The 140,819-nt window shown below is 42.3% G+C and overlaps 3 protein-coding genes across 4 annotated transcripts; 2 read left to right on the forward strand and 1 right to left on the reverse strand.

Moving 5' to 3' along the window:
* Window positions 1-30,949: 30,949 nt before the first annotated feature.
* On the forward strand, window positions 30,950-55,580 carry LOC139408017 (RPGRIP1 like). Its single transcript, XM_071151858.1, is given in 27 exon segments — window positions 30,950-31,002; window positions 31,426-31,521; window positions 31,617-31,761; window positions 31,947-32,073; window positions 32,313-32,499; window positions 32,673-32,778; window positions 41,967-42,110; window positions 42,323-42,428; window positions 42,719-42,865; window positions 43,148-43,221; window positions 43,310-43,449; window positions 43,529-43,635; window positions 43,741-43,791; window positions 44,618-44,797; window positions 45,004-45,121; window positions 45,272-45,724; window positions 45,844-45,986; window positions 47,453-47,822; window positions 48,066-48,262; window positions 48,265-48,366; window positions 48,563-48,739; window positions 50,590-50,755; window positions 51,815-51,918; window positions 52,816-53,002; window positions 54,503-54,587; window positions 54,946-55,082; window positions 55,297-55,580. Coding segments are annotated over 26 exon segments (3,984 nt in total). The 5' UTR covers window positions 30,950-31,002; window positions 31,426-31,433; the 3' UTR covers window positions 55,440-55,580.
* Window positions 55,581-61,191: 5,611 nt separating this feature from the next.
* On the forward strand, window positions 61,192-87,704 carry LOC139408028 (retinoblastoma-like protein 2). Of its 2 annotated transcripts, none has more exons than XM_071151866.1 (21): window positions 61,192-61,519; window positions 62,911-63,041; window positions 63,441-63,641; window positions 63,907-63,971; window positions 64,356-64,484; window positions 66,298-66,458; window positions 66,747-66,811; window positions 67,135-67,306; window positions 67,482-67,645; window positions 69,034-69,250; window positions 70,077-70,214; window positions 72,990-73,154; window positions 73,350-73,461; window positions 73,601-73,852; window positions 74,021-74,283; window positions 75,334-75,510; window positions 75,976-76,047; window positions 83,238-83,337; window positions 83,465-83,721; window positions 84,045-84,224; window positions 84,395-87,704. In XM_071151866.1, exons 1-21 carry the CDS (start codon window positions 61,382-61,384, stop codon window positions 84,560-84,562), a joined length of 3,327 nt encoding a protein of 1,108 aa, XP_071007967.1. In that variant the 5' UTR covers window positions 61,192-61,381; the 3' UTR covers window positions 84,563-87,704. The 2 variants fall into 2 exon arrangements, with proteins under 2 accessions (XP_071007967.1, XP_071007963.1); XM_071151862.1 differs by having other exon boundaries at window positions 61,199-61,519; window positions 84,051-84,224; window positions 84,395-84,674.
* Window positions 87,705-109,777: 22,073 nt separating this feature from the next.
* On the reverse strand, window positions 109,778-119,780 carry LOC139416396 (sal-like protein 1). Its single transcript, XM_071164976.1, has 3 exons — window positions 119,708-119,780; window positions 111,572-114,972; window positions 109,778-110,212 (listed from the first exon to the last, which is right to left on the reverse strand). Exons 1-3 carry the CDS (start codon window positions 119,778-119,780, stop codon window positions 109,778-109,780), a joined length of 3,909 nt encoding a protein of 1,302 aa, XP_071021077.1.
* Between the last annotated feature and the right edge of the window lie 21,039 nt (window positions 119,781-140,819).

Genomic DNA, 140,819 nt, shown 5'->3' on the forward strand with positions numbered 1-140,819 from the left:
TCTATGGACTTCCGGTCAACATGGTCTCCGATCGGGGTTCTCAGTTCTCGTCCAGGTTCTGGAAGGCATTCTGCACCATCCTTGGGTCATCGGCCAGCCTGTTCTCTGGGTTTCATCCCCAGTCTAATTGCCAATCGGAGCGAGCCAATCAGGACCTTGAAACTACTCTTTGCTGTCTCGTCTCTGCCAATCCCACCACCTGGAGCCAGCAACTTGTGTGGGTGGAGTACGCTCGCAACTCCTTTGCCTGCTCGGCCACTGGACTCTCGCCCTTCGAGTGTTCCTTGGGTTACCAGCCCCCGCTCTTCCCTGACCAAGAGATCAGCATACCCTCGGCCCAGATGTTTGTCCTCCGCTGTCGGCGGACAAACCACCTCCGGCTCCCCGCTATCAGAGGGTATGGCTGTCCACCCATGATCTGCCCCTCAGGGTAGAGTCTCAAACTTTCCCCCCTTTTTATTGGTCCATTCCCCATCTCTGAAGTCCTTAGCCCCTCTGCTGTTTGTCTTCTGTTGCCCCGTACCCTCCGTATTCATCCCACTTTCCATGTGTCTAGGATTAAACCTTTGTCTCACAGCCCTTTGTCTCATGTTTCCTGTTTGTCTTGTCGCGTCAAATCATCCCAGCGTGTTTTCCGTGTGTTACCAGTTCTCATGTCCTTGTTTTCTAGTCTTCCCTGTTCCAACCTTCCTGCCTGCCCTGACCCTGCCTATCATTCTGTCCCTTTTTGACTCTGCCTATATATATAGGTTAATTATCATTTCTACACACTTTCTACCAGGTTTTAGTTGTTTAAGTTCAGACTGGAGTATTTTTCATAAAAAATAAATGAAAAGGTTTCATTTTTTGTTTTACTCAGACAATCGCAACCCATTCAAAATCTCCTGCGACCCAATATGGGTCGCGACCCACCAGTTGAGACTGGCTGAATTACAGCCATCTAAATAATAAGCTGTAAAATAACATGATGTGATCAGACATTTTCTACCGCTTAAATGTAAAAAAGACATTATCGAAGCCTCCTACAAATATTGTTTTATTTTGAAAAACATTTCTGAATCTTCACCCTCACCTGAATTGCTGAGAATTCACTATTGCTGAAAGTGATTTAGCTTCATAGCTTCCAATGGCCTCTCATCATCTCATAATTAAATCCATAACCAATTTTGTTTACATTGATGGCCCCAGTCCGCTGCAGGTACAATTTAATGCAACACTCATGCTTCATGCTTCAACTGCACTTATTCTGCACCACTTTACTCGATGGGCTCTTAAAGACCTCTCCTGTGGGTTATTATTGTCTCTCTGTCAATGATAGCTCTTTTAATTTGATGTGTTTGTAAAGCTCTGGCGGCATGGCTGGGGGAGATTGGGTCCATTTAACACCCACAGCCTGGAGACAGACCTCATAATGGCAGACTATAAATAAAACATCAAGGCTTTGTCCCAAATGGCACCCTATTCCCTATATAGTGCCTTGCTTTTGACCACAGCCCTATGGGCCCTGTTAAAAAGTAGTGCACTTTAAAAGGGAATAGAGTGCCATTTAGGACTTAAACCAATTATGAGCTCTCTGAGGTGGAATCTGCCCATTATAATCACATCAAGTGTTTGTTTACTGGAACAATGGGGCAGAATGTTAGGTAACCTTCTGGAACTGAGGAGATAATAATTACAGGTACGGAATCCATTTTCTTCTATGTTGGTTTCTTTTCTTACGTTTGGCACTTCCAAGCAAGAAAGAAAAGATACGTTTGACTTCATCTCTCAAGAAGCTGCCTACTGTACATCTTCTGCTAAATATTCTGAAATACCTCAGTGTCTCTGTGACAGGGAAGAGAGGACTGGGTGAGACAGAAGGGCAAAAGCAGGTTGACAGCAAAAGCATAGTAAATATTTACCATGTGTCTATTCCTTTACAGTATGATTCAAAATAAGATATGCTCTTTGACGTATTTTTACATTGAGGAGACAATTCAGCAGGGAGCGTTTTAACCATTTTAAAGTGTAAATGTCTCTATTTTGAAGTTTTTCTTTTTAATTGCTACCCTCATCTACTTAAAACAACATTCAATGATCCCCCATAGACTGGAATAAAAGCATTGTTTTAACTGTGATATTTCTTTCAAGAGTTTTTGAGATTGAGCTCACACTTAAAATGAAATAGTTTGGAAATAAAAAAATACAAAAGTCAAAGATTAACTTTTTTTTTACACTTTATTTTTACCATAAAAGGGACATTATTTATTTGATAAATTACAAACTGTCTTTCTTTTTGAGGAAATTAGAATGTGACAGTTATTGAATTGTCTAAACTGACTCATGATTTATGAGACACTGTCAAAACCCCCAACAATGATATCTGATTGAATCTGAATGTGAGCGAATCATTTGAAAGCAATGTCAAGTAAAGTGGCCTTTCTCTACTGGACATCTGTTAGGAGTAACCTATATTCTTCTAATAATACCAATAGACATTTTCTAAATCTTCATTTTGCATTCTGCATCAGAATGGCGCCGAAGGAGATGGCTGCCGTTTTACGATCACCTAACCAATTGTGCTATTGTGTATGTTTTTTGCGTTATTTGTAACTTATTTTGCCTTATGACCGAAAACAGCTAAAAGAAATCAGGACAGCGATTACTCACCGCGTACTGAAGGAATACTTTTTCTTCAGTGAGTCGGATGGGAAGGATTTACTTCAGATGCCCATCCCCGTCATTCGCAGGAGAAAGATACGGAAGTATCGTGGACAAAGGTTCGGGTGCCTTGTAAGGATTAGACACCGAGAGGGTAATCTACCTTTACCTATTAGCCAACATACAATAAATCAATAATAAAGTAGATTAACTACGATCACGTATATCCTACCAACGGGACATTAAAAACAGTAATATTTTATGTTTCACCGAGTCGTGGCTGAAAGATGACATAAATAACATACAGCTGGTGGGTTTTAAGCTTTTCAGCAGGATAGAACAGCGGCATCTGGTAAGACGAGGCGTGTCGGTCTATGTATATTTGTAAACAACAGCTGTTGCACGAAATCTAAGGAAGTCTCAAGGTTTTGCTTGCCTAAGGTAGATTATCTAATGATAAGCTGTAGACCACACTATTTACCAAGGGAGTTGTCATTTATATTTTTCGTAGCTGTCAATATACCACAACAAACCGATACTGGCACTAAGACCACACTCAATGAGCTGTAAACGGACATAAGCAAACAGGAAAATGCTCATCCAGAGGCGGAGCTCCTAGCGGTCGGGGACTTCAAATGCAGCGAAACTAAAATCTGTTTACCTCATTTCTACCACACACAGAGATGTGTACAAAGCTCTCCCTCGCCCTCAATTTGGCAAATGTGACCATAATTATATCTTCCTGATTCCCCCTAACAAGCAGAAACTAAAGCAGGAAGCACAAGTGACTCAGTCAATTAGAAAGTGGTCAGATGAAGCAGATCCTAAGCTACAGGACTGTTTTGCTAGCACAGACTGGAATATGTTCTGGGATTCTTCTGATTGCATTGAGGAGTACACCACATCAGTCACTGGCTTCATCAGTAAGTGCATCGATGACGTCCTCCCCACAGTGACCGTACGTACATACCCCAACCAGAAGCCATGGATTACAGGCGACATCCGCACTGAGCTAAAGGGTAGAGGTGCCACTTTCAAGGAGCTTACAAGAAATCCCGCTATGCCCTCCGACGAACCATCAAACAGGCAAAGTGTCAATACAGAACTAAGACTGAATCGTACTTGATAAAATAATTTTTAATGTTGAAAGATAATGATTAAATAATTCCACTCTGAAACCTTATAATTGTATGAAATTGATTAGAATCATAAAATTATAATCTGATGATGTGTGTAGTTTTAGTCAGAATTAGGTTAAACAATGTATCTGTATAGTGGAAAAACACAGACTGTCTGAGCAAGGCATAGCTCAGGATTTGAACTTGTATGTGGGGGCCGAGGAAAGATACCGAGAACAGTTAAACTGTGTTTGGACCGACCTGGCTAGGCCTCTGAGGAACTTACGAGGGCATAGGGAGTACTTCTCAAGGTTTCCCTAATCTCGGGGGAATGGAACTGTTGGCTGGGCAGCGATACACAGTGGTGAGAACTGTAGAGATAAAAACTCACCTACTGTTTGTGTGGAAGTATGTGTGCAGCTATAAAATGGATGTCTTTGTATAATGGACTTTAGAACGTTCTCGTGAATAAACACTTTGATCTTTGTAAGCTGGGACTCTTGTCTGCTTCATTCAACCAGAATCTTACAAACTATGGGTTGCAGACTGAGTAGATTAATTGAAGTTTATGAACATTGATAACAAAATTCTCAGAACAGTACTGCACTGGCTCTGACGCACGTCGGATGTGGCAGGGCTTGCAAACTATTACAGACTGCAAAGGCAAGCACAGCTGCGAGCTGCCCAGTGACACAAGCCTACCAGAAAGAGCTAAATATAATAACTTAAGGGCAAGTAACACTGAAGCATGCATGAGAACATCAGCTGTTCCGGACATCTGTGTGATCATGCTCTCCGTAGCCGATGTGAGTAATACTACTAAACAGGTCAACATTCACAAATAAGCAAACCCACAGTTTCATCAGCTGTTTGGAAGGCTCGTCTCAGACCATCCTGCAGGTAAAGAAGCCGGATGTGGAGGTCCTGGGCTGGCGTGGTGACATGTGGTCTGCGGTTCTGAAGCCGGTTGGACGTACTGCCAAATTCTCTAAAACAACATTGGAGGTGGCTTATGTTAGAGAAATTAACATTCAATTCTCTGACAACAGCTCTCATGGACATTCCTACAGTCAGCATGCCAACTGCAAGCTCCCTCAAAGCTTGAGACATCTGTGGCATTGTGTTGTGTGACAAAACTGCACATTTTATTGTCCCCAGCACAAGGTGCACCTGTGTAATGATCACACTGTTTAATAAGCTTCTGTCAGGTGGATGGATCATCTTGGCAAAGCAGAAATGCTCACAAACAGGGATGAAAACATTTGAGAGAAATAAGCTTTTTGGAACATTATGGAACATTTCTGGGATCTTTTATTTCAGCTCATGAAACATGGGACCAACACTTTACATGTTGAGTTTATATTTTTGTTCAGTATAGTTGAGATTAACACATTGGTATTTGTTCTATGATTAACAATAGCACCAATATGATGACCTGTGACCACAATTACATTTTGGGGGATAAAAACGACATGCGTTTCCCAAAATGCCCACTACTGTCTAAACAATCTAGATTTAACTGAAAGTCACACACAGGAGACTTTTCTGGGGGGTTTGTTCAGGTTCTCTCTTCTACAAAATGACGTAGGTACTGTATAAAGGACTTCCAGCTCAAATAGACATAAGGATCCAAGGGTTGAGGGGGATGGGTGACAAACAATGCTAGAACCCATAAAAACACAAAGGGGTGTCTTTGAACCAATATTTAAAGGTCTTTGGCCAAACTGACAGCCCTGAGTCCCAACGGCACCAAAGATGCTCTCCCTCCAGAGCCACCAGTCTAGTCCTAATTATCCCCTAGCCTTCTGACACTATTTTCCCTCCCTGCAAGGTCAGACAAACAGACAAGAGGCAATACTTCCTCCTTCCCCGGCCCTCAGCCAGGGGCGGCGTAAAAATGGAGCAGAGACGTACAGCAACTGATAAAAACCATAAACCAGTGTGAGAGGACTGTGATTGGAGATGAAGGGATAAGAGAGTTATTCACTAGCCCCCTTGGGATATAATTAAGAGGGACCCCCCCCCCCCCCCAAGCTGCAGTTTAAAATAGAGAGGCGTGAGTGGTTAAGGGGGTGGTGTAGGATGTCTGTAGTCTAGGCAGTAACAGCGGCTGAGTGTGTGCTAGAGTCAGTGTTCCGTTTCATTCTGTCTCTTGCTCTTTTGTAAATCTCAGTTGATTAAATGTTGTTAGCGGAGGCCAACTGAATCCCACCGTAATAATTAAAGAATAACAGCGTGCGACATTCTGCGACGGCAAATGGTGTCATTTGCTCTCCAGACTAGCTGCCTGCCAGCATGACCGTCCGACCGACACTTAACTGGTTAGGATTTACTGAGCTAAGGCTGAGCTGAACTGTCTTGGAATCCACAGTTAACTGCCTTTATAAAACCAGACAAGCCCCTCTCACATTAAGAATACTACCTCGGACTGCTGGCCATTAAAGTTCCTCGCAGTCAATCATTCATTTAGGAGTGATGGTCAGTTATTGTAAATTCCAGACAATGGAATTAAGCATTGGATTTAGATGCGTGTAGCAGAATATCTTTAGCTGATCCGTCAATTAAGTGATGGCGTGATGGTGTAATGTGCAAATGGGGATGCAGCTGTTAGTCTGCTAAACAGACAGGTCAGCTGTCCTGTACTTTGAAATGGCACACACAGACATTGGCAAACAGCAGAGACGACAACATAGGCTACAGCTCAGGCGTCAACAACATTGGTTTGTTATGATTGTTGTGTAGCTCCAGTTCTTGATATGAATGGGGTAACTTTGTACCTTGATCAGTGGTTCCTAACCAGGAGACCATAGGCTTACTGGTAAAATGCACAAGGGGGGGGGGGGGGGGGGTACTTCAGGGGTCTTCTGGGTAGAGCTAAATTCAGTTGTTGGTACAGTAAGCAGAAAAGATTGGGAGGCCTAGAGAAAAGATTGGGAGACCAGAGACCTAGATGCTGCATTACAAGACATGGTGACTCCTTCTAAAACTGCATATTTACCTATAATGCATGCATATTGGGGTCTTCAGGGATTCTGACAAGCTGTTGTCCCCCCAAGATCAGAAATACTACACTTACGGCACTCGGGTGGCAGACAACAAGATTGACGTCACCGAACTTTAATGAATGTCTCTCGTCTTGTCCTGTCCTTGTCCCTTGTCAGTATGTAAAGTAATGTGTCTCCATAACCATAGGGCATATGTGCCGTATCCTAATGGGAATGTGTGTATGCATGTGTTCCTGGCTGTCCGAAGTTGAATGGAGTACAGGACCAAAATAAATAATACATAGAAACCCACCCAGACTGGCCAAGGGTAATTATCAAAGGGAAAATATCATCCAGTCTGCGATAGACAGATATCTCATCTCATTACATGATCAAACCACACATGGGCCAAAGCCAGCGTTACATAGCCTATCTTCCAGCCGGCTGGCGTGTTCCTCGGTTCAATTAAAGATGTTCAGAGCCGCAGTCTAGCAGGTGAACATGTGCCGCTACAATTATTCCGACTGACGTTGGAATAACTGCCAGGTAGCCCACCAAATGGTGCTGTCAGCCCCCAGGTTTAATTGCCTTGGCACCGGTGCCAGCTATAATCACCTGTCACCGCAAACAACGGCTGCATCTGTTTACACGTCTGTCAGAGGTGCCAGAACGCGCCGGCCTTTGGGACGAGACAACTTTCAGTGAAGAGCGCGACCTAGACACAAAAGGTCATGTGTCCTCCTGCTTTAGAAGTCATTCACCCAGCAGGAAGGAACTAACAAGGAAGAAAACCATGGATAGTGGATGAGAAATGATGCCTCCGTAAATGTTACGGGGCTCTTGAATGTTAGTTTTTCTCGGATGGAAACGTTGCATTCTTGTGAACTGGACCAGATGATGTCCAGTAGTTTCTGCACAAGATGCTACATTCAATGAATAACTTTCTACCCTGATGTGTGTGGGTGCCAATGTGTATGTTAGTTTATTCTGGTAGCAGAAGAACCAGTATTGGCCCAGCCATCCCAACTGAGTAATGTGATAGCCAGGCCCTATCCGTCCCAAAGCCAGCAGCCCCTTTAGCCCACATAAGTCCCTCCAAACCCACCCTTCCAGTCTCCACACACTCAGGTCTGATCCCCAGCACCCGGCCCAGTTCCTCAACACAAGTGGCCACTAAAAAGAGCAGCTGGTTCTCCCCTCGCCAGATTGATGACATTTTTATTACTGGTTCTTTCCCCAAGTCACCGTTCACCTTCAACATAATTTATGACCTGCTCAGGAGCCTTGAACAGACAATATGCTTGCTATGAAATTAACTGGAACAGTCTGGTGGATTATAACCAGACCCTAACAACAGTGCCACATGAACTCTTTACACTGTCATATCTAATGGTCCTATATATATTCTAGGGTATATCCTAAAACTCATCACAATTACATATTTATTTCAACAAGACATCACTATCAACCAAACGCTCAACCAAAGGCTGAATATCATACTGTTTGCTTGTATGTTGTATCTGACAAATGGGGGGCCCTTGTGGCTATAAAATATGTTATTTCCAAGTTATGCCTCATATGTCTGGCAACTCCACACCTGACAATACATATACAACCCTCTCTGCAGCGTCGAACAGACGGAGAAGCACACAGTGCATTAACATCAGTATTGACATTGACATTATCCTCCTTCCTCACCACTTAAACAGACTGATAATAACCTGCAGTAATAAGTGTTCAGGGAAGACTGGGCTACGTCCCAAATGGCACCCTATTACCTATATAGTTGACTACTTTTGACCAGTACATGGAAAAAAGGGTGCCATTTGGTATGCAGGCTGGGTCTGCTACCATGACTGCATTGGGCTCATCTGTCTTGGGAGTGTAGAGTCAGATAATGACGCTTCTTATTAAAGTCATTGGATATGCACACGACAGTCACTTTTTAACTTGGTTAGGCAGGCAAGCCCAAGAACATGTTGTCAGTCACAACACCATCGGCAGATAATAGTGAAAATATGTGATTAGATCCTTTACAGTACCCAGCTAGCACATAATGTCCTGAGAATCATATGTTTCTTAGAGCTTTGTGAGAGAGTCGTTGTCATATGGTTATTTTGCATACATATTTTGCATCCTCTCTAGGTTTCTTCCTAGGTTCCGGCCTTTCTAGGGAGATTTTCGTGCTTCTACACCTGCATTGCTTGCTGTTTGGGGTTTTAGGCTGGGTTTCTGTACAGCTCTTTGTGACATTAGCTGATGTAAGAGGGGCTTCATAAATAAATTTGATTGAAATTTGATTGAACCTTCCCACAACTGTCTGGAAATGGTGCAGGTTAGTTGCTTGGCTTTGGAACTTTTTCAGCACATTTAAGGAACTTGACAAAAAATGTAGAATTTCATTACTTTAACAGAACGTTTCCTAAAAGTTAAAACATGGTTATATTAAATTTAGTAATGTTCTAGGAACATTCACCGACTGGTTTGACATTGGGAATGTTCTCAAATAGTTCAGAGAACGTTACGAAACTTCTGTGGGAATTTCAGTACTTCAGCGTAACTGTAACGGCTGTCTTCCTCCGACGAGGATCGGAGGACCAATGCGCAGCGTTGTACGTGTTCATGCTCTTTATTAAAACATGCGAACACTGAAACAAAACAATAAACGACACGTGAAATAACCAACCGAAACAGTTCCGAGTGGAAAATAAACACCCACGAAACACAAGTGGGAAAAGGCTACCTAAGTATGATTCTCAATCAGAGACAACTAACGACAACTGCCTCTGATTGAGAACCATACCAGGCCAAACGCAAAACACAACATAGAAAATGGAACATAGACAACCCACCCAACTCACGCCCTGACCATACTAAAACAAAGACATAACAAAGGAACTAAGGTCAGAACATGACAGTAACGTTTCCCTACAGGGTTCCTCATGGTCCTATTTAAAAGCCATGTTCTCAAATTGTTCCGTGAACATTAAGAATTATCAATAAAAACAACAAGAAAACTTTAGTAACGTTCAGAGAATGTTCTAAGAATGTTATTTAAAAACATTAACTGCTGTTCAAAAGTTTATTTTTATTTTTAAGAAAACCAAAAAATGTTGGTCCATTAAAATAACATCAAATTGATCAGAAAAACATTGTAGACATTGTTAGTGTTGTAAATGACTATTGTAGCTGGGAACGGCAGATTTTTATTGGAATATCTACATAGGCGTACAGAGGCCCATTATCAGCAACTATCACTCCATTTAAAAAAATGTTCAATTTTACCAGACAGGAAACATATGGCTTTGTTCCCACAACCAATGTGAAACATATTTAAAGTGTGTATTGCTTTCCCTTAGCTAAAACACATAAGAGAACAGCAGAACGTTTCCGGAAACCTTGATTTACAACCGGTCTCAAAAATTCCTCAGTTAAAATAGTTGTATAAAAGGTTTCACACAAATCCCTCTCCCTTGAATTCTGCAAATTACAAAAAGTACAAATTTACTCACCTACTTCAGGTATCCCCAAAAATATATCCTTAAATAATATAAAGTCAACTTGGAAAATCATTCATCAAAAATGTATTGTTGGAAATAAGACCTATAGTGATCCTGATGTTATTTCATGTGAATTTAATAACTTTATGAATGTAGGTTCCTCGATGTTCAAAGACAATTTTGAAAACTGATGGAAATCCCTTGGATTACATTAAGGGACATTTCCCTTCTTTGGTGTGAATAAATAAAACATAAACCAAAAACATACATTCCCACAAGGAACCAAATTCCCTTCCAAGGAACCAAGTGTGCTAGCTGGGTAATATCAAATATTAACATTACTTTAATATCAATATAAAACTTTTGCATTACTAAAATTGTGTGAATATTGTTTAGTGGGTAAGTCTCTTGTAACAAAGAGACTACACTTCAATACAGTATTCATACCCATTGATAGCCTGAATTCAAAATGGATTAAATAAAAATAAAAAAACTCACCCATCTACACACAATACCCCATAATGACAAAGTGAAAACATGATTTCATAAATGTTTTGATTTATTGAAAATGAAATACAGAAATACCTAATTTGGCTTACCCCGGCCACAACCTAACAATGCTGTGCAAATTGTGCGCTGCCCTATGGGAGTCCCAATCGCGGCCGGTTGTGATACAGCCTTGAATCGAACCAGTAGTGACGCCTCTAGCACTGAGATGCAGTGCCGTAGACCACTGCGCCACTCGGGAGCCCAAATTGATCATTTCTAAACAACCAATTTCATGTCTTGCCATAGATTTTCAAGCTGATTTAAGTCAAAACTGTAACATTCAATGTCGTTGTGGTAAGCAACTCCATTGTATATTTAGCCTTGTGAGGGGTGCGTACTGGCGGTTGAGAAATCAGGTGCAGGAGAGCCAAAACTGGGTTACAACGGAGCAGTTTAATATTACAACCACAGGAAATCCAGAACAAACAATCAATGGGTTCAAAACCCGTCGCACACCACATAAACGGGCCTCAGATGAAATAGGCTTTCACTCCTCAAACTGGTCTACCCACTACCCTCGGGCGGGTGGTCGAAGACTGCCCGGATGCGGCGGGTGAACTCCTCAATCTGGTACAACGGCACATCTCCCTCTCCCCATACAGTGTTGGCCCACTCCAGGGCTTTCCCGGTGAGGCACGAAACGAGGGCAGACACCCCCTCCCGGCCCGAAGGAGCCGGGTGGATGGTTGCCAGTTTTAAGTCTAGCTGCAACAGGAACCCCTGGCAGTTTGCTGCCGTCCCGTTGTATTCCCTGGGAAGGGAGAGACTAATCTCACTGGAACCAGGAGAAAGGGGGGCGAGTAGTGGAGACCCCGGTTGTGCTGGTGGAGGCGCTGGTAGAACTCCCTGTCTCTCCCAGTGGTTCATTGTCTGGACAACGCGGTCCATGGTGGTGCCAAGATGGTGGAGCATCGCCGTGTACTCCCGGACGCACTCCTCCACCCCTATACCCCGGGAACCTGCTCCTGCTGACTACATAATACGGGTCCGGAATTCTGTGAGGGGTGCGTACTGGCGGCAGGGAAATCAGGTGCAGGAGAGCCAAAACTGGGTTACAACGGAGCAGTTTAATAATTAAAACCACCGGAAATCCAGAACAAATAATCAATGGGTACAAAACCCATCGCAAACACCAGATAAACGTGCACAATGCACTTACAATAAACAATTCCGGACAAGGACATGGGGAGAACAGAGGGTTAAATACACAACATGTAATGAGGGAATTGAAACCAGGTGTGTGGGAAGACAAGACAAAACAAATGGAAGATGAAGAGTGGATCGATGATGGCTAGAAGACCAGCGACGCCGACCGCCGAACGCCGCCCGAACAAGGAGAGGAACCGATTTTGGAGGAAGTCGTGACAGGCCTTGTGTTTTAGGTTATTGTCCTGCTGAATGGTGAATTTGTCTCCCAGTGTCTGTTAGAAAGCAGACTGAACCTGGTTTTCCTCTAGGATTTTTGCCTGTGCTTAGCTCTATTCCGTTTCTTTTTATCCTAAAAAACTCCCTAGTCCTTGCCAATGGCAAGCACACCCATAACATGATGCAGCTACAACCATGCACTGTCAAGAGCATTATGACCATCGGGTTTCACTTTACTTGGACTAAGAAAATGCACTTTATGACATTGTCAAGAAGCATTATGACCATCAGAATTGTATACAGTACCCTCCGTAATTGTTGGGACAGTTAAGCATTTTTTCTTCTTTTGGCTATATACACTTCAAAAGTTTGGATTTGAAATCAAACAATGACTATGAGGTTAAAGTGCAGACTGCTATAATTTGAGGGTATTTCCATCCATATTGAGTGAACTGTTTAGAAATGACACTTTTTGTACATAGTCCCCCCATTTTAGGGGAGCAAATGTATCGGGATAAATTCATTTATATGTGTATTAAAGTATTCAAAAGTTTAGTATTTGGTCCCGTATTCATAGCACGCAATGATTACATCAAGCTTGTGACTCATTTATTGGATGCATTTGCTGTTTGTTTTGGTTGTGTTTCAGATTATTTTGTGCCCAATAGCAATGAATGGTAAATAATGTATTGTAATTTTGGAGTCACTTTTATTGTATAACCTGTTTCTAAACACTTCTACATGAATGTGGATGCTACCATGATTACGGACAAACCTGAATTAATTAAGAATAAAGATGAGTAAGAAAGTTAGACGCACAAATATCATACACAACCCCCTAGTTCTAGTAATAAACTTGTGTTACTTCGACACTGTCTGCATCTGGGTCTTCCCTAAAACGTGATACTTATTGACTCAAGACTTTTCATTTTGATGAATTATTAAACATTTCTAAAAACAGAATTACACTTTGACATTATGGGGAATTGTGTGTAGGCCAGTGACACAACATCTCAATGTAATCCATTTTAAATTCAGGCTGTAACACAACAAAATGTGGAAAAAGCCAAGGGGTGGGAATACTTTCGGAAGGCACTGTATATACAAGCTAATTCAAATGTGTAAATGCCACATCAGACACAGCAATGGAAACAGCCTGATCCAGTAATCAGTCATTAACAAGAACACAGACTATGGCTACATCTCAAATGGCACCCTATTCCCTATAATAGTGCACTACCTTTGACCAAGGCCCTTAGGGTAGTGCACTATAAAGGGAATAGGGTGCCTTTGGGACGGACCCTGTATATCTATGTGGCTGCTGCATAATCAGGAAGTTTCATGGTGTAATACGCCATAAAAGTCATTCATTAAAACAGCCTTCAAAAGGAGGGACACTGACTGCAGGGTAAAACATGTAAAAACAAGCTCTCCTTTGACTCATGGAATACTAAGTGATAATTAATGTATTGCTAACTTAGATGGGCATTCATCTTAAAGCTAGTTGCTATTACTGGGTGTCAGGCCAGTCGGGCCCTGGCTGCAGATTGATATTGTAACAACCCAGTCAGCCTTGTCTATAAATCATACAAAGTCCCGATGGCAGTCCTTCCACATGCACGCACGCCCCCCACACAGTCACTCCACCCCACACACGTTTTTGCCAACCACTCGATCACTATGGCATTCATTCTGTAAAACCACCATGAAAAATGAGTGTGCCAGCAGACCTCTTCTGCTCTCTCACAGTGATACCCAATGGAAGAGTCCACTAATTGTTCTTTCAGTCTGGGGGAAGTGCTATTCATTGGTCTAAACAGCAGGGTTGACAAAGGTGAAATCACTCCTATGAAGATGGATCTCTCCCTCTCTCTCTGAATGTGTGGCCTAGATTTGATGAAGAGAAGTACAGTACAGTACAGTGATCTCAAGCTTCTCATGGCCCAAGTGTATTTACTCTTATTAGAACAATACAACCGAAATACCATTATGGCACAAAAATGGCTGATCATTGACAGTATTATAACCACAATGACAAAGACAAAGAGCTATAGGACATGATGTAAGATACCAAACTTCTCTTTGGCACACATACACATTCATAGGATGTTTCCACTGCTAATGCAATCACGTCATACGGAACACACACCAAAAATGCTTTACGGATTTTACGTATTGTTTTGAGGTGAACTGTTTAGAATTGACATCACTTTTTGTAAATAGTCCCCCCCATTTTAGGGGAGCAAAAGTATTGGGACAAATTCACTTATGTGTGTATTAAAGTAGTAAAAAGTTAAGTATTTGTTCCCATACACATAGCAAGCAATGATTACATCAAGCTTGTGACTGTACACGTTTGTTGGATGCATTTGCTCTTTGTTTTATTTGTGTTTCAGATATTTCAGATAATTTTGTGCCCAATAGAAATGAATGGTAAATAATGTATTGTCTCATTTTGGAGTCACTTGTATTGTAAATAAGAATAGAATATGCTTCTAAGCACTTCTAAATTAATGTGAATGCTACCATGATTATGGATAATTCTGAACGAATCGTGAATAAGGATGAGTAAGAAAGTTACAGATGCACAAATATCATACTCCCAAGATACGCTAACCTCTCATCATTACAATAACAGGGGTAGTCACCCCCCAAAAATGCTATGATATTTGTGTGTCTGTAGGAAGGTTATGCTAATGTACAAAAATTCCCACAGAAGAACATTGTTTCTTAATGTTCTTGGGGAAAAAAATGGAGAAAATTACTTTAAATGGAACCATAAGGAAACGATATGCTGAAATTCCCACAGAAGAATGTTATTTCTGAATGTTCTCTGAACCACCAGTTGGAGAACGTTCTTAGAACATTACCAAAATTGATATGAAATGTAACCATGTTTGAACTTTTAGGAAACTTTCTGTTAAAGTTATGAAATAAAATACCAAGAAATTATTCATTTAATGTGCTGTGAATGTTCCAAAGCCAAGCAACTATCCCGCACCATTCCCAGAAAGTTATGGGAAGGTTGTCTGCAAAATAACCATATGACCATGCCCACAAAGCTCTAAGAAACATATGGATCTCAGAACGTTATGTGTTAGCTGGGTATTTTCCTATTGAGACGCAATACATTGAAAATTGTACACCGTCTCTTTAAGAGCGTCAAGTTTCCGCAAGAGATCTGTCATTCATTCATTGCTATGATCATTGACCTCCTGAAGAAGCTACCCCTTTGCCATCCTTTCTTTGCCTCACAAATATTTTGTCGCATATGACCGCACTTTAGAACCCTGGGTGCCAATAATTTGGACCCCTAGCTTTTTTAGATTTGCTTTATTACTTGTTAAGCAACATTTCTTTCTCTGAGCAAATGAAAAGTATAAAATATTATATTTTCTTAATTTCTTTAGCATACAATATAGCTCAGTATTTGTATTATTTATTTTATACAGTCTTTTTTGCTCATCTTTATTAAAGGTTGCCAATAATTATGGACCCACAGTAACATATGTGAATATTCTAGCCAGACATGAATAACTTAACCTTCCCTAGTGTGCAGTAGCTTCTCCAAAACACTCAAATCAAATTTATTTATAAAGTCCTTTTTACATCAGCAGAAACCTAAAACCCCAAACAGCAAGTAATGCAGATGTAGAAGGACGGTGGCTTGGAAAAACTCCCTAGAAAGACAGAAACCTAGCAAGAAACCTAGAGAGGAACCAGGCTCGGAGGGGTGGCCAGTCCTCTTCTGGCTGTGCTGGGTGAAGTCCTCTAAAAATAAAGCACTATAATAATACTAAACTAAAGTGTTATTTATAGGTTTCTGTTAATATGAAACCAACAGTTTTTTTTAATGAAACCAATTTAAACTAGACTGTTGTCGAAGACACCTTCAAAACATGTCTAGCAGATGTACTGTTGGCTGTGACAGAGGTGAATGAATATTCATCACTGTGACCTATGGTAACATAAGGCTGCCATGGCCCTGCACTGCATGAAAACAAACAGAAACAATAACAGAACGAAAGGCTATGCCACCAAGAGGATGAATGAGGGAGTGTGGGCTGTAGCCTCTCAGAGACTGGTAACCAAGTGCCATCTAGTGTCACATGGGGGTTGTGAGTGTGTGTAGAAAAGGCTCTAATTTTTCGTACACTTTTTAGTTACCAGTCCCTTTAATTGCACTTTTTTGGTTAACTGTCCCTTTAACTGAAGGCACGTCTGAGCCATTGAAATGTATAGAGACCACAATGTATCAGTCCTCAATGGCGTCCCATGTAATATAGGCTTTTGGGCACTGTAGACCTCTATATAGCTCTATGGTGTAAGCGCACCTGCAACCAATTATTTTATTAAATACCTGAGCTCCTTTTGTCTTTTAGGTCAATGCCAAACAAGCCATGTCTCTTGAAGAAACTCTCCAGCATTTCTACCTTTTATTTCTGTTATCTGTGAGTCCAATACCCAACATGAGTAGCCACAATATTGTTTACATTTTACTTTGTTTCATGTGTGAATATATTTGCATATAATGATGCACTGTTGTATCAGTAGTGGTAGACCTTTGAGTTCCTGCCACATGTCACGTAAGGACATTAATAATGAATATTTTGTATATGCTTTGGCGAATGATTTAATAATGAGAATTATGAAAATACTGAAATGGAAATAATGGGTTTGATAATTGTTTTGACGACTCTTATGTTTATGATATGAAAATATGCTGATGCAAATATGTTTTGTTTTCTGTTTATTTCTAGCACACACTTATGGAAATGAAATGGATAATTGAAAGGATAAAATAAAATGGGATCCGCAACTCTCTAAATCAAAAGCCCAAGTCTCTCTGCCCTATCCTTGTCCTCTAAAAGCCTATTTATGCTTGATTCAGATATTTTTAATACAACCTTCCCACTACTTTCTGGGAATGTTGCAGGATAGTTGCTTGCCTTTGGAACATTCTCAGCACATTTAAGGAATTTGACCAAATTTTTTTATCTTTTTACTTCATTACTTTAACAGAAGTTCCTAAAAGTTAGTTCCAACATGGTTACATTTAATGTCAATTTTGGTAATGTTCTAGGAACTTTCAACTGGGTTGACATTGGGAATGTTTTCAAATTGTTCAAAGAACGTTAAGTTATTCTGTGGGAATTTCATTTAAAAACATGTACTGTGCATTCCGTTCTCAGCATTAACAAAACTTTCTAGCCTCTATCTTAAGTGTGTTGGCCGCGCCCACTAATTGGACCTGCTCTTAATGAGTGTTTGTTTCCATCGAAATGGGGTCCATTTGAATACATAACAATGTACAGCTTTGTATGCGTAAAAACATCAATAGGGCATGCTAGCTCCATCATGTTGGCGCAAGAGACTAATTACATGGATAGAGAACAAAAAACTGTAGGTATGAATTTCACTGATGCAGTGACAAAAAAAATGTATGCATTTGCATGATTAAATGAATATTCACAATCTCCAGCACCACCCCAACCTTAACATATGTGAAAATTGTACATTTCTATGTTTTGTAGTCGGTGTGTGTCATGTGATTTTAACCAATTATGAGTAGGTATTGCCTACTAATTGGTTGATGTCAATGGAAACACCTAGATTTTTTACTACAAAACATAGAAACACACCATTTCACAAATGTTATTGTTGGGGTGGTGCTGGAGATATGAAGTTGAAACATTTAGAAATGTCATTAACTAACTTTTCATAGAAATGTTCCTGTGATGTGCAAGTAATGTTTCCAAGAGACTATTCCCTTAACGTCAAATTGAACTTACCCAGAACGTTGTTACCATGTTCGCAGAACTTAAGATATGAAATGTTCTAGACACGTTTCATGGGAACGTGGCAAAAACATTGTCATTTTCTGTGAGTTAGGAGAATATTCCATCAACGTCCCACCAAACATAACACAGAACATGGTTGGCATGTTCTCAGAACGTAAGATATTAATGTTTTAGACACGTTTCTTTGGAACGTTGCAAAAAATAAAAAATAATCATTACAAATTAATTATTGTTACTGTTGCCGAGCCAATCAAGTCCCTGATTGGTGAACAACTGTTCCATTCGTAGCTTTTTTTTTGTTAGCAAGGATAGGGATAATCACACACACAGTGCTTTTAAGATAGTGTTTTCAACTAAAATATTTGACATGCATGAAACATTGTGCATGTTCAATTAATCAGAAATTATTATTCAACATGTCCTCACCTGGGATTTGAACTCCTGACCTATTGGCTCACAGTATACCGATCTTCCTGCTATGCCACCATGTCAAGTATCAGTTAATTTGACAATTCTCTCATTAATGTGATTGACTTATTTCAACAATTTAAGGGCTTTCTGTACAGTTGTCTAATGTCGGTGTGACATATTAACCTGTTTTAATGATACTCCTGAGTGTACCTTTAGCAGAGCTGAGATTTACTTTAAAGTGCATTCAACAGATGGCTTACATCTATCAAGTGGTTTTAGATCGACATATGTGCCTAGGGAGGAGTGGTTAGGGTTTTTTTCAGGACAGGACCTATAAGCACATGCCCTAGAGCAGTGGTCACCAACCACTGAATACTGTGAACCAAGAGGTTGAGTAAATGTTGAATGATAATTACTGTATGCATGTATCCCTAACCTTGCCAACAGGCAAAAAGAGCTGTGAATGGATCAGTGGTTAACCAATCAGGTCCTTGGTCGGCTTGGAAACAGTAACAAGGGTGTGATGTGTAATGAAACAAAATATTTTCGGGAAAAAAAATATTTTGACCATCAGGTGACATCCTGACAACTGATACACAGAATGTTCTTGCAATTTTCCCATGAAAAGTGTCAAGAACATTAATGTCTTATATTCTGAGAACATGGTAACCATGTACTGTGTATGTTTGGTGGGAGGTTGATGGAATATTAAGGGAATGTGCTCCTCACTTTAACACCAAAACATGTTAAAAAGGTTCTCAGAAGGTTTTTGCTATCATGGACACAATATTCCCCTAACGTAAAACTGGACACGAATACATTAGGGGAACATTGCGGGTAATGTTATAAAAACGTTCTCTCCCTAAAATTGTTAGCTGGAAAAACTCATTCAGAATAAAACCAGACCGCTAGGAGACATTGGGAGGGAAATCTCCTCATTTTACAATGGGAGGGAGGTATGGGAATTGAGGCGTGAAAAAAAGTGCCCTTTCCATGCTCGTCTGATCATGTGCTTGACAGTTCTGTTCTGCAGTGCTTGTTGAACAAAAGTTAGAAAAGCATCATGGAACTCAACGACAGGCCAGCTCTGACAGTTATATGAACAGTGACCTGACAGATAGACACGCCTTGCCTTTGCTGACCGCCAAAACAAAAAAGCACCCTGACCCACTCCAACCCTCCGATAAAGAGAGAGAGAGGGGGGGGGGGGGAGGAGGGAGTCAAAGGTTAGGATTTAAGGAGGCAGCCATGGGAGGAGACTGTCATGCCCCAGCACTCTCTGCGTGGCAACCCAGGAGCAGAGCATGCAGAGTGAACTCATTCTGTCCAGTCCAGCTCTCATCTCAGCCTTCTAAATTAGTTTAATTGCCAATTCATGAAAGGCAGAGAGCTGACAGCTTGCCTGTCAAATCCCAGACTGTAAACCAGAGCTCTTTTTCCATCTCAGATCACAAATACGCCTACAGGCAAAGTTTGGGATTATGCATAGAACAGGACCCGAGTGATAGCCCTGCTACTTCCCTTCACAGAGGATGGTCAGAGGGAAAGAAAACGAACGATAAACATGAAGCATAGACTGGATTGTATAAAAAAAGGGGGACATTCATTAACTTCATTGTAAAATCCCCTCAACATGTAGGCTACAACACAACTGATCTTGCACAATCCCCAATGCACTACACAACGCCCTATCCCACCTGGACAAGAAGAATATCTATGTGAGAATGCTGTCCATCAACTACAGCTCAGCTTTCAACACCATAGGGCTCATCACTAAGCTCAGGGCCCTGGGTCTGAACTCATCCCTTTGCAACTCGTTCCTGGACTTCCTGTCGGGCAGACCCCGTGAGGTGAGGTGAGGGTATGCAACAACACCTCTGCCACGCTGATCCTCGACATAGGGGCCCCCCAGGGGTTTGTGCTTAGCCCCCTCTTGTACTCCCTGTTTACCCATGACTGCGTGGCCACGCACGACGCAATAATCAAGATTGCTCACAACATGACAGTCGTAGGCCTGATCACCAACAATGACGAGACAGCCGACAGGGAGGAGGTAAGAGCCCTGACCGAGTGATGCCAGGACAATAAACTATCCCTCAACGCCAATAAAACCAAGGAGTTGATTGTTGACTACAGGAGACAGAAGAGGGAGAACTCCCCCATCCACATCGACAGGGACATAGTTGGGAGGGTCAAAAGATTCAAGTCTCTCGGCGTGCAGATCACGGAGGACCTGAAATGGTCCCTTCACATTGACACCGTAGGGAAGAAGGCACAGCGCCTCTTCAACCTCAGGAAGCTGAAGAAATTCATCATGGCCACTAAGACCCTCATAAACTTCTACAGATGCACCATTGAGGGCATTCTGTCAGATTGAATCACTGCCTGGCTCTTTCGGAGGGCAGTGCCATCAACCCTACGCACCATCGGGGGCTCCCTGCCTGCCCACGTTAGGGACTTCAGCCACCCAGGCCACAGTCTGTTCACTGGGCTACCATCTAGCAGACAGACGGTACAGGTGCATCAGATCCTGGACAGAGAGACTGAGAAACAGTGACGCATATAAGGCCCTCCCCCGCCCTCCTTCCGGAAAAGCTGACCACGACTCCATTTTGTTGCTCCCAGCCTATAGACAGAGACTAAAACAGGAAGCACCCACACTCAGGTCTGGTCAACGCTGGTACGACCAATCGGATTCCACGTTTCAAGATTGCTTCGATCACGTGGACTGGGATATGTTCCACATAGCGTTGAACAACAACATTGATGAATATGCTGATTCGGTGAGCGAGTTTATTAGCAAGTGCATCGGTGATGTTGTACCCACAGCGTCTATTAAAACATTCCCCAACCAGAAACCGGGGATTGATGGCAGCATTCGCAAAAACATTTAAAGAGCGAACCACTGCTTTTAATCAAGGCAAGGTGACCGGAAACATGACCAAATACAAACAGTGTAGCTATTCCCGCCGCAAGCTAATCAAACAAGCTAAGTGTCAGTATAGGGACAATGTAGAGTCACAATTCAAAAGAAAAACAAGCCCTGTCGCGGAACCCGATGTCTTGCTCCCAGACAGACTAAACAACTTCTTTGCTCGCTTTGAGGACAATACAGTGCCACTGACACGGCCTGCTACCAAAAGCTGTGGGCTCTCCTTCACTGCAGCCAACGTGAGTAAAACATTTAAACGTGTTAACCCTCGCAAGGCTGCAGGCCCAGACGGCGTCCCCGGCCCTGTCCTCAGAGCATGCGCAGACCAGCTGTGTGTTTAAGGACATATACAATCAATCCTTATCCCAGTCTGCTGTTCCCACGTGCTTCAAGAGGGCCACCGTTGTTCCTGTTCCCAAGAAAGCTAAGGTAACTGAGCTAAATGACTACCGCCCCTTAGCACTCACTTCCGTCATCATGAAGTGCTTTGAGAGACTAGTCAAGGACCATATCGCCTCCACCCTACCTGACACCCTAGACCCACTCCAATTTGCTTACCGCTCCAATAGGTCCACAGACGACGCAATCGCAATCACACTGCTCTAACCCATCTGGACAAGAGGAATACCTATGTAAGAATGCTGTTTCATCGACTACAGCTCAGCATTTAACACCCTGAGGGTAGATAACAACATCTCCACCCCGCTGATACTCAACACTGGGGCCCCACAAGGGTACGTTCTCAGCCCTCTCCTGTACTCTCTGTTCACCCACGACTGCATGGCCATGCATGCCTCCAATTCAATCATCAAGTTTGCAGACGAGCCTCCCGGGTGGCGCAGTGGTTAAGGGCGCTGTACTGCAGCGCCAGCTGTGCCATCAGAGTCCCTGGGTTCGCGCCCAGGCTCTGTCGTAACCGGCCGCGACCGGGAGGTCGGGGCGACGCACAATTGGCCTAGCGTCGTCCGGGTTAGGGAGGGCTTGGTCGGTAGGGATGTCCTTGTCTCATCGCGCACCAGCGACTCCTGTGGCGGGCCGGGCGCAGTGCGCGCTAACCAAGGTTGCCAAGGTTGCCAGGTGCACGGTGTAGCCTCCGACACATTGGTGCGGCTGGCTTCCGGGTTGGATGCGCGCTGTGTTAAGAAGCAGTGCGGCTGGTTTGGTTGTGTATCGGAGGACGCATGACATTCAACCTTCGTCTCTCCCGAGCCCGTACGGGAGTTGTAGCGATGAGACAAGATAGTAGCTACTACAACAATTGGATACCACGAAATTGGGGAGAAAAAGGGGTAAAAAATGTTAAAAAACATTATTATTTTTTTTTTTAAAGTTTGCAGACGACACTACAGTGGTAGGCTTGATTACCAACAACGACGAGACGACCTACAGGGAGGAGGTGAGGGCCCTCGGAGTGTGGTGTCAGGAAAATAACCCCACACTCCATGTAAACAAAATTAAGGAGATGATCGTGGACTTCAGGAAACAGCAGAGGGAGCAGCCCCCTATCCACATCGACGGGACAGAAGTGGAGAGGGTGGAAAGTTTTAAGTTCTTCGGCGTACACATCACGGACAAACTGAAATGGTCCACCCACACAGACAGCGTGGTGAAGAAGGCGCAGTAGCGCCTCATCAACCTCAGGAGGCCGAAGAAATTTGGCTTGTCACCAAAAACACTCACAAACTTTTACAGATGCACAATCGAGAGCATCCTGTCGGGCTGTATCACTGCCTGGTATGGCAACTGCTCTGTCCACAACTGTAAGGCTCTCCAGAGGGTAGTGAGGTCTGCACAACGCATCACCGGGGGCAAACTACCTGCCCTTCAGGACACCTACACCACCCGATGTCACAGGAAGGCCAAAAAGATCATCAAGGACAACAACCACCTGAGCCACTGCCTGTTCACCCCGCTGTCATCCAGAAGGCAAGGTCAGTATAGGTGCACCAAAGCAGGGATCGAGAGACTGAAAAACAGCTTTTATCTCAAGGCCATCAGACTGTTAAACAGCCATCACTAACATTGAGTGGCTGCTGCCAACATACTGACTCAACTCTAGCCACTTTAATAATGAAAAAATGTATGTAATAAAGGTATCACTAGCCACTGTAAACAATGCCACTTTATATAATGTTTACATACCCTACATTACTCATCTCATATGTATATACTGTACTCTATACCACCTACTGCATCTTGCTTATGCCGTTCGGCCATCACTCATTCATATATTTTTATGTACATATTCTTATTCATTCCTTTACACTTGTGTGCGTGCATAAGGTAGTTGTTGTGAAATTGTTAGGTTAGATTACTTGTTAGATATAACTGAATGGTCGGAACTAGAAGCACAAGCATTTTGCTTCACGCGCATTAACATCTGCTAACCATGTGTATGTGACAAATAACATTTGATTTGATATTACCAGGGCCCAGTTTTTCAAAAGTTATCTATCCGGATGAATTATTTTGGCTATCGGATAGGATTAAATGCATAGAAATACAATGAATAGAATGGGCGTCCCCATTCAATTCAATGATTTGTCCATTCTATTGATTCTATTTATATGCGTTAACCCTATCTGATAGACGAAATACAGATAGATAACTTTTAAAAAACTTGGCCCAGGCCATTAGATTGTTGAACAGCCATCACCTGCCCGGTACTGTCCTGCACCTTAGATACTTTCTTGCACACAAACTCCCAGACACACACAAGTTCATACACACCTCATACACATGCAGACTCCTGCACTCACATAAACACATATGCCCATACTCACAACATACAAACATACTCACGCACACAGCCAACACTGCTGTCCCATGTATACAGAGACATTAAACACTGGACACTTTCCATTTCTTTTATACTTTTTTTCACACTGTATTTATATACTGAATTCTCGGCATAGCTCATTCTAATAAACTCAGTAAAAAAATAAAAGTCCTGTCAGTGTCAACTGCGTTTCTTTTCAGCAAACACAACATGTATATACAGTGCCTTGCGAAAGTATTCGGCCCCCTTGAACTTTGCGACCTTTTGCCACATTTCCGGCTTCAAACATAAATACATAAAACTGTATTTTTTTGTGAAGAATCAACAACAAGTGGGACACAATCATGAAGTGGAACGACATTTATTGGATATTTCAAACTTTTTTAACAAATCAAAAACTGAAAAATTGGGCGTGCAAAATTATTCAGCCCCCTTAAGTTAATACTTTGTAGCGCCACCTTTTGCTGAGATTACAGCTGTAAATCGCTTGGGGTATGTCTCTATCAGTTTTGCACATCGAGAGACTGAAATGTTTTCCCATTCCTCCTTGCAAAACAGCTCGAGCTCAGTGAGGTTGGATGGAGAGCATTTGTGAACAGCAGTTTTCAGTTCTTTCCACAGATTCTCGATTGGATTCAGGTCTGGACTTTGACTTGGCCATTCTAACACCTGGATATGTTTATTTTTGAACCATTCCATTGTAGATTTTGCTTTATGTTTTGGATCATTGTCTTGTTGGAAGACAAATCTCCTTCCCAGTCTCAGGTCTTTTGCAGACTCCATCAGGTTTTCTTCCAGAATGGTCCTGTATTTGGCTCCATCCATCTCCCCATCAAGTTTAACCATCTTCCCTGTCCCTGCTGAAGAAAAGCAGGCCCAAACCATGATGCTGCCACCACCATGTTTGACAGTGGGGATGGTGTGTTCAGCTGTGTTGCTTTTACGCCAAACATAACGTTTTGCATTGTTGCCAAAAAGTTCAATTTTGGTTTCATCTGACCAGAGCACCTTCTTCCACATGTTTGGTGTGTCTCCCAGGTGGCTTGTGGCAAACTTTAAACAACACTTTTTATGGATATCTTTAAGAAATGACTTTCTTCTTGCCACTTTTCCATAAAGGCCAGATTTGTGCAATATACGACTGATTGTTGTCCTATGGACAGAGTCTCCCACCTCAGCTGTAGATCTCTGCAGTTCATCCAGAGTGATCATGGGCCTCTTGGCTGCATCTCTGATCAGTCTTCTCCTTGTATGAGCTGAAAGTTTAGAGGGACGGCCAGGTCTTGGTAGATTTGCAGTGGTCTGATACTTCTTCCATTTCAATATTATCGCTTGCACAGTGCTCCTTGGGATGTTTAAAGCTTGGGAAATATTTTTGTATCCAAATCCGGCTTTAAACTTCTTCACAACAGTATCTCGGACCTGCCTGGTGTGTTCCTTGTTCTTCATGATGCTCTTTGCGCTTTTAACGGACCTCTGAGACTATCACAGTGCAGGTGCATTTATACGGAGACTTGATTACACACAGGTGGATTGTATTTATCATCATTAGTCATTTAGGTCAACATTGGATCATTCAGAGATCCTCACTGAACTTCTGGAGAGAGTTTGCTGCACTGAAAGTAAAGGGGCTGAATAATTTTGCACGCCCAATTTTTCAGGTTTTGATTTGTTAAAAAGGTTTGAAATATCCAATAAATGTCGTTCCACTTCATGATTGTGTCCCACTTGTTGTTGATTCTTCACAAAAAAATACAGTTTTATATCTTTATGTTTGAAGCCTGAAATGTGGCAAAAGGTCGCAAAGTTCAAGGGGGCCGAATACTTTCGCAAGGCACTGTATTTGTATGAACATTAGATTCAACAACTGAGACATAAACTGAACAAGTTCCAAAGACATGTGACTAACAGAAATGGAATAAAGTGTCCCTGAACAAAGGTGGGGTCAAAATCAAAAGTAACAGTCAGTATCTGGTGTGGCCACCAGCTGCATTAAGTACTGCAGTGCATCTCCTCCTCATGGACTGCACCAGATTTGCTAGTTCTTGAGATGTGAGATGTTACCCCACATTTCCATCAAGGCACTTGCAAGTTCCCGGACATTTCTGCGGAGAATGGCCCTAGCCCTCACCCTCCGATCCAACAGGTCCCAAACGTGCTCAATGGGATTGAGAGCCGGGATATTCACTGGCCATGGCAGAACACTGACATTCCTGTCTTGCAGGAAGTCACACACAGAATGAGCACTATGACTGGTGGCATTGTCATGCTGGAGGGTCATGTCAGGATGAGCCTGCAAGAAGGGTACCACATGAGGGAGGAGGATGTCTTCCCTGTAACGCACAGCATTGAGATTGCCTGCAATGACAATAAGTTCAGTCCGATGATGCTGTGACACACCGCCCAGACCATGACGGACCCTCCACCTCCAAATCGATACTGCTCCAGAATACAGGCATTGTGTAACGCTCATTCCTTCGACGATAAACACAAATCCGACCATCACGCCTGGTGAGGCAAAGCCATGACTCATCAGTGAAGAGCACTTTTTTGCCAGTCCTGGCTGGTCCAGTGGCGGTGGGTTTGTGTCCATGTCTGGTGAGGACCTGCCATACAACAGGCCTACAAGCCCTCAGTCCAGCCTCTCTCAGCCTATTGCAGACAGTCTGAGCACTGATGGAGGGATTGTGCGTTGCTGGGCGGATTGTGCATTCCTGGTGTAACTCGGGCAGTTGTTGTTGCCATCCTGTACCTTGCCCGCAGGTGTGATGTTCGGATGTACCGATCCTGTGCAGGTGTTGTTACTAGAGGTCGACCGATTATGATTTTTCAACGCCAATACTGATTATTGGAGGACCAAAAAAAGCCAATACCGATTAATCAGACGATTTTTTAATATATATATATTTGTAATAATGACAATTGCAACAATACTGAATGAACACTTATTTTAACTTAATATAATACATAAATATAAATCAATTTAGACTCAAATAAATAATGAAACATTTAAACCAAATTGAACATAATGCAAAAACACTGTTGGAGAAGAAAGTAAAAGTGCAATACGTGCCATGTAAAAAAGCTAACGTTTAAGTTCCTTGCTCAGAACATGAGAACATATGAAAGCTGGTGGTTCCTTTTAACATGAGTCTTCAATATTCCCGGTTTAGAAGTTTTAGGTTGTAGTTATTATAGGAATTATAGGACTATTTCTCTCTATACCATTTTGTATTTCATATACCTTTGATTATTGGATGTCCTTATAGGCACTATAGTATTGCCAGCCTAATCTCGGGAGTTGATAGGCTTAAAGTCATAAACACCACTGTGCTTCAAGCATTGCGAAGAGCTGCTGGCAAATGCAGGAAAGTGCTGTTGAATGAATGCTTACGAGCCTGCTGCTGCCAACCACCGCTCAGTCAGACTGCTCTATCAAATCATAGACTTAATTATAATATAATAAACACACAGAAATACGAGCCTAAGGACATAATATGGTAAAATCCGGAAACTATCATTTCAAAAACAAAACGTTTATTCTTTCAGTGAAATACGGAACCGTTCCGTATTTTATCTAACGAGTGGCATCCATAAGTCTAAATATTGCTGTACATTGCACAACCTTCAATGTATTGTCATAATTATGGCAAATTATTTACGGTCTTTGTTAGGAAGAAATGGTCTTCACACAGTTCGCAATGAGCCAGGCAGCCCAAACTTCTGCATATACCCATACTTTGCTTGCACTAAACAAAAGGGAAGTGACACAATTTCCCTAGTTAAAATTGCCTGATAACACAAATTTATTTTAACTAAATATGCAGGTTTAAAAATATATAGTTGTGTATTGATTTTAAGAAAGGATTTGATGTTTATGGTTAGGTACATTGGTGCAACAGTCCTTTTTTTGCGAATGTGCCTGCTAAATCATCACCGTTTGGCGAAGTAGGCTGTGATTCGATGATAAATTAACAGGCACCGCATTGATTATTTGCAACGCAGGACAAGTTAGTTAAACTAGTAATATCATCAACCATTTGTAGTTAAACTAGTGATTATGTTAAGATTGGTTGTTTTTTATAAGATAAGTTTAATGCTAGCTAGCAACTTACCTTGGCTCCTTGCTGCACTCGCTTGACAGGTGGTCAGCCTGCCACGCATTCTCCTTGTGGAGTACAATGTAATCAGCCATAATCGGTGTCCAAAAATTCAGATGACCGATTGCTATGAAAACTTGAAATCGACCCTAATTAATCAGCCATGCCGATTAATCGGTCGACCTCTAGTTGTTACACATGGTCTGCCACTGCGAGGACGATCAGCTGTCTGTCCTGTCTCCCTGTAGCGCTGTCTTAGGCGTCTCCCAGTACGGACATTGCAATTTATTGCCCTGGCCACATCTGCAGTCCTCATGCCTCCTTGCAGCATGCCTAAGGCACGTTCACATAGATGAGCAGGGACCCTGGGCATCTTTTTTTTTTTCAGAGTAAGTAGAAAGGCCTCTTTAGTGTCCTAAGTTTTCATAACTGTGACCTTAATTGTCTACCGTCTGTAAGCTGTTAGTGTGTTAACGACCGTCCACAGGTGCATGCTCATTAATTGTTTATGGTTCATTGAACAAGCATGGGAAGTGTTTAAACCCTTTACAATCAATGAAGATCTGTGAAGTTATTTGGATTTTTACAAATTATCTTTGAAAGACAGGGTCCTGAAAAAGGGACGTTTCTTTTTTTTGCTGGGTTTATATCTACTGTACATTGCATTTTCTGTTACACTGTTTGTACACACCGTGTATTTACATACTGGATTCTTGACATAGCTAATATATCTACTGCTGTACATACTGTATCATTTGCATAGCTTGCAATTTGGATTACTGTTAGTGTTATTTGTATTCTTTCTGACATTTCTTGTTTGAAATTTTACTGCATTGTAAGGAGCTAGTAACTCAAGCATTTCACTGCACCCGCTATAACATCTGCCAAACTGTGTATACGACCAATATACTTTTATTTAATTTTCCATTGCAGGTATCACGGTAAAGGCTAGCCCTGGATCATGACTCTCAGTTCCATTACATTACAAATAAGTCATTGTGCGATGTTGTTAATGTTAAGCCCCGACACTCGGTCTGAACATTAACACGCATCACTTGTGGTACGGTTTTGGAAGCATAAAGACCTTATCTTTCATATCAGCGAGAAATAATAATAACACATTTTTTTAAAGTTAAATTGAAAAGTCATTGACAATAAGAATTTGTTCTTAACTGATTTGCCTAGTTAAATAAAGGTAAAATAATAAATAAATAAAATTACCCACCGAGTTCTTAAACTACGGCAAGCAATATGGTTCAATGTGACATTAAATCAGTACAATCTACTTTTTAGTTTTATCAAATTACCGCCTTCTTGGACCAAGAATTGGGATCATGTATACTGTGCAAATGCCTATACAAAAAAATTGAGCAATGTACAACACAGCGAACTTCGCAAACGAGGCATTTGTTGTATGCACACGGGGGCCGCCATCTTTATTAACTTTCGCCTATTAGCTATCTAGCATGCTTCGACACCTGTGTGTAATAGAAGCCACAGTAGGGTCGAGCTGTACCATAATCTCTTAGAGTAGTCATCCCTTAGGGTCTCTATGCTGCCACCTACTGATATGTCATCTCTCAGTGCAGTGCATCTCTCAGGAAAAGTGGGGGTGTCGAAAGGTGAGAGCATTTAGAAAGGAACCATTATAAATGGGTGTTTTGAAAGGCGTCTTTTAACACTAGAAGCGCTGGAATTCCATAACTACTAGCACTGCCATGACTTGATATTTCAATTATTATTATTCCAAATATTCAATAATACATTAATGTAAAAAATACAATTATAAGTTAAGGTAGCTAGTCCCGTGTAGCTCAGGTGATAGAGTATTTTGGAGGCGCATGGGCGCCAGCGTCGGGGAGTTATTTTCCCACGAGGGACCAATAATGAAACAAGTATTCAAATGTATGCACTCACCACTGTACGTTTGTTAAATTACGTAAATGTAACGTTGGCTAGCATTTACAATAAAATTATTGTCACATACATACTACCTGTAGGTAACATTTAAAGAAACAGCTTAGTCAGTAAATATACTTTTTTTTTTTTTTTTTACATAACTGAAATTCCTCACTGTCGTCTCTGCAGACCATTACTAATGTCCGATAACCCAAACGACATATTGAGTGAAACGTGTCGAAACCCCCACTTCTCCATACAGTTCATTTGAAACGTTCACTCTTTTCGAAAATTCCACTTTTCCTGAGAGATGCGCTGCACTGAGAGATGACATAGCAGTAGGTGGCAGCATAGAGACCCTGAGGGACGACGACTCTGAGATGATGTCGCAGCAGCTGGAACCATCTCGCCAGAAACGTGGCGTCACTGAGAAATATTCTCGGCTGCAACTAAAACAGTGTACAGTAATTTAATATTTTGTATTTGTGAGATTATTTTGATGTGATATGAAAGTCTAGGACTTTATGTTTCTATAATCGCATCGCTATTGAGAATCGATTCACGTTTAGATGGAGTATTTGGCTGTTTTGGTCCTTGGACCTTAAGGCAAACAGTAAACTCCATTTTGGGCTAGATTAGGCTTGTCAACATGGTAATGAAAGGAGACAGTGTAAAAGACACAATGCATAGGAACATTTACTGAAATAATGCCTATCAGCATTGCAAAGTAGCCTACTGCACCAAATACCTTTTAGATATTGACTCACTACATAATATTGTGAAATGCTCAGTCTTCTGACTGTACTGCTCTTCTCCTGAAACTACGTATCCCATGATTCTTTTGAAACGCATGCGCACATGGGAACAGGAAGACAATTGTTTGTTAGCAACAGTCGCTGAGGAGTGAAGTGTTTATGTGAAACGGTAACAAATGTGTAAGAAATGAATAGTTAATGGTAAACATTATGCATGCATGCTTTACTATTGGATAGACACTTTTAAACTGGACGATAGCTAACTTATTAGCTTGCTTATCCACTCTAAAACTAACGTTAGCTAGTTCATTGAGACTTGGCTTCAGACGAGCCGCTTGTTTTTGTACGTACGTAGCCAAACGAACCTAGCTAGCCTATTTGTGAGCTATTTTGACCTAGAAAGAAACATTTAGCTAAGCTGGTAGAACAGTAATAATATGTACGCCTATTCTAGACATTGATAGCAACTAGTTAGTACTGTTAGTTGCATGGTTTTCATCCGACCTTCGTAGCTAAAACAAGCCACAGGAGGCTGTGCCCTGTTAGTCTTTCATTGATGGATAGCTGTGATGTCTCAACCTTTTGTTTCCAGATTGAACCATGTCAACGTTTGCTGACGAGACTGCAGCAGATGTGCCCGTTAAAGACATCACCCTAAACCTCACTAAGGTTGGAGTGGGATTATCAGGTTATTAATGCCATTACTTGACTTTACTTTACTCTACCCTATGGACCTCAACAATTGGGTCTAAACTGGTGGTAACTTCCTGGCTCTGTTTGCAGAGATGCTGGTAGCCCAGAATGCCCGGGCGAGGCAGGCGATCTTGCGGGTGAGCAGGGAGGAGCTGGAGGACAGGTTCCTACGGCTCCATGAGGAAAACCTGCTCCTCAAACAACACACACACAAACAGGAGGACAAAATCAAGAGGTGGGAACTGCACCTGGATGTATGCACACACACGCAACACACACACACATTTAGCTAAGGTTTCAACCTCAATGCATAACCCTACAGTATCAAACCTTAGAGTTCAACAACTCTTCATGTGGATTTCTGTCCCTTGCCTCTGCTCCCATTCTATTGAACTTCAAACTTCTCTTGGCTTTTCGCAGGATGGCCACCAAGCTGGTGCGCTTGGTGAAGGACCGTCGGCGTGTGGAACAAGTGGCTGCAGGTGGGGTGCGACCAGGGAGCCGGGACGTGGAGCTGGAGGAGATGATGGAAGAGCTGCAGGAGAAGGTATACCACTTTGGAAATAAGTGGGTGCGTCCGAAATTGCACCATTATTCCCTATATAGTGCACTAGTTTTTACAAGGGCTCTGGTCAAAAGTAGTGTAGGGAATAGGGTGCCATTTGGGACATTACCAGTGTTTTCATGAATGTTTTTGTGTGTTATCCTCTAGGATTTCAAATGCGCATCTTGTCGATGTACGTTTTGTTTATTTGCAACCCAAAATTGAGTGTAATTCAATTCTAGGTCCAGGAGCTGCAGATGCAGAATGAGGGCCTGAAGCAGCGCCTGTTGGCCGCCAAACAGCAGCTGCAGACGCAGAGCAAACGGCCCACCCCCTATGGCCATGTCCAATCACGAGTCAATACAGGCCTGCGGAGGCTGAGGGAGGACACGTTCAGCCTGGCTCAGCTACCCCCTGCTGCCCCCAGAGGTGACCTTTGGCATTTTACTTTTATACTCTGACACTGAATCCCAATTGAACTCCTAGTCTTTACTCCCTAGGCATAGATTGGATAGGAAAGCAATATGGCTTTAGCCTCATGTTTGAATTTTAGTGGGACTTTTCTGTTAGCCTTAACTTTTGTGTCTGTTTGTGTCTCCCAGGCCCTAGAAGTGTGGAGGTGGAGATGAGTGGCAGGGCCCCTCAGGGTCTGCTGCCCAGATACGGACACAGTTTGCTGGACGACGCCAGAGCTGAGATCCGCAATCTGTATGTACTGTTTTTATCAGCTAGCTAGACTGTGAGGGACTGTACGTTTTGCACCATATTAGCAACATCCCTTCCATGATTGCAATGCTCTCTCTCTTATTCTCTTTCTCTCTCTATCCTCCCTCTCTATCTGTCTCTCTTTCACTCAGTCTTTTTCTGTCTCTCTCCCTGTCTCCCCATCTCTATCTCTCTCTCCCCTTCCCTCTCGTTTGTCTTTTTAAAAATACATTTTATTCATATATTTGAATACATCTATTTAAGTGATAATGCCCATGAAGCCAGTGTTTGGAGGATATATTGGCACAGGTGTTGTTAGGGTCGAAACGGAAGCTAGAGCCGGCAAACCATACCAATATATCCTAAAAACTGGCTTTGAGGGCATTTTCACTTTTACCACCATATTCAAATAATTATTGACATTTTCGTAAAAAATGTTATTTTGATTAATTTATTAATACTATTTCATCCTTCCACAAGATATAGTCCCAACACAAATCTAGGGTTGATACCCAAGCCGGCTGGTTGTTCGTTCTATCGGTTCGGTTGCGAGACCGTCGTTCAGTCTTCTTGATCTGTATCTATGGACGCGACCCAGTCGTTCGTTATAAATGTTCCATTGCCATACTGGCTGGCAACATTCTTATCCCTTGCTTTCTAGCTAGCCAACTACTGCTAACTTACAGTCACATCAAAAAGTGCAGCCCAAATAACAACAGTAGCATTTGCATTTGTTTAAGCTGTTTTCTAGTGACCTTTATTTGGACACGTCCATAACAATGAGCTAATGAGGCATGATTTCACCTGGCATAGAAAATGTCAGGACACTGTTGTTCAGAGGAGCTAGCCAACAACACAGCTAACACAATCACTTCGAACTGAAGGTGGAAAGACTGCAAACTTAGCTGCACTTCATTTCGTTGGACCTTTTTTCAATTTACATTTCTTTGAATATATCCATAAAAATTATGCCAGCTGATTCACGAGTTCGACTGGCTGAGAAACACTACCTGTCTGTCTCGTCCCGAGTCCCGACACGTTCATTACTATGGGACACATGGAGGTCAAATTTGAATATTGAAACAATGTTGCAAATGACATGAGAGACAAACAGCAAGGTTTATAGAAATATTCACTGTTGAAAACTAAATTTTAGTCTCAAAGAAATGTGAGATAATGTCTAGATGCTTTTTATAGTGGAGATCAAGTATATAAATTGCTTGGCTGGGTTAATGAGACATTGGATTGCGCAGTCAGATGGAACAGAGTAAATAGGCATTTTAACATCATAGGTTTAGCCGGTGGTAACTTGTGGAATAGACACAGGCTGGAATGCGGTTTTAACTAATCAGCATTCAGGAATAGACCCACCTGTTGTATAAATTATAATAGAGCCCCACAGTGGTGTCATAAAACCTAGTGGTCAAACAGGACAATGGTTCCAATTGTTTTTCCAACATTTGATAAAAGTCACCTTGTCCTAGAGAGATGTACATGGTTATCAGGGTAAGCCCTTATTTGAAGTGTTTCTAAAAATCCCCCATGGTAAAAATTTATGGTGGAAAAACAATTGGAACCGTTTCCCTGTTTGACCGCTAGGTTTTATTGGTATTTTGACTCATGCTGTGGATCGCCTACAATTTTACACCAATTTTCTTCATTTTAGGCTCTTACATCCTTCTGGCCACTTTTTATATTCTGCTGTGTTTAGTATTATTTACCCATAATGCTCATTGAATTGACATTCCAAATGACCATTAAATAAAGCTCTGATTGATTAGTTCTACCATGATTCATTGTGTTGGCCAAAAAAACATAAGCAAAAAAAATAAAATACATCCTGCCAATACTGCTATTTTACTTTTCAAAATCCATATAGTCTTGAATAATTTTGCATCATCATTTATCTCATGATGACGTCACTCCGACCCCCTCCAGCCCTATAAAAGGGGCCCCCGGCCCATCTAAAAGTCATTCATAGTCTTATCTATCAATCACAAAGCCCAGAAGAAGCAGATTAGCCACCCTGTCCCCAGGCAACACCGCACCAGGGTGTCCCGGCGTCGAAGGAGAGGAGGCCGCAAGCGATAGACAGGCTAGGTAACCTACCTGACTGAACCTCCCCCTCCCGTTTCTCCCTCCCGACAGACCCCTGGTAGTGTAGAAATGTTAAAGTTGTGGCATATCAATAAGCTGATTAAACAGCATGAGCATTACACTGGTGCACCTGGTACTGGGGACAATAAAAGGCCACTCAATGTGCAGTTTTGTTACACAACACAATACCACAGATGTCTCAAGTTTTATGGGAGCATGCAATTGGCATGATGAATACAGGAATGTCCAGCAGAGCTGTTGTCAAATAATTTAATGTTCATTTCTCTACCATAAGCCACCTCTATTGTCGTTTTAAAGAATTTGTCAGTACGTCCAACCGGCCTCACAACCGCAGACCATGTGTAACCACACCAGCCCAGGATCTCCACATCTGGATTTTTCACCTGCCAGATGGTCTGAGACCAGCCACCTGGACAGTTGATGAATCTGTGGGTTTGCACAACCAAAGAATTTCTGCACAAGCTGCCAGAAACCGTCTCAAGGAAGCTCATCCGTTTGCTCGTCGTCCTCACTAGGGTCTTGACCTGACTGCAGTGAAGTGAATGCTGTCCCACTTCATGTGACTAACAGAAATGGAATCATGTGTCCCTGAACAAAGGAGGGGTCAAAATCAAAAGTAACAGTCAGTAGTATCTGGTGTTGCCACCAGCTGCATTAAGTAGTGCAGTGCTTCTCCTCATGGACTGCACCAGATTTGCCCGTTCTTGCTGTGAGATGTTACCCCTCTCTTCCACCAAGGCACCTGCAAGTTCCTGGGCATTTCTGGGGGGAATGGCCCTAGCCCTCACCCTCCGATCCAACAGGTCCCAGACGTTCTCAATGGGATTGAGATCCGTGCTCTTCGCTGGCCATGGCCGAACACTGACATTCCTGTCTTGCAGGAAATCATGCACAGAACGAGCAGTATGGCTGGTGGCATTGTCATGTCAGGATGAGCCTGCAGGAAGAGTACCACATGAGGGAGGAGGATGTCTTCCCTATAACGCACAGCGTTGAGTTTGCCTGCAATGACAACAAGCTCAGTCCGATGATGCTGTGACATACTGCCCCAGACCATGATGGACCCTCCACCTCCAAATCGATACTGCTCCAGAGTACAAGCCTCGGTGTAACGCTCATTCTTTCGACGATAAACGCGGATCCTACCAGCCCTGGTGAGACAAAACCACGACTTGTCAGTGAAGAGCACTTTTTGCCAGTCCTGTCTTGCCCAGCGATGGTGGGTTTGTGCCCATAGGTGACATTGTTGCCGGTGATGTCAGGTAAGGACCTGCCTTACAACAGGCCTACAAGCCCTCAGTCCAGCCTCTCTCAGCCTATTGTGGACTGTCTGAGCACTGATGGAAGGATTGTGTGTTCCTGGTGTAACTCGGGCAGTTGTTGCCATCCTGTACCTGTCCCGCAGTTGTGATGTTCAGATGTACCGATCCTGTGCAGGTGTAACACATGGTCTCCCTGTAGCGCTGTCTTAGGCGTCTCACAGTAATGACATTGCAATTTATTGCCCTGGCCACATCTGCAGTCCTCATGCCTCCTTGCAGCATGTCTAAGACACGTTCACGCCGATGAGCAGGGACCCTGGGCATCTTTCTTTTGGTGTTTTTCAGAGTCAGTAGAAAGGCCTATTTATGTCCTAAGTTTTCATAACTGTGACCTTAATTGCCTATTGTCTGTAAGCTGTTAGTGTGTTAACAACTGTTCCACTGGTCCATGTTCATTGAACAAGCATGGGAAACCGTGTTTAAACCCTTTACAATGAAGATCTGTGAAGTTATTTGGATTTTTATGAATTATCTTTGAAAGACTAGGTCCTGAAAAGGGGACGTTTTTTGAGTTTAGAATATTATATATACACTGCTCAAAAAAATAAAGGGAACACTAAAATAACACATCCTAGATCTGAATGAATGAAATATTCTTATTAAATACTTTTTTCTTTACATAGTTGAATGTGCTGACAACAAAATCACGCAAAAAGTATCAATGGAAATCAAATTTATCAACCCATGGAGGTCTGGAGTGACACTCAAAATTAAAACCACACTACAGGCTGATCCAACTTTGATGCAATGTCCTTTAAAACAAGTCTAAATGAGGCTCAGTAGTGTGTGTGGCCTCCACGTGCCTGTATGACCTCCCTACAACGCCTGGGCATGCTCCTGATGAGGTGGCGGATGGTCTCCTGAGGGATCTCCTCCCAGACCTGGACTAAAGCATCCGCCAACTCCTGGACAGTCTGTGGTGGTTGTAGCGAGACATGATGTCCCAGATGTGCTCAATTGGATTCAGGTCTGGGGAACGGGCGGGCCAGTCCATAGCATCAATGCCTTCCTCTTGCAGGAACTGCTGACACACTCCAGCCACATGAGGTCTAGCATTGTCTTGCATTAGGAGGAACCCAGGGCCAACCGCACCAGCATATGGTCTAACAAGGGGTCTGAGGATCTCATCTCGGTACCTAATGGCAGTCAGGCTACCTCTGGCGAGCACATGGAGGGCTGTGCGGCCCCCCAAAGAAATGCCACCCCACACCATGACTGACCCACCGCCAAACCGGTCATGCTGGAGGATGTTGCAGGCAGCAGAACGTTCTCCACAGCGTCTCCAGACTCTGTCATGTCTGTCACATGTGCTCAATGTGAACCTGCTTTCATCTGTGAAGAGCACAGGGCGCCAGTGGCGAATTTGCCAATCTTGGTGTTCTCTGGCAAATGCCAAACGTCCTGCACGGTGTTGGGCTGTAAGCACAACCCCCACCACCCATACCACCCTCATGGAGTCTGTTTCTGACCGTTTGAGCAGACACATGCACATTTGTGGCCTGCTGGAGGTCATTTTGCAGGGCTCTGTCAGTACTCCTTCTGCTCTTCCTTGCACAAAGGCGGAGGTAGCGGTCCTGCTGCTGGGTTGTTGCCCTCCTACGGCCTCCTCCACGTCTCCTGATGTACTGGCCTGTCTCCTGGTAGCGCCTCCATGCTCTGGACACTACGCTGACAGACACAGCAAACCTTGCCACAGCTCGCATTGATTTGCCATCCTGGATGAGCTGCACTACCTGAGCCACTTGTGTGGGTTGTAGACTCCGTCTCATGCTACCACTAGAGTGAAAGCATCGCCAGCATCCAAAAGTGACCAAAACATCAGCCAGGAAGCATAGGAACTGATAAGTAGTCTGTGGTCACCACCTGCAGAACCACTCCTTTATTGGAGTCTTGCTAATTGCTTGTCTTGCTAATTGCCTATAATTTCCACCTGTTGTCTATTCCATTTACACAACAGCATGTGACATTTATTGTCAATCAGTGTTGCTTCCTAAGTGGACAGTTTGATTTCACAGAAGTGTGATTTACTTGGAGTTACATTGTGTTGTTTAATAAGTGTTCCCTTTATTTTTTTGAGCAGTGTATATATTTTTTAAATCATGCACACACTTTCCACTGGGATGTTGGGATGTTTTGTGTATGAAAATATGTATACTATATATATTGAAAATGAAATGCAGAAATATCACATTTAAAACCCAAATATCACATTTACCTAAGTATTTCGACCCTTCACTCAGTACTTGTTGAAGCACCTTTGGCAGCGATTACTGCCTTAAGTCTTCTTGGGTATGACGTTACAAGATTGACACACCTGTATTTGGGGATGTTTCTCCCATTATTCTCTGCAGATCCTCTCAAGCTCTGTCAGGTTGGATGGGAAGTGTTGCTGCACAGCTAATGCCAGGTTTCTCCAGAGATGTTCGATTGGGTTCAAGTCCGGGCTCTGGCTGGGCAACTCAAGGACATGTCCCGAATCCACTTCTGCATTGTCTTGGCTGTGTGCTTAGCGTCGTTGTCCTGTTGGAAGGTGAACCTTTGCCCCCAGTCTGAGGTCCCTGAGCGCTCTGGAGCAGGATTTCATCAAGGATCTCTCGGTACTTTGCTCCGTTCATCTTTCCCTCGATCCTGACAAGTCTCCCAGTCCCTGCCACTGAAAAACATCCCCACCATGCTTCAACGTAGGGATGGTGCAAAGTTTCCTCCAGACATGAGGCTTGTCATTCACGCCAAAGAGTTCAATCTTGGTTTCATCAGACCTGAGAATCGTGTTTCTCATGGTCTGAGAGTCCTTTAAGTACCGTTTGGCAAACTCCAAGCGGGCTATCGTGCCTTTTTCTAAGGAGTAGTTTCCATCTGGCCACTCTACCATAAAGGCCTGATTGGTGGAGTTCTGCAGAGATGGTTGTCCTTTTGGAATGTTCTCCTATCTCCACAGAGGAACTCTGGAGCTCTGTCAGAGTGACTATCGGGTTCTTGGTCACCTCCCTGACCAAGGCCTTTCCCCCCCCCGATTGCTCAGTCTAAGAAGAGTCTTGGTGGTTCCAAACTTCTTCCATTGAACAATGATGGAGGCAACTGTGTTCTTGGGGACCTTCAATGCTGAATAAATGTTTTGGTACCCTTCCCCAGATCTGTGCTTCGACACAATCGTGTCTCTGATTCCTTCGACCTCATGGCTTGGTTTTTGCCCTGACATGCACTGTTAACTGTGGAACCTTATATAGACAGGTGTGCCTTTCCAAATTATTTCAGATCAATTTAATTGACCACAGGGGGATGTTTTTATTTATTTTTAATACATTTTCAAACATTTATAAAAAAATATAATATTTTTGTCATTATGGGGTATATTGTGTAGATTGATGAGATTTTAGAATAAGGCTGTAAAGTAAAAAAAGATTGGGGGAAATGAACGGGTCTGAATACTTTAAGCTGGAAAATATGCACTGTAAGCTGGAAAATATGAAGAGTTGTACTTAGTAATGTGTTGTATTGGATTTGTCCTAAACATAGCAATTTGTATGCAGGACAAAAAGTTTATTGCTTTGCCACATTTTTTGCAGTATTGATTTTGTGCCTGTTCATTTTTTTTAAAATATTTTTATTCTGTACAGGCTTCCTTCTTTTCTCTCTGTCAATTAAGTAAGTATTGTGGAGTACCTACTGTGTTGTTGATCCATCCTCAGTTTTCTCCTATAACAGCCATTCAACTCTAACTATTTTAAAGTCACCATTGGCCTCATCGTAAAATCCCAGAGTGGTTTCCTTCCTCTCCGACAACTGAGTTAGGAAGGGTATTGGGTGTATTGATATACCATCCAAAGTGTAATTTAATAACTTCACCATGTTAAAGGGATATTCAAGACTGCTTTTTTATTTTTACCCATCTACCAGTAGGTGCCCTTCTTTGCGAGCCATTGGAAAAGTTCCCTGGTCTCTGTGTTTTAATCCGTGTTTGAAATTCACTGCTCGACTGATATCTTTAAGAAATGGCTTTCTTCTTGCCACTCTTCCATAAAGGCCAGATTTGTGCAATATACGACTGTATACTATTGTTGTCCTATGGACAGAGTCTCCCACCTCAGCTGTAGATCTCTGCAGTTCATCCAGAGTGATCATGGGCCTCTTGGCTGCATCTCTGATCAGTCTTCTCCTTGTATGAGCTGAAAGTTTAGAGGGACGGCCAGGTCTTGGTAGATTTGCAGTGGTCTGATACTCCTTCTATTTCAATATTATCGCTTGCACAGTGCTCCTTGGGATGTTTAAAGCTTGGGAAATCTTTTTGTATCCAAATCCGGCTTTAAACGTCTTCACAACAGTATCTTGGACCTGCCTGGTGTGTTCCTTGTTCTTCATGATGCTCCTGCGCTTTTAACGGACCTCTGAGACTATCACAGTGCAGGTGCATTTATACGGAGACTTGATTACACACAGGTGGATTGTATTTATCCTCATTAGTCATTTAGGTCAACATTGGATCATTCAGAGATCCTCACTGAACTTCTGGAGAGAGTTTGCTGCACTGAAAGTAAAGGGGCTGAATAATTTTGCACGCCCAATTTTTCAGTTTTTGATTTGTTAAAAAAAATTGAAATATCCAATAAATGTTGTTCACTTCATGATTGTGTCCCACTTGTTGTTGATTCTTCACAAAAAAATACAGTTTTATATCTTTATGTTTGAAGCCTGAAATGTGGCAAAAGGTTGCAAAGTTCAAGGGGGCCGAATACTTTTGCAAGGCACTGTAGATAGGTTGTGTGTGTGTGTATAAACACTCAGTGGCAAGTTTATTAGGTACACCTATCTAGTACCGGGTCGGACCTCCCGTTGCCTCCAGAACAGCCTGAATTCTTTGGGACATGGACACTTTGCTCAGTTGGTATCACGGGACCTAACGTGTGCCAGGAGATGCTGTTCTCTTCACCACCGTTGTACTGCTCCTTCATTTGCCTGCTTGTGACCCGCCTGGTAGTTTACATGATTCTTGCCATTCTCCTTCAACCTCTCATCAACGAGCTGTTTTCGCCCACAGGACTGCCGCTGATTGGATGTTTTTTTGTTGTTGTTTGTCTTACCATTCTCGGTAAACCCTAAACACTGTCGTGCGTGAAAGGCCCAGGAGGCAGGTAATAAAGGAAACCCCAACGTGGTGTCTTAAAAGGGCATTGGACAACCACGAGCCAGAACCGCGTCAATGCACCTTGGCATAGATTCTACAAGTGTCTGGAACTCTATTGGAGGAATGCGACACCATTTATCCATGAGAAATGTCATAATTTGGTGTTTTGTTATTGGTGGTGGAAAACGCTGTTTCAGGCGCGGCTCCAGCATCTCCCATAGGTGTTCAATTGGGTTGAGATCTGGTCACTTAGACGGCCATGGCATATCGTTTTCATCAAACCATTCAGTGACTACTTGTGGCCTGTGGATATGGTCATTGTCATCCTTTGGGTTCATAGACTTGGTAGCCAAAATAATGGCCTGCCCAGCAATTTTATACATAACCCTGAGAATGATGGGATGTTAATTTCTTAAATTACTCAGGAACCACACCTGTGTGGAAGCACCTGCTGTCAATATAGCTCGTCATACCTTGTATCCCTTATTTATTCAATTGGACCTATTATTTTGGCAGTTACCTGTAAAATGTATATTTTTTACTGTTATTGTTGTCATTCTCACTTTGCTTTAGCAATAGTAGCCTTGTCATTCATTCTAATAAAACTAACCTGAATCTTTGTCTGTCAGTGAGAATGTGAATGAGACTCAACGGTCTCACATAGAGGAGATGGACAAAGCTGCAGAGCTGCTGAGGGACCAGCTGAGGAGGAAGGAGAGAAAATTTGAGGAGTCGCTCCTCCACCTGCGAGAGCAGCAGACCACTGGGCAGAGGTAACACACCATGCAAAAGTAGCTACTCTGCATCCTAACAACGCACTCCTCAATCAACCGCATTGTTTTTGGTGGAGATTCACATCAACAATAGGTGGTAGTGTTCACGTACCTGTATATCTCCAGTTGTTTTATCCAGCAACGGCATACACACACACACACTATGTGGGAATAGTGATCAAAACCATGCCTCTGTGTTGTGGTGTCTCCAGATCTACTATCAAGGACAACGTGGAGATGATCAGGTTGCAGAAGCAGCTTGTTGAGAAGGGCAACGCGTTCACTGTGCTCGAGGGCCGATTCCTACAACTCCAAGAGGTAAAATACAACTGCATGTTCAAGGAGACACTAGTTCATTAGCAATACTCTAGCAATGTCCAGTGTGGATTATTTGGGAAATGCATGTGGCATTAGTACTGCACCAGATTGAGGTTTTAAGAAAAATATTTGAGCTGATTAGAAATAAATGGTATTCAGACAAATTTTTTTGGTCTCCACCGCACATTCTAATCTATAGTCGACATGGAAACTTCAAATATCTTGTTCTTTCAGTCACATACTATTCAAACCCAGTCACCATGGTAATGACCACAGTGTTGTGATTGCAGAGTCAGAGGACCTTGAAGGTCAGTCATGAAGCTGTGATGGCCAAGGTGGATGAGTTAATGGGCCAGCTGAAAGATGAGCGACTGAGGAGTCTGGGCCTGGAGAGCCAACTACAAGCCAACTCATTCTCACAGAGAAGGACAGAGGAGGTAACCTTCCGATACATTTGGGGCTGGTTTCCCAGACCCAGATTAAGCCAAGTCCTCAATTTAAAAAAATCACTTTCAATGGAGATTCTCCATTGAGCATGCTTTATAGTCCTGGACTAAGCTTAATCTGTCTGGGAAAATAGCCCTTATGGTTTAGTCATTTAGCAGGCACTCTTATCGAGAGCAATTTGATGAGATTGTTTCAATCTCATAGCATTGTAGGGACACCCTTGGCTAAACTCTTGGCTAATAAACTATCCTTTTTTTTTTAATGAAACACAGTTGCAGGAGCAAATCTTTGACCTGGAGAAGGAGAGAGTGTTGCTGAAGGAGAACTGTGATAAACTGGTGAACAGGTGAGGGGTTGGACACATGGAATTCTACATGGAAAAACTCTTCTCTGTATGATCATTTTGTGGATGACATATGGCTTTGTGTTCCCAGTGCTTTCGATGTAAGCCAGGATCAGACATTTAGGATGCGGGAGCAGCAGCTGAAACTACAGATAGCCCAGCTAGAGTTGGCACTGAAGTCGGACCTGACGGACAAAAACGAGATTCTGGACAAGATCAAGGTTGAAAGAGGTAACTGTCGACCAGAACGTTTTGTGTACATTCAGAGACGTTTTTACATTGAAGTGTTTTAATTGTGTTACTATTTTAGATATGAACGAAAAATTGAGCCAAGAAAAGGAAGACATTCAGCTTCGGTTCCTGGAACAAAAGCAGCAGTTAGATGAAATAAGGGATCGAATCAAGTTTTACACCAAGGTACAGGAGACGGTTCTCGCTCCATATAAAAATGAATGTGTTTTTTAATGTGTATACCTCAACCAACATGGTTATAGATGTGCGTTCATGTTTTTTCTCTTGCAGGAGAGTGAGGTCGATGTGGCAGAACTCAGTGAGGCACTGATGCTAATCAAGGTAATTGGTCATTTTACCTCAAATCAAATGTATTTAGGAAGCCATTTTTACATCAGTAGATGTCACAAAGTACTTATACAGAAACACAGCCTAAAACCCCAAACAACAAGCAATGCAGATGGTAGTAGCACGGTGGCTAGGAAAATCTCCCTAGAAAGGAAGAAACCTAGAGGGGAACCAGGCTCTGAGGTGTGGCCAGTCCTCTTCTGGCTGTGCCGGGTGGCGATTAGAGTACATGGCCATTTAGGCCAGATCGGTCTCTTATCTCGACCTGAAATCATGCTCTAAGGCAGGGCTGCCCAACCCTCTTCCTGGAGATCTACGGTCCTGTAGGTTTTCAGTCAAACCCTAATTTAGCATATCTGATTCAGCTAGTTAAGGTTTTGTTGAGCAGCTAATTAGTAGAATCAGGTGTGTTAAATTAGGGTTGGACTGAAAACCCACACTGAAAACCCTAGGTCTCCAGGAAGAGGGTTGGGCAGCCCAACTGTAAGGTCCACTTTGACCATATGCAGCATCACCATATGTTACTACTCCCATCCACAAGGGGGCACTGTGCATTACAGTTTGCACTGAAATGAACGCCTTTCCCGTTTGTCACTAGTTGCCACAAAGTAAAAATTGGCTATATTGTACAAATGTATGAAAACAAAAAATAGCTCTTTTGGTTTTAATTTAAGGTTAGTCATAAGGTTAGCAGTGTGGTTAATGTTAGGGATCGGGTTAGGTTTATAATCATTGTAAATTGTAGCAATAGATGGGGTTTAGACAAAATGATGACTTTGTTGCTGTGGTAACTAGTGACAAGCATTCTTCCCTCCCTCAGGTGCGTAAGTCCCAGAGGAGTGGTGAGCTGGGCTTCCTGGAGCAGGTGGAGGAGGAGGTGCGTAGCGACACGGAGCACTCCGTGAGGGAGCTGCAGGCCACGCACGCTGAGACCATCCAGGAGCTGGAGAAGACCAGGAACATGCTCATAGTCCAGCACAAGATCAACAAGGACTACCAGGTACGTGGTTATACACAGCATGAATCACTTGGACTACGGTTCGGAAAATAACTAGATATTCCATAACATTTGCAACAAGGACAATTGAATGGTGTCTTACATTACACATACTTTTAGAAATGGTCTTTATTCGTAGTATTTCACTTGATAAGGTGACATACTTTAAAAAATGTTTTAAAAATTTACACCGTATTCTTGTGTCTCAGGCGGAAGTTGAAGCGGTGACGCGTAAGATGGATGACTCCAAACTGCAGTACGAGCTAAAGTTGGAACGCCTTGCCCAGCTGCTGGACATGAGGGCTGCCAAGATCAAGAAACTAGAGGGTGTGTATTTATTCTGTCACGATTATTGTGTGTTGTGGTGATTTTATTGTTATGTCTAGTTTTGTGGTGTTTGGTCGTGTCTGGTTTTGTCTTTATTGTCATTTTAACTGATTTCCTTGTTGTACTGTACTCTCTCCGTTCACCCCGCAGCCCAACTGAAAGACATTGCCTACGGCACCAAATCACACGTTTTCAAACCCGAGGTTACCGACGACGACGTGGCCGACGAGTTCGACGAGACCGTACACCTAGAGCGTGGAGAGAACCTTCTGGAAATCCACATCGGCATGGCGACCCTCTCCCCAGTCGCCCTGGAGACACTGAGCGACCGCGAGCCCTCCACCTTCTGCACCTACGCCTTCTACGATTTCGAGCTGCAGGCTACACCCGTAGTCAGGGGAGCCCGGCCGGCGTACGGCTTCACGTCGCAGTACGTGGTGAGGGTGGACGATCTATTCCTGCAGTACCTCCACACGGGTTCGGTGACGCTGGAGCTGCAGCTGGCCCGGGGCATGGACTTTACGACTGTGGCTGTGGGGCAGCTCAGGCTGTCGCAGCTCCTAGAGAACGACAGCAAAGCCCATGGGATCGTACAGCTGGTTGGTGAGTGAAGGGGTTTTAATATGGACTTCTTTCTACCAGGGTATGCAACTCAGATTCTCAAGTATCTACTGTATATCCAGTACCTACAGTAACTCTGCTCTCTCTTCTCTGCACCTCAGGTGTGGCTGGCGAGGTGCAGTCATTTGGCTCTGTGGAGTACTGGGTGAGGCTGCGGGTGCCCATGGAGCAGGCCATTCGGCTGTACAAGGAGAGAGTGAAAGCCCTGGGCTACCTCAGCTCTGCTTTCAATGCGGAACAGCAGGTAGCTAGTGGATATTGTAACCAAACTAATCTTTCTTGGACAGACTACTTAAAAAATTGTCCCGTACATTCACTACATGGTCAAAAGTATGTATGGACACCCCTTCAAATGACTTGACTAGGCTATTTCAGCCACACCTGTTGCTGACAGGTGTATAAAATCGAGCACACCGCCATGCAATCTCCATAGACAAACATTGGCAGTAGAATGGCCTTACTGAAGAGCTCAGTGACTTTCAACGTGGCACCGTCATAGGATGACTCCTTTCCAACAAGTCAGTTCGTCAAATTTCTACCCTGCTAGAACTGCCCTGGTCAACTGTAAGTGCTGTTATTGTGAAGTGGAAACGTCTAGGCGCTATATCGGCTCTGCCGCGAAGTGGTAGGCCACACAAACTCACAGAACAGGACCACCGAGGGCTGAAAGCGCTTACAAATCGTCTGCACTCGGTTGCAACACTCACTCCCGAGTTCCAAACTGCCTCTGAAAGTAACGTCAGCACAAGATCTGTTCATCAGTATAGCTTCATGAAATGGGTGTGGGCCGAGCAGACGTACACAAGCCTAAGATCACCATCTGCAATTCCAAGCGTCGGCTGGAGTGGTGTAAAGCCCGCCGCCATTGGACTCTTGAGCAGTGGAAACGAGTTCTCTGGAGTGATGAATCACGCTTCACCATCTGACAGTCCAACGGACTCATCTAGGTTTGGCGGATGCCAGGAGGACCCTACCTGTCCCAATGCATTGTGACAACTGTAAAGTTTGGAGGAATAATGGTCTGAGGCTGTTTTTCATGGTTCTGGGCTAGGCCCCTTAGTTCCAGTGAAGGGAAATCTTTGCTACGGCATAGAACGACATTCTAGATGATCCTGTGCTTTCCTGTTTCAGCATGACAATGCCCCTGTGGACAAAGAAAGGTCTATACAGAAATGGTTTGTCAAGATTGGTGTAGAAGAACTTGACTGGCCTGCACAGAGCCTTGACCTCAACCCCATCGAGCCAGGCTTAATCGCTCAACATCAGTGCCCGACCTCACTAATGCTCTTGTGAAAGAATGGAAGCAATTCCCCGCAGCAATGTTCCAACATCTAGTGGAAAGCCTTCGCGGAAGAGTGGAGGCTGTTATAACAGGAAAAGGGGGACCAACTTAATATTAATGCCCATGATTTTAGAATAAGATGTTCGACGAGTAGGTGTCTACATACTTTTGCATCGCATAACGAGCAGCAGTATTTCTGGTGCTTGAACCCAGAACTTAATCTGACCAAATTCTATGAGATATTAGTTCCGGGTAAACAAGATTCATAACCATACCACAACACAGAACTAGAAAAATGTAATGTCTACCCTATTTTGGTGGTTCATTGTTGGTGCTTCAATTTCACAAAACTTTTAGTTAAAATACTTATTTCCTATTTGGCCCATAAATCCTCACTAACCCTACTCTGTTTTTCTATAATCCCTCAGGTGTCAACCTCAACCCTAACCCCCCATTCAGTGTCAGCCGACGGAGGCATGAACCTGAATGAGCTCAACGTCACCGTCCGATGCTGCAGCAACCTGACCTCCCGCCATGCCCACCCACCCAGCCCCTACGTGGTCTACCAGTTCTATGACTTCCCTGACCACGACACCTGCATCGTGGGCGACTGCAGCGAGCCTCAGTTTGAGGACAACATGTCCTTCCCAGTGGCCATGGAGGCAGAGCTGGACAGCTACCTGAAGGCAGGGGCTCTGCTGCTCTACGTGTTCGATGACCACGATACCCAGAGTGAGATGTACCTGGGCAAGGCCAGGGTGCCCCTCCTGTCTCTGGCCCACGACAAGGCCATCACTGGTTAGTTTGGTAGTTAGTCAGGGTGGTTAGTTAGAGCAACTACACTGGTAATTATTGACTTTGAGTGTGTTTGTATGGGTTTAGGTTTGGTAAGTGCTTTTATCTATCTTCAAACTGCGTACATTACTTCCATGTTTTGCCTATTTTATTGAATCTTAGTCACACAAACGACTCTTTTTGTTTGAGTGGGACCAGTTGGGCCGCTCCAACCATCGACATCCCCCCTGTGTGTCCACATCTCAGGTACATTTGAGCTGACTGACCCGTCCGGCCTCCCCAGTGGCCATATTGATGTGACGCTGAAGTGGAAGTTCACCTACCTGCCTCCTCCTGGCTCTACCATGACAGTTGAACAGGCCAAGTTTGTACCCAAAGAGAGACCAGTGAAGCTAACAACACGAAAGGTAGAGGAGAAGAAGGTGGAAGTGGAGGAAAAGAGAAAGAGGAGGAGGAGGGGAAGAAAGAGGAGTTGAGGATGGTGGTGAAGGAAGAGAAAAGGGCCAAAGCTTTAATTCCTCTTCCTACTACTTCAACTGCATCCGAGGTAAGTACTATGAGGGTAATGTTAGCTTGGTCTGGGATGGTTTGATGGATTTTGAGGTGGCTTCCAGTACAGAAATAGTATTTACTACAATGTACCGTTTGAAAGGCAATTTGATGGGAAAGGATTGTAGTATGTTTCAGTTACCTTTTTGGTTTTTGATTTGTCATGAAATTGTGTTTGATTCTTGTCTCCCAAGATGCCGTTACCAAAGCCTAGACTACGGACCGTGGTGAAAGAAAAAACGGCAAGCAAAAAAGTCTCATTCGTAGATGTCACAGCACCCGGAAATCAAGAAGCTGAAAACTTTTCATGTCCCTCTATTTTGCCTGGAACAGAGAAAAGGGAAGTCTCAAAGTTACCGCCCCTAACAAAGGTACTTTATGTCTCTGTCTCTGAGTCATATGTTATATGAAACACATACCTATTTCTGGGGTTTGGTGACTGGGGTTATTTTGCTTCATGTTATAGTTGTAATTTTAGCTTGTGTGTGTGTGTATATACAGTTGAAGTCGGAAGTTTACATACACCTTAGCCAAATACATTAAACTCAGTCTTTCACAATTCCTGACATTTAATCCTTGTAAAAAAGTCCCTGTTTTAGGTTAGGATCACCACTTTATTTTAAGGATGTGAAATGTCAGAATAATAGTAGAGAGAATGATTTATTTCAGTTTTTATCACATTCCCAGTGGGTCAGAAGTTTACATACACTAAATTAGTATTTGCTAGCATTGCCTTTAAATTGTTTAACCTGGGTCAAATGTTTCAGGTAGCATTCCACAAGCTTCCCACAATAAGTTGGGTGAATTTTGGCCCATTCCTCCTGGCAGAGCTGGTGTAACTGAGTCAGGTTTGTAGGCCTCCTTGCTCGCACACGCTTTTTCAGTTCTGCCCACACATTTTCTATGAGATTGAGGTCAGGGCTTTGTGATGGCCACTCCAATACCTTGACTTTGTTGCCCTTAAGCCATTTTGCACACAACTTTGGAGGTATGCTTGGGGTCATTGTCCATTTGGAAGACCCATTTGCGACCAAGCTTTAACTGATGTCTTGAGATGTTGCGTCACTATATCCACTTAATTTTCCTGCCTCATGATGCCATCTATTTTGTGAAGTGCACCAGTCCCTCCTTCAGCAATGCACCCCCACAATATCATGCTGCCACCCCCTTGCTTCATGGTTGGGATGGTGTTCTTCGGCTTGCAAGCCTCCCCCTTTTTCCTCCAAACATAACGATGGTCAAACAGTTCTATTTTTGATTCATCAGACCAGAGGGCATCTCTCTAAAAAGTACGATCTTTGTCCACATGTGCAGTTGCAAACCGTAGCCTGGCTTTTTATGGCGGTTTTGGCGCAGTGGCTTCTTCCTTGCTGAGCGGCCTTTCAGGTTGTCGATATAGGACTTGTTTTACTGTGGATATAGATCCTTTTGTACCTGTTTCCTCCAGCATCTTCAAAAGGTCCTTTGCTGTTGTTCTGTGATTCATTTGCACTTTTCGCATTAAAGTACGTTCATCTCTAGAAGACAGAACGCGTCTCCTTCCAGAGAGGTATGACGGCTGCGTGGTCCCATGGTGTTTATACTTGCGTACTATTGTTTGTACAGATGAACGTGGTCCCTTCAGGCGTTTGGAAATTGCTCCCAAGGATGAACCAGACTTGTGGAGGTCTTCAATTTTTTTTCTGAGGTCTTGGCTGATTTATTTGATTTTCCCATGATGTCAAGCAAAGAGGCACTGAGTTTGAAGGTAGCCCTTGAAATACATCCACCTCCAATTGACTCAGGCTAATTTACATCATTTATCAGAAGCTTCTAAAGCCATGACCTAATTTTCTGGAATTTTCCAAGCTGTTTAAAGGCACAGTCAACATAGTGTATGTAACCTTCTGACCCACTGAAATTGTGATAATGTGAATTAAAAGTGAAATAATCTGTAAAAAAATAGTCTGTAAAAAATTGTTGAAAAATGACTTGTGTCATGCGCAAAGTAGATGTCCTTACCGAATTGCCAAATCTGTAGTTTGTTTACAATACATTTGTGGAGTGGTTGGAAAATGAGTTTTAATGACTCCAACCTAATGGTATGTAAACTTCCGACTTCAACTTTACACAGGACCTGTAATGAGGCAATTCAATGTGATGATGAAGCTTTATTAAGAGTTACTGTCTACTGTGAGATTATGCAAGGGATACATGCATAGAACGGTGATGTGGTCCACAGGTGTTCACAGGGTCAGCGGTAGCCCCAGAGCCTCCTCAGAGCACCACAGAGGAAGAGGATGATGAGGAAGAGTCTCACTTCTCTGAGGGACAGGTGATCGTAGCCAGCTCTCAGTCTACCTCAGACGAATCAGACATTTCCGAGGAGATTCTCGAACAGATGGAAGGTTAGCACCTCACTGATATCAACAACAACACTAGCGGAAACATGTAACAAAAATAACAACCAGTTTCCTTGGTCCAACGATAATGCTAATCATTTGTATCGAGGTCCTATCGGAATTGGGAAGGATATGTTTGTTTTCCCTGCTCTCCCTGTCTTGTGGTTTGGAGTGCAGCTGCTACACTCCGTTTAGATTTGCAACCAATTTTTCAACTTCTTGCGTCAATCTTAATCATATTCCAGCAAGGCCTAATTTACAAACAAAACCCAAACCTGTACTGTAACTCTCTTTAAGTATGACTTTAGTGTACAGTACCTACTTTTTAGTCTGAGTTCGGATAGGGTTAGGGCTGCAGGGCAGCTCTGGCTCTTCAGCCTTAATAGCCAAATGTATATTCACATTTTAGTCATTCAGCAGACGCTCTTATCCAGTGCATGCATTTTTGTCCTGGTCCCCCGTGGGAATCGAACCCGCAACCCTGCCGTTGCAAGTGCCATGCTCTACCAACTGAGCCCCACGGGACCAAATCCCCTATGGATCCTTAGGAAACAAATACTTACTTTTGTATTCTCTTTCAAGTGCAAACAGTCCATGTTATTGTTTGCTGACGTGTTTCTTCACCAGAAAACCCATAAATATTTTAGTTCTGCTGCCAATAGTCTTCAGGCTGGGGATAGCTGAGCCCATCAATGTTAATGCTGACCTTGAGTAGTACGCGAGAGAGACCCCACCCCCCCCCCCCCTTTCAATGTTCAGCAGTGGTACATATCACTCAGCCTGCATCAATAAAACTTGCTGTCAACATGTCAATGCCAATAAGAATAGGTGATGTCATGTCAACTGTTATCACTCTCCCCAGTTTCTTTCAAAACACGAATGCAGTGTACACACGCTCACAGCAACACTTATGAATCCTCTCCTTCTCTATTGCTCAGTATAACCCCACCCCCCTTGCTTCCTTCTGCAACACATCAAGCCTGAAATGCTCTTCTTGGTTATGACTGAATCTTTTTTCTCCTTCTCTCCCCCTCTCTTTTTCCCTCTCTCCCCCCCCTCCCCCAGACTTGGAGGCGGCCCCAGTGGCAGAGGACGAGGAACAGAGTGAATCTATCCTCTCAGACAGTGATGACTGCATTGTTCCTGGCCAGTCCTCCATGGGACGGAAGGTGAGTGAACCAGGGATAGAGAATAGAACCCAGCCTGTTTGCCTTGTACTCTGAGTCCATAGAGGATAGGAATACAGTACAGTTGGATAGAAAGTACTGTATCAAGGTTATTGGGCTTGTTGTGTTTATATCATGGGAATATAACAGCAGCATCCAAGTAAAAGTTTTTACCCAACAAGTCTAGTTTGCTTTAAGTTATTTGTATTGTTTATGTTGCCAACCATTGTTGGGACAAACCTCTAGTGCTGTAAGTATATTTACTGTGCCAAGGTTCTCTACTGATCATCTTTAACCAGTTTGTCAGATGGGATTATTGATTCTTTATTGGAAGCACAAAACACAAGCATTCATTCATCATTAATGGTGTTGATTTGAACTGTACGGATATGATATCCAGTTCAATATTAGCTGCATTATTATTGTTGATGGATAGGGAAAAAATATTTCTCACTGATCATCTATCTGGAAGGAGGTGGAGCGATTGTTCTGCAAGTGAGTTACTTGCACATTCCTCTCACACCTGCTAAGGATGTTATTTTAAAGTACATGTACAATTGACGTAGCTATTTTAGATGACTCTCATTATTTTAGTAGTTTATGTTTCAGTACAATTATGTCGGACCCCTTCCAAACATATTAGGAGGTATAAGAAATCATCTCCAGTATATGATCATCTAGAAGTCTTCAGTCATTACTGCCCTGGTAGGTTAAGATTCTACCGTGTGTTCTTATAGACCCATCAGCCTAGTAAATGGGATCCACAGCATGAATATTAGCCAATAGACTTTCCAAAATCCCACCGCAGCTAAAGCCTAAATGATGACCCACCCTTTATGATTCCAGTGGCGTTAGGTCACCGAGTCTTATTACGTTACAGCGTCCTGTTTGTCTCTGCAGCCTTCGGAGCGCGTGCGCGTGGAGATCGTGTCTCTGAGCCTGAGGCCTGAGTCACGGGCAGCAGCAGACTGTAGTGTGGTCAGGTTGTTTGTAGAGTACTCCCTGTTGGACATGCCCTCTGAAGAGACGCCACTGTCCCTGCCCAAACCCTCGCCGGGTAAGACCAGCCACTACAACTACAGCAATGGTAAGGGAATACCAGAGAGCGCCTACACACACACTCACAAATGCTGAACACACACACACACCACAGGAGGTTGGTGTACCTTAATTGGGGAGGACGGATTTGTGGTAATGAGTGGAGCGGAATGGGTGGATTGGTATTAAAAACCATGTGTTTGATGCCGTTCCAGACATTATGAATAATTGTCAGGGAAAACGAGGCATGGCTTACTGGAAACCATGTGTTTGATGCCGTTCCAGACATTATGAATCATTGTCAGGAAAAACAAGGCATGGCTTACTGGAAACCATGTGTTTGATGCCGTTCCAGACATTATGAATAATTGTCAGGAGAAACAAGGCATGGCTTACTGGAAACCATGTGTTTGATGCCGTTCCAGACATTATGAATAATTGCCAGGAGAAACAAGGCATGGCTTACTGGAAACCATGTGTTTGATGCCGTTCCAGACATTATGAATAATTGTCAGGAGAAACAAGGCATGGCTTACTGGAAACCATGTGTTTGATGTCGTTCCAGACATTATGAATAACTGTCAGGAGAAACAAGGCATGGCTTACTGGAAACCATGTGTTTGATGTCGTTCCAGACATTATGAATAACTGTCAGGAGAAACAAGGCATGGCTTACTGGAAACCATGTGTTTGATGCCGTTCCAGACATTATGAATAACTGTCAGGAGAAACAAGGCATGGCTTACTGGAAACCATGTGTTTGAAATCCTCCTTCCATCAGCAAGAGCATTGAAGATGAAACGTGGCTGGGTCTTTCAGCATGACAATGATCCCAAACACACCGCCCGGGCAACGAAGGAGTGGCTTCGTAAGAAGCATTTCAAGGTCCTGGAGTGGCCTAGCCAGTCTCCAGATCTCAACCCCATAGAAAATCTTTGGAGGGAGTTGAAAGTCCGTGTTGCCCAGAAACAGCCCCAAAACATCACTGCTCTAGAGGAGATCTGCATGGAGGAATGGGCCAAAATACCAGCAACATTGTGTGAAAACCTTGTGAAGACTTACAGAAAACATTTGACCTCTGTCATTGCCAACAAAGGGTATATAAAAAAGGATTGAGATAAACTTTTGTTATTGACCAAATACTTATTTTCCACCATAATTTGCAAATAAATTAATAAAAAATCCTACAATGTGATTTTCTGGATTTTTTTTCTCATTTTGTCTGTCATAGTTGAAGTGTACCTATGATGAAAATTACAGGCCTCTCTCATCTTTTTAAGTAGGAGAACTTGCACAATTGGTGGCTGACTAAATACTTTTTTGCCCCACTCTGTACACACACACACACACACACACACAAACACAAATACTCAGTCACTCTTACTGAGCCCTTGCCAGTGTAGGATTTCAGCTACAGATTAAGTAGCTAAAGAGAAACTGACAGGCTTGATGGAGCAACTCTGAAATGTTTCCTCCATTGAGTCTGTATGTGTGTGTACTTGGAGTGTCAGATGTGATTCAGTAAGCCATGCCTTGTTTCTCCTGACAGTGATTCATGTGGACATAGAGAACAACAAGTCCAGACGGGAGATTCTAAGGGGGGTGCTAGAGGGACGCAACCCCCAAATGGAAAGGTAAGAAAAAGGTTGTTAAGAGTGTGTGTCGTTTGTCCATTGCATGCGCATGCATGCTGGTAGTAAAAAAGGAGGCGTAGCTGAGATTTCCCTTTAACATTATGCAACATTACTGTCAGCTAGAAAATAGCCTAAATGAATAGACCAGATAGTGATGAGTTATGTGCTTCTCTATGATGTCGCTGGTCATGGAAGGCAAGATGAGGACAGGACTGTTGTAGACCGAACGGTTCTAGAAATGACAGTCTGTAGCTCTAGAAATGTACACACCGTTCCAGAGATTACATATTAACCTTGCCTGACCACTAACCTGCTGTGATTGGTCCCGTCTGACCTCTGGTGTGTTGTGATTGGCCAGTATCAGGTTCACGGTGGTGAGCGAGCCACCGGAGGAGGAGGAGCAGGAGAAAGAGTGTGAAGATGTAGGCGTGGCCTTCTTCAGGATCCCTGACATCCTGGAGCAACAGCAAGACCTGATTGAGACCAGCCTGAACAGTGAGTATTGTGTATACATATTGTGTAGAAAACTGTGTCTTTATGTCAACTTGTGCAACAGGAAGTAAAACATTTGTGTTTTTTCTCACCCCCAATCCCCTCTTTTTATGTGTGCATCTCTCTCTATCACTCTCTCTCTTTCGCTCCTTCTATTTGACTTTTACTTCCTCTCCCTCTCCACTCCCCCCCTTTGTCTCTCTTTCTGAGTGTGTAGTTGTGGATGTGCAGGACAGCAGTGTGGTGGTGGGCAGTCTGTGTGTGTCTGTAGAGGGACTGGAGGCACTACAGTCTATCATGGAGGACGCAGACCATGACTACACGCCCCTCTCCTCACTGGAACAAAAGGCAGAGGGTTAACTCGCAACGGACATTTTACTTGTGTGAACGACTTGGGTGTTTAGCCTTGCACACCACAAGACTGCGTCAGCTCATTGAGCTAAAGCCTAGGCATTAGCTAGCACAAGTCTTCTGGTCTCAGACAAGGTTACTCATCACATAAAAATGCTTCACCAAATCACAGCTGTGACACTAGAAATCAGTGGAGGCTGGTGGGCGGCGCTATAGGAGGACGGGCTCATTGTAATGGATGGAACGGAGTCAAACTTGTGGTTTCCATATATTTGATTTCATTCAATTCCAGCATCTACAGTGAGCCTGTCCTCCTATAGCTCCTCCCACCAGCCGACTGCTAGAAATACATTTTACTGCTGCTTACACAAGCATTCATCACTTCACTTATTTCTTCCCGGGAGCTACAAGAAGTAAAACTTGGAATGTGTAATGGCTAATGTGGTCTATGGACACACTTTTCTATGTTCTGATACTGTTATGTATGCAAATTATACTGTATTTAGGTAATGTATTTTATTTATATATTTTTATAGTTGAAAGGGATTATTTTATGAGGCAGTATGGCACTCCATGTCAGTGGCGTGATGTGTGAAATTGTGTTGGTAAAAAAAACGGTGTATTTATATGGCCTTGTGACATTGGCTCTGGTCATAATTGGATAATTAGCACGAACCAGGAGTAATGTACGGACTGTGAAAACGTGTACCTCAAAAATATATTTTATATCTGAAATGAGGGTGTTCAGTAGAGTTATAGAATGTCCAAAGCATTGAGAAATATCTTATTTTTTACCTGTGTTAGAATAATAAAGAGTTTAGTTTCTAAATTACCTTATTTTGTTGTATTGATTCCTAACCATTTGTTTAGTTTTAATGATTGCCAGAACAACCTCTATTTGCAAACATCCTTTTGGCATGTGAAGTATTTGGCAGGATTTAATATTGCAGGGTTCACTGGCTCTGATAACATTTGCTCAATTCCCTGTGACATATTAAATATCTGCCCCCAGAGGTCAAGGCATTTGAGTGTCCACTAATTTGTGTGTTATGAAGCCCTTTGAAAAGAGGATCATAGTCCTATAAGCAAAATCCTAACATCCTGCTCAACGCTTGTAGTTGTAAGCTAATTAAGTGTTGATTACACCATAGAAGAATGGTATCCAAAACCTGAAAAAGTATTTTGTGGTTATGAAAGGGATGTTGATTTACACTACAGTACCATCTAGTGTTCATTTGATGCATCTCATCTGAGACTATATTTTAAAAAGTAATATGCATCCACTGTGTAGAAAATGCAATCAATGACTGTCCTTTCCCATGCCACTGATTGCATAAGAATCTAATCTAGAGGGCAGTGCTGTGTGCAGTGGCATGATTTTCAACAAGGAGTTGCCAAAGAAATAAGATGCCATTTTTTAACAATGTAGGTTAAATTGGAGGCAATGCTGTGCAACAAAAGAAACACATATCTCTACAAGAGGATTCATTGTTTTTAAAGTAGCATTTCAATCTGCCTGCATGTTGTTACAACATAGTTGTTACAATGTGTTGACTGGCACGTGGTGGTAGTTGCTACAAATGAACACCAATCTGGTTTATTGGGCAGAAGAATTGGGAAAGTTATCGGATTTATATTTTACGCAGTGGTGACCCGTCATTCAGGGCAGCTGGGGCAGTTTGCAAACAACGGGGAAAAATAAAATAAATCATAGTTATAAAGCCGCATACAAACATGGTCTATTTTTTGCTTTCTTGAGTAAGGCAGCTCCAAAATGCAGCTGTTTTAGCCTAGCTCAGTGGTTTCTGTGGCGGCAGGGCAGGTCAGTAGGAGTTGGTAATGTTCTCTGGTTGCGCCGTCATTGGCTCAGTGTTCTGTCACTCATGCGGACACTACATCACATCCAAATCTAAGGGTAGAGCCCGAAAATTCAAGCCCCTTGGGTGCTGCCATAGAGTTACATTAGAAGTGCCCATCCCAAGAAGGCTCAAGGTCATTGGCCACAGATAAAATGTCAAATCACGTTATATCTACAGTAGCTTTGATTGGACTGATCATGTCAACGTCATGAATCAAATTGACAATCTACTGGCAAATCCTTTGTAATCCTTGTCATATGAAGATAAATAATGAATAGAAATTATAGATAAAACGTATCGGTGCTCATCGCCCATTGGACATAAACATTACACAAGTGGAAATGGCACATTCAACAATGAGTGGTTTGGAAGGAATCAGTGGCTAACTGCAAGCGCTGCAAAGAAATCACTAGCCTGCTATTCAGTGGAGTGGGTGTGTGGTCCGAAGTCTGGGTTTAAGGGTCTCTATCCAAGCTTAAAAGGATAAACATTCAACATTCACAATGTTGTCAATCCAAATCCATGCTGCTGTGCTCAAAACTCAGAACTGGGAAATCTGACTTCAGTGAGTTCAAGACAACTGGGAACTCTGAAAAAAACTAGCTCCTAATGGGAAAATGTGTTTTGAACGGTCATCCAACTCGGAATTGCAAGTCAGGAACTCGGGCCTCTTTCTTTTTTTTTTATTAACAAACAAATATTAACAAACAAAATAGGAATATTTACATGCAAACAAGCATACATAAACTATTTACATTGCCAGAGATCCTAAACAAACATAATCATTAATGATAAGGCAGGTAGCCTAGTGGTTAGTGTGTTGGACTAGTAACAGAAATGTTGCAAGATGGAAATCCCGAGCTGACAAGGTAAAAATCTGTGGTCCTGAACGAGGCAGTTAACCCACTGTTCCCAGGCCGCCTTTGAAAATAAAAATTTGTTCTTAACTGACTTGCCTAGTTAAATAAAAATAAAATAAAAAATACAAGTTGAAGTGCCTTTTTGTTTTTCATTTTAGTTCAAGTAGTGCCATATTGTTTAAAATCATTTAAGTTAGGTTTTGAATTAGAACCATTTGCGAATATGAAATGTACCTAATACCTGCGAATATGAAATGTACCTAATATCACTGACGTCCTCATGATTCGACCTTGTTCTTTTCCGAGTTTACAGTTGTCATGAAAGCATCATAAATGCAGAGAATGACAGATTTATGACAAAGTTTGATGGCAAAATTTGTCCACGAAGGTCCGCGGCGCCACTTTCCTGTTCAAGTTAGCACAACAAGGTGTGTCCAAAAATGCATTGTATGAAGCTGCATAAATGATGTAATATGCCAGGGAGATACAGTTGAAGTCGGATGTTTACATACACTTAAGTTTCAGTCATTAAAACTCGTTTTCCAACCACTCCACAAATTTCTTGACAACAAACCATATTTTTGACAAGTCGGTTAGGACATCTACTTTGTGCATGACACAAGTAATTATTTTAACAATTGTTTACAGACAGAATATTTCACTTACAATTCAAGGTCTCACAATTCCAGTGGGTCAGAAGTTTACATACACTAAGTTGACTGTGCCAGAAATGTCAGAAATTAAGTCAGAAGCTTCTGATAGGCTAATTGACATCATTTGAGTCAATTGGAGGTGTACCTGTGGATGTATTTCAAGGCCTACCTTCAAACTCAGTGCCTCTTTTCTTGACATCATGGGAAAATCAAAAGAAATCAGCCAAGACTTCAGAAAAAAGTCTGGTTCAGCCTTGGGAGCAATTTCCAAACACCTGAAGGTACCACGTTAATCTGTACAAACAATAGTACGCAAGTATAAACACCATGGGACCATGCAGCCGTCATACTGTTTAGGAAGGACACGTGTTCTGTCTCCTAGAGATGAACGTACTTTGGTGCGAAAAGTGCAAATCAATTCCAAAACGACAGCAAAGGACCATGTGAAGATATTGGAGGAAACAGGTACAAAAGTATCTATATCCACAGTAAAACGAGTCCTATATCGACATAACCTGAAAGGCCGCTCAGCAAGGAATAAGCCACTGCTCCAAAACCACCATAAAAAGCCAGACTACGCTTTGCAACAGCACATGGGGACAAAGATCATACTTTTTGGAGAAATGTCCTCTGGTCTGATGAAAAAAAATAGAACTGTTTGGCCATAATGTCCATAGTTATGTTTGAAGGAAAAAGGGGGAGGCTTGCAAACTGAAGAACACCATCCCAACTGTGAAGCACGGGGGTGGCAGCATCCTGTTGTGGGGGTGCTTTGCTGCAGGAGGGACTGGTGCACTTCACAAAATAGATGGCTTTTGAGGCAGGAAAATGATGTGGATATACTGAAGCAACATCTCAAGACATCAGTTACGAAGTTAAAACCTGGTGGGTTTTCCAAATGAACAATGACCCCAAGCATACTTCCAAAGTTGTGGCAAAATGGCTTAAGGGCAACAATGTCAAGGTATTGGAGTGGCCATCACAAAGCCCTGACCTCAGTCCCATAGAAAGTTTCTGGGCAGAACTGAAAAAGCGTGTACGAGCACGGAGGCCTACAAACCTGACTCAGTTACACCAGCTCTATCAGGAGGAATGGTGCCAAAATTCACCCAAATTATTGTGCGAAGCTTGTGAAAGGCTACCCGAAACATTTGACACAAGTTAAACAATTTAAAGGCAATGCTACCAAATACTAATTGAGTGTATGTAAACTTCTGACCCACTGGGAATGTGATGAAAGAAATAAAAGCCGAAATAAATAATTCTCTCTACTATTATTCAGATATTTCACATTCTTTAAATAAAGTGGTGATCCTAACTGACCTAAAACAGGGAATTTTTACTAGGATTAAATGTCAGGAGTTGTGAAAAACTGAGTTTAAATGTATTTGGCTAAGGTGTATGTAAACTTCCGACTTCAACTGTATACTGTAGCTAAGAAAGTAATGCTAAGTGTATGTTGTGTAGTAAACTGTTAGTAGCCTCACCCTAATAATTTGGTCCTTTTCCCCTCTTAATTTTGCCTACTGTCCTGACTTGGTGGTGCACATTTTAGAGAAATGTAATCATCGAATATTGTAAGAGCTTTCATTGTCTGCGTATATACCCCCTTTATTTATCATACGGTTCTGACTTGGTGTACAGGAAGAATACTGTAAGAATGTTCCATGTTCTGAATTCTGTCACAGTTTGTTTCAAAAGTGATGAACAAATAGTTATATTTACTATGTCCGTCCTAGCTCGCTCATTAATGTCTTCATCGAAATGATGCGTTGCCTCGTCTCCTTATGCCATATTTTCTACATCTCAATTGTCAGTAGAAACCACATTTGTTTATGCAAGTCAGCCATATCAGCTATGTTTTTTTAAAGGGCAGTAAATGAGGCTGAATGAACTGTTTAGCTGCCAGACAAGGCAAGGCATTGGTAAGGTGTTGGGATTGCTGTTGGGACTCTGCCGTTGGGACAGCTTTATGTAGGGCCTAACAGTCTGTGGGTATCGTTTGTCACCGTTATAGGGCAATTCATGTATTGTTTAGTGTTGTGTGGTGTAATGGCTTTGCTGGCATGCGTCTAAAAATATATATTTTTGCGCCACCAAGATGTACATGCTAAAATCGCCAGTGGTTTGGTTTACGTTGTTGAACATGGCATAAATGATTTAAAAATCTCACAAAAAACTGGTATGAATGATATAATCAGCCGGAAGTATTATTGTATTGAATGACTGGTATTCATCCATTAAACGTTGGAAACGCATTTTTTGTGGGCGGAAACCCCCGGTACGGTTGATATCGTATTCACCAAGCAAATACCGTCAACAATGTCACGTTTTCTATCGCTCATGTACTCTACGCAAGTCTTTTGCGTAATCTGCTACGCAAGATAGTAGCTTTCACTCAAAGGACATTTAAATGGCTACACTGTATAGCACCCACTGTATATTGGATCGCACAATACGAATAGTAACATTGTTTATATGTACGTTGTAACAAACCGCGCTTGAGTCGACTCTGCTTTGCAACTGCGTTGTAATTTAGACCCGAATCTATTTGCTGTGTACCCTTTGGAACAGTCAAAATGAACGAGGAGGAAGACTTTTTACAGAAAACAAGGCAGGGGTTTGAAGATCTCTGTCGAGCTTTGAATATGGACGAGGAGGCGAGCAACGAAGCATGGAAGAGTTACGAAAACATAAGCAAAAATTACACATTAGAGGTAAATATGTTTTGCTTTGTATATTGTACAGTAATATACATTTAGCCATTTTGGCAACCGGTTTACCACAGGCTTCACTTGCAGAATAGCATTGCCTCTACCTTTCACGACCGACATTTTACGTCGTCTCATTTCATATTTAAAGACGCAGCTTGTATTACGTTTGTAGTTTTACATAAATATTTGATATAAAACTCCATTATTTGTGATATTTTTCTGTGAAAGGGGAGGAGTTTACCGGTCTGAATTTACCGGTCTGCGTCAGTTTTAGAGGCGGACCAATCTCATGGTTTAGAATAGGACAAGGTTAACTGGGGTCAGAGGTTCCCAACCTTTCCCCCCCAGGGCTCCCTTTTTCACATTTAAAAAATGTCACTACAAAATGTTGTTTATCGAGATACCTTATACTAAATACACCACCAGCTTGATTTTTTTATTTTATTTGAGGGACCAAGGAAAAGGGTTTTGTTTTTGAAGCTAATTTCCTGCAAACTACATAGTTTAACAAGACATGATGACATATTTTAGGTTGGCTCTTTATTTAGGTAGGCTCTTTAATGATGCTTACTGTAAATAAACTCTAGACCCTATTTCCCCAAATGTTATTCCGCTACCAAATATGTTTATTAAGATAATTTATATGAACCCTCTATTTAATGATGCATATCCTCTTTTACATAAAGTGAATAGATCAATTGATAGCGACAGAGTCACATATTGTATAAGATTGCTTCCCATACAAAGTCCCATTTCTTTGACTCCTTGACTTTAGAAGGTTGTTGCTCAGCTTCTGAATGACATTGAGACAAATATATTCCCCCATGTGCATTAGAGTCAAGTCTTCCTCTCTCATTTCACCTCTTGTTTTTAGCTTAAAGCATCGTAGATGTATTATTTATTATTTTTAGATCAGTATAAAAACAAACAAAAAATTACTCCTCAAATCAAGGAAGGTCCCGCGGAACATTGCCACCCCATATGGGGGGTGCAGCCTCTAAGTTGGCAACCCCTGGTCTAGAAAAGGGGGCGCTGCTCTTTGGTCCTAACACTGAATGATCCAGCTTACTTGATATTTTTTTTAAATATGGTATAGTTATGAATATCAGGGTTGTTATAATAAAGTCTGCATTGTGCATGTGCCTTATTCACAAACCTTTCCTCATAAGGGTTAGCCATCTGCTGTATCTGTGTATGGTTTATTTGGAGGTGGTATGACACAAAATTAGGAACAGGGATTACAGAAGAAACCACTAGAGGGGAGAATTTCTAACATGGCATATCTCCTCTCTGACCCCACCAGCTCTAACTGGTATACTTAATAGTGAGATAGAGCCTGGGACAGAAAAAGTAACACCCCCCCCTCTCTCTTTCTCCATCCCCCTTTCTTACAGGGCAGTGAGCTACACTGGTTAGCCTGTGCTCTCTATGTGGCCTGCAGGACAGCCATACCAACGGTGGGAAAGGGCACCGCGGAGGGAAACTATGTCTCTCTGACCAGGATCCTCAGCTGTTCAGAACAAAGGTGCGTATGCCCAGGCACTAGTCCCTATGGTCCGGTTTCCCGGATACAGATTAAGCCTAATCCTAGACTAATAAAGCATGTTCAATGGAAATTATACATTGAACGTGCCTCTTAGTCTAGGACTAGGCTTAATCTGTGTCCAGGAAACTGGCCCTAAATGTGCCCCACTTCATATATAACTTACTAAAGGACTTTCACACAAAGTCCTCCATAGATTTGCATAGCAGTCCATATGGTTTCTTGCCTAGTTCTTGGATTCTGATTCCAACCTGGTTATTTGTGTAATGCTGAACAAGGAACCACACATCTACTAACAACATAACTGTCCAATGTAATATATAATTTATTGAACTGGAAATACTGTCATTTCTCAAACAGTTGCCCTGTTTCTGATTGCAGCCTCATTGAGTTCTTTAACAAGATGAAGAAATGGCAGGACATGGCAAGTCTGCCCCAAGACTTTTGCCAGAGCACGGAGAAGCTGGAGAGGAATTTCACAATTTCTGCCGTCATCTTCAAGAAATATATCCCCATATTCAAAGCCATCTTTAAGGCACCCTCTGACGACCCACCCAGAGTCCACAGGAGCCGCAAACAGAGGTGAGTTAGTTGTTGATACTGTAGCTCGCTATGAAGTTCTGACACATCACTATTTTCTACAATAGTTTGACCGCTCTTGAACAAAGTCAAGTAGATGGGTGCACTCACTTCACTACTGTAAGTTGCTCTGGATAAGATCATCTGCTAAATGGCTAGAATGTACAAATGGAATTGTTTCTATCCTGGTGCCAGCCAGATCGTGAGATCTCTGAGCACAGCGGTCAGTCTCCTTGACCAGACTGACCGCCGACTTATTCTGATTTAGGCGCCATCCCTGCACCGTCGCTGAAGTCTTCAACTTCTGCTGGATTCTGTTTGTCAACGCTAAAGGTGAGTACTTCTGTTTCGTTCATGGCAAAAGACAGGACAAGAGGGGGAGGACAGAGGGGAAAGGACTAGGGATCAGTGGGGTCCTGAGAAAAGGATAGTTCGAAGGCTATGTGAAGTGATCACTATTTGTTTACTCACAAAGTATAACTGACAAGGGCTAGCTACTCTACATTGGGCACTGGGCATGCCAAGGACAGCACTACTCTGCTGTCAACGCGAGACATCTCTATCTTTCAGATCAATTCATTTCAACAAGCTTTATTGTTAGGACCAGATCATTGTGCCAAACTATCTTTGTGTCTTAGAAAAGCAGTGTAAAATCCTACTTATTATTATTATTATGATGATTATTTCAATGTCTCTTCTCTCTCCCTCCCCTGCCAGGAAACTTCCCTATGATCAGTGATGACCTGGTGAACTCATACCACCTGCTGCTGTGTGCTCTGGACCTGGTTTTCTCCAACGCTCTGCTGTGTAACACCAGGAAGGAGCTGCTCAACCCCAACTTCAAAGGTGACCTCCCGGCCCAAACCGATATCCCCTCCCTATCCTCCCATCTTGCACCCCCTATGCATACAGTACATTCGGAAAGTATTCCTACCCCTTGGCTTTTTCCACATTTTGTTACGTTATCAATGTACACACAATACCCCATAATGACGAAGTGATAATAGGTTTTTAGATTTTTTTTTTTACATTTATTATTATTATCTTTTAAATACCTTATTTACATAAGTATTCAGACCCTTTGCTATGAGACTAGAAAATGAGCTCAGGTTCATCCTGTTTCTATTGATCATCCTTAAGATGTTTCCACAACTTGATTGGAGTCCACCTGTGGTGAATTCAATTGATTGTACATGATTTGGAAAGGCACACACCTGTCTATATAAGGTCCCACAGTTGACAGTACATGTCAGAGCAATAACCAAGCCATAAGGTCGAAGGAATTGTCCGTAGAGTTCCTAGACAGGATTGTGTCGAGGCACAGATCTGGGAAGGGTACCAAAACATTTCTGCAGCATTGAACGTCCCCAAGAACACATTGGCCTCCATCATTCTTAAATTGCAGAAGTTTGGAACCACCAAGACTCTTCCTAGAGCTGGCCGCCTGGCCAAACTGCTCAATCGGGGGAGAAGGGCTTTGGTCAGGGAGGTGACCAAGAACCCGTTGGTCACTCTGGCAGAGCTCCAGAGTTCCTCTGTGGAGATGGGAGAACCTTCCAGAAGGACAGCCATCACTGCAGCTCTCCACCAATCAGGCCTTTATGGTAGAGTGGCCAGACAGAAGCCCCTCCTCAGTAAAAGGCACATGACAGCCCGCTTGGAGTTTGCCAAAGGGCACTTAAAGGACTCAGACCATGAGAAAAAACATGATCTGGTTTGATGAAATCTTTGGCCTGAATGCCAAATGTCATGTTTGGAAGAAACCTGCCACCATCCCTACAGTGAAGCATGGTGGTGGCAGCATCATGCTGTGGGGACGTTTTTCAGCGACAGGAACTGGGTGACTAGTCAGGATCAAGGGAAAGATGAACAGAGCAAAGTACAGAGAGATCCTTGATGAAAACCTGCTCCAAAGCGCTCAGGACCTCAGACTGGGGCGAAGGTTCATCTTCTAACAGGACAACGACCCTAAGCACACAGCCAAGACAACACCGGAGTGGCTTCAGGACAAGTCTCTGAATGTCCTTGAGTTGCCCAGCCAGAGCCCGGACTTGAACCCGATCAAACATCTCTGGAGAGATGAGAGATCCAACCCGACAGAGCTTGAGAGGATCTGCAGGGAAGAATGGGAGAAACTCCCCAAATACAAGTGTGCCAAGCTTGTAGCATCATACCCAAGAAGACTCATGGCTGTAATCGCTGCCAAAGGTGCTTCAACAAAGTGCTGAGTAAAGGGTCTGAAAACTCATTTAAATCTGATATTTCAGTTTAAAAAATGGCAAAAAAAACTGTTTTTGTTTTGTCATTATGGGGTATTGTGTGTACATTTATGGGGGGAGCAATGTAATCCATTTTAGAATAAGGCTGTAATGTAACAAAATTTGGAAAAAGTCAAGGGGTCTGAATACTTTCCGAATGCACTGTATATACCCTCACTATCTTCCTATAGATAACAACATTCATAGTATCCAACCAGTATCCGTGCATGTGTACGTGTGTGCAGGCATGCATGCATGCATACATGTGTGGTTACTCGCATGATCCGTACGTAGAGTATGTTCAATCTCTGTGGTCCTTTTCCGTGTTACTGCATAGTTACTGTAATACCTTATCACTTGCATCTAATGCAGGAAGCTGCTATGTCTCGTCTGATCTACAGGCCTTCCTGAGGACTTCAACAGTAAGGACTACAAGCCTACTGCAGGGCCTTACTGCTTCATAGAACAGCTGTGTGAACTGCATGATGGCCTGGTGCTGGAGGCCAAGGGGGTCAAGGAACACTTCTGGAAACCGTTCATCAAGAGGCTCTTCCATAAGAAGGTTAGGCACACACACCTCAGTCCTACACACACACACACACACACACACACACACACACACACACACACACACACACACACACACACACACACACACACACACACCTCAGTCCTACAAACACACACACACACCTCAGTCCTACACACACACACACACACACACACACACACACACACACACACACACACACACCTCAGTCCTACACACACACACACACACACACACCGTAGTCCTACACAATCTACTTGTCTGCCTTGTCTCATCATGGATTTTCTGTGTCATCAACAGATTCTCAAAGGGAAAGAAGATAGCTTGACTGGCTTCTTCGATCCTATGAATTTTGGAGACAGTTTGTAAGTCAATCCTTATCTTGTCTCTCTTCACAGAGCAGATATTGATAGTCTTCTGATTAATATTCAACATTTCATATACACTGAGTATACAAACCATTAAGAACACCTGATCTTTCCATGAAATAGACTGACCAGGTGAAAGCCATGATCCCTTATTGATGTCACTTAAATCCACTTCAATCAGTGTAGATGAAGGGAAGATAGGTTAAATAATTATTTTTAAGCCTTGAGACAATTGAGACAAATTTAGGCTGTTCTGAGGGTCAATGTGTTCCTAGTGTTCAGTATACTCAGTGTATTTGTGTGTGTGTGTGTTTGTCTAGTGCGTCCATGGGGCGTGTGTACGAGGAGCATGTTCTAGCCACAGGGGGTCTGGATGAGAGGATCTTCCTGGGAGAGGGGGCCAATGAAGACATTGGCACACCAGGCCCCTGTCTCTGTGTGGGAGTAAAGAACCAGGACGCCTCCGCATACAGACTCTACAGCAGTCTGACTGTAAGACACACACACACACACACATTATTATACTATTATTATACATTATTGCTTGTTATGTATGACATGTGCTGCTGTTATTATGATTACTGTAACACACAAACGCACATGCACGTCTTGTGTCTGAGTTTGAATTCAATGCAAATGTACAGTAATCCTATTGTGTGTCCTGTAGGCCTCGGCCTTGAAGGTGTCTACTCCCCTGACGGGTCTTAAGTATGTCCAGGACAACTGTCTGGGCACGCCGGTATCTACAGCCATGCAGAGTGTTGGTCGACTCCACAGCCTGCTCACAGGACTCAAACACCGCCCCAGTGGCAGACTCACAGACTTACTGAGGTATTGCACACAATACAAATAATAAAATATATTCTAAGCTGCACACAACCACACCAGTGGCCCAGAACATTTTTAATGGGGTGGCCAAGGTGGAGCACAGACCCAGTTTTGTGGGGCCAAAACATTTTTAACCTTAATCGAAGCAAGGTGGATTTAAAAAAAATATATATAATTCTGATGGTTCAGCGCATGAAATGCTTCAGCTTAGTTTTGGTACATTTCCCTGTTCAATAAATCATAAATCAATTAAACCAAAAGCCTTGTTACAGTGTTTGCATTCAAGGTTGTGATTTTATATACGGGTATTAGCATACGTAGTAAATTCTCTTGAAAGTGGCATCCAAAATGCTTACTATACCGTGACATTTAGGGGGTCTCCTATGTGTGCACTTTTTACCGGACCTCCTATGTGTGCACTTTGTTTTTGATGGACTTCATGGTAAAGACATGTAATTTAACTGTAAAAATGTGTTACCTTTTTAATGTGTCATGAACACAACCAGTCAGGATGTTTTCCCCCGATTGTCTTAACAAATCACTTCAAAATGTAGGGTTACCTGTGCACTTTCGTCTACTCCAAAATAAGTCTAGCATCCGAACAGTGCACTGTGCACCCACCACTTGAATGGAAAGGGACATCCTATTACAAACACCATCAGTGTAATGACATTCAGCCTATAAAGTGGTGTGTATTCATGGATGCCAAAGGAAGCCAGGCTTCCCCCCAAAAAATGTTACAATAAAAAAATAAAACCTTTTTCTAATGCGATTTCTCATTTGTGTCTATCCCTGTTTCATCATTCTCCTTCGATTTGCAAGAGGCTGAGTCTAATTCAACAGAGAAAGCATCCGAGCGAGGCAAACAGCGCCCCTCCATCTTAGTGTCTGTAGCCCATGTATCTGATGCTGTCTGGTCAAAAATAATATGACATGTCATACTCTTTTTGGCCAGATGGCATCAGATACATGAGCTACACATACAAAGGCAGAGGGGCGCTGTTTGCCCCTGCTCGTATTGTATTCTTTCTCCGGTGAGATTGATGAGTCTTGCTGAAGGTGTGCATCTTTGTCAAAAATATCAATATATTCAGAGACAACCAAACTCAAAATCTCTGGGGGGGGCCACTTGGGTGGCCAGTCAGATTCCATATTCTGTGTGTGTGTGAACCACATACAGATTGTTATTATTTAGTGTTTTATTTATTAGAAAGGCCTTACTTTTTCAAATACTCACCCATGCTTATATTGTTACCACACGGAAGAGTTCAGTTGTCTATTTTCATTTCCGGTTGTTAGTATTTGAGCCATGAAAGGTGTTATAACAGTTTTGGGGTGTAAGTATGAGTTTGGAGGGTGATTTATCAGTAACTGTCTCTGTCTTGTTCCAGGGCGTGTGCCAGAGACCCAAGTGAGACCATCTCCACTAGGCTGAAGGACATGTGCCAGGTCTATTGTCAGCACTTTGAGGGCAAAGGGGAGGAGAACGCAGGACTGGGGAAAGACATTGCAGTGAAGTACTTCCGCCTGGCGGAGGCGCTCTACTATAAAACCCTGGAGGCCGTCATTGACCAGGAGAAGGAGAGACTGGGCGACACGGACCTCTCTGTGAGTCCCACCTGCGCTGCCCTGCTAGCTCAGCTCAGTTTTCTGTAGCTAACTAGAAATTGCACACACATTTCCCATTCACGTCAAAGCATGATTTATGCAAAGGTCCAAGTTACGGTATTTTATTTTCAGTTCACATATACACTGAGTGTACAAAACATTAGGAACACCTGCTCTTTCCATGGCAGACTGACCAGTTGAATCCAGGGGAAAGCTATGATCCCTTATTGATGTCACCTGTTAAATCCACTTCATTCAGTGTAGATGAAGGTGAGGAGACAGGTAAAAGAAGGATTTTTAAGCCTTGAGACAATTGAGACATGGATTGTGTATGTGTGCCATTCAGAGGGGGAATGAGCAAGACAAAATATTTAAGTGCCCTTGAATGGGGTATAGTAGTAGGTGCCAGGTGCACCGGTATGAGTATGTCAAGAACTGCAACGCTGCTGAGTTTTTCACACTCAACAGTTTCCCGAGTGTATCATGAATGGTCCACCACCCAAAGGACAACCAGCCAACTTGACACAACTGTGGGAAGTATTTGAGCCAACATGGGCCAGCATCCCTGTGGAGCGCTTTAGACACCTTGTAGAGTCCATACCCAGACAAATTGATGCTGTTCACAAGGCAAAACGGGGTGCAACTCAATATTTGGAAGGTGTTCCTAATGTTTTGTACACAGTATATGTTTAAATTGGGCTCTATGTTGAGATATTGCATGTTATGACACTTTCATCTCTGCCAGTCCTGCTTGTAAAATATGGAAAATAATTTGTTCTCTATGGTGGATGAGCAATAAACCCTTTGTTCTGTTGTGTGTCCTTAGGGTATTCTGGAGCAGGATGTGTTCCAGCGCTCTCTGCTGGCCTGCTGTCTAGAGATTGTCATCTTCTCCTACCGACCCCCAGGGGACTTCCCACGAGTCATACACATCTTCCAGCTCCCCGCATACCACTTCTACAAGGTACATGCTTGTACTTATTGTACGTATTATTGTACGTATTATGGGTTTGTATGTGTGATTGTCCTAGTCACGAGTGTGTGTGTTAGTCACGAGTGTGTTTTATTTATTTGATTGTGATATTTATTTGATTTATTTCACCTTTATTTAACCAGGTAGGCTAGTTGAGAACAAGTTCTCACTTGGAACTGCGACCTGGCCAAGATAAAGCATAGCAATTCGACACGTACAACAACACAGAGTTACACATGGAATAAACAAAACATAGTCAATAATACAACAGAACAAAAGAAAACAAAATGTCTATATACAGTGAGTGTAAATGAGGTAAGATAAGGAGGTAAGGCAATAAATAGGCCATGGTGGCGAAGTAATTACAATATAGCAATTAAACACTGGAATGGTAGATGTGCAGAAGATGAATGTGCAAGTAGAGATACTGGGGTGCAAAGGAGCAAGATAAATAAATAAATACTGTATGGGGATGAGGTAGGTAGATAGATGGGCTATGTACAGGTGCAGTGATCTGTGAGCTGCTCTGACAGCTGGTGCTTAAAGCTAGTGAGGGAGATATGAGTCTCCAGCTTTAGTGATTTTTGCAGTTCGTTCCAGTCATTGGCAGCAGAGAACTGGAAGGAAAGACGACCAAAGGAGGAATTGGCTTTGGGGGTGACCAGTGAGATATACCTGTGTGCTACGAGTGGGTGCTGCTATGGTGAACAGTAAGCTGAGAATAGGTGGGGCTTTACCTCGCAGAGACTTGTAGATAAGCTGCAGCCAGTGGGTTTGGCGACGAGTATGAAGCGAGGGCCAACCAACGAGAGCGAACAGGTCGCAATGGTGGGTAGTGTATGGGGCTTTGGTGACAAAACTGATGGCACTGTGATAGACTGCATCCAGTTTGTTGAGTAGAGTGTTGGAGGCTATTTTATAGATGACATCAACGAAGGATTGGTAGGATGGTCAGTTTTACGAGGGTATGTTTGGCAGCATGAGTGAAAGATGCTTTGTTGTGATATAGGAAGCCGATTCTAGATTTAATTTTGGATTGGAGATGCTTAATGTGAGTCTGGAAGGAGAGTTTACAGTCTAACCAGACACCTAGGTATTTGTAGTTCTCCACGTATTCTAAGTCAGAGCTGTCCAGAGTAGTGATGCTGGACGGGCAAGCAGGTGCGGGCAGTGATCGGTTGAATAGCATGCATTTAGTTGTACTTGCATTTAAGAGCAGTTGGAGGCTACGGAAGGAGAGTTGTATGGCATTGAAGCTCGTCTGGAGGTTAGTTAACACCGTGTCCAAAGAGGGGCCAGAAGTATACAGAATGGTGTCGTCTGCGTAGAGGTGTATCAGAGAATCACCAGCAGCAAGAGCAACATCATTGATGTATACAGAGAAGAGAGTCGGCTCGAGGATTGAACCCTGTGGCACCCCCATAGAGACTGCCAGAGGTCTGGACAACAGGCCCTCCGATTTGACACACTGAACTCTGTCTGAGAAGTCGTTGGTAAACCAGGCAAGGCAATAATTTGAGAAACCAAGGCTGTCGAGTCTGCCAATAAGAATGTGGTGATTGACAGAGTCAAAAGCCTTGGCCAGGTCGATGAATACGGCTGCACAGTAATGTCTCTTATCGATGGCGGTTATGATGTCGTTTAGAACCTTGAGCGTGGCTGAGGTGCACCCATGACCAGCTCTGAAACCAGATTGCATAGCGGAGAAGGTATGGTGGGATTCGAAATGGTTTGTTAACTTGGCCTTCGAAGACCTTATAAAGACAGGGTAGGATAGATATAGGTCTGTAGCAGTTTTGGTCTAGCGTGTCACCCCCTTTGAAGAGTTGGATGACCGCAGCAGCTTTCCAATCTTTAGGAATCTCAGACGATACGAAAGAGAGGTTGAACAGGCTAGTAATAGGGGTTGCAACAATTTCGGGCAGATCATTTTAGAAAGAGAGGGTCCAGATTGTCTAGCCCGGCTGATTTGTAGGGGTCCAGATTTTCTTTCAGAACATCAGCTATCTGGATTTGGGTGAAGGAGAAATGGTGGGGGCTTTGGCGGACTGCTGTGGAGGGTGCCGGGCAGTTGACCGGGGTAGGGGTAGCCAGGTGGAAAGTATGGCCAGCCGTAGAGAAATGCTTATTGAAATTCTCAATTATAGTGGATTTATCTGTGGTGACAGTGTTTCCTTGTCTCAGAGCAGTGGGCAGCTGGGAGGAGGTATTCTTATTCTCCATGGACTTTGCAGTGTCCCAGAACTTTTTTGAGTTAGTACTACAGGAAGCAAATTTCTGTTTGAAAAAGCTAGCCTTAGCTTTCCTAACTGCCTGTGTATATTTGTTCCTAACTTCCCTGAAAAGTTGCATATCACAGGGGCTATTCGATGCTAATGCAGAACACCACAGGATGTTTTTGTGCTGGTCAAGGGCAGACAGGTCTGGAGTGAACCAAGGACTATATCTATTTCTAGTTCTACATTTTTTGAACGGGGCATGCTTATTTAAGATGGTGAGGAAGGCACTTTTAAAGAATAGCCAGGGATGAGGTCAATGTCATTCCAGGATATCCCGGCCTGGTCGATTAGAAAGGCCTGCTTGCAGAAGTGTTTTAGGGAGCGCTTGACAGTGATGAGGGGTGGTCGTTTGGTCACAGACCCATTACGGATGCAGGCTATGTGTGTGACTAGACAGTGTGTAACTTTCTCCCCTTTTTGTCTGTGTGTGATTGTGCATGTGTGCTTCCGTGCATGCGTTCATGCATATCTGTGTAATATATCTCAGGTGATTGAGGTGCTGGTACGGGCAGAGCAGGGCTTGTTCAGGGAGGTAGTGAAGCATCTCAACCAGGTGGAGGAGCAGGTCCTGGAGAGCCTGGCCTGGAGGGGGGGATCCCCGCTGTGGGACAGCGTCAGGGAGGCCAAGAACCAGCCACCAGCTTGCCAGGAGGTAGGACATCCACAGCACCCCTCCTTATCCCCACCCTACTCATCACATGCACAGCTAAGAAAATGGTGCCAAGTTTCACTTCTCGCACACATGCCGAATCATTTGGCACCAAAGTAACTCTGAAATCAATGTCTTGAAAAAGGTGGACTGGACGGAAATCAGAACAAAATAACAATCTTTCTCATTGATGTTCAGGTGATGCCACCGCAGCACCTGGAGGATGGGAACGGAGACAGCAGTGCTGGCAGTGCCCCTCTCTTCCCTAACAACCATGGCACTGACCTAAGCACCAACAGTGGTGGGAAAGGTTAGTCATTTAGCTTGTTAGCTAGTCAGGAGGTCAATTTGTCTGTCAGTTGTGCAATAACTAATTCAAATAGTCAGTCAGTCAACAGGTTGTAGTCAGTTGGTTACCTCCTCCCTCTCCTCTCCCCACTTCGCCCCAGGTGTTTCTCCCTCTCCCACCACCCTGTTGGACCGCTACAGCTCCCCGCCCACGGGCTCGGCCAGGAGACGGCTGTTTGTGGACGCTTCCTTCGATACCCCATCGGACCCCTCCTCCACCACCACCACCACCACCGTCAGGACCTCCCAGGCCATCGTCACCACCACCATCCCTGCCGGACAGACAGTGGTCACTATGGCAACAGCCACGGTTACCGCTAACAACGGACAGACGGTCACCATACCTGTGCAAGGTGACGTTTGCAGATTCATTACTGTACAGTATGACATTATGGTTTTCTGTACACCTTTGCCCCTACTGCCAAATGATACTGTATATGACTCCTATATGCATTGTATAGTGGGGTTTCTGACTGATGCAGGTTATTAATGAGAAATCTCATGCCCTCTGACCTCTGCAGGAATAGCCAATGAGAATGGGGGCATCACCTTCATCCCTGTCCAGGTGAGTGTGACGGGACAAGGCACGGCCATGCTCCAGCCCCTGTCTGCCCAGTCCCTGACTGGCACTTTGACCAGCCAACCACAGACCACCACCACCCTGAACAGTCCTGCCCAACAGGGCAGCCCCGCCACCAGTAAACCAATCAAGAAGCTGGCAGCCCAGGTCCCGTCCACTAACAAGCCTCAGAAAAAGGGTTCCCTCTCGCTGTTCTTCCGCAAGGTAAGGGCACACAAACATAATCTCCATTTGTCACTGAATTTAAAGGGATAGTTCAGGCACGTTAGAAATATAACTCATCTCATCTTTTGGATAGGGAGGAAGTATACTGAACAAAAATATAAACGCAAGATGTAAAATGTTGGTCCCATGTTTCAAGAGCTGGAATAAAAGGTCCCAGAAATGTTCCATACGCACAGAAAGCTTATTTCTCTCAAATGTTGTGCACAAATTTGTTTAAATCCCTGTTAGTGAGCATTTCTCCTTTGCCAAGATAATCCATTCACCTGACAGGTGTGGCATATCAAGAAGCTGATTGAACAGCATGATCGTTACACATGTGCACCTTGTGCTGAGTTTTGTCACAACACAATGCCACAGATGTCTCAAGTTGAGGGAGCATGCAATTGACATGCTGACTGCAGGAATGTCCACCAGAGCTGTTGCCAGAAAATTGAATGTTCATTTCTCTACCACAAGCCGCCTCCAACAGTGTTTTAGAGAATTTGGCAGTATGTCCAACTGACCTCACAACTGCAGACCACATGTAACCACGCCAGCCCAGGACCTCTACTTCCGGCTTTTTCGCCTGCAGGATCGTCGACAGCTGATGATACTGAGGAGTATTTCTGTCTGTAATAAAACCCTTTTGTGGGTTAAAACTTATTCTGATTGGCTGGCTTGGCCTGGCTCCCAAGTGGGTGTGCCTATCCCCTCCCAGGCCCACCCATGGCTGCACCCCTTTCCAGTCATGTGAAATCCATATATTAGGGCCCAATTAATTTATTTCAAATGACTGATTTCCTTATGTGAACTGTAACTCAGTAAAATCTTTGAAATTGTTGCATGTTGCGTTTCAAATTTTTGTTCAGAATAGTTTAAATCCATCCTAGTATTCTGTTTCTGCCCTCTGTGCCATATGCGGCCAGTTTCAACCCTACCTTTTAAGAACCCCACAACTGTAGCATTTCATACCATGAATGATGGATTTTTGCTTGAGTTTAAAGACTTAAACCCTGGTACTGTTTTGTGCCTGCTCTGTACCACCAACAGGTGTACCACATGGCCAGTGTGCGTCTGAGAGACTTGTGTGCCAAGCTGGACATCTCTAGTGAGCTGAGGAGGAAGATCTGGACGTGTTTTGAGTATTCCCTGGTGCAATGCACAGAGCTCATGATGGACCGACACCTAGACCAGCTCCTCATGTGTGCAGTTTACGTCATGACCAAGGTAGGGTTAGAGTGTGTGTGTGGGGGGGTGTCAGTCCCTCCAGGATTTCATCGAACTTTGTTTGTGATCGTTGCGGGCCAAAATGCTTGATTTTGCTGCGGCAATGTGAAAGGATTTTGTCACGAAAATGCACTGACGAGGGATTTGTTGACGTGTTGCTTGATTGAACCATTTATGCGGTAAAAGTGTTGTGATTGGTTAAAATTGCGAGCCCTCTTTTTGTAGTGTGGTGATCCGACAGTTATATGCGATAATATTGCGATGATTTGACGGTTTTATGTAGTAATAGTGTGGCGATTGGTCAAAATTGAGCAGAATCGCAAAATCCTGGACGGATTGGGATTGTTTGTGTGGGAAGCGGGATATGGATGTGCGTGCGTGCATGGTGTGTATAAACTGTGGGTGTGTAAGGTCGCAGGAAGTGTGTGTAGCATGCTGTGTATATGTGTTTCTACTGTTGTGCAGGTGACCAAAGAGGACAAGTCTTTCCAGAACATCATGAAGTGCTACCGCTCTCAGCCCCAGGCCAGCAGCAGCGTGAGTACTGTTAGTAGGGCCTTATGCAATGATGTACAGTGCATTTGGAAAGTATTCAGACACGTATGTGTGTATATATACGTACCAGTCAAAAGGTTGGACACACCTACTCATTCATCCCTTCCGACGAATAATGGCGCCGGAGGGAATGGCTGCCTAACTAGCTGTGCTATTTTGTTGTCTTGTTTATAACTTTTTTTTAATTATTATTTTGTACATAATGTTGCTGCTACCATCTTCTATGACCGAAATGAGCTTCTGGACATCAGAACAGCGATTACTCACCTCGAACTGGACAAAGATTTTTTCTTTAATGAGTCCGACGCGAAGGATATACTGCTTTCTCGAGACCAGACCCAAACTCCCGACATTTGCGTGAAGAAAAGATGGAGAAAAAGGGGGTGGAGGTCGGGCTGCCTTCTGATAACTCGTAGGCAAGTGAGTAAACTTCCGCTACCGTCTGTACTTTTGGCCAACATGCAATCGCTGGAAAATAAAATGGATGATCTACGATTTAAGAATATCCTACCAACGGGACATACTGTAATATCTTATGTTTCACCGAGTTGTGGCTGAACGACAACACAGATACTATAGAGCTGGCTGGGTATTCCTAACAGCGGCAGGACTGAGAAGCTACGTCTAGTAAGACGAGGGGCAGGGGTGTGTGTCTGTTTGTAAATAACAGCTGGTGTGCGATTTCTAATATTAAAGAAGTCTCAAGGTATTACACGCCTGAGGTAGAGTACCTCATGATAAGCTTTAGACCACACTAGCAAGAGACTTCTCATCTATATTATTCATAGCTGTCTATTTACCACCACAAACCGATGCTGGCACTAAGACCGCGCTCAACGAGCTGTATAAGGCCATAAGTAAACAGGTGCTCCTAGTGGCTGGGGACCTTAATGCAGGCAAACTTATCCATTTTACCAAATTTCTACCAGCATGTCACGTGCAACCAGAGGGGGGAAAAAACTCTAAACCACCATTATTCCACACACAGAAACGCATACAAAGCTCTCCCTCGCCCTCCTTTTGGCAAATCTGAACATAATTCTATCCTTCTGATTCCTGCTTACAAGCAAAAACTAAAGCAGGAAGTACCAGTGACTCTCTCAATACGGAAGTGGTCAGATGATGCAGATGCTACAGGACTGTTTTGCTAGCACAGACTGGAATATCTTCCGGGATTCATCCAATGGCATTGAGGAGTATACCACCTCAGTCACCGGCTTCATCAATAAGTGCATCGGCAATGTCGTCCCAACAGTGACCGTACGTACATATCCTAACCAGAAGCCATGGATTACAGGCAACATCCGCTTCGAGCTAAAGGCTAGTGTGGGACACTAATCCCGCTACGCCCTCAGACAAGGAACGGGACACTAATCAGGGCACTTATAAGAAATCCCGCTACGCCCTCAGACGAACTATCAAACAGGCAAATCGCTAATACATTGAATCCTACTACACCGGCTCTGACGCTCGTCGGATGTGGCAGGGCTTGAAAACTATTACAGACTACAATGGGAAACCCAGCCACGAGCTGCCCAGTGACAGAAGTCTACCAGATGAGCTAAATTGGCTTTTTAGCTCGCTTTGAGGCAAGCAACACTGAACCATACATGAGAGCACCAGCCGTTCCGGACAATTGTGTGATCACACTCTCGATAGTCGATGAGAGCAAGACGTTTAAATAGGTCAACATTCACAAAGTCGCAGGGCCAGACGGATTACTAGGACATGTAGTCAAAGCATGTGCGGACCAACTGGCAAGTGTCTTCACTGACATTTTCAATCTCTCCCTGACTGAGTCTGTAATACCTACATGTTTCAAGCAGATCACTATAGTCCATGTGCCGAAGGAAGCGTCGATAGCCATGAACTTTGAAAGGCTGGTCATGGCTCACATCAACACCCTAGGAAACCCTAGACCCACTCCATTTCGCATACCACCCCAACAGATCCACAGATGAGGCAATCTCAATCGCATTCCACACTGCCCTTTCCCACCTGGACAAAACAAACACCTATGTGAGAATGCTGTTCATTGACTACAGATCAGTGTTCAACACCATAGTGCCCACAAAGCTCATCACTAAGCTAAGGAACATGGGACTAATCACCTCCCTCTGTAACTGGATCTTGGACTTCCTGACGGCCCGCCCCCAGGTGGTAAGGGTAGGCAACAACCCATCTGCCACGCTGATCCTCAACACTGGGGCCCCTCAGGGGTCCGTGCTTTGTCCCCTCCTGTACTCCCTGTTCCACCATGGCCAACCACGACTCCAACACCATCATTAAGTTTGCTGACGACACAACAGTGGTCACCGGATCACCGACAATGATGAGACAGTCAATAGGGGGAGGTCAGAGACCTGACAGTGTGGTGCCAGGACAACAATCTCTCCCTCAATATGATCAAGACAAAGGAGCTGGAACAGGAAAAGGTGGGCCGAACAAGCCCCCATTATCATCGATGGGGCTGTAGTGGAGCGGGTAGAGAGTTTCAAGTTCCTTGGTGTCCACATCACCAATGAACTATCATGGTCCAAAGGTGAAGAGGGCACGAGAACACCTTTTACCCCAAATATTTGGCATGGGTCCCCAGATCCTCCAAAGTATCTACAGCTGCACCATCGAGAGCATCCTGACCGGTTGCATCCCCGCCTGGTATGGCATCTGCTCTGCATCTGACCATACATAGGGTGCTACAGAGGCTAGTGCCTACGGCCCAATACATCACTGGGGCCAAGCTTCCTACAATCCAGGACCTCTATACTAGGCGGTGTCAGAGGAAGGCCCAAAAAATTGTCAAAGACTCCAGTCACCCAGGTCATAGACTGTTCTCTCTGCTTCCGCACGGCAAGCGGTACCGGAGCGCCAAGTCTAGGACCAAAAGGCTCCTTAACAGATTCTACCCCAAGGCATTAGACCGCTGAACAATTACTCAAATGGCCACCCAGACTATTTACATTGACACCCCCCCCCCCCCTTTGTTTTTACACTGCTGCTACTTGCTGTTTATTATCTATGCATAGTCACTTTACCCCTACCTACATGTACAAAATAACTTGACTAACCTGTACCCCCGCACATTGACTCGGTACTGGTACCCCCTGTATATAGCCTCGTTATTTTGTATTACTTTTTATTTTTACTTTATTTAGTAAATATTTTCTTACTTTAGTTTATTTAGTAAATATTCTCTTAACTTTTTATTGAACTGCATTGTTGGTTAAGGGTGTGACATGTGACAAATAACATGGGATTTGATTTGACGTGTTCTTTATTATTACTATTTTCTACATTGTAGAATAGTAGTGAAGACATCAAAACTATTAAATAATACACATGGAATCATGTAGTAACCAAAAAATCGAAATATATTTTCTATTTTAGATCCTTCAAAGTAGCCACCCTTTGCCTTGATGACAGCTTTGCACACTCTTGGCATTCTCTCAACCAGCTTCATGAGGTAGTCACTTGGATTGCATTTCAATTAACAGGCGTGCCTTGTTAAAAGTTAATTTGTGGAATTTCTTTCCTTAATGCGTTTGAGCCAATCAGTTGTTGTGACAAGGTAGGGGTGGTATACAGAAGATGGTATTTTACCAAATAGGGCTAAGTCCATATTATGGCAAGAACAGTTCAACAACATGTTTTTGGTTACTACATGATTCAAAGTGTTATTTCATAGTTTTGATGTGTTTACTATTATTCTACAATGTAGAACACAGTAAAAGTAAAGTAAAAAACCCTTGAATGAGTAGGTGTCCAAACTTTATATATATATGTGTGTGTGTGTGTGTTTACCTCACATATAATTTAAAAGTATGTATTAAGGTGTCTGTAATAGAATGAACTTGGCGAAAACAAATGTAGACATTAATAAAGGCAGTTCTATAGCTTCCAAAATATTTTTGACAATGGTGTGGGAGTGGCAAGATGGTGGTGTGTTGGCACCAACACAGCGCCCCCTATCAGTCATCTAGTGTATAACTCTTATGGCGAGGGCCAGGAGATTTTCCTGACCTGACCAGGAAAAACTTCAAGCCCTAGTTTGAGGCTATAGTACTGTGACAGCGTCACTGTTTCTTCCCCCTTTGGACACTGGCTTACGTTCACAAATAGTGCTAATGCTGTCAAGGAACCACTCAGAGGTGGCACCACAGGTCCCAGAGTTGTGTGGCATTTTTTTGTTATATCTAGGGCCCTTGGTTTTTCCTGATCTGGTAACCTAACCAGGTAGAACTCTGGACCTTACACGTGATTGATCTGTTGTAAAATTGTTTAATACGGGCTTTGATGGATCAGAGTTTTTCTATTAAGGTCACATGGTTTTAAAAATACTCCTGGAACAACTCCTGGCCTCGGAGTTGATGAAAACCCTGTCAAACTGCAGCAACCTTGAACCTGTTCATATGAATTATATTTTAAAGAAGGACAAGGGGGGGGGTTCTTATATGCAAACAGTGAAAACAACATGATTGGAAAATAAAACAGTGCTGAGCTTGCTTTATGCAGGTTTGCATCATAAATCCTGCCCTATGCAACTGTAGGCCAAGTAAGAAATGTTCTCAGACTGTCAGAGTAGGCTAGGCTATTGACCTTTTTCCAGTACACGACACGTCCCAAACTCCTGCGCACGACTCTTGGTGGCAGTAAGAAAGCCATCGCCATCTGTGCCCATTCAACATAGCCTAGATTTAAGTTTTTATTACTTCTCATACACTTACAATGATGTTTTGATTCTTGCTTGAACAGTCGCTAAGATTATAAACTGCTCAAAAAAATAAAGGGAACACTAAAATAACACATCCTAGATCTGAATGAATGAAATATTCTTATTAAATACTTTTTTCTTTACATAGTTGAATGTGCTGACAACAAAATCACAAAAATGATCAATGGAAATCAAATGTATCAACCCATGGAGGTCTGGATTTGGAGTCACACTCAAAATTAAAGTGGAAAACCACACTACAGGCTGATCCAACTTTGATGTAATGTCCTTAAAACAAGTCCAAATGAGGCTCAGTAGTGTGTGTGGCCTCCACGTGCCTGTATGACCTCCCTACAATGCCTGGGCATGCTCCTGATGAGGTGGCGGATGGTCTCCTGAGGGATCTCCTCCCAGACCTGAACTAAAGCATCCGCCAACTCCACCACAGTCTGTGGTGCAACTTGGTGTTGGTGGATGGAGCGAGACATGATGTCCCAGATGTGCTCAATTGGATTCAGGTCTGGGTAACGGGCGGGCCAGTCCATAGCATCAATGCCTTCCTCTTGCAGGAACTGCTGACACACTCCAGCCACATGAGGTCTAGCATTGTCTTGCATTAGGAGGAACCCAGGGCCAACCACACCAGCATATGATCTCACAAGGGGTCTGAGGATCTCATCTCGGTACCTAATGGCAGTCAAGCTACCTCTGGCGAGCACATGGAGGGCTGTGCGGCCCCCCAAAGAAATGCCACCCCACACCATGACTGACCCACCGCCAAACCGGTCATGCTGGAGGATGTTGCAGGCAGCAGAATGTTCTCCACGGCGTCTCCAGACTGTCACGTCTGTCACGTGCTCAGTGTGAACCTGCTTTCATCTGTGAAGAGCACAGGGCGCTAGTGGCGAATTTGCCAATCTTGGTGTTCTCTGGCAAATGCCAAATGTCCTGCACGGTGTTGGGCTGTAAGCACAACCCCCACCTGTGGACGTCGGGCCCTCATACCACCCTCATGGAGTCTGTTTCTGACCGTTTGAGCAGACACATGCACATTTGTGGCCTGCTGGAGGTCATTTTGCAGGGCTCTGGCAGTGCTCTTTCTGCTCTTCTTTGCACAAAGGCGGAGGTAGCGGTCCTGCTGCTGGGTTGTTGCCCTCCTACGGCCTTCTCCACGTCTCCTGATGTACTGGCCTGTCTCGTGGTAGCGCCTCTATGCTCTGGACACTACGCTGACAGACACAGCAAACCTTCTTGACACATCTCGCATTGATGTGCCATCCTGGATGAGCTGCACTACCTGAGCCACTTGTGTAGGTTGTAGACTCCGTCTCATGCTACCACTAGAGTGAACGCACCGCCAGCATTCAAAAGTGACCAAAACCTCAGCCAGGAAGCATAGGAACTGAGAAGTGGTCTGTGGTCCCCACCTGCAGAACCATTCCTTTATTGGGGGTGTCTTGCTAATTGCCTATAATTTCCACCTGTTGTCTATTCCATTTGCACAACAGCATGTGCAATTTATTGTCAATCAGTGTTGCTTCCTAAGTGGACAGTTTGATTTCACAGAAGTGTGATTGACTTGGAGTTACATTGGGTTGTTTAAGTGTTCCCTTTATTTTTTTGAGCAGTGTAGTTGGTTGTGATCTTTGCAAAATAACTAGTTTGGATGCAGCAGTTGAAAGCTAGAATGCTAATGCTCATTGATATATGCTTAAGCAAAAGCTAGCCAAAGAGCCATTTTACTGGTAGAAGTGTTAAAAAAAAAAAAGTATAATGAAGTTGATTTACAATGATGACACAAATATTATATTAGGCAGGACATTCAATCAAGCCTTAAAATCCAATTTTGATCCAAAAGTAGTGTGAAATGCACTCATAATCAACACGTAAATAGAGGCTTCTTTTGCTGGCGTTCTATTAGAACTCCCCCTTGTTCTGCCTCCATCTTGCGCGCATCGCCCTCATGCTGGAATGTTTGCAAAAACAGAAAGGGGTCTATGCAGCTGCTGTTGTTAGTAGCCTACAGTTGATTAGACTGAAAAATGGTCTCCTTTCTATGTAATACAGCGTGTAAGATCGCTAATGTTTAGGTGTATAGGCTGCTACATTTATGTAAGAGTTTCTGCTTGTGTCTGTCAGGGGTGATGCTTGCTAAATAAATACCGGAGGAAAGTGGAGAGAGCGCCTTGAGTGTTGTTCCCGGCCCGGCGTGACCTGCGATTTCCATGAATCTGATTGGTCAAGACACGCAAAGAGCCTACAGCAGCACTCCGATGTGAAGGACAGATAAATTGTGTGCAAATGTACAAATCATGAGGCAAATCGGTCCAAAAAACAGCACTTTTCCTCCTTCTTTAATGCTTTGCGTTGATGTATTAAACTGATTGAAAAGTGCAAATTACACCTCACCAGTTTTCCGGCAGCCCTGGAACCACTGGTTGTGTGTGATTTTCTTTACCAGGTCTACCGGAGTGTGTTGATCTCTGGGAAGAAGAAACGTCTCTCGGGCAGCAGTGTGGGAAACACACAGAGCTCTCCCACAGACAACAGCCAGAAGCAGGGTAAGAACACACACACACATACACTGTGTTAGATCTGGGTTACATGTTGAGACGCAAACTCTTTCCTGGACCTCTTCTCCCCTCCCTCGGTCTATTTCCCCCCTCCCTCACTCTTTACCCCCTTCAGGGAGTGGAGACAGCAGCCCGGTGCCCATGTGTTCCACCAGCACCCTACCTGCCTCGCAGCCTGGCAGCATTCCATCCACCCCCACCCTGGCCCCCTCCACCTCCTCATCCCTCCCTCCCTCCCAGGAGCAGGATAAGGAGGGGGGAGTGGTGGGGGAGGAGGAGCGAGGAGACCTCATCCACTTCTACAACCGGGTCTACATCAAACAGATGCGTCACTTTGCCCTCCGCTACTCGCCCAGCTCGCCCTCTGCAGGGGTGAGTGAGTGAGAGGGAGGGAGCGGGTGGGGGGAGCTTGGGACGGGGGTTGCAAGGGAGGAAATGAGAGAAAGATAGGAAAGGGAGAGATGAAAGAGGAGAAAAAGTAGGAGTTTTGTTTACAAACTTAGAAGAAAAGAGAATTCCACACACGGCTCTTGCTAGTATCTTTACAAACTTCACTCTATTCTGCAAACCTATTGGTTAAAAGCAATAGAGGATAGAGGTAGAGAGTGAGGGATGGAGAGGAAAATGACATTAACAAATTTAATGTATGTTTTGAATAGGTATCTGCCTATGCTCTTATAATGTTTTTGTGACAGGTGCAGTCTCCTCCCCTGTGCCCGTACCCCTCCCTGAGGACCAGCTCCCCTCGCAGGGTCCTCCTGTCCCACAACCACTCGATCTACATCTCCCCCCACAAGACTACTGGAAGCCCCCCCACCCCCTCCACTACCGCACGGGACAAGATCTTCTACTACATCTGCAGCAGCCCATCCAACGTGAGTCACAAGTACATACTCATGCACACAATGTATGCTGGTTAACGTTGATTTAGCACAGTACTTTTCAAACCCTGACAGTGAGTCTTTAATCATACCATACCTGACGTGTGATTGATGATGAACCCCCCCCTGACCTGTGTCTATGATTTCTATCTCTTTCTGTGCAGCGCCTGGCGGAGATCAACAGTATGATCCGCACCGGGGAGACGCCCACCAAGAAACGCAGCATGCAGCTTGAGGAAGAGCCATCGCCCAAGAGGGTGTGTCCGGACAACCAGACGGCCCTGCTCCGCAGATTACAGGACGTGGCCAACGACCGTAGCTCCTCCCACTGAGGCAGGACACAACCCCTTCAGACCACACCACAGGCTGAAGTCGCAAGTCACTAGATGGTCATGATAGAAAGGAACATTTTGGCAAGATAATAAATATCAACATTTTATGAGCATATATTTGTTTTTCATTTAGGGGTAAGGACAGGCGTAAGGTTAGGGGGAGGGTTCAGTTGTTAGTGTTCATGGTCAGTGGTTGGTAGTTCTTATGATTTGTGTCTAGAAAGTACCATACTTCTGTCCATGGCCAGATTGTGATGAACGACTCAATTATTTTATCACCATGGCAATAAGACTAGTTGGTTGTTTTAGCAACAAAACCGATGCGTGCGCGATTATGGTGCAGAACAGACGGGGTTGGCTTAATTGTTGACATGTCAACTATATTTCGTCTCCAATGTTTATTGAAAACATATGTACAGTTGAAGTCGGATGTTTACATACACTTAGGTTGGAGTCATTAGAACTCGTTTTTCAACCACTCCACAAATGTCTTGTTAACAAACTATAGTTTTGGCAACTCGGTTAGGACATCTACTTTGTGCATGACACAAGTAATTTTTCCAACAATTGTTTACAGACAGATTATTTCACTTATAATTCACTGTATCACAATTCCAGTGGGTCAGAAGTTTACATACACTAAGTTGACTGTGCCTTTAAACAGCTTGCAAAATTCCAGAAAATGTAAAAAATTATGTCAGAAGCTTCTGATAGGCTAATTGACATCATTTGAGTCAATTGGAGGTGTACCTGTGGATGTATTTCAAGGCCTACCTTCAAACTCAGTGCCTCTTTGCTTGACATCATGGGAAAATCAAAAGAAATCAGCCAAGACCTCAGATAAAAAAATTGTAGACCTCCACCAGTCTGGCTCATCCTTGGGAGTAATTTCCAAATGCCTGAAGGTACCACGTTCATCTGTACAAGCAATAGTACGCAAGTATAACTCGTTCTGATGCGTTCTGTCTCCTAGAGATGAACGTACTTTGGTGCGAAAAGTGCAAATCAATCCCAGAACAGCAGCAAAGGACCTTGTGAAGATGCTGGAGGAAACGGGTACAAAAGTATCTATATCCACAGTAAAACGAGTCCTATATCGACATAACCTGAAAGGCCACTCAGCAAGGAAGAGGCCACTGCTCCAAAACTGCCATTAAAAAAAAAAAAAGACTACGGTTTGCAACTGCACATGGGGACAAAGATGGTACTTTTTGGAGAAATGTCCTCTGGTCTGATGACACAAAAGTAGAACTGTTTGGCCATAATGACCATTGTTATGTTTGGAGGAAAAAGGGGGAGGCTTGCAAGCCAAAGATCACCATCCCAACTATGAAGCACTGGGGTGACAGCATCATGCTGTGGGGGTGCTTTGCTGCAGGAGGGACTGGTGCACTTCACAAAATAGATGGCATCATGAGGAGGAAAAATGATGTATATATATTGAAACAACATCTCAAGACATCAGTCAGGAAGTTAAAACTTGGTCACAAATGGGTCTTCCAAATGGACAATGATCCCAAGCATACTTCCAAAGTTGTGGCAAAATGGCTTAATGTCAACAAATTCAAGGTATTGGAGTGGCCATCACCGAGCCCTGACCTCAATCCTATAGAAAATTTGTGGGCAGAACTGAAAAAGTGTGTGCAAGCAAGGAAGCCTACAAACCTGACTCCGTTACACCAGCTCTGTCAGGAGGAATGGGCCAACATTCACTCAGCTTTTTTGTGGAAGGCTAAATACTAATTGAGTGTATGTAAACTTCTGACCCACTGGGAATGTGATTAAATAAATAAAAGCTGAAATAAATCACTCTCTACTATTATTCTGACATTTCACATTCTTAAAATAAAGTGGTGATCCTAACTGACCTAAGACATTGCATTTTTACTAGGATTACATGTCAGGAATGATGAAAAACTGAGTTTAAATGTATTTGGTTAAGGTGTATGTAAACTTCCGACTTCAACTGTACATTTGCACAATGAGCACTTGTTGTCTCTCAAATGCATTGTTAGTTGTTGGTTACCTAGCTAGTAAATTTTAGCCATAGACACCTCAAAACAAGACATCAAGAACAAATTAAAAGTAGCTGATACAAGCCACCTACGATTCCCCACACGGCAGCTTCTTGTCATTGTTGCTATCTATCTGGCCATCCAGAATCACAACACCACACAGACATTTTCTTGATATCAGCTAACCCATCTATATATTTCTACACATATCCAGAGTCAAAGGAATGTATTTTGTCTAAATACACAGCAAATACAGAATGGACTGTCAGTGTTGTGGTGCTTTGCACATTTGCATATATGGTGGAGTATGCTTCAAAATCACATGCATTTTAAGGTCTATTCTAATAAATAATGTTACTAACTTGCTCATGCCTACAATTTAGCTGTTCAATATGCTATGCATGAATGCCTTTCAGTGTTTTGAGATTATTCTGGAGACAAAACGCATCATTACATCATCTGTCATGTAGAAATGTATTTTGGATTTTATATGTCAGAAGTTTGAGTTTTTTTTTTTTTTTTTTTTTTGAGCCAGAAGAGAAAGCACTTGACAATGATCATGTTCTTAAAATACTTTGTACACCGTTTCAAAAATAAGTATTTTAATAAGCTTTTGTAATACCGGAAAAGATGACATGATGTCATCAAGTCTCCCGGGTTTCTTTTCCAAAGTCAGAAAAACATTTTCTTTTTTAAACAGTTGAGCTTTTATATACTTCATTTTATGCTCTTATTTGTTATGTTTGTGTGAAATCTGTCAGATATTTATGCTACTTTTTTAACTTGAGATATGTTAGCAAGCAACTATAACTATCCCTTAACAATGACAAGTAGTAGAATCACTGACAACAATATTTATTTTCAGTCTCATGTAGCTACCATTAATTCTAATGTAATCCTTTTAGTATCCAATCTATTTGATATTTGTGTTAGTCACAATGGTATGTTATCGTTTTGTTAATCACCAATTTAGAAAAAAAAAGAAAGCATATTTTATCGTGAGATTCTGTTTCTGAATCGATTCATTTAAGCTATACAGTACATGTACATGTCTTTGTTTAACTTGTCTAGCTGGTAAAAAAAAAAAAAAAACATCCTTGGAAATAAAAATATATATTTAGGAGTCATACAATTTTTTTCATTCACCTTTTTAAAGGCAACCTCTGTGGACCTCAAAAGTGTCATCAGAAGATTTATGTTTATGATTTTTAGTAAGTTATATTTTCACCACTAGATGGTGCTGCAAGAATGACAGGTCTTTACAAAGTACAGCATCACTATGTCGACACCATAGTTTAGTGGCCCATGCCAAATTGGCCATACTGTATTGTATGTGATTGTAGACTTCTAATATGTGTGAGAAGTATACAGGATGACAGGGATTGTGTTTCTGTGAATGTGTCTTTGTTGTTACTTTTTCAATGAGGCATTCAACAGTCTCCACATTTACATATGCCAATGTTTTCACATGTCTTGTGGTGCTACTGCTTTTGTCTAGCAATATCATGAGCCAATTATGTGTAATCAGATCCTAGTAATAAGCATTTTCTCTACAAAGCATTTGATTTGTATGGGGGCCAATCTGACCACCGCTGGAAAGAATAGCGAGGGTTGTAGCAGCTTTCAGCAGGACCCTGGCCAGGTCATAAGCAATATACCATCTTTTAACTTCAATGGCACAGAACGTAAAACAACCCGTTTGTGCTCTTGAACGGAAGCATGCCAAGGTTACGATAACCCAAACATAGTAAAGCTTGTTTGGAGGTTTGTTAACACAGTGTCCAAAGAAGGGCCAGATGTATACAGAATGGTGTCGTCTGTGTAGAGGTGGATCAAAGAATCACCCGCAGCAATAGCAACATCATTGACATTTACAGAGAAAAGAGTCGGCTCGAGAATTGAACCCTGTGGCACCCCCATAGAGACTGCCAGAGGTCCGGACAACAGGCCCTCCGATTTGACACACTGAACTCTATCTGAGAAGTAGTTAGTGAACCAGGCGAGGTAGTCATTTGAGAAACCAAGGCTGTTGAGTCTGCCAATAACAATACGGTGATTGACAGAGTCGAAAGCCTTGGCCAGGTCGATGAAGACGGCTGCTCAGTACTGTCTTTTATCGATGGCGGTTATGATGTCGTTTAGGACCTTGAGCATGGCTGAGGTGCTGCGGGGGGTGCAGAGCAGGGCCGTTGTTGTAGTAGCGAGGTGGAAAGCATGGCCAGCTGTAGAGAAATGCTTATTGAGATTCTCAATTATTGTGGATTTATCGGTGGTGACAGTGTTTCCTAGTCTCAGTGCAGTGGGCAACTGAGAGGAGGTGCTCTTATTCTCCATGGACTTTCCATGGACTTTACAGTGTCCCAAAACCTTTTGGAATTAGTGCTGCAGGATGCAAATTTCTGTTTGAAAAAGCTAGCCTTTGCTCTCCTAACGGACTGTGTATATTGGTTCTTGACTTCCCTGAAAAGTTGCATATCGCGGGGACTATTCGAAGCAAGTACAGTACGCCACATGGTGTTTTTGTGCTGGTCAAGGGCAGTTAAGTCTGGAGTGAACCAAGAGCTATATCTGTTCTTAGTTCTACATTTTTTGAAAGGGGCATGCTTATTTAAGATGGTGAGGAAAGCATTTTTAAAGAATAGCCAGGCATCCTTTACCGATGGGATGAGGTCAATATCCTTCCAGGATACCCGTGCCAGGTTGATTAGGAAGGCCTGCCGCAGAAGTGTTTTAGGGAGCGTTTGACAGTGATGAGTGGAGGTCGTTTGACCGCGGACCCATAACGGATGCAGGCAATGAGACAGTGATCGCTGAGATCCTGGTTGAAAACAGCAGAGGTGTATTTCGAGGGCAAGTTGGCCAGGATGATATCTATGAGGGTGTCCGTGTTTATGGATTTGGGGTTGTACCTGGTAGGTTCCTTGGTAATTTGTGTGAGATTGAGTGCATCTAGCTTAGATTGTAGCATATCCCAGTTTAGGTCATTGGGGTGTTTTGTTGGAACTTTAACAAATCTCTGTCCTCTGCAGCAAAGCTAACTGTTTTAAAGACATGTTTAATGCATCCAACTGTAAGGCATTTACACCAGAGCGAGATATCCCATTCCCTCATGTTTTTTCTGCTTCATATACAGTCAAAGACCTTAGCCACATGTCAAACTCATTACATGGAGGGCCGAGTATCCGGGGGTTTTCACTCCTTCCTTGTTCTTGTTTGATGAATTAAGGTCACTAATTAGTAAAGAACTCCCCTCACCTAGTTGTCTAGTTCTAAAAGAAAGGAAAAAGTAAAGCCCGCAAACACTAGGCCTTCCTTGGAATGAGTTTGACACCCCTGAACTAAGCAGACCAGACCTAGCTGCTATCGCATTGGTGTGTATGGGAGAGCCACCCCTGGCTTAAGCAGACTGGAACTGTGACCATTTTTTCAATGGTAAACAGCCTGGTAAATAGCCTGAGTAAGACATCTTCATTTATCCATCATCTTTGTTTATACAACAAAACGGGACGAACGGCGATGTCACAGGTGTGACTCATTTCCTCCAATTAAAATGTAATTCGATAATGGACTGTTGAAGTGGTCACCTGTATTGTATTTAACAATGTTCTCTCTGTTTGAGAAAGCGTCTGTGCATGGGAAGTGATGCAGTCCAGAGGCACGGATGTGTTTAATGGGAAAAAAAGAGCATAAAGGAAAGCAAATGCCTATCTCCTGGGCTGCACTTTTTGCTTATGATTTTTAGTATGTTTTAATTTGCATGGTTTATTAAATGTATTCCTGAGAATGTGTGAAAGTTTTTAGAGAATTGCCCCTACTGAAAAGTTGAACTGTATTAACCATGTAATTATTGATTAAATGAGTGGGGGGGGGGGGGGTGTTCTACCTTTATGCTGCTGCTCAATCCAGATCCAAATCTGTCAATTTTCCAGCTTTTGACATTGAGTGTAGCTCTGCAGGATCTGAGAAGTTGTGAAGTAGAGGCTTTTGCTGTTGTGTGTGTGTGCGCAGTGCTGCCTCTGTCTATACGCTTTCACGCAGGGCCTCCGACCACTAGAACTCAGTTGGGGTCTCAACTAACTGTTTTTTCTAAATGTTTTTTTCTAAATTTCTAAATGTGTTAGTGCCTCAGCAGTTTTCCTCTTATGTTAGTCAATGACAATGAGAGGCGTCATGCCCATAGGGGGCACAGGGGCACGTACACTCTCAGATCTTTCCTGTTTACATATACATATGTTTTCCCCTGTAATACTACTAGCCACTGGCTTGAGCGAGCACAGATAGGTTCCCAATCTCCCAACCTTATAACTCAACCAACCAAGAAGCCATCTCAGTCTATCAATCAAGTTAGAGTAGCTAGCTTGTCTATCTTAGCTAGCATGCCTGCTGGAAAGGTTGGATGAAAAGCAAGCAATAACTAACATTCCTTTCAGTCTTTTACCCAGATTTTAAAAAAAATCTTTTAAAAAAGAACCACAAGTCAGGATATAGACAGAGGTATGCATAGATACAGTGCCTTGCGAAAGTATTCGGCCCCCTTGAACTTTGCGACCTTTTGCCACATTTCAGGCTTCAAACATAAAGATATAAAACTGTATTTTTTTGTGAAGAATCAACAACAAGTGGGACACAATCATGAAGTGAACGACATTTATTGGATATTTCAAACTTTTTTAACAAATCAAAAACTGAAAAATTGGGCGTGCAAAATTATTCAGTCCCTTTACTTTCAGTGCAGCAAACTCTCTCCAGAAGTTCAGTGAGGATCTCTGAATGATCCAATGTTGACCTAAATGACTAAGGATGATAAATACAATCCACCTGTGTGTAATCAAGTCTCCGTATAAATGCACCTGCACTGTGATAGTCTCAGAGGTCCGTTAAAAGCGCAGAGAGCATCATGAAGAACAAGGAACACACCAGGCAGGTCCGAGATACTGTTGTGAAGAAGTTTAAAGCCGGATTTGGATACAAAAATATTTCCCAAGCTTTAAACATCCCAAGGAGCACTGTGCAAGCGATAATATTGAAATGGAAGGAGTATCAGACCACTGCAAATCTACCAAGACCTGGCCGTCCCTCTAAACTTTCAGCTCATACAAGGAGAAGACTGATCAGAGATGCAGCCAAGAGGCCCATGATCACTCTGGATGAACTGCAGAGATCTACAGCTGAGGTGGGAGACTCTGTCCATAGGACAACAATCAGTCGTATATTGCACAAATCTGGCCTTTATGGAAGAGTGGCAAGAAGAAAGCCATTTCTTAAAGATATCCATAAAAAGTGTCGTTTAAAGTTTGCCACAAGCCACCTGGGAGACACACCAAACATGTGGAAGAAGGTGCTCTGGTCAGATGAAACCAAAATTGAACTTTTTGGCAACAATGCAAAACGTTATGTTTGGCGTAAAAGCAACACAGCTGAACACACCATCCCCACTGTCAAACATGGTGGTGGCAGCATCATGGTTTGGGCCTGCTTTTCTTCAGCAGGGACAGGGGAGATGGTTAAAATTGATGGGAAGATGGATGGAGCCAAATACAGGACCATTCTGGATGAAAACCTGATGGAGTCTGCAAAAGACCTGAGACTGGGACAGAGATTTGTCTTCCAACAAGACAATGATCCAAAACATAAAGCAAAATCTACAATGGAATGGTTCAAAAATAAACATATCCAGGTGTTAGAATGGCCAAGTCAAAGTCCAGACCTGAATCCAATCGAGAATCTGTGGAAAGAACTGAAAACTGCTGTTCACAAATGCTCTCCATCCAACCTCACTGAGCTCGAGCTGTTTTGCAAGGAGGAATGGGAAAAAAATTCAGTCTCTCGATGTGCAAAACTGATAGACACACCCCAAGCGACTTACAGCTGTAATCGCAGCAAAAGGTGGCGCTACAAAGTATTAACTTAAGGGGGCTGAATAATTTTGCACGCCCAATTTTTCAGTTTTTGATTTGTTAAAAAAGTTTGAAATATCCAATAAATGTCGTTCCACTTCATGTTTGTGTCCCACTTGTTGATTCTTCACAAAAAAATACAGTTTTATATCTTTATGTTTGAAGCCTGAAATGTGGCAAAAGGTCGCAAAAAATACTTTCGCAAGGCACTGTATCTTACAAAGGAGTTGTTTAATCTAACTTTAATCTAACTTAATCTTAACTATTTATCTGTACAAGGAATTATATATATATATATTTTACTCTAATCTTTACAGAAAAATGCCACGGGCACTATCTGATGTGTGGAGACATTTCGCTGCAGCTAATGTAGTAGGAAAAGTTGTGTACATTTGCAAATACTGTGCCAAATTATATGTGAAGAATACAACAAAGATGCAGAATGATCTGGCCAAGTGCATAAAGTTCCCTCCGCGCTCACAATAAGCAACCTCTGACAAAAGTCCTTCTACTTCTATTTATGGTGAAAATTATGAATCAGACACCTTATTGATAGCAACAGCTCATGGTCCTCCTCAAATCAGAAGTTTTTTTCCTCAATGGAGGAACGTAGTCAGAGAAATGCTTTGGGATGGAGATGCAATATGGCAGTCGTGCCAACAGATCTCATCAGCCACCTGGTGAAAGGGACTTTGTGGATCTGAGGCTCTTTCCCCTGTTGCCTCCATCATCCTCCAAATCCCACCAATATCAGCCGCCTCAGAAAGCAACTGGTCTTGTTTGGGAACACACACACCAAAGCACGAACAGGCTGACCAATACAAGGGTTGAAAAATTGGTGGCCATCCAGGCAAATTTGAGGCATTTTGAGCCTGACAACGAGCCATCCTCAACAAGGAAAGTGGACAGTGACAGTGAAGATGAGGCCTCAGAGTCTAATGTTCAAGAGGTGGACATTGAGGAGGTCCAGGGAGAAGACATGGAAGCCTGAGAGGAAGACAACCAAAGCTTAGTTTCTAGACTATCATTTTATATCAGATGTATGTTGAAAACATTTTTGGGAGATGCGATGGATCATTGGGATCATTCAATATTCCCTTTCTTTTGTTGTTCAGTGAAATCATCCCATGTGAAGAGTCAACTAATTTAATTAAAGTTCAATTCATGACCAAATTGTTTAAAAAAAAATTATATTGTAAGGATTTAATCATTTGTAATTATGTCTACTTATGATAAGGTAAAAGGTTTATGTTTCTGTCTCCTTATGATATGGTAAATATATCCAATGCAAAAAAACATCTACATTTAAATGGTATAAATATTAATTTGCATTTATTCCCATTAATTCCCATATATTCCCGTTAATTCCCACGGAAAGTTTCCACCTCTGAATATTCCCCAAAATGTGCAACCGTAGTCAAGACTGAACTTGGAACACAGGGGACAAGGAAAAGAGGGTGCCCAAGAAACACCTGAAAAAGGAAGCTTATAGACAGGTTGGTTGTTTAGCAACAAAACCTACTTGTGCACAACTATGGGGCGAAACAGACTTGGTTGTCTTATATTGTTTACGACATGTAAACTATATTTAGTTTCCAATGTTTACATTACATAAAATTGCACAATGAGCACTTTAGAAGTATTGAAGTACACATTTGAAGAGCACATCTTTCTTCGTGACCCATAATAAACTGGCATGGGGTGAAGTGAGCTGGAGCAGACTACCCAGAACCGAGTGTGTTGGAGAGGAGTAGTCGATGGCCCTAACTGTGCTTCCTGAAGAGCGATGCTAAGACAATATTGGCTGGAGATAAATGGCGTTGTTCTGTTTTTGCTCCCACTGTACTATTGCGTCCTATACTCAGGTGGAATTTTTCTTTATAACTAATTGTCATTATTCCATGTCCATGTCTGCGTTGGATAAAAGCATTTCATATGTCCCTCAAGCCCCTTCGATCTCTTCAAATCAAGTCTGATACTTTTGGTACTTAAAACGCACCTGCCACCTTGCTACAAAATGTGATTTTCTTGCGCTGCTGTGCCCGTGTGTCACAGTCACAACTCTCTCAACCTTACATTTTCATGTTGATTTTCACCTTCAAAGTAAATTAGTGCTCAGCATCTCTTCCCCCTATGGATTTGTCTGTGGTGTCTATTATAGAAGTGTCTGCTTACGACAACAAAATAACACAGACCCATTGCTTGTATTTATTTTACCCGGTAAGTTGACTGAGAACACATTCTCATTTACAACAAGGACCTGGGCAATAGTTACAGGGAGATGAATGGGCCTATTAGCAGCTGGGGATGATTAGGTGGCCACAATAGTATGGGGACCAGATTGGGAATTTAGCCAGGACACCAGGGTTAACACCCCTACTCTTAGGATAAGTGCCATGGGATCTTTAGTGACCACAGAGAGTCAGGACACCTGTTTAACGTCCCATCCGAAAGACGGCTCCCAAAACAGGACAATGTCCCCAATCACTGCTCTGGGACATTGGGATATTGTTTATAGACCAGAGGAAAGAGTGACTGGCCCTCCGACACCACTTCCTGCAGCGTCTGGTCTCCCATCCAGGGACTGACCAGAACCAACCATGCTTATCTTCAGAGATACACCAGCAGTGGGATGCTGGTTGGTATGCTGGTTGGTATGCTGGTTGGTATGCTTGTTGAAGTGATTACCAATGCAGACCCTTGTGAAGTACAGTATTACACATTTTAGCATCTCTTCCCTAGGAGAAATTGAAGGGGACGAAATATGGTTCAGTGGTAGTAAGATGTACATTTATTGTATCTGTTCTTGTAGTGCTGAGTCACACACCACACAGAGAAACACAAACAATGGTTCATCAGTTACTCTCCATTATCATATCAACCAGCTGCCCTGAGACATAATTTCTGAACAATGGTGTGCCAGCGTGTGCCAGGCGGGCAGGGTGCTGTGCGCGGGGGAGGGGGGGGATTTCATGGTCATATAATGTTTAGTATCAGTCAGAGCAGAGGAGGGTATACAGTGCCCTCTGTAGTTATTAGGACAGAGAAGCATTTTGTATTATTATTTTGGCACTGTACTCCAGTACTTTGTATTTTAAATGATACAATGAATATGGGGTTAAAGTGCAGGTTTGAGGGTTTGAGGGTATTTCCATCCATATCGGGTGAACCATCTAGAAATTACAGCAATTTTTGTACATTTTCCGACCGAAAGTATTGGGACAAATTCACTTATGTGTATTAAAATATGAAAAGTTTCATATCTGGTTCTATATTCCTAATATGCAATGATTACATCACGCTTGTGACTCTTCAAACTAGTTGGATGCATTTGCTGCTTGTGTTTGATTATGGATAGTCCTGAATGAATCGTGAATAATGATGAGGGAGAAAGTTACAGACGTGTCAACATAAAAATAAATGCTAACCTCCCCTGTTATTGTAATGGTGAGAGGTTAGCATGCCTTGGGGGTATGATATTTGTATGTCTGTAATTTTGTCACTCATCATTATTCGCGATTCATTCAGTACTATCCATGATCATGGTAGGATTAACATTATTGTAGAAGTATTTAGAAACATATTCTATTTTTATTTACAGTAAAAGTGACACCAACATGACACAATACATTATTTACCATACATTTGTATTGGGCACAAAAGAATCCGAAACACAACCAAAACAATTAGCAAATGCATCCAATTTGTAGAGCCACAAACTTGAGGTAATCATTGTGTGCTAGGAATATGGGACCAACTACTAAACTGTTGACTACTTTAATACACAGATAAGTGAATTTGTGTGTGTGTGTGTGCATGTGTGCGTGCGTGTGTGTGTGTGCGTGTGTGTGCGTGTGTGTGTGTGTGTGTGTGTGTGTGTGTGTGTGATTGCACCCATTGCATGCATCACAATCTAGCTGCTGTACAGTCAGTGTGTGGGTCCCAAATGGTACCCTATTCCCTATATAGTGCACTTCTTTTGAGCAGAGCCCTATGGGCCCTTCGACATCCCCTAGGCCCTGGTCAAAAGTAGTGCGCAATATAGGGAATAGGGGGCCATTTGGGACTCAGAGAGTGTAACACCACTATTCTGGACAGTGTAATTTTGTCATGATGTCAGCACAGTAAAAGGCCAACGAAAGGCCTCTAATGGCAGTACTAAGCAACGATGAAAAGAATGCTGACAAATTAAGTCAAATGAAGGAAAGTTTAATGATATATACAATCTTTAATAATAGCCCACATTTGACGTTTCTGCTCAATGAATACCATTAACAGTGTATTAGTGTAGTCTACGTATTATCGGCTCCCATTCATTTCTGCCCAGACAGACACCATATAGGGTTGTGGTTAAGTAGTAGGTGCAATGGCCAGTCAAGGTTAACTGGCTGAATGGAGCGGTGAGGCGCATGATTTCCACAGCAGATAGGCTCTGTGCTAAAGAGTGATAAGGGCAGGTCTTGCCCCTTAATAATGAATTTTGATGCCAAAGCTGAATTATCTTGTGACTTTTATCCTTGCTATAGGGGTGAATATGTACATCACAGTTTAAGTCTATGGCCTTGCTGTATGTATATACGACAGCCTGCCAGCTTCGGGACAATTCAGGCCTCCTCACAATTGATTCATATTTGGTTTCAGAAATGGCGTGATGATGCATGGTCCCTCTCCCCATGGAAATGAAATCTTTAAGGAGACGAATTGCCTCTAGTGAAGATTGTATTGTCCGAGCAGTAGATTTAAATATTTATATTAGAGGTTACTGATAATATGTGCAGCTGCAGATAGGAGGAGATGCATGTGTTTGTCATCTTAAATATCATCATCCTGCAATGCGGACTGTATTATTAACAGGGGCGCAACTTTGGTTTTAGAAGTGGGGGGGGGGGCAACTTGGCGGGGGGGTCAACTTGGCGGGGGGGTCTTGGGGTCCTTCCATCTTTGGGGACCTCTAAAGCTAATTTCCTGACTTTCTACACAATCTAATATGATCTATGGCCCTTCTAGCTGTCTCGATTTAGAACAAAAAGCAAGCAAAAATTCCCACAGTCATCAAGCTAGGGAAGAGATCCTTATTAAATATGTTTAAGTGATTGATAAGACTGAACTAAATCAATGATAATTCAATAATCAATAATCAAATATCTTTAACCAATAGCCTAACAAATGAACAACTCTTACAAATAAAGTACAAATATTTTTGATTGTCTTGATTTAGACATCCTCTGCATTCAATTTCAGCCACCCCAAGCCGCCAGCACGCCTGAACCCCACCAGTATAGTCAATAACTCTCTCCCCAACTTCCTTCCCATATTATTTTTTTAATGTCTCAAGGGAAAGGTTTGGAAAACAAAAGTTTTATAAAAACACACATTCACCCACACATTAACACCCAGAAACAGTACACCCTCCATGTAATTCATATCTCATGCCTAATAGTACTGTAGAGCTCTTTTTACTTGCACACAATATAGCTGGATCACCCCGTCCTGCTCCTAGGGGTCCACGGCCAGGTTTTCCAAACCTGCAGCGCCCGAACCCAACACACACCACTCAGTCTGAAAAGTAAGGAATTAGCTAGGGAAACTGACAGATCAATAACGCTACGTTGCTATACTGACTAATAAAACTCACAGTGTACTGAAAAAAACATCAGAATATCGGTGTTCAATTGTTTGGCTGCTGGTTTCATTGTTTGATTCAGGTCTAGTGTGATTGAGGCAAAAATAATAGCTAAAGTTTGTGAGATAGCTGACAGATAGCTAGAGGCTAGCTAGAGCTGAACTGGCTGTGGTAGCTACAGTGCATTCGGAAAGTATTCAGACCCCTTGACTTTTTCCACATGTTGTTACATTACAGCAATATTCTAAAATATATAAAATCATTTTTCCCCCTTATTGATATGCACACAATACCCCATAATGACAAAGTGAAAAAAGGTTTTAAGAAATTGTTGTACATTTTTTAACAATTAAAAAGTGAAATACCTTATTTACATAAGTATTCAGACCCTTTGCTATGAGACTTGAAATTGAGCTCAGGTGCATCCTGTTCCCATTAATCATCCTTGAGATGTTTCTACAACATGATTGCAGTCTCCCTGTGGTAAATGCAATTGATTGGAAATGATTTGGAAAGGCACACACCTGTCTATATAAGGTCCCACAGTTGACAGTGGATGTCAGAGCAAAAACCAAGCCATGAGGTCGAAGGAATTGTCCGTAGAGCTCAGAGACAGGATTGTGACGAGGCACAGATCTGGCAAAGGGTACTAAAGAAATGTCTGCAGCATTGAAGGTCCCCAAGAACACATTGGCCTCCATCATCCCTAAATGAAAACATTTTGGAACCACCAAGGCCAAACTTTGCAATCGGGGGAGAAGGGCCTTGGTGCAGGTGATGAGTAACAACCCAATGGTCACTCTGATAGAGCTTCAGAGTTCCTCTGCGGAGATGGGAGAACTTTCCAGAAGAGCAAACATCTATACAGCATTCCACCAATCAGGCCTTTATGGTAGAGTGGCCAGACGGAAGCACATCTGTAAAAGGCACATGACAGCCTGCTTGGAGTTTGCTAAAAGGCACCTAAAGACTCTCAGACCATGATAAACAATATTCTCTGGTCTGATGAAACCAAGATTGAACTCTTTGGCCTGAATGCCAAGTGTCACGTCTAGAGGAAACCTGGCATCATGCCTACAGTGAAGCATGGTAGTGGCAGCATTATGCTGTGGGGATGTTTTTCAGTTGCAGGGACTGGGAGACTAGTTAGGATCGAGGGAAAGATGAATGGAGCAAAGTACAGAAAGATCCTTGATAAAAACCAGCTCCAGAGTGCTCATGGATCTCAGACTAGGGCGAATGTTCACCTTCCAACAGGACAACGACCCTAAGCACACAGCCAAGACAATGCAGGAGTGGCTTCGGGACAAGTCTCTGAATGTCCTTGAGAGGTCCAGCCAGAGCCCAAACTCGAACCCGATGGAACATCTCTGGAGAAACTTGAAAAGAGCTGTGCAGCAACGCTCCCCATCCAACCTGACAGAGTTTGAGAGGATCTGCAGAGAATAATGGAAGGAACTTCCCAAATGCTGGTGTGCCAAGCTTGTAGTGTCATACCCAAGAAGACTCGAAGCTGTAGTTGCTGCCAAAGGTGCTTCAACAAAGTACTGATTAAAGGGTCTGAATACTTATGTAAATGTTATATTTCAGTTGTTTTTTTTATACATTTGCAAATAAATTCTAAAAACAGTTTGCTTTGTCATTATGGGGTATTATGTGTAGATTGATGATGGGAAAAAAAACAATTTAATACATTTTAGAATAAGGCTGTAACATAACACAATGTTGAAAATGTCAAGAGGTCTGAATACTTTCCGAATATACTGTACTAGCTAGCTAACTAGCTGCTAGTAGTTCGTTCAATTCAGTTTAGAGGGGATGAAACATTAGCTAACGTAACATATCAGTTGCATTACTAGCTCTGTCAAACAGAATTGACTTCAGCTGCTAGATCAGTCAACTAAAGAGTAGCAAGTTTCTGCTCTGCTTGCTTTTAAAACTTTAAGAAAAAGTGCAACACAGACAGCATCCGCCTCTATTCATCTCTCCCGTGCTGGTCCTATATGGCAGCTTCTCAAAAGCTTTGCCCCTGATTATTAACCTCAACTGAACTGGTGTTAACCACTTGCTTAGATAACACAGAATTTGTTCTAAGATTTTAAAAGGGGTGCTGTAGGCTATACCCTATCAGGTTTAAGAATATAGGCATTATTTACAATGCATGGGTAAAGTTGTAAATAATTTACAATTGCAGACAATTTCCTCTACCGTATATCAAGTTCAAGAGCAGAATAGGGAGTGAATGCGGGTAAATTCTCTCTCTCTCTCTCTCTCTCGCTCTCTCTCTCTCTCTCTCTCTCTCTCTCTCTCTCTCTCTCTCTCTCCCTCTCTCTCTCTGTCTCTCGGGGGATCAGAGCCTTGTGAATGGCAGTTTCACCTTTCTCACCATCTACCATGTCCACCCTCATCTGTGACACAGATATCCCAGCAGTACCAAGCTATTACTATTCAGAGAGCTGACTGCTCTCTCACTGAATGAAAAAACATACTATGTGTGTATCCCAAATGGCACTCTATTCCATAGCGTAGGCCTACTTCTTTTTACCTGGGCTCATAGGACTATGGTCAAAAGTAGTGCACTCACCTGGATTTTTCAAGGCCTATATGTACATGCCAAGTTGAAAAATGAACTTGACACATTTTTCAAAAACTCCAAAGGAATTTTTTCTCCCTCCCTGTGTGACTCCTTAAACACAGGACCCAGTTATGACCCAAATGGCCAAAGGGCACACTATTTCCTCTATAGTGCACTATATTTTTCAAATTCAGTACACTATGAAGGAAATAGGGTGCAATTTGGGACACACATATTATAGATCAGAGGCCTGCTCATCAGAATGTAATACTGTCATGTCTTTTGTACATCAAATGGGATGAAAACATACACGTTCACTAAACAACAAACACAGCCTAGTAACCATAGAGGAATGCTCTCCAGGTGCAGAGTCTATCTCCTAGCCACAGGCTACCCATAATCATTTATTAAAACATATATGCACGGCGCCGCTGTGTGTGACAGAGTGGAGATCAGGTGTTTAGTGGGGATATGAGGTTGAGATGACAGGTGCTGAGTGATATTAGGATGGACAGAGAACTAGCCAACCCTGAGGGAAGGATAACCTACACACTCTACACCTGATACAATGTCACTCAGAAGTAAACTTACCCCACTGTATAGGACATATAAGAAAAGTAGATCAGGATGTTGGCTCTCTGTTTTTGGAGTATGCATTGAGAGACGAGACGGATAGATTTATATAATACAGGTGTGATAAACAGTGAGAGGAGAGCAGTTACAGCAGTCAGAGGTGTGAGGAAACAAGCTATAGTATTACTGACACCACTATATCCATGTCAACTAATATCACAGGTGCTGAGTTGATGAGGGCAATGGTTTGAATAATGAAAGCAGAGGTATTTGTATTTATTATGTAAGCCTGGGGTCCAGCAAATAAGGTAGTTATACTTTTTTTTAAAACATTACAATACATTTGCAACAGATTTCACAACATAGTAAGTGTAGGCCCTCAGGCCCCTACTCTACCACCACATATCTACACACAAAATCCATGTGTACATGTGTGTGTATAGTGCGTATATTATCGTGTTTGTGTGCATGTGTCCATGCCTACGTTTGTGTTGCTTCACAGTCCCCACTGTTCCATAAGGTGTATTTTTATCTGTTTTTCAAATCTAATTCTACTGCTTGCATGAGTTACTTGATGTGGAATAGAGTTCCATGTAGCTTTATTCAAAGCCAGTGGCATGACATTAGTAAAGATTGAAAAAAGTAAGGGGCCTAGACTGCTCCCCTGGGGAATTCTGAATTGTGTTGTCCATTAAAGAACACCCTCTGTTCTGTTAGACAGGTAACTCTTTATCCACAATATAGCAGAGGATGTAAAGCCATAACATACAGTATATGTTTTTCCGCACTGAAAAGCCGCACTGAAGTCTAACAAAACAGCCCCCACAATCTTTTTTTTAATCAACTTGTGCTGAAAATATGTTGTCAATTTGTTTACTGTAAAATAGTATTGTATCTAGTTAAACACAATTTTTTCCAAAAGTTTATTAAGGGTTGGTAACTCATTGGTCGGCTATTTGAGCCAGTAAAGGAGGCTTTACTATTCTTAGGTAGGGGGATACATTTGGCTTCCCTCCAGGCCTGAGGGCACACACTTTAGAGTAGGCTTAAGTTGAAGATATGTCAAAGAGAGTGGCAATGCTGTCAGCTATTATCCTCAGTAATTTTCCATCCAAGTTGTCAGACCCCGGTGGCTTGTCATTGTTGATAGACAGCAATTATTTTTGTCACCTCTTCTGTCACCTCTCTTTGTCACCTCTTATTTTGCATAATTCAAAATCAAAATGCTTGTCTTTCAGAATTTGGTCAGACATACTTGGATGTGTCCTGTCAGCGTTTGTTGCTGGCATGTCATGCCTATGTTTCCTAATCTTGCCAATTAAATAATAATTAAATTAGTTGGCAATATCAGTGGGTTTTGTGACGAATGAGCCATCTGATTCAATTAATGATGGACCCGAGTTTGCCTTTTTGCCAAAAATATAATTTAAGGTGCTCCAAAGGTTTTTACTATCATTCTTTGTGTCATTTAACTTTATTTCATAGTGTAGTTTTTCTTCTTTTTATTCAGTGCGACTAGCATGATTTCTCAATTTGCAGTACGTTTGCCAATTGGTTGTACAGCCAGACCTATTTACCATTTATTTTGCCTCATCCCTCTCAACCATACCATTTTTCAATTCCTTATCAATCCACAGGAATTTAACAGTTTTTACAGTCATTTTCTTAATGGGTGCATGTTTATTAGTAACTGGGATAAGCAATTTCATAAATGTGTCAAGTGCAGCGTTTGGTTGCTCGTCATTACACACCACGGACCAACACATAATCTTTACATCAACATCATAGGAATCACTACAAAACGTATTGTGTGACCTTTTAAACACTATATTAGGCCCAGTATTTGGAACTGATATGGCTACTATATTGTGATCACTACATCCGAAGGATCTGGATACTGCTTTCAAACACATTTATGCAGCGTTTGTGATGATCAGTACATGTTGATGATTTCATTCCTGTGCTGTTTGTAATTACCCTTTGTTGATTGATAACCTGAACCAGATTGCAGGCACTAGTTACAGTTTGAAGCTTTCTCTTGAGTGGGCAGCCTGATGAAAGCCATTCAATATTTAAATCACCCAGAAAATATTCCTCTCTATTGATATCACATACATTATCAAGCATTTCACACGTTATCCAGATACTGACTGTTAGCACTTGGTGGTCTATAGCAGCTTCCTATCAGAATGGGCTTTAGGTGAGGCAGATGAACCTGTAGCCATATTACTTCAACAGTATTTAACATGAGATCCTCTCTAAGGTTTACAGGAATGTGGTTCTGAATATAAACTGCCATACCTCCACCTTTGGTATTTCTGTATTTTCTTTAGATCTTCTAACCATGTATTGCTACCACTGTATCATCAAAGGTATATCTAAGTCCGTTTCAGAGATTGTCAGAATATGAATGATTTTACAGAATGAGTGATGACAGAGAGAGATTTATCGACACAATGCTATTTATCACTGTTAGTGTTAACTAAGCAAATCTACAATGTGGTTGTATTGATTCAGGGAGGGAATGATATATACATACCTGTGAATCAAGCAGACTTGAAAGATTATGTTAACGTTTATCTGCTGTTTCAATCCACCTCATCCGCCTATGTCGGTCTTCCGCATCTGCGGTTGAAAGTGGCAGAGCTACAGCACTGTTTGTGAGACAAGGAAACATCCCAAAGATCAGTCTTCCCACAAAAAAACATGTGTAGCATTCGAACGGTGAGATGAGACTCTCACGAACACGATGGTATTCTCCATTTTGTTGTACGACCCCACAAGTGTCACGGAACTCATCTGAAGTTAACCGAGTACCGGTTTTAAAAAATGAATGGAAGAATGGAAGCAGTTTTCTTTTGTGCCCCCCAAAAAGGGGTCAAATATGTGTCATAAATGTTTTTTTTTTTATAATTCGTGAGCTTTCTTTCCTAGATTTAGGACAGACACATCTAAACCTTAATCCTTAAGAATTATTTTTGATTGTATGTTTTGGCATTTATTAATCTGTTATTCAATGCGTTTCTGTGGGCTATAGCAGTAAAGGCCAAATACAATATCAATAATTGTTTTATAATTTTTTTTAATATACCTACAGAGGTCATAAAATTCCAAATCAAATAGCTAAACGAGCCATGGTATGACCACCTTAAAATAATTCCATATTTTAGCTTAGTATATCCCAACTGCTTTATTCATAAAATATTTCATACGCGAGGTGATCTGTGGACAAATGCAAATTGTAAATAACTGATTATTATTAGTATGGAACAACCCTTATGATCACACTTTCAACAAATAACGACTTTCAAGCCTTCACAAACCTTCATAGACCACTAATGCCTATATGGCCTTTACGAGTTGAAGTTTATTTGAAGTGGGACCTATAACTCTATTCAGATAACATGGCAATTCTTGTCAAAGTGACATTGATACAGTACTAGGCTACAGCACTAAGCCAGCTATGGGCTGTGAGCTATCAGAGGGTTGATGTAGACAGATGGATTCAGGCTAAAGCTGCCTGCTCCCAACCTGTCTCTAGAAACACAGGCACAAATGGAGTCGGCCGGCCGGTGGGTCACCGTGAAACAGTTGACCCATGCACGTTTATGATCAGAAATGATCTGTGCAATAGGCACGTCAGATAGACACAAAGGCATAATCACAATGTTATCAACGCTCTGGTTCGGTGGAGGGGGGGATAGATTTTCGCCCCGCCGGAGATTTGGCAGGTCTTCTATTATTGAATATTTCCATTGTCATTGTAACAAAAGTGTGAGGATCACTGTTCAAATGCGTACAAAGGAAATGCCATCTTGCAAACAGCATGCTGACCTCGGCAGTTTTGAAGTGAAATATGCAATGATTAGAAAAGCACGTTTGTTTGCCTGTGATGAGTTTAAAAAGTAAGCTGTTGAATTCATTGTGTACAGCCTCTCACTCCCACCTCACTTGCTCCTCTGTCTGATTCTCTACAATGTATTCTGAAAAACACTGTACATATTTCAATAATAATAACCCTGGACAGAGGTCTAATCATTTTGGAATGCATTTGGTGACTCTCCAGAGAATTCGATGTTTCTATTGTGGAACGAGTCAACACTGTAAAACACTGTAAAAGCTAATGCACTCACTCACACCCATACAAACCACTCATTTGTTAGACTGATATCACCAGAGATTTTATGTGTGTTGTCATGTACATTCAACATTTTAACCAACAAATAACTTTTTGTCTGTTATTTGTCAGCCAAGTCAACATGTCCATCAAGGGCAAACTCAGTCTGACAATACATATTCAACTTGCCAGTATCTATTTTCTCAGAACTAGAAAATACCATTCCCATGTGATTCAAATGATTCAACACACATTCAGTGGTGTAAAGTACTTACGTAAAAATACTTTAAAGTACTACTTAAGTAGTTATTTTGTTCGACTTTACTAGGGTACTTTACTATTTATATTTTTGACAAGTTTTACCTAACTACATTCCTAAAGAAAATAATGTACTTTTTACTCCATACATTTTCTCTGACACCCAAAAGTACTTGTTACATTTCGAATGATTAGCAGGTCAGGAAAATTGTCAAATTCACTCACTTATAAAGAGAACATCCATGCCCATCCCTACTGCATCTGATCTTGCGAACTCACTAAACACAAATGCTTAATTTGTACATTATGTCTGAGTTTTGGCGTGTGCCCCTGGCTATCCGTAAACAAGACAAATTGTGTCGTCTGGTTTGCTTAATGTAAGGAATGTGAAATTATTTATACTTTTACTTTTGATACTTAAGTATATTTTAGCACTTCCATTTACTTTTGATATATTTAAAACCAAATACTTTTAGACTTTTACTCAAGTAGCATTTTACTGAGTGACTTTCACTTTTACTTGAGTAATTGTCTATTAAGGTATCTTTACTTCTACTCAAGATTGACAATTGGGTACTTTTTCCACCACTGCACACGTTACCTCTCAAGTGATAACACACGTAAACAAAGTTTATAGTGTGTGTGTGTCCACAAGAATAGTAAACAACATTTGTTTTGACCAACTGGGCACATTATGCTATTTCTAGGGGGTTTAGGGTCAAGGTTAGAATTAGTGTTTGGGTTAGAATTAGGTTAAGGGTTAGGGTTAGGAGCTAGGGTTAGTTTTAGGTTTAGGGTTTGTGTTATCTCTAGCTTATCGGTCAAAGAATGCACATCTGCACAGTTTCACATTGTACATCACTCTGTGGTTTAATGACATTTGCCACTCATTCTGACAACCCATTCACCCGTAAAGCAGTACACTGTCGTAAACCATAACAACGTACAGTACGACTAACAGCACTTCGTACCATACATAACAGTTAGGAGCTAGGGTTATGTTTAGGGTTTGTGTTAAGGTTAGGTTTTTGGGTTAGGGTTAGGGTTAGGGTTAGGGTTAGGTTTTGGTTAATGTAAGGGTAAGAGTATGGGTTAGGTTTAGGGTTAGGGGTTAGGGAAAATAGGATTTTGAAGGGGACGGAATTGTGTGTCCCCACAAGGTTAGCTGTACAAGACTGTGTGCGTGCGCATGTGCGCGTGCGTGTGCGTGACATTCATCTGTCTCTATCAGATATGTATCTTTGAAAAGCTTCGGACCAACTGGCCTTTGTTTTGGGCTCTGTAATGGTTCATTCCAGTTGATTACTCATGTTCTAATGCTAATGGCGAAGAGCTGGTTTAAGGTTTCGGCCCTGTCAGCTGGGCAGATATGTATAATAGGTTGTGACAGCACAGGGACCATGTCTCTTTCACAGGGGATTTGATATGTGGGATGAATGTGGTTACCGTCAATGGACATATTAGTGGCCATTATGAGTCAGAGGTGTTGTGCATTTGTTAAGCCGGGATACTGCTACAGCCATACAGGCTAGATAGGGGTAGTGTTTCACAACCAGCAGGAATCAGATTTACTCCCTAGAGTAAAACAGGAGACAAAAGTACTGACTCCTAACTCAAATGTTAATTTTGTGAATTAGTGATGCAACATGAAAATAAATATACAAAATGAAAAACTTTTCATGTGAAATTAAACTTGTTTGAAAAGCCAAAATGTGCTTATTGGTCTTTGTTAAAACACTGACAAAATTGACAACATGATAGTGTAACAGCAATAGCTTGACATTGTTGAGTAAAGCTTTCAAGATAAACACACATGATATCCCTAGGTGACTGACACCGTCTCCATTTAAATGTGACAAGGTGTAGTACACAACAGAGTAGCATATCTCCATTAGCTGTTAGCTGGAAATTGATATGTCATATCAAATCAACAAATTGTATCATCAGCAGAGAGCATACACACTTGAATGCTGAATAAGGTGACTAAACACCTCAGAACAGAAACAAATTACTTTATTGGTTCATATATAGAGTACATACAGTGGGGCAAAAAAGTATTTAGTCAGCCACCCGTAGCACGCGCTCCAGCAGGTGTATCTCACTGATCATCCCTAAAGCCAACACCTCATTTGGCCGCCTTTCGTTCCAGTTCTCTGCTGCCTGTGACTGGAACGAATTGCAAAAATCGCTGAAGTTGGAGACTTTTATCTCCCTCACCAACTTCAAACATCTGCTATCTGAGCAGCTAACCGATCGGTAAATAGCCCACCCAATTTTACCTACCTCATCCCCATACTGTTTTTTTTTATTTACTTTTCTGCTCTTTTGCACACCAATATCTCTACCTGTACATGACCATCTGATCATTTATCACTCCAGTGTTAATCTGCAAAATTGTAACTATTCGCCTACCTCCTCATGCCTTTTGCACACAATGTATATAGACTCTATTTTTTTCTACTGTGTTATTGACTTGTTAATTGTTTACTCCATGTGTAACTCTGTGTTGTCTGTTCACACTGCTATGCTTTATCTTGGCCAGGTCGCAGTTGCAAATGAGAACTTGTTCTCAACTAGCCAACCTGGTTAAATAAAGGTGAAATAAAAATATTAAAAAATAAATAAATAAAAAATTGTGCAAGTTCTCCCACTTAAAAAGATGAGAGAGGCCTGTAATTTTCATCATAGATACACTTCAACTATGACAGACAAAATGAGAAAAAAATCAAGAAAATCACATTGTAGGATTTTTAATGAATTTATTTGCATATTATGGTGGAAAATAAGTATTTTATATCACTTTTATACAACGGGTTACCAACATATTCAAATAATGGTTGACATATTTTCATGAACTTTATTTTGATTAATTTATTAATACTATTTCATCCTACCACAAGATATAGTCCTGACACAAATCTAGGGTTGCTACCGAAGCCGGTTGGTCATCCGTCCTATCGGTTCGGTTGCCAGAGATGCGACCCAGTCGTTCAGTCTTTTTGTTCTACATCTATGGACGTGTCCCAGTCATTCATTTTTTGTAATGTTCCATTGCCATACTGCTAACTTACAGTCCTGTCAAACAGTGCAGCCAGAATAACAACAGTAGCCACATTTGCATTTGTTTAAGCTGTTTTCTAGTGACCTTTATTTGGATACATCCATAACAATGAGCTAATGATGCACTATTTCACCTGCCTTAGAAAATGTGCTCTCACGTCAGGACACTGTTGTTCTGAGGAGCTAGCCAACAACACAGCTAACACAATCACTTCAAACTGAAGCTGGAAATACTGCAAACTAGCTGCACTTTGTTTCGTTTTACCTTTTTTCAATTGACATTTCTTTTTATATATCCATAAAAATTATGATTTCGACTGGATGAGAAATGCTGCTGCCTATTTGTTACGTCCCAAAACGTTCATTACTATGGGACAGCTGGAGATCGAATTTGAATATTGAAACAATGTTGTAAACGTTGAGAGAGTTTATACTGACACAAATCTCAGCTGTTGAAAACTAAATGTTAGTCTAAAAGAAATGTGAGATAATGTCTAGATACTTTTTATAGTGGAGATCGAGTTTATAAATTGCCTGGCTGGGCTGATGAGACAGTGGATTGTGTAGACAGATGGAAGAGAGTAAATAGGCATTTTAACATCATAGATTTAGCCAGTGGTAACTTGTGGAATAGACACCGTCTGGAATACGGTTTTAACCAATCAGCATTCAGGATTAGACCCACCCGATGTATAAAGTATATTAGTACATTGATATTGACACATCAATTATATATCCATGTGTTTCACAAAGATATGACAAAGTATGTTACAAGTGAATTCCTCTTCAATAACATAATCAACACCTCAAAATTCTATTAGAATTATAAAACTGTAACATTAAGCATAATTACACAACCAATAGGCTATTTTACCCATGTAAATAGGTCATAAAAAACAGTCAAACTCTAATAAGCACACTGAAAAGCAGGGAGACTTTACTAGACACTTGACTCCAAATAAGGTTATTATCATTTATACACAAACTCAAAGAAACTCAGTCTATTCCAACATCGCAGTTAATTTCCTTCAAAGAAGAAAGCTCTAGTCCATCAACAACAGCAGCCTTCCCTCTCCCTAAAATAATACACAGTCTCTTTAATTGGCAATCATTTCCTTCCTCTCCTCCATCAAATGAGTGAAACGGAAGTAAGTCGCTCTTTCTGTATCATTTTCCCCAGGCAGCGTCAAAGAAGCATTGTGTTCTGTACTGGGAAATTTGTCTAGACCAACATTTACACTCCCTTTGGGTGAGCTGGCCCCATGCCCCATTGGTCCAGAGAGGTAAGGCCCGCCTCCGTTCTGGATGACTGAGATATCATTGGTCCTCAAGGCCAAATTCTTAGAGAAGGAGTCTGTACAGTGGTTCCAGAGACTAAAGGAGTCTCCATTACTGGCCCTAATGTCTGGCCTCTGAATTGGCTCTGATAGCTTCACAGGATGGGTTCCCATAAACATCAATGGTCCGTCCACAGACAGTCTGCGTCCTCGCCTGGTGGGGGCACTACTCCACATGTGAGTTCCCATATGGACCTACATGAGGAAGAGAGCAATGGTGAGTTACACTCCTTTTATGAAGACAAATATCACAGTGTAATGATTCGATATACTTAATCTCCCACGATTTAGCAGGTGTGAGCACCTTTTGAAATTGGAAAGGGGAGGGGACATTTGGCCCATAGCATTGACCAAAACTTGCAGAGCGAGGGGGGTGGAGCAACCGCCCTGCTTCCGCTCCCCGTTTTAGTATATTTTCTCATACATCTCCCCAAAAACTGAATTGAGGAGCTGGCGCAAGATTTTTATTCTGGGATGTTGAGACCTCCGTAGGTGGTTTGAAGTCAGATACAAATCTGATTCCTGCCCATGTGACATGTGTCTGTAACAGTCAAATCTAATTTGTTTGCCCGCGAGTGTTTTTTTTAGACTGTTATTTGGCATATCTCATTGCTTGCTAACTACTCTGTTGACAGTTTGACAAGAACATGTGGTACCTATTTAGCTTGTTCAGGATTTACAAACAAATGAGTGAATGTGATAGAAAGTTAAAGCAGTTGACTGCCCTGGCTAGCCAAAAAGGACTTTTGAAAAGTTGTATCATCTTATCCTTCGAGGCTTTAAAAGTGTTCCTACACTATGATTTTGAACATCCAAAGCAACTGGGAAACGTCCATGGCAGGCATTGTTGTCACCTTAGCTTGCTACATAACTTCCTAGTGATAGGAAGCCTGAGCACCACCACCAATCAGCCTACACCTCAGTGCACACACCTGCCATTACTATGACAACTAGCATAGTCGTGTCAGCAAATGACTGCTGTCTGAACACACAAATCCGATGGGGTTACTTGTCTCTTACTGTTTGGACAGACAGTATTCCAAAATGGATTTGATAACACAACTGACTTGAGCATGAAGGCCTGAAGTGTGAACAAGCCATTAGATCATGTATTTTTAGTCTTGTGAATTAACTGCTTTCTATCCCTCTCAATCGCTAATTTTCTCTTCTCTCAGTCTCAATGTCTTGCTCTGCATAGACTATGGAATATGGTCATTGTAGTTAATTACCACGTTTTCTGAGCTAAACTATGTGGAATATTGGCCTGTTGGAAACTACAACTCCCTACTACATCGCACAGTTCAGGCTTGATCTGATTTATCTCTACAGAAACTGCACTAGGAGCTCACAGAGCAAATATGAATTGAAAATGGCATTCAAATAATTGAACCGATGTCGGTCAATTAGCTGTTTAAAAACTGAAAAATAAGCTACATTTTGGTTAATTCTGCAGCACTAATGAATGAAACAATGCCCAAAAAACACAGTTTTGACATTTTTTTTGCTAGTCAATCAGTCTAAACCCTATCTTGTAAATGCAAAAGTGGAACGTACCTTCAGATTTCCTTTGGTGGTGAATGCCCGACCACAGACAGTGCAAGCGAACGGCTTCTCCCCAGTGTGAGTCCTCTCGTGGATTTGCAAGGCGCTGGAGGAAGAGAAGGTTTTCCCACAAGTGTGGCAGTAATGCTGCTTGGGAGTTCGTCGAGGTGGCAGGGCAGCGAGCGCTGGGGAGGAGGAGGCTGAGGACATCCTCAAACTCAAAATGCCTTGAAGATCCCTTGTTTCCCCATAGGGGACGCTACCCAGGAAACTGTTAACTTCTGGCTTAATCATTTGGGAGGCCAGAGGATTTGCAGAGGAATTGGGGCTGGAAGCAAGGCTGGGAATGGAGGGCTCAAACAACTGGGATGGCAGGTCCCTCATCTGATGGGTTAGCATGTGCTGCTTGAGGTTCCCCTTAGTGGAGAACCCTCTGTTGCACCCTGTGCAAATGAAGGGTCTCTCCTTGGTATGGCTTCGATAATGGATATCCAAGGCACTTTGGCAGGCAAATGTCTTGCTGCAAATATTGCATGCAGTGTTCTTAAAAATGCCTCGTTGTTCACAGAATGTGTGGACCATATTAGTGGGATTCGTTAGTGGGTTTAAAGATTTTAGGTGGTGAAGAGATGCCATGCCAGTGTCAGTGAATTGCAGAGGGCTTGGATTGATATGTGCCTGGGATAAACCATTCTGGTACCTTTCCTCACAGCTTGTGGGGCTAGAACGTACTGGAACACTCTCGCCTGGGGAAAAAAAGTGCTTTGCAGCTGTATTCTCAGAAACAGCAAGTCTCCCATCACTTCGGTCACCGCAAAGAGATGATGATTCATAGGCATATTGATCCTCTTTAGCCAGTCCCTTTGTCTTAAACCAGCTGACCTGCATCTCATCCACTGGCCTAAGATAGTTGAGTTTCTTCTGGGCATCAAAGGAGCCTGCTCCTGTACTATCAGAAGGAGACAAGCTGCCAGATAAGGAGTTAATAAACCTGGACATACCTGCAATCCCACAGTCATTGAAGTCCATATCATCATCAGAAAGGTTCTCTAACTCTTCTAATTTCCTTTCATCCACTGAACCTCTGCCAGACTCCATTGACTTTGGGTAGCTCTGTTCAGAGAGAGGGGTGTTGGGAATCTGGCCACCCATGTGCATATGAATATGCTGCTGTAGGACAACAGCGTTGGTGAACTTCCTCTGGCATATGGGACAGGAGTGCTGGACCCTCAGTGGCGGCGTGGCACGATGAACTGCATGGTGCGTCTTCAGATTCCCTTTGGTAGAGAACGCCCGTCCGCACACTTTACATCTGAAGGGCCGCTCTCCTGTGTGGGTGCGGTAGTGCATCCTGAGGGCGCTCTGGCAACTAAGTATGCGGTGGCAAATGATGCACTCGTTGAGGTCCGTAATCTTCTTGTCAATGTTCTCCACTAGCTGCTGGAGTTTTGAGGTCTCTGATGTCTGCAGGGGATCATGGACTCCTCCTCCAAAGGGATGTTTGATCTTGAACTGCTCCAACTTGATGGGATTTGTGCTAATGGAAGTGATGTTAGCGGATATATAGTCAGCTGATCCTTCTTTTCTCGAACTCATCTTTGAGACAAAGGTCAAAGGGGGTTTAACCTCTTCTCTTTTTAGATTCAAGGTGGGGACGGTGGGGACTTTTCCAGGCTCTACAAGGTCAACACACTTGGTAGACTTTACCACACTAGATGATTCACATACGCCTGGACTGGAAAGCGTGGTTATTGAAACAGGCTGCTCCTCTTTCTTGATAAGAAAAGGTAAGTTGGGTGATACAGTTGGGAGCAACCGGCCAACAGAAGTAGTCAAGGTGGCTAGAGATGATTTACTCTCCAGCCAGCATGTAACTGGTTTTTGTGGTGGCATAGACATACCATAAGGGATTCCTGTGCTGGTTGGGATATTGTCAAGGTGTTCTGGAACAGGGTAAGGGTTCATCTGGATTTGAGGGTACCTCTCTTTGTGCCGCTGGAAGTGTACCTTCAAGTTCCCACGGGTGGAGAAACGATTCCCGCAGATGTTGCACTTGTATGGCCTCTCCCCAGTGTGGGATCGCAAATGGATCTGCATGGCACTGTCACTCCCAAATACCTTAGCACAAAACCTGCATTTGTGTTTAAAGTAAGCCCGTTCAGAAGACATTTTGCGTTCTAAAGAAGTCACATTGGTTGGTTTGTCTTTCCTTTGTTGGGCTAATGCCATCAAAGAATTCAGATCCTCCACAATTGCACCAATGCTTGGTCCAGCACTCGAGAGTGTTTGATTGCTGGATGGTGGCTGAGTTAGACATGGTTTATTCGATGGGTTTAGCAAGATACCTGTGCCAAGTGCTGGTGAGTTCATTTTGGTATGGGCTGAAACATTTAGTTGAGGGTACAGACCTTTAGCATGAGTGTACTTCTTTCTAGAGTGGGGCTTGCTAACTGCTGAAGCTATGAGTTTACCCATGCTTTGTAAGGGTTCGGTGCTAGAGTGCACAATGCTGCTACCAAGGGGGCTCTGTGGTAACTGTACTGTTGCTGTTAATCGTTTAAAGTGACTGATGCTGGCAGACTGAGTGGCGAGACTGTGGGCTAACCCAGTGGCTGCAGCTAGCTGCTGGGATAGATGAGAACTGAGGGTTGTCAGCTGGCTGGCCTGCGTTGATGCTAGACTACCCTGAGGGCAGCTGATGGGTGTCTGTGTTGGAGACTCTGATTCCTCTGACCTCTGGGAGGCAAACAGTAAGACCTGGTGACAAATCTGATCCATCAGCTGCAACTGGTGGATCTGTTGCAGCTGCAGAGCCAGGAGTTTCTCCATCAGAGATGAGACGGCCATCTTACTGCTGCCACTGTAGCCGGTGTCCGATCGGCTCTGCTGGCAAAACTGGGCCACTGCCACTTTAGTGCTCTCTAGGTTTTCAATGATGACGTTGCTGTTGAACCATGATAATGTCCCCTGCTGTTCCGACAGTTTGTTGCCAGGTTGAGGTAGTGAAACTGGGAGAACTGAGAAACATGAGACAATATCAGTCAGGCTGTCAGTACTGCTGCTCCGGCTGCTACTGGTGCTATCTAGCCGGCCATTGCTTCTCTTACTTCTGGAAACATCCATAGAGTCTTCATTCCCCTCTGGTTTCTCCTCCAACAGATCACTGTACTCTTCCATTTCAGAGTTGTTGACTGTTTCGCCTGGCGTACTGGGCGACGAGGCTAGAGGGAACATTTCAGCAGACGACACTAGGTCTTCATTGTCATTGACAATCAGGACTAACTGATTGGAAAAGCAATTCCTGACATGTCGTTCCAGATCTGATAGTTCAACAAACTCAGCACAGCATCTACTGCAGACATGAGCACAATAGTCCAAGGTGGGGGGAGTCCCTATACCCTGGTGTGTGCCCCCTGAAATAGACAAGAAGGAAACAAGGGTTATACATAGCGGTGGGAAGTATTTGGGGGGAGGGATGCTGCAAAAAAAGAAATGCCAGGGGGAGGGGGGTGAGGGGTATGTCCCCCCACGCTGAAGATGTCTATATCGGTCCGCTAATACAGGACTAGTAAAGGCCCAGTGTACTACTTTTGTGAAGAAAAAAAAAACATTTAATGGATTTCAGTGTTTACCAGCATTTGTAAATTGAGTCTACAAATTGAGTGTACAAAAAAGTTAATCTGATAATACTTGTGGAATAGAAAAATACTTGCTTCATGTATGTTTTTCAGTTTCTTGAAATACTTTGCAAATGCAACTTCTTTCTATGTGAAAACTGAAATGGTCTTTTCATTCTTTATCCATTGCAACTTACAGTAGTGAGTGCATACATTTTCGTGCTGGTCCCCCGTTGGAAATTAACCCACAACTCTAGAATTTAGAATTGCAAGTGCCATGCTATACCAACTGAGCCTCATCATCACATCATCACAAACCGCTTGATGTCTCATTGTACTAAAGTACTGTATTGTGCATTGTTTTTCTTCACGGTGATGGAAAGTCTACAGGTACAAGCGTAGATGACCAGCCTATGTAGAATACAGTAATGTACAGTAACAGTCAAAAGAGAAAAAAAGAGTTAAACAAATCAAAACATATTTATATTTGAGAATCTTCAAAGTAGCCACCCTTTGCCTTGATGACATATTTGTACACTCTTGGCATTCTCTCACCTGGAATGCATTTAAATGAACAGGTGTGCCTTGTTAAAGTGAATTTGCGGAATTTCTTTCCTTCTTAATGTGTTGTGACAATGTAGGGGTGGTATACAGAAGATAGCCCAATTTGGTAAAAGACCAAGTCCATATTATGGTAAGAACACCTCAAATAACAAAGAGAAATGACAGTTTTAAGACATGACCAATCCGGAAAACTTCAAGAATTTTGAAAGTTTCTTCAAGTGCATTTGCAAAACCCGCTATGATGAACCTGTCTCTCATGTCGTCTGCCACAGGAAAGAAAGACCCAGCATTACCTCTGCTGCAGAGGATAAGTTAATTTGAGTTAACTGCACCTCAGATTGCAGTTAACAGACTTCACAGAGTTCAAGTAACAGACACATCTCAACATCAACTGTTCAGAGGAGACTGTGTGAACCAGGCCTTCATGGTCAACTTGCTGCAAAGAAATCACTACTAAAGGACACCAATAAGAAGAAGAGACTTGCTTGGGCCAAGTAGAGTAGGTGAACGGATGATCTCCACGTGTGGTGAAATTTGAGATTTTTGGTTCCAACCACCGTGTCTTTGTGATACGCTGTGTGGGTTTGAACGGATTATCTCCTCGTGTGTATTTCCCACCGTAAAGCATGGAGGAGGAGGTGTTATGGTGTGGGAGTGCTTTGCTGGTGACTGTGTGGGATTTAGTTAGAATTTAAGGCACACTTAACGAGCATGGCTACCACAGCATTCTGCAGTGACACTCCAACCCGTCTGGTTAGCGCTTAGTGGGACTATCATTTGTTTTTCAACAGAACAATGACCCAACACACCTCCAGGCTGTGTAAGGGCTTTTTAACCAAGCATGAGAGTGATGGAGTGCTGCATCAGATGACCTGGCCTCCACAATTACCCATCCTCAACCCAATTGAGATGGTTTGGGATTAGTTGGACCGCAGCGTGAAGGAAAAGCAGCCAACAAGTGCTCAGCATATGTGGGAACTCCTTCAAGACTGTTTGAAAAGCATTACAGGTGAAGCTGCTTGAGATAATGCCAAGAGTGTGCAAAGCTGTCATCAAGGCAAAGGGTGGCTACTTTGAAGAATCTAAAATCAAAAATATTATTTGTAAAGAAAAAAATTAAGAAAAACACTTGACTGGTACTGTACATTTGCATTAAGTGGTTTGTAAGGATAGTGAATTAATACTGCAGAAAAAGAGGTTGTTTTCCATGTTATTTGATCAAGAAAAATATTTAATTTGATGTGGATGTTTTGTGTCTTTGCCCATAACTTTGCATCTTTTGAGAGTTTTGTTCTTTCTGGATTCCATTAGAATGACAATCACAGCGAAAGGACAGGGAAACAATTCTTACAATTCCAACTATTGAATCCTGCCAGATACTGTTCTTAATATTACAACCACCTTTTTTTGCCAAAGCAGAGATGCTGAAAAATTGTTTTTTTTATCAGGATTTTTTAGGGGTGCTGCAGAATCCTCAGCACCCCATACATCCCGCAGCTATGACTATATATAGAATTTATATTAGGGGAGAGTGGAGTAGGTTGAGCCAAAGGGGTAAGTTGAGCCACCCTTGTTTCTAGGAAACCATACACCAAATTAATAATTTGACCAAGTACTTAGGAAGAGATGATAATTTCATGGAGTCCGTGAAGGACTAAACCACATGGAAAAAGTGACAAGCAAGTTAAGTCCAAAAAATGGATTTTCACCAAGTCAAATGAATTTATTGTGTTAGAGGTTTCATGATGCTTGTATCTAAACCCGAAGTAGATACATGTATTTTAAGATTGTTCTCTATAAGCTTTAATATGAGGTCCTAAACTTAGCGTGAAAGTGCATCCTTGTAGCTGTGTGGGCTAATGTAGTCAAAATGTTTGCCTTTTGAGGTAAGTTGAGCCAATGGCCATGGGGTAAGTTGAGCCAATGGCCATGGGGTAAGTTGAGCCAATGCCATGGGGTAAGTTGAGTCAATGCCATGGGGTAAGTTGAGCCAATGGCCATGGGGTAAGTTGAGCCAATGCCATGGGGTAAGTTGAGCCAATGCCATGGGGTAAGTTGAGCCAATGACCATGGGGTAAGTTGAGCCAATGACCATGGGGTAAGTTGAGCCAATGACCATGGGGTAAGTTGAGCCAATGGCCATGGGGTAAGTTGAGCCAATGGCCATGGGGTAAGTTGAGCCAATGACCATGGGGTAAGTTGAACCAATGACCATGGGGTAAGTTGAGCCAATGACCATGGGGTAAGTTGAGCCAATGGCCATGGGGTAAGTTGAGCCAATGGCCATGGGGTAAGTTGAGCCAATGGCCATGGGGTAAGTTGAGCCAATGGCCATGGGGTAAGTTGAGCCAATGGCCATGGGGTAAGTTGAGCCAATGACCATGGGGTAAGTTGAACCAATGGCCATGGGGTAAGTTGAGCCAATGGCCATGGGGTAAGTTGAGCCAATGGCCATGGGGTAAGTTGAGCCAATGGCCATGGGGTAAGTTGAGCCAATGGTTGAGCCAATGGCAAGTTCATCAAATATAAGTGTTTTCTTCCCAGGTGTAATGCAAGGCATTATCGCTGGGATATGAGGTAACAACAAGGCCTGGTCTATGTTAAAAGTGTTAAAAAAAAAATAAGTATAAAGTGTTTGTTAGGTGTTACGCTTGTGTGAAAAGATTATTCAAATGATTAAAGGACAAAAAAAGCAATTGTGATTGTGTTGAATAGTGTTTGTGAAGTAAAGATAGACATGGTTTTAAAAAGGTAGTGGTAATATTTCATTCAGTACAGATATTTGTAGGCGGCTTAACTTACCCCTTTCCCGTGCCAAGAGACCACTATTTTTGGACAAGCTATGTTTACAATGTTTACATGAATACACAACATCCTGAAATACTGTATATGTAAATAACTTTGTTAGAAAGAATATTATATTTCCCTTGACTGAGTGATGCTGAATGTAAAAAAAATGGCTTCATTTACCCCACTCTACTCTATGACTTTATTTACTATATTCTGTAGAGCACCACCTCATTGACTGACCCATAGCGAAAAAGGAAGGAAGAGAAAAGCAGCTATTGTATGCACTTGTACCCCTTGTAGTGACATTGGGTAATCACTTATTAAACTGTATGTTATACAGCAATTGCCTACGATCAACAGTAATAAAATAATGTAAGGGAACCCTTTAGTCTCAGAGCTCAAGGCTTTTCCAAATCTACAAGCTTAGGAGAGATTACACTCACAAAGGTGTCAGGTACAACTGCCTGACACCTTAGACTGCCTGTCTAAGGGGATGGAGGAGTAGCTCTGATATTTTGTTCAGATCCCTCCCCACTCCATGGTAAACCTCTGCCACTAATGGCACGTTTTCCTCTATAAATATTATTTCAGTTAAGAGTATCACAAGGACAGTAATAAAATGAATAATAATGTTGCTCATGTAGCCTAATTGCCCACCTTTTTCATCAATTTGAAATTCAGTTAATCAATTCAATATGATTTAATGTAGCCAAATCATTTATTGCCTATATAAAATATTGAAAATGTCATTTGATTTTGATGTATTTACTCAGGATAGTCCAATCAGTAACACCTATTAACTCTAATGACTTTTCAGAATACATTGTTTCTGTTCAATTCAAAGGGGCATAAACACAATGTCCGACATGAAAACTGAATCGTGATCATTATTCAAACTTTATTTGGGCATCATTAGGTCTACATTAATAAATAGACCTACAACAATGAAACATACAGACAATTGGACTAACAATCATATTTAGTATGGTAAAACTTGCATGTGAAGACTCTGTTGTGAGTCATCACTCAATGAAACAATTACAATTTCAACTTCTAATGTCAGGCTAACATTGCCCCGAACTCAGTACAGAATTCCACACAACTATTAAATGACATACATTTCATTTTCAATTGCACAGTAATGACAATTAAACCTACAGTCTTGTCCCAAACTTACCGGTGGTTTCCAATAAAGACGAATTATGATCCGACTGTACATGTTGAGGCTTAGCTTGCTTCCTGCGCGACATGATGTCCAAGGCGCAAACATCAATTCAGACAGAAGAGAAAACTAAAAAAAAAAAAAAACGTGTCTTCAGTTACGGAAGCTGAATCCACCCACCCAGTTTGTGTCCTGTGAACTCTGTAGTTGTAGGCTAACTGCCAGCTGACTGAGCGTGCACCACCACCAGTTTCTCTTTCAAGGAGCAGTCTGCACTTGACCACACACAGTAGGGGAGACCGGGGTTGGTTGTCTCACTGGTTTGGTTGTCACGGTGTAAAAATGTCAAGATAAAAATGTGTGTCCTCTATAGGAGATGGCATTCATGTGGTCAATTCATTTCAGGATGACAAAACATTTGAGGTGAGAGGAATTTATTTGTATTTATTAAAAAAAATGTTTTTTTACAGTGTGTTAGAGTACTGTACAGTATAGTTGAATTCAGTATAGCACAGTAGAGCAAAGAAGAGTACAGTATAGTTGAGTTTAATTCAGTAGAGTACAGTAGTACTGAACTGTACTTTCCTTTACTGTACCCTACTGTACTCTACTGAATATACTCTACGGTAAATACTGTGCTCTACTTCTGTGCTGTCCAAACTTAGATGTCTATGATTGGTTCAGATTTGGTCTGGTCCAGATCTGCTTGTCAAAACTGTGACTGAAAGTCAGCAACATTCACGCACGCACACGCACACACACGCACGCACACACACACACACACACACACACCTGTTCCTGTTTGAACAAGCATTCCTTTTCAACAAAAAATTGAGTTTACACAAATGTTTACATCTTTACTTTTTTCACTTTATTAAAATATTTAATTTTCATCCAAATATCAGATGGTTACTTTTTGTTTATTAAGCATTGATATGACGATTTAAGTGGAGTACAAACTACAATGTCAAATCACATATTCAACTATGTTGAATTTATTTATATTTTTACTTATGTTAAAAATAAATACTATTCAATAAATAAGGCTTTACCTTTTTTTTCTTCAAATAAAGGCTTTACTTTTTCAAAAAACGTTGTAAATTGGTTCAATTGTTGCTAAAAAACAACACCGTGACAACCAACCCCATACTGTGATAGGGCTGATTATCACAAGTGAGAAGTGTGTTAAATGGCTTATAACTCCATGTTGAAATAAGATAACACTACATGACCAAAAACATGTTGACACCTGCTCATTGAACATCTCATTCCAAAATCATGGTCATTTATATGGAGTTGGTCCCCTCTTTGCTGCTATAACAGCCTCCACTCTTCTGGGAAGACTTTCCGCTACATGTTGGAACATTGCTGCGGGGACTTGCTTCCATTCAGCCACAAGAGCATTAGTGAGGTCAGGCACTGATGTTGGGTGATTAGGCCTGACTCGCAGTCAGCGTTCCAATTCATCCCAAAGGTGTTTGATGGGGTTGAGGTCAGGGCTCCGTGCAGGCCAGTCAAGTTCTTCCACAATGATGTCAACTAGCCATTTCTGTATGGACCTCACTTTATGCACAGGGGCATTGTCATGCGGAAACAGGAAAGGGCCTTCCCCAAACTGTTGCCACAAAATGTTGAATGTCATTGTATGCTGTAGCGTTAAGATTTCCCTTCATTGGAAGTAAGAGGCCTAGATCATTATTCCTCCTCCGCCATGCTTTACAGTTGTCACTATGTATTCGAGCAGGTAGTGTTCTCCTGGCATCCGCCAAACCCAGATTCTTTACTCCAGACAACACGTTTCCACTGCTCCAGAGTCCAATGGTGCTGAGCTTTACACCACTCCAGCCGACGCTTGGCATTGCGCATGGTGATCTTAGGCTTGTGTGCGACTGTTCAGCCATGGAAACCCATTTCATGAAGACCCTCACAAACAGTTATTGTGCTGACGTTGCTTCCAGAGGCAATTAAGAACTCGGTAGGGAGTGTTGCAACCGAGGACAAAGGATTTGTACGAGCTACGCGCTTCAGAACTTGGCATTCCCATTCTGTGAGCTTGTGTGGCCAACCACTTCACGGCTGAGCCGCTGTTGCCCCTGCACATTTTCACAACACAATAACAGCACTTATACAGTGCATTGGAAAAGTATTCAGACTCCTTGACTTTTCCCACATTTTGTCACGTTACAGCCTTATTCTAAAATGCATTAAATATATGTTTTTCAGCGGCAGGGACTGGGAGACTAGTCAGCAAAGTACAGAGAGATTGTTGATGAAAACCTACTCCAGAGCGCTCAAGACTTCAGACTGGGTCGAAGGTTCCCCTTCCAACAGGACAACGACCCTAAGCACACAGCCAAGACAACACAGGAGTGGCTTCGACTTGAACCCAATCGAACAACTCTGGAGAGAGCTGAAAATAGCTTGATGAGAGGAAAAAACAACAATTGAATCCATTTTAGAACAAGGCTGTAACATAAGAAAATTTGGAAAAGTGAAGGGGTCTGAATACTTGAATAAAACCAATTGTCGTATACTTGAAAAAGTACACATAAACTAAAGGTGAAATTCAACAAACTTCACAGTTTTATTGAATTGTTTTTGACAAAATTCAGTTCTTGCATTCAATTAAATCACTGGAAAAGTCCTTAGGAAGTGGATTAAAAATAGGCTCTTTGTTATTGTGCTCATTGTTAAGTGTTTGATATTGTAGTCTGTTTCTAGTATTCAGCATGACTTGAAGTCCTCAATGCTGGCCAGCACTGCTATTGGTAACCAAGCTATTGTACCAAAACAGACAGGGGGGAAGAAAGAGATGGATTGTGAGTGTTTATAGGCAACCTATCTGTGGAAGTGTGTATCTGCTGGTGCAATGTCACAAATCGGTGAGTGTGTGCAATCATTTGGATGAAACAGTTCACACGAATAAGGCTATTGGTTATTTCATTCATCTTAAAATGACAATTATGTATGTTTTCGTTTTATCTTATTGTAGATTAGAAAACTTCTAGCCCACTGTTTCCATACAATATCATTAACTGGCACTTTTTCAGTGTTCTCATGAACAAAAACTTGGGTGACCTGAGTCAGTCAACCAACTTACCTTAGAGGTTTGGAATTTGCCTCCTCCTTTGAAGCTCTATGAACATGACAACTACTGTCCACCAAATCCTTTGATTCATGGCTGACTCATTTCGAGGCTGAAATACATATCTGTCTGGCCTGCCTCTTTCACAGGTAAGGGCTGACAGAGAGCGCGCCAGGTGCTCCCTGCTACATCCTATGACTCACCTGCCTACCGTCATTAGATATGAAGGGGCCTGATGGCACATAAACATCCCAGTCCCAGGCCTGCAGGGCCTTAGAAACAGACTCAGGGGCCAAACGGTTGCAGAACAGTGAGGCGTGTAAACATTAACAGTTTATTTTCCACCTTAGCTACCTTAAAGAGGCAGTCCAGACAGTTATGTATTTCTACAGCCTACTTACTTATGAGCCAGTGCATGAATTAATATTAGAAACATCAGACAACAATGTCTTGATTCATTCCGCTTTTTAAAAGGATGTAATGAAGGCCTAGGGTCTTTCCCTTTTTTTGAGTTTTCTTTGCAAAGACAACTCAATACTTAGGTAAATTCCTTGGTGGTCAACACTGTACCAATATACATCCCAAAATCGAATTTACCCATGAAATCTGCCTCTAGATACATTTAAACCTATGGGGACAACACATTCATTTTGAAGACTAGGTGCCTGAAGTATTCTATAATTTGATTGTATTTTCCCCCATATTTTCCCCTCCTTCAGTTATGACTGGCAGATTCCTCTGGCTTCACTGCTTTTCAAAAAAGCAAGGTTTCTGTTTCTGTCCCCTTATTCCGCTGAAAGGTAGAGCTGTCAAAACCTCATCTCTTATTGTCTCGCCAAGATGTCCAAGTTTTCCTTACAAGGTTTTTTTCTTCAAATTCCTCTCTGTTGATTAACATTGTGTTATTTAACTAAATCTGGCCATCAGGCCTTGCGGCAGAGAGAGGGAGTTATAAGGTGATTTTCACTGTAGAAGTTAGGCTTTGCTTTTGCATATCACTGCATCTGAATGGACATCAAGCACAAAAGAGGTCTGTAAAGTTCTATTTAAACCAAATTGAAAAGACTAATGGCTTGTATGAATATGCAGCGGCATCGCGCGGTGACATGACGGCTTCCCGTTCATTAATTATTCAGGTGAACAACGCCTTATAAATTAGCAATAGGCCTATAGCCTTCATAAACCTGGAATTTATTTAATTTAACACCAATCAATTTCAAAATGGGTCTGACATTTCAACATGTACTTTGAGTTATAAGTGATTGTCATCTCATCACTTCGGAGATGAGATTTTATTGACTAGAGAGGTTTAACTCAATCAGTTGGCAGAAGCTGATAACTGTCATGTAAAATAATCCCACTCGGACATAACAAATAGTTTATTACCATTTATTAGGATCTCTCCACAGACAAGTAGCTAAACATGAAGTTAAGGTTTTCAAGAACGTTATCATCTATATCACATCTGACATTTTCTTGACAGGTTAAGTGGGACAAATAGAGCTATTGCAGCTGTTATTGATTGCAACCGTTTACATTAGAATATTGCTCACTACTTATGCGTAACAATGACCCATTCCTTAAGGCAGATTTCAAATGGCAGCCTGCATTAGTAGCTCAGCTAGCAGGCTAACAATCACAATGAGACAGACTCATCTCTCGCAGCTGTTGCTCTAGCACACTGTACACACAGGCCTCAGAACAAACACAGAATTATGCTCAGTCACTGGTACAAACAGAGAGAAATGTATCACCAAATCGAAGAAATAAATGCATAGCGTCCCAGCTCGGTTGGTAAAACAATGGGCTCTGATGAAATGCCATTGTTTTTCCTCACAAGCGTTCATTTATGTGCTTATGGCCGTACTAGATAGACAGACACTGGACTGTTTCATAAAGGGATGCTGGTTGGTGTTTAAAGGACAACGCTCTCATCTGCATCAGTCTCACAGTTATACACTAGCTGGAACTGTGGCTCACGTCTGAGCGTGAGATCGATCCGATGTTACAACTTGCTGCTCAGTACACACAAAACCTTGTGTTATGTACAGTACCAGTAAAAAGTTTGGACACACCTACTCATTCCAGAATTTTTCTTTATTCTTACTGTTGTTGTTGTGGAATAACTATGAAATAACACATATGGAATCATGTAGTAAGACAAAAAGGGTTAAAGAAATGAGATCCTTCAAAGTAGCCACCCTTTCCCTTGATGACAGCTTTGCACACTCTTGGCATTCTCTCAACCGGCTTCATGAGGTAGTCACCTGGAATACATTTCAATTAACAGGTCTGCCTTGTTGAAAGTAAATTACACCACTCCAGCGTTTGAGCCAATCAGTTGTGTTGTGACAAGGTACACAGAAGATGGCCCTATTTGGTAAAAGACCAATTCCATATCATGGCAAGAAAAGCTCAAATAAGCAAAGAGAAACGACAGTCCATCATTACTTTAAGACATGTCAGTCAATACGGAACATTTCAAGAACTTTGAAAGTTCTTCAAGTGCAATCTCAAAAACCATCAAGCGCTATGATGAAACTGGCTCTCGTGAGGACCACCACATGGAAGGAAGACCCAGAGTTACCTCTCTGCTGCAGAGGATAAGTTCATTAGAGTTACAAGCCTCAGAAATTGCAGCCCAAGCAGAGCCGGTTATTCTGTTTTCATGTTATCCAGAGCATTGGTGTTGTTGCAGTGACGCTCTATTGAAATGGATACTTGCATACTGGAGTCTTTTGTTAAGTTTTAATACGCAATAGATTTTTTTTAAAGCTAGCTATTTTTTTAAAAGTTAGACAGGATTACCGTACACATACTGACGAGCTCAAATAGACAGAAGCGTGCTATGTGGCAGACCAATCCAAACTCTTCTCTCAGCATGTCCAGCCTACTCATTTATCTCAGTCAATCATGGCTAGCGGGAAGGTTGCTGTCCTTTTCTGTGGCTTAATTAAGGCTCGTAATTGAACAATTGCATTCGTATTTACAGATGGCTTACAAGTTTGTTATTAAGGACATGAATGTTCACATGTTCGAGAAGGCATTTCTGCCCCCCATTTTTTTATATTTTTTAATAAAAATTAAATTACGTTCAAACGGCTCTCCATATGCATAGTTTACTGAAACGGGTCACATATGCTTCACAGAGTTCAAGTGACAGACACATCTCAACATCAACTGTTCAGAGGAGACTGCGTGAATGAGGCCTTCATGGTCGAATTTCTGCAAAGAAACCAATACCAAAGGACACCAATAATAAGAAGAGACTTGCTCTTCCAAGAAACAAGAGCAATGGACATTAGACCTGTGTAAATCAGTTCTTGGTCTGTTGATTCCAAATTTGACATTTTTGGTTCCAACTGCCGTGCCTTTGTGAGATGCAGAGTAAGTAAACGGATGATCTCTGCATGTGTGGTTCACACCGTGAAGCATGGAGGAGGAGGTGTGATGGTGTGGGGGTGCTTTGCTGGTGACATTGTCAGTGATTTATTTAGAATTCAAGGCACACTTAACCAGCATGGCTACCACAGCATTCAGCAGCGATACGCCAACCCATCTGGTTTGCGCTTAGTGGGACTATTATTTATTTTTCAACAGGACAATGACCCAACAGACCTCCAGGCTGTGTAAGGGCTATTTTACCAAGAAAGAGAGTGATGGAGTGCTGCATCAGATGGCCTGGCTTCCACAGTTACCTGACCTCCACCCAATTGAGATGGTTTGGGATGAGTTGGACCGCAGAGTGAATTAATAGCAGTCAACAAGTTCTCAGCATATGTGGAAATGCCTTCAAGACTGCTGGAAAAGCATTACAGGTGAAGGTGGTTGAGAGAACGCAAAGAGTGTCCAAAGCTGTCATCAAGGCAAAGGGTGGTTACTTTGAAAAAAATAAAATCTAAAATATATTTTCATTTGTTTAACACTGTTTTAGTTACTACATGATTCCATGTAGTATTATTTCATAGTTTTGATGTCTTCACTATTATTCTACAATGTAGAAAATAGTCAAAAAGAAAAACCCTTAAATTAGTTGGTGTTCTAGAACTTTTGACTGGTATTGTATATATAGGGTTCTCCTACCTGTCTTTGTATTCTATAAAATAGAGTGGATATGCACTTTTCTTTGAATGATGTCATTAAAATAATATACACTATGCAAGTGAGGGGGAGTCATGATGGCATTGTCACCAACACAATTGAACTGTCTAGACATCCATGTGCATTAATTCTCATTTGCAAAACAAAAACATTCCCAACCATGTACAATGCATTGTCTTAATTGTTTTTGTTTAGTTTTTTTGTTGCGTATTAAGATCCTGAAACAAACCTGAAGAAAACACTTTGAACCAAATGATACTGATTGACTGCTGCCAACAATGTAGCTATACACAGCCAAGCAAACTTTGATATAGCCATCCTTTGAACAAGTCGCCATCCAGAGGACATAGCTGGTACTACAAGATGAACGGATCTCAAAAATCCACTATGCCAGTTTTTCCTAACCTGGTCAGGCCTCATGCAATTTGTGTCTATTTCACAATAACCTATGATACTGTGTTGAGCATACCTCACACAGGCTGAGGGAAGACATGAGCTGCATCTAAATAAGTGATTTTCCTCCTAATCACCTTTCCTTTATCTGGATCAAGATGAGAAGACATGACAGTTGAAAGCCAGGGACTTTCTTTCTTCCGCTAGGTATTTTTTGTTAGATCAGTGCATATGAAGGAGTTCCCATAAACAGACAGTTGAACTCTAATCATGGATAGGCTACACAGGGATGGTGATTAAAGCAGCAATATGTAACTTTTTGGGCGACCCGACCAAATTCGCATAGAAATGTGTTATGTATCTGTCATTCTCATTGAAAGCAAGTTTAATAAGCGTTATATCTGTTCTATGTGTGCTACTTCTATGCTTCCCGATAGAGGTCTGCGCGGGATTGATTTCTTCATCCCATGCAACTTTTCATACCGCGCCACGCCCGCACCCACTGGCTTACAGTCGGACTCCCACTCACTACCAGCAAGAATTGATCCCAAACCCAACCACAGTCCCAAAATGTTATTTTAGGCATGTGTGACACAGCTCACTTGCCAGCCATGGTCCCAGCAATCTTCCACCCTATAGGCAATATCAAATCAGCAAAAATAACTTAACAAATAGGTTAAATTACCAAGTGGTGGAAAAAGCACCCAATTGTAATCCTGAGTAAAAGTAAAGATAACTTAATAGAACATGAAAGTTCCCCAGTAAAATACTTCTTGAGTAAAAGTCTAAAAGTATTTGGTTTTAAATACTTCAGTATCAAAAGTCAATTTAATTGCTAAAATATACTTAAGTATTAAAAGTAAAAGTATGAATCATTTCAAACTCCTTATATTAAGCAAACAAGATTTTTTTAAATTTTTCTATTTACTCCTGCTAAGCATTCAAAATGCAACGAGTGCTTTTAGGGGTCAGGGAAAATGGATGGAGTAAAAAATACATATTTTTCTTTAGGTATGTAGTGGAGTGAAGTAGAACTTTAAAGTATTTTTACACCACTGAGATTACCAGAGATTCTCACTTGGCCCATTATATTAGGTTTATATTACTGGGCTATATCAGCCAATATGCTAGATGTAGTTTGATGTGCTAATATGCTAGATGTAGATTGAATAGAGCAGGGTTGAAGAGACTTGCCCTTTTCTTTTGAGCTGTTTCTATTTCCTACCTTATAGGAATGGGAAGATTTTCAGACAGAGAAATATGGGTCTCATTCACAAGTTTCCTTTTTTCATTTGACAATATTTTTGGTTATGGAGAATATATTTCAGAGCACTTGCGATGGTGCAATGATTCTCTACACTATACTAGCTTATTTTGTCACAAAAACTGAAATTAGGCAAACTATTAGAATTTTAGCAACCAGGAAATGGCAGAGCGATTTCTGCACAGTGCAACTTTAAGTTAACTGGCATGTGAAGCTCTCCCCATGCAGTCAGCCTACTCTACTTCAATGAGACCAAACATACAGTTGTAGTCGGAAGTTTACATACACTTAGGTTGGAGTCATTAAAACTCGTTTTTCAACCACTCCACACATTTCTTGTTAACAAATTGTAGTCTGGGCAAGTCGGTTAAGACATCTACTTTGTGCATGACACAAGTACTTTTTCCAACAACTGTTTACATGTTATTTCACTTATAATTCACTGTATCACAATTCCAGTGGGTCAGAAGTTTACATACACTAATTTGACTGTGCCTTTAAACAGCTTGGAAAATTCCAGAAAATGATGTAATGGCTTTAGAAGATTCTGATAGGCTAATTTGACATAATTTGAGTTAATTGGAGGTGTACCTGTGGATGTATTTCAAGGCCTACCTTCAAACTCAGTGCCTCTACGCATGACATCATGGGAAAATCAAAAGAAATCAGCCAAGACCTCAGAATCTTTATTATTATTATTATTTATTTTTTTACAAATGCCTGAAGGTACCACATTCATCTGTACAAACAATAGTACACAAGTATAAACACCATAAGACCACGCAACCGTCATACCGCTCAGGAAGGAGACGCGTTCTGTCTCCTAGAGATGAACGTACTTTGGTGCTAAAAGTGCAAATCAATCCCAGAACAACAGCAAAGGACCTTGTGAAGATGCTGGAGGAAACAGGTACAAAAGTATCTATATCCACAGTAAAAACTAGTCCTACATCGACATAACCTGAAAGGCCGCTCAGCAAGGAAGGAGCCACTGCTCCAAAACCGCCATAAAAAAAAAAAGACTACGGTTTGCAACTGCACATGGGGACAAAGATGGTACTTTTTTGGAAAAATGTCCTCTGGTCTGATGAAACAAAAATAGAACTGTTTGGCCATAATGACCATGGTTATGTTTGGAGGAAAAAGGGGGAGGCTTGCAAGTCGAAGAACACCATCCCAACCGTGAAGCACGGGTGTGACAGTATCATGTTGTGGGGATGCTTTGCTGCAGGAGGGACTGGTGCACTTCACAAAATAGATGGCATCATTGAAGTAGGAAATTTACGTGGATATAATGAAGCAACAAGACATCAGTCAGGAAGTTAACGCTTGGTTGCAAAAGGATCTTCCAAATGGACAATGACCCCAAGCATACTTCCAAAGTTGTGGCAAAATGGCTTAAGGACAACAAAGTCAAGGTATTGGAGTGGCCAATACCCTGACCTCAATCCTATAGAAAATGTATGGGTAGAACTGAAAAACCATGTGTGAGCAATGAGGCCTACAAACCTGACTCAGTTACATCAGCTCTGTCAGGAGGAATGGGACAAAAATTCACCCAATTTATTGTGGGAAGCTTGTGGAAGGCTACCCGAAACTTTTGACCCAAGTTAAACCATTTCAAGGCAATGCTACCAAATACACTTCTGACCCACTGGGGATGTGATGAAAGAAATAATAGCTGAAATACATAATTCTCTCTACTACTTTCTGACATTTCACATTCTTAAAATAAAGTGGTGATCCTAACTGAACTAAGACAGGGAATATTTACCAGGATTAAGTGTCAGGAATTGTGAAAAACTGAGTTTAAATGTATTTGGCTAAGGTGTATGTAAACTTCACACTTAAACTAACTATTAAATGACCAATACTTATTATACATAATTTATTATAAATAATTTACACATACAGTGCATTCAGAAGGTATTCAGACCTCTTGACTTTTTCCACATTTTGTTACATTACAGTCTTATTCTAAAATGTATTAAATTATTTTTTCACCCTCATCAAAACAATAATTCCCCATAATGACAAAGCAAAAACTGTTTTTTTAGACATTTTTGCTCATTAATATTAAAAAAGAAAAGAAAACGGAATCATATTTACATAAGTATTCAGACCCTTTACTCAGTACTTTGTTGAAACACATTTGGCAGCGATTACAACATCGAGTCTTCTTGGGTATGACACTACAAGCTTGACACACCTGTATTTGGGGAGTTTATCCCATTCTTCTCTGCAGATCCCCTCAAGCTCTGTCAGGTTGGATGGGGAGCGTTGCTGCACAGCTATTTTCAGGTCTCTCCAGAGATGTTCGATCAGGTTCAAGTCCAGGCTCTGGTTCGGCCACTCAAGGACCTTCAGAGACTTGTCCCGAAGCCACTCCTGCGTTGTCTTGGCTGTGTGCTTAGGGTTGTTGTCCTGTTGAAGGTGAACCTTTTCCCCAGTCTGAGGTACTGAGCGCTCTGGAGCAGGTTTTCATCAAGGATCTCTCTGTACTTTGCTTCATTCATCTTTGCCTCGATCCTGACTAGACATCCCCACAGCATGATGCTGCCACCACCAGCACCAGCCACCGCCAGGTTTCCTCTAGACGTGATGCTTGGCATTCAGGCCAAAGAGTTCAATCTTGGTTTCATCAGACCAGAGAATCTCATGGTTTGAGAGTCTTTAGGTGCCTTTTGTCAAACTCCAAGCGAGTTGTCATGTACTGAGGAGTGGCTTTCATCTGACCAATCTACCATAAAGACCTGATTGGTGGAGTGCTGCAGAGATGGTTGTCCTTCTGGAAGGTTCTCCCATCTCCACAGAGGAACTCTGTCAGAGTGACCATGGGGTTCTTGGTCACCTCCCTGACCAAGGACCTTCTCCCCCGTTTGCTCAGTTTGGCCAGGTGGCCAGCTCTAGGTAGAGTCTTGGTGGTTCCAAACTTCTTCCACTTAAGAATGACTGTGTTCTTGGGAACCTTCAATGCTGCAGACATTTTTTTAGTACCCTTGCCCAGATCTGTGCCTCGACACAATCCTGTCTCTGCTCTCTACGGACAATTCCTTCGACCTCATGTCTTGGTTTTTCTTCTGACACGCACTGTCAACTGTGGGACCTAATATAGACAGGTTTGTGCCTTTCCAAATCATGTCCAATCAATTGAATTGACCACAGGTGGACTCCAATCAAGCAGGATGCACCTGTCCTCAATTTCAAGTCTCATAGCAAAGGGTCTGAATACTTATGTAAATAAGGTGTTTGTTTTTATTTTTAATACATTTGCAAACATGTCTAAAAACCTGTTTCGATTTTGTCATTACGGGTTTTGTGTGTAGATTGCTGAGGATTTTAGTTTTTTAAAATCCATTTTAGAATAAGGATGTAACTTAAAATAAAATGTGAAAAATGTCAAGGGGTCTGATTACTTCTGAAGGCACTGTACCTCAACTCAGTCAGCAAACGTCTTGAAAATGGCTATGAAACACAGTCTAGTCCCCTTAGTTGACTCCACACTGAAATACTGAAATAAAATAAACCAGGGGCGCAACTTTGGCTTCAGAAGTGGCGGGGACATAACTTGGCCAGAGGGTCGTCCCCTAGTCAGGTGTACAACTGAATGCATTCAACTGAAATGTGTCTTCCATTTAACCCAACCCCTCTGAATCAGTATTGTGTTGCAACTGTTTCAACAACCTAACAAATGAACAACTTATAAATGAAGTACAAATAAAATATTAAGATATCCTGTATCAAATTTCAGCCAGACTGCCCAGCCAGCCTGAGCCGCCTGCACGCTCTACCCCCCACCAGCCTAGTCAATACCTCAACTCTCCCCAAAACAAATTCCTTCCCATCTTATTTTTTTCTATCTCAAGGGAAACACACATACACCCACACAATAATACACAGAAACAGTAGACCCTCCATGTAATTCATATCACATGCCTAATAGTACTGTAGAGCTCTTTTTACTTGCACACAATACAGCTGGGTCACCCCGTCCTGCCCCTAGGGGTCCACGGCCCTGCAGCGCCCCAACCCAACACATCCCACTCAGCTTTAGGATCTTAGTGAAATATTCATTATTGGTTTCAGGTATGTTTGGCCAAGACCAGAGTGACAACCAACAATAGGCCCCCCAGGGCCAGGACTGAGCAGCCCAGCAGCTCGGGATTGCCGAAATAGGTATCTCCCCTGATGTGAGTATGTTTTAAATACAGACTCCTTTAGTTGTACAGTATTGCCAATAAGGCATCCAGACCTTGTGAAAGTTGCACAGTATACCCTAAATCTTGTAATAAGTCATATCTAGTGATACATAACTTGATATTTATTCCATCCATTGTGGGAGGATAACCAACCTTCCAATTAATGGCAATGCATTTCTTAGCCCCTATAAATGCTAAGTTACACCGTTTCTGCCAAGTCTCCAGTATCAACATTTCCAAGCAAACAAAAACAGGGAGCAGGGACAATTTGTAGATATGCTGTGATAAAATAACATACTCTTTGCCAGAATTCAGCCAGCCTTCACAAGACCATAATATAAGCAGATACAGTGCATTCGGAAAGTATTCAGACCCTTGACGTTTTCCACATTTTGTTACGTTACAGCCTTAATCTAAAATGGATGAAATATTTATTTTTTCACTTCAATCTACACACAATACCCCATAATGAAAGAGTGAAAACAGATTTTTTGAATTGTAAAAAAACAGAATTACCTTATTCACATAAGTATTCAGACCCTTTGCTATGAGACTCAAAAATGAGCTCAAATCCATCCTGTTTCAATTGATCATCCTTGAGATGTTTAAGTCCACCTGTGGTATATTCAATTGATTGGACATGATTTGGAAAGGCATACACCTGACTACTGTACATAAGGTCTCAAAGTTGACAGTGCATGTCTGAGCAAAAACCAAGCCATGAGGTCGAAGGAATTGTCCGTAGAGCTCCGACAGAGGATTGTGTCCAGGCACAGACCTGAGGAAGGGTACCAAAAAATGTCTGCAGCATTGAAGGTCCCCAACAACACAATGGCCTCCATCATTCTTAAATGGAAGAAGTTTGGAACCACCAAGACTCTTCCTAGAGCTGGCCGCCTGGCCAAACGGAGCAATCGATGGAGAAGGGCCTTGGTCACGGAGGTGACCAAGAACCCGATGGTCACTCTGACAGAGCTCCAGAGTTCAAATCAAATCAAATTGTATTTGTCACATGCCCCGAATACAACAGGTGTAGTAGACCTTACAGTAAAATGCTTACTTACAAACCCTTAACCAACAATGCAGTTAAGAAAAAAAGTGTTTAAGTATTTACTAAAATAAACTGAAGTAAAAAAATAAAATAACAGCAGTGAGGCTATATACAGGGGGTACTGGTACAGAGTCAATGTGCGGGGGAACAGGTTAGTCTAGGTAATTGAGGAAATATGTACATGTAGGTAGAGGTAAAGTGACGATGCATGGATAATAAACAGAGATGCAGTAGCTTAAAATGGGGGTGGGGGGACGACTACAATGCAAATAATCTGGGTAGCCATTTGATTAGGTGTTCAGGAGTCTTATGGCTTGGGGGTAGAAGATGTTAAGCAGCCTTTTGGACCTAGACTTGGCGCTCCACTACCGCTTGCTGTGCAGTAGCAGAGAGAACAGTCTATGACTTGGGTGGCTGGAGTCTATTGCAATTTTTTGGGCCATCCTCTGGATGGCAGGAAGCTTGGCCCCATTGATGTACTGGGCCGTACACACTACACTCTGTAGTGCCTTGCGATCGGAGGCCGAGCAGTTGCCATACCAGGCGGTGATGCAACCAGTCAGGCAGGATGCTCTCTATGGTGCAGCTGTAGAACTTTTCGAGGCTCTTAGGACCCATGCCAAATTTTTTCAGTCTCCTGAGGGGGAATAGGCATTGTCGTGCCCTCTTCACAACTGTTTTGGTGTGTTTGGACTATGATAGTTTGATGGTGATGTGGACACCAAGGAACTTGAAGCTCTCAACCTGCTCCCGTACAGCCATGTCGTTGAGAGTGGGGGCGTGCTCGGTCCTCCTTTTCCTGTAGTCTACAATCATCTCCTTTGTCTTGATCACGTTGATGGAGAGGTTGTTATCCTGGCACCACACTCACAGCTCTCTGACGACCTCTCTATAAACTGTCTCATCGTTGTCGGTGATCAGGCCTACCACTGTTGTGTAGTCAGCAAATTTAATGATGGTGTTGGAGTCATGCTTGGCCATGCAGTCATGGGTGAACAGGGAGTACAGGAGCGGACTGAGCATGCACCCGAGAGGCAACTAAGGATCAGCGTGGCAGATGTGTTGTTACCACCTGGGGGCGGCCCACCAGGAAGTCCAGGATCCAATTGCAGAGGGAGGTGTTTAGTCCCAGGATCATTAGCTTAGTGATGAGCTTTGAGTGCACTACGGTGTTGAACGTTGAGCTGTAGTCAATGAATAGCATTCTCATGTAGGTGTTCCTTTTTTTCCAGGAGGGAAAGGGCAGTGCGAAGTGCAATAGAGATTGCGTCATCTGTGGATCAGTTGGGGCGATATGCAAATTGGAGTGGGTCTATGGTTTCTGGAATAATAGTGTTGATGTGAGCCATGACCAGCCTTTCAAAGCACTTCATGGCTACAGATGTGAGTGCTACGGGTCGGTAGTCATTTAGGCAGGTTACCTTGGTGTTCTTCGGTACAGGGACTACGGTGGTCTGCTTGAAAGATGTTGGTATTGCAGACTCGGTCAGGGACAAATTGAAATCAGTGAAGACACTTGCCAGTTGGTCAGTGCATGCTTGTAGTACACGTACTGGTAATCCGTCTGGATTTTTCAGTGGCAGGGACTGGGTGACTAGTCAGAATCGAGGGAAAGATGAACGGAGCAAAGTGCAGAGAGATCCTTGATGAAAACCTGCTCCAGTGCGCTCAGGACCTCAGACTGGGGCAAAGGTTCACCTTCCAACCAACAACGACCCTAAGCACACAATGAAGACAATGCAGCAGTGGCTTCGGGACAAGTCTGAATGTCCTTGAGTGGCCCAGCCAGAGCCTAGACTTGAACCCGATTGAACATCTCGGAAGATACTTGAAAATAGCTGAACAGCGATGCTGTTTATGTGGTGTTAGTGTGAAAAATAGGGAATTAGCTAGGGAAACTGACAGATAACGTTACATTGCAATACTGACTAATAAAACTCACATTGTGCTGAAAAAACATCAGAATATAGGTCTTCAATCGTTTGGCTGCTGGTTTCATAATTTGATTCAGGTCTAGTGTGACTGAGGCAAAAACAATAGCTAAAGTTAGTGAGCTAGCAAACTAACGTTAGCCAACTTTTGGCTAGCTCTAGCTAAATGGTACATCAAATTTACATTTACATACACACAACAGCTGTTAGAAACTGCTACCCGGCAGATAGGTAGATGCTAGCTAGAGCTGAACTGTCTGTAGTAGCTATTAGCTAGCTGCTTGTAGTTCATTCACTTCAGTCCAGAGGGGATGAAACATTAGCTAATGTAACATGTCACTTACACTACTAGCTCAGCACTAGGAATACTTTTTTTCTTCTGTCAAACAGTAGTTATCTTGCCAGCTAGATCAGTCAACCAAAGAGTAGCCAGTTTCTGCTCTGCCTGCTTTTACAACTCTGAGAAAAGGTGCAACAGACAGCAGCTACCTCTGTTCATCTCTCCTATGCTGGTCCAACACAGAAACTTTGCCTTCACACCGCCTGTCTGCACACTCTGCTCTGTGGTGTCTGTGCGGTCCTAAATCCAGCCGGCTGAAACCGGAAAACAGCCTACCCGACCTCTCGGAGTTGTCCACTTAGTCCTAAATCACACCAGTGCCGAGTTTATCACAGTGTAATAATAAAACTGGGGGATCAAAAGGAATGTGGGGGGGGGGTCATGTCCCCCCGGTCCCTAGTGAATGTTGCACCCTGAAATAAACTTAGCTATTTGCCAATGTCTGGCTGGGTCTGTAATTCTATTTCGTGTATCCCTTAATAAAAAATGACCTTTATTTGAAAGAGTTAGCTAGCTGGCCAGCTTGTAAAGTGGCAAGTTAAAGTAGCCTTTTCTGTTTAGCAAGCTAAGTCAGCAGCTAGCTTACAAATGTGCAAAAAATTCATTGAACTAACATTGAAACTTTATTTATCTAACCCCACCGCTACCATGGGGCAGTCTTTCCACAACTTTGAAATCAGCAAACCGCTCGCCCACATGTGGTCTGCTGTTGTGAGGCCAGTTGAACGTACTGCCAAATTCTTTAAGACGACGTTGAAGGCAGCTTACGGTAGAGAAATAAACATTTTCTGGCAACAGCTCTGGTGCACATTCCTGCAGTCAGCATGCCAATTGCACGCTCCTTCAAGACTTGAGACATCTGTGGCATTGTGTTGTGTGACAAAACTGCACATTTTAGAGTGACCTTTTTATTGTCCCCAGCACAAGGTGCACCTGTGTAATGATAATGCTGTTTAATCAGTTTCTTGATATGCCACACCTGTCAGGTGGATGGATTAGCTTGGCAAAGGAGAAATGCTAACTACCAGGATGTACATTTAAGGTAAATAATTTTGTGCTTATGGAACATTTCTTGGATTTTTTTAAATTTCAGGTCATGAAACATGGGACCAACACTTTACATGTTGCGGTTATATTTTTGTTCAGTATAAATACAATCTAATTGTATGAGTAGACCCTCACGCAGTTGAATTTTACGGTATTATAATAGCCTGCACAGATTAACAATATAGCTCAATGCTATTTAAGATGCAGACGTTAGTCAGTTGTTGGTATCACGACATGTCAGTCAGACGTTCAATGGTAGGCATTCAATGGTATCTCATTCGGCTCTTCTCCCTCGCGATGCTGTTCTTTGGTGCCCAATTTATACTTTATTGTAAAATATTTTATGTCATCAATGGGAGAGTTGTGGAAAAACTTCAACTGGGGAGAACGTTTTCAAAAGAGTGCTAAAATGGGACATGTACACGCAGACAGACCAGCAGTTCTTTCAAAAGTTTATTTTAATAATGAGAGACTTACATTTTCCCACTTGCCACTTTTACCCTCAGGGTTCTTGACATTTATATCTATTCATCTTCCACAAAAATATAATTAGCTAAATAATATCAATAATCATATGAAAATACAACTTCAATGCAGGGATTGTACACTTGCTGTAGACAACGCTAAGAAAAGATAAGGAAAATTACCATTCAACAAAACAGCTTTACTGTTCACAGCAATAAAACCCTTTTCCCAACTTCAAATTCATTCATGGTTGGAACGCGGAGAGAAATGTTGACTGGTATTGAATTGACAATGGCATACTGAATGTAAATAATCATCTTGTTGACTTCTAGGATGTTTGATGGTGGCTCGTCTGCTTGAAAAACCAATTCAATGTTGAAATGATTGGGCAGTGAACACATGAACAAATTTGCCGTGAAAGTCAAAAACAGGAAGAAAAAAAAACATTCCTTAGTCAATGAATTTTGTTATATTCTAATCACATATAATAATGAACAGGCAATGGGAAATATGCATTTATTTTACAATATATTATCACTTGTAAAACAATGAGCTATCTTGAAGGTTGGAACAAATGTCTGGACTGCACACAAAATGTTTTGTGAGGACCATTTTTGAAAAAAAAAAGAAGAAAATGCTAGGACTAACAGTGGCCCAACCCTTAGTGACATTTTGATGCTGGAATTTATTGGGATGACTCATGTACTGGAGGCCACTGCAGGCTAGTCACTAGCTGGCATAGCCACAGTCAACATCTGATTTGAACCCTAACCCCCAACCACACTGCTAACCTTATCAGAAATCGCTCTACTTCCAAGACGAGATTCGTCCCAATAAACGTCAACCTGCCATTTTGATAACGTCAAAAGTAGTGCTCTTGTTGAAACTTCATGTAACTTTTAAAATGAATGCAGTGTGTAAGGTGTATAATGTTCTCAATTAACAGTAGCACAATTTATTTGCACTGTCAAAGTTGGGCCTATATTCTTTAGGCGGATCTGCAAGGATTAGATGGGTGAAAGTGACTTGGGAAGAAGCTGCACTCACCCTCGGTAAAGGCTTGGAGGAACTCACTCTCGTTAAAGGCTCGGAGGAACTATCACCATATTGTTTAGATCCAGTCCAATCCTTTTATATAAAAGCCAGACAAGGAAGAAGTAAGAGCTAGAGACAGAAATTGAACAAAGCCAATGACTTTCAATCAGTGGCCTGAAAGCACCGGATACGTAAAAGCAAAGTGTTAGACACAATTTCCAAAACCATTCTGGGGTGTAAGACTTTTAGGACAGAGGCGTCTGAGATAGTCGGCACAAAATGTGCATCTGAACCCTCTCTTACACACGCATACAGGCTATTCCTAACCTTTCCATCCACAGGGCGTAACATTTATAGATTCATATAAATATACTAAAAAAATAAATACATAAACAAATACAAATCATTTTGTAAATAGGCAAAATAGTGGAGTACTGATGTTTTCATGTACAGGAAGTTTGCAAATTGCAGATATTGTGGCATTTTGTATTCTACCAGTAGGTACATTAGACTGTAAGATATTACGGTGATTAAACAGTATTGTGAAATAGCCATTGAACAGATCATTACAAAAATCATCCCCTTTATGCACGGAAACTGGTCCATTTGGGCTGATCCCTTGGCCTGATCCTTTCGTGATCTTGTGCTCTCATACATGGTACTGTAGTAATCTATTTTGCTGATGGTTGGAGTTGGCACTTATAGAACCCACACTTGGACCAGTCCAGGAGAGATGGCAAATCGATATTCATTTTAATTCAGCTGGTGAAAAATATACAATCCCTATCCAGTTTTTTTTTTTTTTGTCTCACTCTAACCTCCATTTTGCCTTTTTAAATAACATTTTGCTCTACTTTTTCCATTGCAAATGTAGATGAGTTGCTGAAATACGTACATTTTCAACAACTCGTGTTGTCAGTGCAAGCATTTTGCCCAATATAGCAATAATATCCATAGTTTTATACCATACATTTTCCCTTGTCATTTATGCTGTAAAGTTTAACTGCCAGTATAGACCCAACCAATGCACCAGGGTGTATTGCCACTTCATAAAGTACAGGAACAACTGTTCAGGCTAGACGACCTTCCTCCAATGGGCAGTGTGTTCAAATTACAGAAAGACTGTGCCCTCAAGACGAGGATAGCGTCAATCTGCCCATTCAACTAACAGAAAAAGGAGAAATCTCCTTCCAACTTGGCTTTAAAAATATCACGACCAAAAGCCCTGTTAAGAGTAACACGATGGCCTTTGTTTCGGCGGCAGAGAGTGGAGTTGAGTTCTGTGACATGGCGCATCCTATCTACAGAGGTCCTCCACCGCAGGCGCAGGTTTGCGTTGGTGCTGAGGCTTCTTCCTCCTGCCCGTACAGCTCCGCCTGCTGCCTTGGTGGTTCCTGCATGACGACTGTCCTGTTTCTGTGCTTGGCTGTGTGTTGGCATGGCTGTTCTGACGAGACGTCAAACTTTCTCTGTCCACCTGTTGCCAGGAAAACACATAAGACAAGATGAACTGTATTGTCCCGATGGGAAATTTGTGTTGGAATAACATTTAGTGTGACATACATGGATGTGTGTTAAGTTAACACTAAAGCTTGTTTGATATAGGGTCATTCCACCAATTCCGTGTCTTTTGAGACATGTAAATACGGGATATCACCACATTTTAACATTGTCATAAAGAGCACATGTTAAACTTCTAAAAAACTTGTATTCCCATTTGCTGTGGTTAAATAAATAAAAATAATACTATAATAAGTGCCTATTAAATGGCAAATAAAGTAACAGCTTGACGATTTCATCTTAAATCAGCCATAAATCCACTTGTGAAAAGACGCAATTGAAAGCAAGATTCATTTTAAATTGTAAAAACATTATAGCCCGTCTACCTATGGGTAATGGGGTTGATGCTCAATTTTCCACCACAAAACACCAGAAAAGGGCCAAAAAGAGTAGAACCAGCTCACCTGCTTTTACACTATAATTTGACTATTAGATGTTTAATGTTGCTTTGAAAAAAATACCAAATGAAAGTTCAGTTCACATAACAGAGTTGATCTTAAAATGAGGGACAGACTAAATTAATCACTAATTGCATGAAATAAATAACATTCCGAAATGACTTTGTCAAAGCAAAACTATGGCTTTGCAATGATGGTGAAAACAATGTTATGACTATAACTCCTGTTCCCTGAAGTAGGGAAATTACATACAACATA

Source organism: Oncorhynchus clarkii, chromosome 1, assembly GCF_045791955.1.
Source record: "Oncorhynchus clarkii lewisi isolate Uvic-CL-2024 chromosome 1, UVic_Ocla_1.0, whole genome shotgun sequence".
NCBI lineage: Eukaryota > Metazoa > Chordata > Actinopteri > Salmoniformes > Salmonidae > Oncorhynchus > Oncorhynchus clarkii.

Excerpts from the sequence above, each read along its gene's own strand:
- LOC139408028 (XM_071151866.1), top strand. The coding sequence starts at position 61,382 with ATGAACGAGGAGGAAGACTTTTTACAGAAAACAAGGCAGGGGTTTGAA. Across the intron at positions 63,642-63,906 it reads CACAGGAGCCGCAAACAGAG|GCGCCATCCCTGCACCGTCG; the intron begins GTGAGTTAGTTG and ends ATTCTGATTTAG. Across the intron at positions 76,048-83,237 it reads AGCCCCAGGCCAGCAGCAGC|GTCTACCGGAGTGTGTTGAT; the intron begins GTGAGTACTGTT and ends TTTCTTTACCAG.
- LOC139416396 (XM_071164976.1), bottom strand. The coding sequence starts at position 119,780 with ATGTCGCGCAGGAAGCAAGCTAAGCCTCAACATGTACAGTCGGATCAT. Across the intron at positions 114,973-119,707 it reads GTCTTTATTGGAAACCACCG|GGGGCACACACCAGGGTATA; the intron begins GTAAGTTTGGGA and ends TGTCTATTTCAG. Across the intron at positions 110,213-111,571 it reads CCACCAAAGGAAATCTGAAG|GTCCATATGGGAACTCACAT; the intron begins GTACGTTCCACT and ends TTCCTCATGTAG.